Raw genomic sequence first — 125,759 nt, 5'->3', positions numbered from 1 at the left:
AGTACAGTTACTGCAGAAAATCAATGTCCGTGGGAATTCTCACCTTCTGCTCCACCAATCGAGTTGCCAGAGAGAGTGGAGAGGGTGAAGTTTTCAGGATTAAAGGATCACAGGGGTAGCTTTATTTGAACTAGGTGGACGAGGGAAGCCCTGAGGCTGACCCTAGAGAGATGCCTCAGGTGCTACAAACCCAAAGACAAGACAGAGACCAAGCTTCACGTTTTTCTTCTCCAGCTCTTACATGCACCACAAGCTCCGAGCTGGGATCTCACTGGTTTATATTAATAGCAATCTGATAGCTCTGTGTTTTAGCTTCCATGTATTGTTCCCACGGGCACGTCTGCATGCAGTTGCACAAACTGGGTCTCCTACAATTGGAGGGGATGCGAGGCTGTTAAAATGCTTTTCTGATTTGGGTGCCCTACAGCAGGAACAGGAAGGAAATGAGTCACTCTTTGCTTTGGCTACACCAGGCTTGCAGATCTGAGGAAGAGGCACCAAAAAGAAAAAAAAAGAAAAAAAGAAAAAAAAAAAAAAAAAAAACGAAACAAAACAAAACAAAAACAAAACAAAACAAAAAACCACCTTCCTCAATGGGAAGCTTTTGTAGGTCTTTATGCATCCTGTTATACTCCTGGTTTTGTTTTGTTTTGTTTTGTTTCCAAAAAATCCAAATAATAACACCAGCCGGAGGGACGGCAGCTGCATTTGATCCTATGAGGAGTATAAGTACATGTTTTTGGATGTAACAGTTCCACCTGTATTTATAAACTTGAATTTTATTTGGTGCATAAAGCAAAGGCTCATTATTCCCTTTGTAATAAAGATACAGCATGTGATCTCAGGCTTACAGCACTACATCTCTGGAGGGTGTTTACCCTGCCTGTTTTGAGGTCCTTCAGCATCTTAATTTGGTCCTCTTCATCCTTTTCAAAGGCTCCTCTCTCTCTTCACTGACAGTTTGTTGAACCATGCTCCTAACTTTCATGTTATGAACTGAAACTAGGTACAAAAAGAAGCTAAATTAGAAGGTGTGAATGCTCTTTTTGAAATAACTCAATAGGATTTTACAAGTTCATCCTTTTATTCATTTGGGAAGTAAGTTAATCTAAAAATTAACCTAGTAATAAATTGTAACCTAGGGTGATTTTTTTCCCCCCCAAAAAAAGATTTCACTATGTGTCTTTCTTTTCTATTCATTTCTGGTTTTTCAAGAAAGGAGGCTAGCTGTGAATTAATACCAAACATGTTGGCCATTCATTAGGACTCCGGGAGACACAGGAATTCCTCTTCTACCTTCTGTGTAAACATCTGCTCAGGAGATACTGGCAATTCATATTCAAGAACATTTTCATACTCTGCATGAATTTTTCAGATGGAGGTGGGTGGAAGTCTGATGTCACTGAGCTTGTGGGAATTCTAGTTTTAACTCTTTGGGACCAGAAGTAGAAATGCCTTACTTGTAACATCACCGATTATCTGTCTTGCACACTGTGGAATCACAAGATCCTCATGTGGGGTTTGAACTTCTACATAACAGGATTTTGTGAAATGAAGGTGTAACTCGGACATATTTTCCAAATTCATGCAAACTGGCCACACTGAAAAAAAGCTGTAATTAGGTAATGATATGAACAATTGCATCTAATTATTGTGATTATTCCAGTTACAGAGTATTAAGCTGATAGCTGAAGTATATTAAAAGGGACAATTATAACATTAATCATCAACCCTCCTCCATACCTAACTTGTATACCCCGGTGCTATTAGTTGTAAAGAGGCAACGGTGCAAGAAAGAAGAGCTGTGCGTCAACATTCCTGGCAGTAGATGACTTGGCCTCATGACTGTGGTCTTTTAAGGCTGGAAATGTGCTTTGTAACCTGGACATTAGAGGTAGTGAAGCTCACAAGCTCACTGTCCCAGCTCTGCTGTAAATTGTAATCTGTGATGTGTCTGAAGGAGCCATTAATGGATGAAAGTGGCAGGACCCTGGGGCCAGCATCCTGCTGTTCTTTTTTTCCTAACAGCAATAATCACACCAAGAAACCTTTCCATACCAGCATGTGTAGTACGTTACCAGGTTCCCCAGTTAGGTTATTGTTCCTTATTCATGCAATGTTAGCTTCGTAGCAGTGGTCAGATTCACTCACTGACTCAGAGAGTTACAAAATGTACCTAGTTCTCTAGTATTGTGTGGCTGACTTTTCCTGTTTGCTGAAGCACTGAACTGAGAAGATGATGAAATGTATACATGACATGTTCTTTGTGCTTCCCATTCACTGTTAATAGATGAGGTTTTGATAGCTTTCAAAAATTCTCTGGAGACTCCTTCCCCCCAAAATCTTGCTAATAGGTGTTTAAGACTAAACATACTTTTCTGTACAGCTCTCTAGTAAAGATGTCATTATCCCAGAATCAAAATATTTAAAGTCTGGGAATTCAACATTAGAGGGCTCACTTAAACCTAGATTTGTTAAAACACAGAAATGCACAAAAGTGACCCTCAGACACTTATAAATCTGTCTTGTAGTGGAACAAAGTAGTTAGAGAAATACGAAATAAAAAATTCGACACAAGATTAGCCCTAAGGCAAAATTAGTGACATGTCTAAATCATACCTAGTGCTATTATGCAGAGGTAGGACTATTTAAGTGTCTCCTGAAATTCCTGGAGTTATAATGAGTGGTTTGGAAACACTAAGAGAAACCCAGGTTTATTATCCCCAAATTTCATGTATAATCTCCATTCTTCCTCCATATTCACATCATTTTCTAGTCTGAAATCAGTGTGAGATATGCTGAGCTAGTAACTTTTTAAAGTCTTTAATTGTGACCAACAGAATAATAGACAAATCCTTTGAATATTTTATTGCTTTATTTGGTGGTTAGAGCTGGTTCTACTTACTTGTATGAAATGGGGGGGGGGGGGGGGGGGAACTCTTCCAAAAACTTAAGATATACACAGTCTGGTAGGCATATTTATAGTTTAGAAAGTCAAATTTATTTTCTGCTCAAGCAGAAACACATCATTAATTTTAATGGGACTCGTATGGGATTATGCCAGCAACAGATTTAACATAACACATCCCAGCATCTGTAGCTTCGTTTTCCTGTGGCCGTGTACTGCCCTCCTGAATGGGAGTGACTTTCGCAATAAATGGTTTAAATGCATCAACATCGTTCTGTTTGAAGATGTTTTGGCAAAACTTTGTGGTGATAAGCGAGGATCTGGCTACCCTACCCATTTTGCGAACTTTATGGCATTGCACTGTGCTCATTACATTTCAGTCTAGCTTATAAACTACAGTGAATTACTGTGTCCAGTGAGTCCTCCACAAACCCAATAATCTTACTGTTGTTACAGTGCTATAAATCCCATTTCTGAGCTTTTTCCAAATTATGTCCTAAGGGAACTTGATTTCCGAAGGGGCTGAGCTCTGCCAGCTCCTGCTGAGCCGTGAGGCTGCTCTGCCCTCCACTGCAGTGCGTTTCCCCCAGGGTGCAGGACCAGCAACTGCTAGAGACCTGGCAGTGTTGGGAAAACCTGCCAGTGGGTAAATGTGGGGTGGAGCAGACCAAGCAGCAGGACCAGTCCTTTGCATCCCAGATCTTGCACAGGCAGGGAATGCAACACATTATCAGAAGGAACTCCTAAAGAAAGACAGCACTGATAACAGAAGAGCGATGACACCATAGCAAAATGTGAGTCATCGGGGTGACTGGAGTTGGCCTCCCAAACTAGTACATAGCCTATTTAATATCAACCCTGAGCAGTTCCCAAAATGTAAGAAGGCATGTGAAAATATTGCCTTTTACTGTCCATTATTGGCTTATTTACATGACAGTTGGATGTAGAGTGACCACCCGATCTGAAGATGGTAAGGTACCCCATGTAAAAACAAATGCGATGGCTTAAACCTGTAAACTGGTGGGGAAGAGACAGGAAAAAACAAAACAAAACAAAAAAAGAGTACAACAGCCATAACAGAAGTGTCTGAAAAATTCAGGTCCCACTTCGGCGCTGACATGACCTCTAATATAACATTTTCCTTTGTGCTGGTTCCAGTAATTCTGATGACAAAAAAATATCACGTAACTACTGCAGCTCCCTGCTGGGGGTATGACCCCAAATGCTTCTTACAGTCCTGCCTTGTCACAGCGGCAGAAATCCCGAGGCCTTGCTGCATAGCAAACAAAGCACCTTGCTGTTATCTTTGGGAGAGGCTGTTGGGAACACTTCTGTGATGAGGAGGGCGTGTGTGCGAGTCTGAAAAGCTGAGGGAGCCAGGAGGTATCTTCTCCATATGAAATACTTGGTGACCAGGCTGTGTGGCATTCCTCCGAGATTAAAAACTGCTCCTTCCACTGTGTGCAATTAAACAAACACTTGAGTCATGCTTTGAGAGCGCGGGCAGGTGAACTGCTCTGCTTTGGGTTCCCCATTGGGTTGAACCCTGCGAACGTTTTTTGGCTTTGAACTCTGCAAATGCTCATTGCTGCCTGGGCTGGGCTGTGTCTGCACAAATAAAGAAGACTGAAAAGGGGTGTAGGAGTGTGCGTGTGAGGAAAGGGAGCTCCTGTTCAGCTGTCATCGCAACACTGCTGTGTGTGGATGGGTTGGAGGTGGAGGCTGGTTCCTCACCCGGCCTTGCTGCCATTGAACTCCTTCCACGCTCGTTTACACAGCAAGAGAGAGCAAGGGTGTTAACCAAGGTGTGTCCTGGGTTCAGGACTTGGCCCTCATTAAAATATCACAGCCCTGACTTTGGACCCTTTAAAAGTGGCAGCTTTGTTTTGGGGAGGCCGTGTCAACTCTCTGGCGTGTCCCCAGGCCTTGAAATGTCCTCACTGCGTCTTGGTGAGCTCAGACAATGATGGTATGGGCAGGAAAAAAGCAGGGTGCTGACAGAAGGCTCTTCTATCCATCTGAAACATAATTGCTGTTTGCTTTGAGTCCCTGTGGCTGGAAAATGCACTGGTGTAAAGAAAGGCATGTCTTCCCCAGCCACAGCCAGGGCCTGAGCTCTGTGCTTGCTGTCTGTGCTGGGACATCCTTCAGCCTGAGTCTGGGCTGTGGATGAGCCAAATTTAAGGGGCTGCGGAGGAAAATGGGCTTTGTGAAGCCTGTAACCAGGAGTCAGAAGATCCCAGAATTGTCATCAGTGCAAGCCTGAAACTCGGGGTTTGGAAAAAGCCTTTTGTGGTAGTCCAGATGCATGAGGCATGTATTGAGATTCTCCCAGGAACCTCATTTCCCCACCCTAAGAGCAGAGAAACCCCAAGGAGGATCTCACAGCATCTCTGGCCTCTTCCCATTTAGAGATTCCTGCTCCAGAAATACATCCTACCCCCACCTCTTTTTGATGGGACCGAAAAATTGAGTCCTTCTTCCTTCTCCAGCCCTGAGAGCCCTCGTCTGCGGCCAAGGGAAGGGCTGGAGAAGGATGGAGAAGCTGTGCCAGAGCCTCAAGGGACTGTTTGGCTTGGCGGGGAACGACTGAGGAGAAGGGAACAGAAAAATAATAGGTTGCTCATTTCTTGAGTCATTGCTATGTCTAGGTTTCTTTCTGCCCCTCAGAAAATTCTGTGATGTAGAATTTGGGTCATTTTCTATCCTCTCCCTCACCTGGGCATTTCTAGATATTGCTTTTAATGCATTATTCTGCACAGGGGTCCCATCCTATATCTGCTGTACAAACAAGGAAAACGTACCCTGTGCACTGAGGCCAAGGAGCCCTACAGCAACCACCTGCTCCTCTCCTTGATTTACATCACTTTAATTTTTAACGGCACTCTACTTTTTATTTTTATTTTTATTTTTATTTTTTATTTTTATTTTTATTTTTATTTTTATTTTTATTTTATTTATTTTTTATCCCAACCTTGCCTTTTGGGAAGGGAGTGAGGATGAGTTTAGGTCCAGGTACAGCCACTGTAAGCCAGGATCCAAGGAAGGGCGGAAAGGAGGAGGACAGGAGATGCCTACGACGGAAATTCCTCACATTCATCTCCAGCCTGGCAGGGTGATTTGGGGATTAAAATCCATGACAACAAAGGCAGGGAAATAAAGTGGCTTCCCAAGTCTCGGAGAGCCATTAAATATAATAACCTGCAGCATGCAGAAAGCTGGGAGACACCAAGCTGGGCTCAGTGGTAAAGTTGCTGCTTGTAGGTGGTGCCCACAGGGGTCCAGAGAAAATAAATCCAGCCCTTGCTGTAATCTATCATGTACTTGTGGAATTCAGGAAAACAGGTTTTTCTGTTAGGTTTTGGCCTCATTGCAGGAAAAGGTGTGTTCCTCCAGCAAAATAATCAGTGCATGGTAAGTCACCTGCTGTAAAATCCTGGAGGAAGAAAGTTTATTAAGTGATAAATAGGGCTAAGTCATCATGGGCAGAAAGTATGCAACCACCATGTTCAGTTACCCTGCAATAAAAATAAAATACAATTAAAAAAATATATGGTCCTGTTGTTATTTCACTGTAAAGGTTAATTTTTAAAGTGACAAACCTTTGGTGACTAAAAAAGGCATTGAAATGCCACTTTACTGATGCCAGGACTGATCTACTCAGCATATACTGTATTTATTTAACTTTGGCCCTAAGCAGTAGGATTGTTGCTGTGAGTAACAGGCACAGAGGAGTGATGTTTAATTTTATTCATACTGAACTCTCCCCTTCAAATCCTAGTTTGATCTCAAAGATCAAGGGCCCCAAAACTGTTCATGAACATGCTGGTGGATAATGCTTAGGAGGTATATTCAGACCAGGGAAGAAGCATTCAGAAATTCAGACAGCTTTTTAAAAATAAGCAAAGATACAGGAACAGTCAGTTGCAGCCTATCTTATCTATGCATTTTGTTAGAGAACAAATTGCTCTCTTAGGACTCCAGATGATTTCTTTTTTTTTTTTTTTTTTTTTTTTCACCAATTTTAAACTTGCCACTCAGCTGTGATGCAGGCTTAGCTAGGAAAAGGGCAGTCCCCTTTAACACCTCAAGCCTCTTGGATCAGCCAAAACCCAAACCAGGAAGGCAAACAGTGAGGGCTGTGATCCAAAATGGGGACCAGGGACTTGATTCAGATAGGATTCTTATATTTTCCTTTTATTCTTAGGAGTATTGTTTCAGGATTTCTGCAGCTTATAGGAGCCCAATTGTTCCTCGTGTAATTTTGGCCTAATTATTATTCTGTGCATATATTTGTTTCAGGAATGGAGAAGAATGGGAAATCAAGTGTGTACGGCATGCATGCAGAAATATATCTAAAAAGACTTTTGCCTTGAGAAAAAAGGGTCTGATGAGACCAGTGCTGTATGATCTCAGCTTCAGTGTGTTTGCTGCAGGGTTTCCCTGGCTCTGATGGTGGCTGCTGTACTTTCTGATGAATGCCAGGAATGCAAGGCTGCCTGCAAGTGCTAGGCGTGCACTGAGCACACATCAAGCCTGTCAAGGATTTAGGAGTGGTGATGCTTAAGCTTAGGATGGCAGGAAGGTGCCACAGTGCTCAAAGCAGCTAAAACAGTGATACTTCTGGACAGGTATGGGAGTGGGAAGAGTGGTGTAATGGAGTAAAGTGCAAGGTTGGACAAAGTTTTGTGAATCCTCCTGACAGGCACTATTTCTGCTCCCACTTGGAGGAAGCACAGGCAGATGCGGTGGGGTAGGCACAGAGGATCCTCAAACCTCAAATCTCACACCTTCAGGTCTGAAAGTTTGATGGCAGGGAAGCTCAGTCCCTCTTGAGGCTGCCCTGTCCAGCCCAAGGAGGCCAGCACAGTTGTGATGGTGTTCATAGTGTTGCAGGGGACTGCTGATCCTGTCTTGGTGCCACTGTGCCCTGTATTGTCGTGAAGGCGCACTATCCAGACTATGATCTTAATTGTTTTTGGGGCTAACAGCTTGCTTACACCTCTTTACTTTGCTACAGGGGACACAGGGGGACTGGCAGGTATGTCTTGAAGTGAGGCCTGGTGCTAGGCAGCGTGAGGATGCAGCAGGGTGTGATATAGAGAAGGGTAGAGGAGTGACTATAATGTTATTTCCTGTCACCGCTTTCAAACTGTTTGCACTTCTCTGCTTCTCCTCCCTTCTGAAAACCCTAACATCTGCATCACCACCGCTTTACCGGAGTTTCCAGTCTGGCTGACTCACCTACCAGCCTCTCCAGCAGCCGCTTCTCCTTCAGCTGATAGCATGATGGGTTTTTGGTGGTGTCCTCTGGAAACCCCCCTGCCCTGGGGCTTTTAAGGCTTTAAAAGGATTCTTGAGACACCCTGGCTGCTGTCCTGCTTTCCTCACCACCAAAATATTTGACCCTGTCCAAGCCAGTATCTCCTTTTTTTTATTTATTGTGGGTTTGCAAAAGGGATGCTCCTTCCTGGGTCCTTCAAAAAGCATCTCACTTGTTTGCTCTTATGCTTTGTGCTAGCACGGAGGAGTTTTGCTATATTAAGGCAATTTGGAGGGCATAAAATTAGCTGAAGTCTGAGCTCTTGAAGGAGCAGCTCGATTCCTGGCAAGGATGGACAAACAGTCCTAGTCCCAAAGTATTTGTCACCAGGTGCACCCCAGAGCTGTCACTGTCAGCGAGGGACTTTTCCCTTCTGTCACTGGAGCTGCTATGTGCACAGCTGCTGAGGAGCAAGGACTTTGAATCCTCTGACAGCTCCATCGATTGCATTAAGATCACCTAAATAACCAGAAATAAAAATAAACAACAGAAAAAAATAATTAAAAACCTCCCTCAACCACTCAAGTAGATGGACACTTTATTTTCCTAGTGTGGATTCCCTTTCTTTCCCCCTCCCTGCTTGACAGCATCATCTTTTTCTCCTTCAAAAAGGAAAAAAAAATGTAATCTATTTTAAGAGCAGGGGGCAGGGCAGAGGAAAACAGCTCGGCTCGGTACAAGCCTCAGGGCAGCGAGGAGTTTTTTTTGCTTTCTGCCTCGCTGTCTCGAAAGCAAAGCTTGCAGCTTTTCGTCTGCTTTTGTGGTTACAGCTTCTCCGCTGGCAACTTCTGAGCTGTTTTGTTGCATTTTTTTCTCCTTGTTTTGTTGCGTTGTGTCCTGAGAGATGCCCACAAGCCCTTTAAACCCCAAGCGCTGCCTCGTGTCTCACGGCCCTTCCCTTGGGTTGGGGACAGATTCGAGCGCTCGGCGTCTTCTGGAAGCCTTGCCGGAAAGGAGCGGAGCGTGTTTCAGCGTTTGTGCCAGCAGCAGGAACAGAAGCAGGGCTCGGAGCTCCAGCAGGAGCAGGAGCAGGAGGCTGGCCCCACAGAGAAGGCCAGCTTGCACAGGGAGGAGCCAGGGCCGGCGGTGAAGCTGGGGCGCTTGGCCTCACTCGACGCGTTGGGCAGGCGGCGGCGGCGTGCGGATGCGGGAGGGAAATCAATGAGGAGTCATAGCGAAGACGGCTCTCCAGCCAAGGGGAAGGAGCAGGCCTCGCCGAAGGGAGCTGACATTTGGGGATAACTGGAGGAGGGAGAACGGGGGAGCCTCGCGGCTCTGGCTGCCAGCCCCAGCCGGCGCTAACATCTGGGCACAGCTGTTTGCCGGAGCCCTTTCCGCGGCCGCCCCTCGGCTCGTTTCGCAGCCATGGAATCGAACGGCACCTTCCTCGCCTGCAACAGTAAGTCTGTGCAAACGTCCTTGTGTTTCAGCCCTTTTATCTCGTGCGAGAGCTTGCTTTTTCCTCCCCTCTCCTCCCTCCCCCTTTGCCGCCGCAGTTCTCTCGGTTGGAAGCAACGCGGCGTTTCAATCAGCGTTACGGGGGAGAGGTGACAGATTTTTCTCTTTTATTAGGGTTAGATGTGTTGCTCGGAAGGGTGTCTTGGCCGATCAGCGTGTGCGAGCCCAGCCAGGCTGATCCAAATCTCCTCCCCTTTATGGTGAAACTGGGAGTGGGACAGATGCTCAGCGGAGTAAATCAGGCTCTGGGGAAGGCAGCAGAGCCAGGATAAATCTCTTCGGCTCAGTGTCTGCCCCCAAGACTCTGTAAATGCTCTGTAAAAAAATAAGTACTGTTTCTAAACAAAAAGAAATCCTCTCTGCCCTGACAGCAAGTGAGATTTAAGAAGTCTCGATCAGTACCAAGCTGAGGAGGCTTGTCTGATAGACAGGGTAATGAAATATCCCTTATTCCCTATTCTGACGTGAATATATCGATCTGTTACCTCTTCATTGTGTTTTATTCACTCTGATGAGCAGGAACAGCTCAGGACTTGAAATGGGCAAAGTCTATGTGCTTATTTGTTGTTCTTGGGATAGGTGCTTTCTTCCTGTAGATGAGCTATAAACAAAAAGAAATTAATAGATCAATCTGTGATTGACTGTAAACAGAACCAGTTAGCATGGCCAAGTAAAATGCGAAAAAAATCACCCCCAGGCTCAAGAAATCTTCCCTCTGCTTTTCCCAGAACCTAGAAATCAGGCAGGAAGGTGAAACTGAGGTTAATGCTAAACTTTTTGTAGGTATCTCATTCATTATAGAGCCACTGGGGAAAGAAAGCTAGGAAATACATATGGAACTATTAAAAGCTTTCCTAATCTGGCTTGTAGGTCATTTTTCAGTGAATATTACTTTTTTTTTTTTTTTGGTGTTAGGGACCTGGAAGAATTCAGTGTCTGTTATTCTATTTTCTTGTCTCAGACAGAAAAATAGACAAGTATGGAACGAGCTGTGTGCTTTCAGAAAACTATTTGCTGAAATTCCTTGGCACATACGTGCACAAGTGCCAAAGTCATTCCGAATGCCAGACTTCTTAGACAGGAGAGGTTGCTCACGTGCTGTTTAGTTAGCAGGATCAGACTTGTGCTGCTCCGTTTTGTCAGAAATTTCTCAGATACTGTGGTTTATAGGTATGTTTTATCTTTGGCTCGGTGTTTTGAAGCTCAATTTCTCCCTGTCCCACATGGACACAACTGTGTTTGCTGTGTCAGAATTAACCACAGACACACGGTTCCATCCCAGCACTCAGTAAGAGACCCCTGGGATGTCTTCCAGTAGCAACTCTCTTGATGGGAGTTTCTGAAAAGTTTGTAGAGTTTTGTTTCTTCTGTCTTTGGATGGAGATCTGAATCCTGGGATGAAAACTGAGTGTGCTCTCTTGTCTGTAGACCCATGTAGCTGCTGTGATTTAGTGGTCTGTGCCTTTTATTCTGGATGTGTTTGATTCAGCTGTACGGGCTTCTTGTTGCTTTTTTTTAATAAAAGGTCATCTGCATTTATTATACAATGGATCTGCCGGACTCTGTGGGCTATTAATAAGCTTTCTTTTGCCTCATGAACCTGGCATGTATGTGAACTGGGGGTCCTTGTGCTCACCCAGATTGTAGAATAGCCAATTTGTGCTATGCCTTATTCTTATACACTGACCTCTTCATCCCAGACACTGTGCACATTGTGCGGGGAATGCCAGAACCCCGTTACGGGAATGCCTTCTGCCACAGCCCAGGGTGAGAGGCAGCAGGGAGGGGCTCGTAAAATCCTACAGAACAGGCTGTTTCCTTGTTTCTCTGTCAGCCGGTCCCCACGACTAACTTCTCCTGGATTTAGATTTCCAAATGAATCATCTCCACCTGCCCTTCGAAGCTGGGAGCGCTGAGCAGGCTCCTTCTGGGCTTCACCCTCCGTGGGTGGAGGTGATGCTGCTTGGCATCAGCTGAGATCTGCTCCGGAGCAGCCGGTGCCTTTGATCTCCTTTTCTGCAAACAAGATACGCCTGGCACACCTGGATTGTTGGAGGTTGTGCCAGATGCATGACGTGGGGTTTTTTAAAGCCACAACTTTGCCAGTAGTGCAGGAGAATTTGCCATACTGGCGCTGCTCGGTGCATTAAACATGCAGCGTTCCCTTTTTGCACAGGACAAGTCAGTCATCTTGGAAATTTTTATTTTCAGTCAAAAACTGCTAAATGTCCAATCTGAACAATGCTTTTTAAATAAAACTAAAGCCCTTAATTGGTTTTAAGACAATGTGCAAAGCCCCAACATCAGGCTCAGAAGCAGATGAGTAGAGCCAAAAGACGCTTGTGGAAAAATAGATTTTAAAGAAGAAATGAAAGAGGAGGAAGAAGGAAATGCAGTCACTTGGAAAACTGCTGCAGGTAGCAGGGATGAAAGGACACTGCCAAGTACAGGGAAAAGCAAGAGGAAGAGGTGTGGGGATGGGGTGGTTTGTGCAAGGTCAGGAAACTCAGCCAACTGGACAGGCAGCTCTGGGAACCACAGGTGTTGATTTGGGAGCAAAGTATATTTCCCTTCACAGGCAGATCATGTATGTATAAACAGGTATTAATAGGGAAAACTGCATCGTGCTCAGCACACTGCAGATATCACAGGATCAAAGAATCGTTTAGGTTGGAAGAGACCTCCGAGATCACCTAGGCCAACCTAAAATCTAAATATCTAAATACTGTGAGACTCACCCCCAGTCCTTGCATCTCCAAAATCCTTCCCATGGGTGGAGCATCTCAGTCCTTACTCAGTCTAGCCCACCAGAATGGGTGGCTGCAGACCTGGGGTCAAACCTGAAGGTTTCTCTTTTTCTTTATGCAGGTAGAGAAGATTTTGCCACAGTTTCTTCTAAACCAAGATACTTCCACACCTTAAATAAGCCACTTGAGACGGTGTGTGGGGAGAAAGCCTCACACTTTGGGCTGCCCCTCACATGGGTGTCTTTTAAGGCCCTGTGTTGAGAGACACACAGCAAGTCTTGGCTATTTCTGGCTCTAGTTACAGAGTGATGAAATTCCAGACAAATCACACAGGGGAAAAAAAAAAAGAGATTTTTTCCCCTAGTTTCACATAACTCAGTGGTGCAATTCGATTATTGCACAAATTTTGCCCTGCGGTGGAATGCTCTGAGTGGCCTTCTTTTTGGCCAGGGAGGAAATCTCAGCTCGTGAATATGATGTTGAGAAAAGCTGTTAAGTGGCCTGAAAAAAATAAAATAATTGAAGCTGGGACCCACCTACAATTGACTTTGGTTTTATGACGTGAAAGTCTCCATCAGTATGTGCTGAGAAAGGTGACTTAGGAGTTGTGCAAGTAAGCTGCTGCCGCTGGTCCTATCGATCAAGCTGACATCCTTCCTTTTAATTACTTCCCTCCTACTCTCTGCACACCAACTGCTGGAAAAGCTGCAATGTACTTCAAGCCAGTGTTTGCTCTGGAGAAAAGGCCGTTCTCTTCCCAGAGACCTTGCAGACAAGGTGGGACAGCCAAAGGGAGATACGGGGAGAAAGTGGGGCTGGGAAATATTGGGCAGAGTGGCAGCGCTGGTCTCAGTGCACCAGAAACCCGCCCATTATGCATCTTCTTGCCAGCATAAGGAGATTTTAGGCGGTGATTTGAAGGACAGCCACAACGCGATGCCTGGGGACAACTCCTCCTACATGAAGCTTTAAGATCACCCTGCTTCTGCTTGGCAGGACCTCTCGGGCACATTGGACGAGAAGTAGAGTGGGCGAGAAAAGCCAGAGTCAGGAATAAAAGAGAGGTTTGCTGATGCTGCCACCAACTTTGTGGAGGAGCCCATTCTCAGTGTCACCACAAGGTGGAACTTGGTCCATACCACATGCACCGAAATGCATCCATGCTCACCGAGCAGCAGCAGCTTTGGCCAGAGATGCAACGATGTTTGTGGTCCCAGTCCCCCCTCCCTGCTCCCCACTCCCCCAGAGGGAGCAAAAAGGGGAGAGCTGCTGTAGAGGAACCACTGGCATTTTTTTTTGGTGGTGGTGGTGAGAAACTGGCTGTTCCAGCAGCAAAGCCTGGTCCTGTGGTGTAACTGGGGAAAACAAAGCTGAGAGACAGTGGTGGGTAGCAAGGAAGGGGGAAATGGAAGCAAATGGAAAACGGAAGCTAATGGAAATGGAAGGAGGAAAATCCCAGGCAAGAGCTGATGTAAAAGCCGGGTATATATAACCATGGGTTGATGGCACATAAAAAAAGGGGTCTCTCAGAGGCACCTCACAGGTGACATCAGTGTTTTGCAAAAGCACTTAGAAGACTGATTTATTTGTCACTTGGAAGGTTTTCTGCTTTTCTGAACAGCAGCCGCTGCCCATTGCTGCAGGTGGCTGTGCTCATTTCCACGCAGCCGGTGCACTGACAGCACTCCCCATAAATAATGTGCAAAAAAATAAATAAATAGTGTGCAAAGTAATCCTCGGACTTCATTGACCACCAGAAACTTCAGGTTCTGAGGGCTCCACCACCCTAATAAGCAACAGCAGGTTGTCGTGTAGCTACAGAGCAGCTGACCACAACTTTTCCAAGCTTTCATTGATTCTCAGTTCACCTGGATTAAAAGCTCTTGCTCCTGGTGAGGGCAAGGAATAGGTAGGGTGAGCAGTGATACTTTGTGCTGTTACTCTTTTTTACATAATTCTATTGAATTTCACCGTGGGTGAGCCTGGGAGGGAAGCTGAAATTAATACTAAAATACTTCAAAGAAAAGCATCCCGTGAAATAGACCTTCTTCCTTCTTGATAAGGAATAAGAGCGATGAACAACCTTTGACCTCGTTAGTGGGATTTTCCCCCCAAATTGAGATGTGTAGGTGTTGTGCAGCTGCCAGAGGCGTTACTAGTCCTAATAGAGCAATTTACATCATGTGCCTGATGCAATGGGGAAGTGGTGAGGGCATCACCAGCGTGGATATTTTCATTCCAGCCCCAAATTATCACAAGTCGGGGCAAATCAGCAGTTGACAGCTGTCAGGTCATTGGGGTCAGCGTGGTGTAAAGAGGTTGCCATCAGTAATAGGGCTGCACCACTTCTGGTATTGCCCAAACGTAGCCACGGTAGGTGACCAGTTCCAACCCCAAACCAACCTGCTTCTTCCTCTGTGAGTGGTAACAGAGCTTCCTTCGGTCCTTTGTATACGGATGTGATAAAGATTAATTCATTCTGGAAAATTGCCTGAAGAGCAGTCTCGGCATTAATAGTTTTCTCACATAGCCCATTTCCTACCAGGCTCTCCAGCCTTTCTGTCTCAAGTGCCTGTTTCCTGCATATTGAAGCACTTTGCTAACTTCAGGACCGTGTTCTGACAACCTCATTCCCATCAATTTCCATTTGCTCTGCGAGTAATCCAGCTGGAATCGATAGGATGATTAGCAAAGCCCCGATCCTGGGCACAAGGACATGAATAACTTCACTCATGTGACTAATGCCATCGATTTCTGTGGGGTTGGTCATAGGGGTAAAATCGCATGGCTGAGTGTTCACAGGCTTCGGCCCCAGTCAGGTGTTACCTGCAGTGAATAAGGGCTGGAGAATTTATCCCTGAGCCATTGAAGGAATCATTTCCTTCAGCACCAGCATGTGACACAGCATCGGGTAACATCAATGAGTACCCTGCAGTGCCACACTTACCCATCACGGCTTGTCTATCAGATATGACATTATCTCTAAATGACCTCAAGACCACAATAAATCCAGATCTCTTGTTTCCCCAAGCAGGGTGTTTCTGGCCCAGTGTTGTCATCTTTGTTTTAAAAACAAACTGATTTTATCTGCCTGGCATTTCCGAAGTGCTCACAACAACAGAACTTGCTCATTGCTGCTCTGGAGAAATGTCTAAACTTGGTGAGCGCCGAGATCCTGTGCTTTGCGTATGTGTAAACTTCAGGGATAAGTACAATAAAATGTTCTCTGAGAGCCTGGGAGGCTCTGGGCAGTGCTGTTGCTGACACTTTTTATTAGGAATTAATGAGAAAATGAGGCAGAAGGGATCTGCGTGCTCCCAAACCGATCCCTATGGGACACTGGCTGCTGGGAGAGCTGGTGCACAGAAGCAAACTGTTTTGCCAAGGCGAGTACAAGAGATGACCCTTTTCCCTGCTCCTTAATTAAATCAGCACTCTCCAGTACAATGTGAAATACGGGCAGTGCTCAGAGCCTGCTAACTAATAAGCATGAGCTAGCCATCACATCACGGTGCTCACACACCTACCAGGTCAAGGGCAAGCCCCCCACTGCCGGGGGAGGGCTACAAAGACATCTGGCACCAGCACAGAGGGCTCAGAAGAGGCTGGGGGTATTTCCTCAAGCACACTGCCTGGCTGATGTGTTCAGCAGTGTCCCATCTATAAATTGCCTTTATTCTCCTTCGCCTTCTGTGACTACTATGTGTGAGTAAGGTGTTGCTAGTTGTGCTGCTGTTCAAGGCCAGGCAGTGGCTCTGCCTTGTCCCTGGTGAGTTTCTTACTCACTGTGCCAGGGATTAATGACTCTGATCCTGTCCTTGTGCTGGTTGGGTCACCTAGTCACCTCTGCTGATCTGTGTGTGTTAGTAGGGCTTCCTCCAAAATACAGAGAAAGAGGAGGATGGCTGGGGTGCCAGACACCTGAAATAGAGAATCTGTTTCTAAAACCAAACACAAAATGCACTGGGTGTGATAGGGGCTGATGGTGGAGAGACCTGGATCTCCAGCAGAGATGGTGACACGTGGTTTGCTGTCGAGCTTCTCAAGCAGATGCTGGTTCTGCAGTAAGGGGCATTCACTCCAGTTTGGATCCATCTCCCCACATTATTTTCACTTGTGGCTGGCTTTTTAGGGCGGCAGCTCTGCAAAGGCAATGACAAAAACCTGACAAGGTCTGTAAATTCACCGGGGATGGGACAGCTTAATAAGAAGAGCTCACTGCAGAAGGAGTCATGGCTAGGGAAGAAATAGATTTTAGTCTGAATCATTGCCAGGAGAATAGGCAATGAACACGAGGGTCAGCAAGGGAAACTTAGATAAACAACTTAAACTTATATAAACAAATTCTTCACTATGAGAGCATCTAAGCTCTTGAACAGTGGTCTAGATCAGCTGTTAAGTTTCCATCCCTAGAGATATCCCAAACTCACCTGGACAAGGCTGTGAGCACCTGATCTGCATTTGAAGTGACCCCACCTTGGGTGGGTGGTTGACCAGGAGACCACCAGCTGTGATTCTCTATAACTTGTTGTCAACTTGTTAACTTGTTAACTTGCTTGGGATAAGCCCCCATCGGAGGTGAACTTGTAGAGGGCTTATCCCTCTACCTGTAAACCTGAACTACAAGAATAAACCCAAAGCTATGCAGAAACACAGGGTAAGTGACTCACCCAAGTCACGTAGGAAATCGGTGGCAGGGAAGACATTCTCCGGAGTCTCAGGAAAATGCTCTCCCCTAGGTGGAAAAAAGAGCATTAAAACAATTTCCGAGCGGCTTTCGGGCTACGTCTGCCTGCCCCGGTGTTTTTAGCTTCCTGTATGTCAATCGCTGCATGTCACTGGGAACAGCGCAGAGCTCGGCACAGAAGGAAAGGGTGGAGCCGAGGTCCCTGAGCCAGGCGTTTGTGGGCAGGCTGAGCTGACGAGCCCCCTGGAGCCACAGGCAATATTTGGGGCCCCTCCAGCCCCTGGAAAGGAGGCACAAAACCCCACTGGCTGCCTGTAGGAAAACTCGCTCCTTCTACCTGGGCCGCTGCCGGCAGACAGCCGGCTGTAATTTCGCACCCAACGCGTGCAGCCGATGAGCAAGCAGGAGGAGAGACTTCCCACAGTCCCACCCCTAGCCGGACTCTGCCCTCCTCTGCCTTCCTCTGCCTGCCCTCTCCTCGCTGCCTCTTCTCCCTCCTTGGAGCCCAGTTGGACACAGCGAACGCCCGGGGTTCCTGGATGAGCAGGGATCCCCTCGGGGCCGACGGGGCCCCCCATCCTTCCCGGCGCGCGGTGCCTCGTTGCGAGCCCTACGCTGGACCATGCAGTGCTTCCGAAGGCCGCCCAAGCGCACCGCGTCCCAGGAGAACATCCTGCGGGAGCAGAGCCGTCGAGTGGCCACACTGAACGGCATCAGGCTGGGTAAGGGCCACGTTGGCCAGACCCTCGGCGCTTCCACACGCTGGCAGCTGCTTCGCTTCTGCCTCTTTTCCCTGCGCAGAGGCAGCACTCCACCCTACAGGCAGCTCTGAGGTTATTTTTAAACTCCCGAGGTTTCTTTTCCTTTCCTTTGCCTGTAACCACCCGCCAGATGTACGAACCGCGTCGGTCGAGGCATCAAAGAAAGCGGGACCTCCCTGGCAGAGGGTGGGTTCGCAGATCTCTTGCTGGGCTTTGGAGCTGGTGGTGCCGTGAGGGTGTTTGGGGGCAGCGGTGCCCCTTTTCTGCCCGGTTTTAGGACTTGTCAGCGGTGCGGTGCCAGCTGATTACAGCCCGAGGAACCACTCAGAGGGCTGCGTTCACCAGATGAAAAGAGACAGGAAACCCCAGCAAGTTTCGTAACTTCTCTGACTACGAATTTACGGCTAGTGCCTGCTGTCTGGAGAGACAGCCTAAGTGGATGCGGGTCCGTTGATTTATGTGGCTACAGACAGCAGGTGGAAATGGAAAATCACCATTCAATCCCCCCCCCCCGAGTTGTCTGTGTTTAATCTGAAAGGCTTTCTGCCCTTTTAAACTGGCAGTCCTGAGCTGTGCCTGGTCCTCAACCAGGTGGGAGAGAGGAGCAGGCAGGAGGAGGCTTGTTTTATAGCAGTCGTAATTGATGTTTTTATCAGATCAGCAGACTTGCAAAGCGAGCAATGCAGAAATACAGACTGTCGCTGTCGCCTGTAAATATCATCCCAACTATCTCCTCAGTGAACTCAGAGCCAGGCTGCTGCCTTGACAGTTGTTGTTTTATGGTGTTCCCTGCTTGCTGTAAACCTGAGATGGGTAACACAAAGGTTAACGTTTTGGGGCTCTTGGTGTCTAAAGCTTCATAGTGCAGGATATTAACTTCATGCTCGCGGTGGTGCTGTGTGTGCTCGAGGCTCTCCTACCTATGCCAAATGCAATTTTCCCTCTGAGCTGTACTGTACACTACGTGTGTTGTGTTTAGCAAGTGTTTGACTGATATTTTTAAGGAGGGGAGCCTGACCCTTGAAACTCATAGCACAATTTTGTGTGACAGGTGTGTATTTGGTGGTTTGCAGAGGATGCTAAGCAAGACACGGCCCTGCCACATGTTTCAGGCAGGATCTGGACATCTATTTCAGCGTGGTGATCGTGTTTCTCGTGCCCAGCACTGTTATATAATTGCAAACCTAGATCCCTGTCCCACTGCACAGTGTTTCTGGATCGTTAGATGACGTTTGTATATGACAACTCTGGCTTTTTTCATACAGAAGTTTCCATTGCTGTGAGACAGGGCTCTGCACGGCCAACCTCATCAGCTCCCTGGGGATGTCTGGTAGAAGTCCCCAGGGGCTGGTTTGGATATAAAACCAAAAATGAAGGTTCTGCTTTGAAAAGATGTTTTTTGTAGGTTTATTTTTTTTCAGGAAAGCAATTCAAATGACCAGCTGAGAGTCATGTCCCACTGACACACTGGGGTTGCATTTGTGGCCCTATATTGTCAGATCAGAGTATGTCATGGTCCATCTCTGACCTAATAAAACGCTGCTATCTGCCTCGTAGGTAGGAACAGAGAAGCTAAGAGCCTTGCCCAAGGTCATTTAAAGAGTCTGTGGCAGTGCTTGGACCTGGCATAGGATGCATGGCCCAAAACACAGGCCTTATTCCTTCCTCTGGGCCTACCATGGTGGCTCAATCCGTATTTTGGGTCCCTGTTGGCAGAGGTCAACTCTGGGTGAATGCTGTGTATCTGAAAGGCCCCATGAGAGTACCAACCTCCCTCATCAGAGGGATGGTGGAGCTCTTAGACACCCATCCTTAACCCTCTTGTCCTTTCCTGACCAAATTCACCATCTTCTGGAGGCAAACTTGTTTCCATCCCCTCCCTGGCTTCTCTCACTGCCCTCTGATTCACGCTCCCTGGCATCTTTGGTCTTTGATCTCTGCTGTCCTTTCACCATGCACTTTCTCTCTTCATCTTTTTTCTCCTACTGTGAAGGGCAGTGGCCTCCTTCACTGTGTCGCTGAACCTGTCCTGGTCTTTGGTCACAGTGGCCAAGGATGGGTGGGGATGGCTGGCAGGGCTGTTCCCAACCTGTAGTTGGATCCTCCGAAGAGGAAAGAGAATTTTGTCCCATGCTAATGCAAAGCCTGGGCTATGAGAAGGATGAAGGGCTCACTCCAGCTTGTGTCCTACCCATGTGGATCTAGCTTGGAGGAGACAAACCTACCCTTGACTACTGCTAGTGGCCATCCAAATTTGCCCTTATGACATTGATGCAGCTTTTTGATCAGGTACCATGACATGTTATGCATGCTGCATACAGAGTCTGTGCAACAAAAACATGTCACAGTCAGCAGGGGTTTCTCATTGCACACTTATGCACATAGGCATCCAAAGGAATTGGTGGTTTTCCTGCTTTCCTGCTCATGTCACCCCAGGATGGCATGTCCTCCTTCTAGTCCCATAACAATGCCTTGCATGGTTGGGGTCTGAGGGAAGATGGAGTGAGGCTGGGAGCCAGAACATACATTTTGTGGGTGAACACAGAGAGGAAGAAGTTTGTTCCCTCTCCAGAAACCTTCAGGGGTACCACATCACTGTTAGTGAAGCCTAAGTCTGCAATTCTTTGTGCTTGAAAGGCCTTAGGATCAGAGGGGAAGCCTCAACACTGCAGCTCGGGAGACTGAGGCCTTGTGGGGCTGTTGTGGTGTCAGTCCTTCCTGTGGATGGTCCAGCCTCTTGTAGACTGGGTATGCTTGAACCTCAGCAAACCTAAGAGGGTGTCCCAGATCCCATAGCTGAGATCAATCTTTCACCCTTCTGTGCTTTGTGGGAGCCAGATTTTTCCTTCTCACCATGAATTTCTTCCTGAAGTTTCCAGGGGAAGCGTTCAATGCCTCCTCCTGGGCACTTCCAAACCTGACACTGGAGCTGAGAGGCTGTAGCATGAGCAGGCACTTAATTACTGATACAGCTAATCGAATGTAGAGGAAATAGAGAGGTCACAGCAACTTTTTCATGATCTTCAGCTCCCGTTGTGGTGCTTTCAATTCTGGATGCCTCAGCGAGGCTCAGCTCCAGGCCTGCTCCTCAGCGTTGGAAACCAGTGAGGTGCCCTGAGCTGCTTACTGGGTGGACACAGGACACCCCTAATATTTATCTCTGACAGAGATCGCAGACTTTACCAACCCAAAATGACCATGTTTTGTTTTTCATGCAGGACTGAAGCAATGCTTGGTGGTTTATTGCCTTGTCCTGTTCAAAGAGCAGCCGTTCAAGACAGCTCTGCCCGGGGAGGAACAAACCCAATGGCCCAGGGGAATGCCACGCTGCAGTATAAATCTTATTTCACAAATCAGTTAACTCGGATTCCTGCTTTGTGGGGCTCTGTGTTGTGTTTATGGAGCGCTGGGACATATCCTATGATGGGAGTGTCAGGTGGCTGCAAGTGGCCAAGTAGTTATTAGTGACAGCCTCACCTGCATCCTCAAGATAAAGTTAGCAGAAGTCACGCTGAGTTGGAGTTGGGCTTGTTCAATGCTACAGAGCTAAATGTTGTTTCACCAGCTTTGAAACAGCCTTTTATGCAATGTCAGAGCTGCAAGGTGCCTATTACAGGAAGCCCAGGGTGTGTTCCTCATGTTTCATTCTCCTGCTGCCCCCCACCCGCCCTGCACCAGTTCACACACTGCAGATCTCTAATTAATGGTTGGTCTGAGGGACAAAATCTCCAAGGTATTTAGGTATGTGGAAGTCATATACTTCTGAGACGTTCAAAACCATGTAGAATGTCAAATGTATGTTTTGAAAGCCTTAGTAGATGACTGTTGCTTCTCTGGATGTCTAAGTGCCTTCCTGAACCTGGTCTGAGACGAGAAATCTCTGCAGGTGCTGGGACCAGAAGGGGACAGCTTTTCAGAGAGGGACCTGTTTTCATGAAGGAAATTTGCTGTGAATAGAGCTGAATTCTCCTCAAAGCTCCTGACAGCACTCCAATTAAAAGTTCCACAACTTTCCTTCCTCTGCTTTTACTTTTATGCTGTTGTTCTTGCATCTTAACTATATTTACTGTGAAGGAAATATTTGATGCTTGTAAACCACCTGAGAATTATAGTACAGAAATCTTTAGACTCAGTCTAAGAAATCCACAAGGCTCCAGTCTCTTTTGTGAGCATAAAATGTGATGTGGCAGATTTCTGTGTCTCTACTCCGCCGTTCTCCCCAGAGCTGGTTGCACTGTAGTGCTCTGTTTATGTCTCTGGCTTGTGTCCTGCTGAAGGGAAGACCCTGTGTACATTATTTCTTGTGCTAGCTCTTACATATCATTACCACTTCTCTTTCTCCCCAGGCCTGAAAGATGACAAGGATCTGAAGTTCCTCCTGAAAGGCAGCCAGCTGCTGAAGGTGAAGTCCAGCTCTTGGAGAAAGGAGCGGTTTTATAAGCTCCAGGAGGACTGCAAAACCATATGGCAGGAATCGAAGAAGATGCTGAGGTCTCCGGAGTCACAGATCTGTAAGTAAAGTCTGCATCATCGCAGGCGTGGGGCATGGTCTGCAGAGGTGCTTGGGGTGAACCAGGACGTGCTTGTGGTGCAAAGGCAGGGCTTGGAGCAACGCGACCAGATCCTTCCCTCGTCCTGTATCATACACTGAGTTATGCTGTCTGTTTTGGAGACAGCTGGGAGGAATCTGCCGAGTCGGGAATGGCCGCATTTCCCAAGCTCATGAGCTACTGCTCAAAATTGTCATGGGGTAGAATGAACCACAGGGGCTGTGTGGCGTGGCGTGGCGTGATGCGGTGTGCAGAGGGAAGGGCACGCCAGCAGCAGTTGGCACCCAGGTGTCCTGTTGTGTTGAGGGATTGTCCCACTGGGGCATTGGGCTGTGCTGGGCTCAGCAGCCCTACCTGGCGTATTTCCTCTCCAAATAAAGGGTTCGGGTTACTCAGGTGTCTCTGTGGGGACACCTGAGTGTGTAATGCATGGTGTGTGATGTGGCTTGAGCATCCGTGGCATGGTATGGGGCACTTTGGCTGCTGATTTGGGCTCTGCCAGGACAGATATCTTTGGGAAGGAGAACCTATTCCCATCCTTATCTTGGAAATTCACAATCTGCCCCATTGTAAGAAGTCCACATATGACAGTCACTATTGCACGGGCACAAGGACAACCATTCATCCCCAGCATCACCCAGCTCAGAGCCATAACTGGGAACAGGGGCTCCTGGTCCTGCCATGTGCTGTCAAAATGGGATCAGGCAGGGTATGTATTCCTTTGTATCTGCTTTTTTCCTTCCCATTTTTTTTTTCCTGACATATTTCACTGTCACTGATAATCATGGTTTGGTAAAGACAGGAGGTAAATGAATAATGTGGAACTTATTTTATAGCATGTTCTACATTTTATAAAATGTAGAACATGCTGCCTGGGTTATTTACACTGTTTGATTTTAACAGTCACAGCTAACTAAATGAAGAGTGGGTCTTCCAAACTACTCCATCCCTCTCCCAGAAATGGTGAGGAGGAGTAAGGCAGCAGAGCAAAATATGTTTAGTTTACAACCCAAATCTTTTATATGACTTTAGCCAGCTCATTTAATCTCTTTGTGCATCCTTCCCCCCACATTTCCTTTCTCCTCCTCAATCTAGCTGTAAAAAGCTTTGGATTAGAGACTGTCCCTTGCTGTGTGCTTGCATGTCCCGCATGGTCCTAAGCTCAGCAGGGTCCTGAGCTCAGCTGGGCTGTTTAGGTACCAGTGCAATACCCCATAATAACACTTGAGCATTTGCTCCCTAGCAATGTCTGTTACATGGAGCTCTGTCCCAGATAAAAGCTAAATCCTTTCCCAGATTATGTCTTCCTACAAAACAAACAAGGGCGTGAGTGGAGAAGAATGGCTTTCAGAGCTTTCTTTCCTGTGCTCTGAGCCAGCAGTTTCCAAATTACAGGGGCTGAGGACACCTCCAGCAACATTCCCACCCCAGCTGATCCTCTGAAGTGAACAGGAGGCTTCATGGACCTTGAGACCTGCTTGAAAGAGCACTGGTCAATCCCATTTTCTCCATCGCTGGGCCAGTGGCGTGGAGAACTGGCCCCCCCATAACTTTATTCTGTGTTAAGTTGCAATAAGAGCCCCACAGTAAGATCAAATCCTTTGAGCTGGGTATTGGGCACAGGTTGGGAGTGTGTCTGCGTGGGTGTGGATTAACACCACCCGAGATAGACTTTGCTAACTGGGCCCAGCTAACATTACGGCGCTGCTGGGGATGGAGGCAGTGCAGAACCAGCTCTGCCCTAGGAGTGTCCTTGGTGCAGTGCAAGGATGGAGTAGAACTGCCTATTGACTCACTCCCACAGATGTGCTCCGTAACACTCCCACACATTCACACCTTTCCCCACAGAAAGTTTTTTTTATTTTTTTTATCATCAAGAGACCAGGAAGGGAGACAAGGCAGCTGAGGCACAGCTGTCCTTGCTGCTCTGAAAAAGCAAAGGGCAGCAACGAAGCTGCTGGCTCTGCACCTTTATGCCCTGCTGGCTGTAGAAGCGTGCCTGATGTCATGTTGACCAACCAAGCACGATGGGGCAGGCCACGTCCCACACGCTCCTGGGAGGACGTGCAGGTCTGCTGGAGGTGCTGGCACAAGTTTTTGGGAGGTTTGGATGGCCACCTTGGGGCTGCTTTCAGCAAGCACAGTGGATGTGCCTGAACCTGGAAGTCAACAGGAGAGATGAATGCAGGACTGATGCCACCCATTTTCCCATGCCTTTCTCCTCTCTTGGTCCTCCGGGACCTTTCGTTCCCAAGTTTTCAGAGTGATTGCTGGGTTTGGGTTTGTTTATCGGGCATTTGACTTCACCAGGATGCTTTGTGTTTAGGTACAGAGAGGATTGCCCCTGGTTCACGTTGTGTCCTCTGGCAGGTTTTATTGCTGTGGCCACCTTCTCGTTTGGTTTGGTGTGTGTAGGCAGTCAGAAGACAGAGGAAGAGTTCAGGATCACTGATTTTATACACAAAAACAAGAATTTCAAGGCGAGTCTCTCCAGAGGGTCACCCTTCCTGGTTAACAGATTCCAGTGCACTCCAGTGCAAAGCCTTTCTAAAACTGATGATAAGCTGCTTTTTTTTTAAGGAAGGAAAAAGAATGAGCTGAATGGAAACTGGGAGGTTTGAGCAGCAAGGCCTAATCTTATCTGCAGCTGAACTCAGAGCAGGCATATGGAGACACCTCAGAGGAGCAAAGTCTGGATAGGGTAAGGGTTATGTTTTTTATTTGGGCAGTTTCCTGTTATTCCTCTTGCTGTTCTTATAATCAGGCAGAAAAGCTACTCGTAAACCATTGTGTGGTGGTGTCTGTAGGAGATAAAACTGCGGATCTCTAGGGATAGACAGGAGAATCTCAGCTGATTGAAGTTGAAAAAAAAACAACATATCAGGGCTGTCACAGGCACAGATGTTGCCTGGGCCAGATACAAGGCATACAACCATTACCTTCCTCTGCCTTTATTTTAAACAACTGGAAATTTAGATTGGATGCTGTCTTGATATCTCTTATTACCTACAGGGCTTTTTTGGGGGAATAAGCTGCCCTTCTAATACGGTTGCTACACAGGAGGAATGTAATCCATTTTTTCCCTTTTTATCCATAATCCATTATTTTTCAATACTTCCATTTAGGCCCAAGGAATGAGTTTTGCAAAAAGCCCCTGAAGCACCTTAAGGGGACAGTTCTCCAACAAATGTTAAACCATGATCCATCGGGGTTCAAGTGGCAGGATTAACAGTTTGGGGGCAAAAGAAGAGGTTTGTGCAAGGGGGCTGGTAGACAGCCAGTTCAGTCAGTGCCTGTTCTCTCCTGAGCATCATTATGGTGGGAGAGAAGGGAGGCAGAGGGGATTGCACTCAAGAAGCAGCAACCTGTCAGTAACACTGCCTTGGCTAGCTGTGGTCAAAGATCAGGTCTCATCTACACATGCAAAAGAATAGAAAGCCACGTGCTGCTTTCAGTGAAATCAATTTTTGAAAGTTTTTTTCCTAAACCGGCTGAAATCCCCAGCTTGAGCTCACTTAAGCCAGCCTCAATCCCTTCAGAAACTCTCTGAACTTGAGGATCTGTAGGATGGTTGAAAACTTTCCAGTGAAACACCCTTTGGGGCGGTTGGTGGAAAAACAGACTATTCAGAGGAGGAAGGAAAAGGCTGAATGAGTGGTTTAGATTCAAGGATACTACATCAGGGCCCCAGAGGAGCAGGTACCTCGCTGCCTCCTGCACCCTTTCTCTGTTGGAAGCTCAGGGAGATGACGTTTCCCATGACAGCCATGAGCGAGCTTCGCACACCACACAGGGGGTGACTCAGTGGGGGTGCTTCGTTGAGTCATGAACTGTGCAATCAAGAAACAAGTTTAAGCGTTTTGGCTCAAACATTGCAATTTCTAGCCAAAAGCTTTACTGAAGTACTACTATTGTTGTATTTTTTTTTCTTTACTTTGGTTAAAAGAAAACAGTTTGGGAAGCAATTTGCAGAGGCAAGCTATGCTTGCACAACTGTTTAAATGAAGATTGTATTATTATTTTAAAGCATGAAATCGATATTTTCATCTAATGATTAATTAGCTTCAGTATTAAAAATGCACAGAACTTGTTCCAGTTCCTCCCAATTCCAACCCAATTATAGGATATTTTATACAGTTTAAAGCTTTATAATACTCTGTACTACCAGTGTTCAGCAGAAAACTTTTTCCTTCAGTTTTCAGTTCTGTTATATTTAGGAACACCCTTAAAACACCACGTGATGAGCATACTGTACCATTTTTATGGATGGATGAACGATTGCCTCCATTGAATCAATGCTCTGAACTTGCCTTTAGAAGAACAGAAAGGACATGGTATTGCTCTGTGCCTGCTCAAGTCAAGAAGTAAAAACTTTAAGTTGTTCCTGCGGATCTGATGAGTGCCAAAAGTCAACAGAAATTCTCAGCAACCTGTATGCACATAGCAGGAAACTGACTACACCAACAGCTTCCTTCTGGAGCTGGTTAGGCAGTTTCTCTAGGAATAGTTGCCTTCACGATCAGACATGTATTTGTCCCTGGAAAAATATTTGCTGATGTGAATATGTTATGCAAGGCAGCCATCAGCTGTGAAAACAAAACCGTCTGTCTGTGGGTCTCATTAGTTTTTTATCAAAATCATTCAACCCATAAAACAAGTCACTTCAATTGCAGAGCTGCCTGTTTTTTCGATTTGATTTTAAATCAGGCCACTGCGTGAGTTTCTGGGACAGTTTTCATCACAGGCAGTCTGCTGGCAAATACCGACCTTATTCTCTATAGCAAGTTAAATGCAAAGGTGGAAGTGGTAAGAGCCTTAGATCCAAATTTAGTGGCAGGAGAAGTAGAAACTAGTGGCAAAAATAGTTTGCAGGGACTTGCTTGTGGTGTGTGGAATGTAAATAGAGATCACTATTTATATCAGCGCCCCGATCTGTGTGGCTTATACAGAAAGATTGGGTAAAGACCTCTTATTAAAATGTATTCCTGAACAACCTGTGAAATTACACGTGCGTTATATCAGTGGTTGTCAGCTGGTGACACACACCAGCAATGAGGGCAGGCTGCCGGGCAGCAGATCTCCAGTACAAACCATGTGCTGAGCAAGTTGGTGGAGGGGGAGCGAAGAGAGCGGGTGAGGAATCAGCAGTTGAGAGCTGGAGTAATTCAGACACAGAGAGAAGGGAGAGCAATGTGGTCAGAGCTAAGAAGGCACAGTACAGGGGGGCTCAATCTAAACCCACCCTCGAATCATGATGCAAAAGCATCCATCAGTGATGAGGGTGCTGGATGACCTTTGGTGTTCCCAGTCCAGGAATTTGATGTGCTCCTACTCCTGCTGATTACAAAGGTCCCGATCCCAACTGCATTTAGCCACTAGCATCAGTTGTCTATGGTGAAACTGAAAGCAGCTAAAGTGCTTTTCCTGGGGGCAAAACCAAGGAGAGAAGCAGCACACAGTGCCAGTTTGCCCCATGTGCTCAGCGTGTTGCAAAATCCGTGTAGTCTCACTGCAGCCCCTCAGGCTGGCAGGGCTATGCTGGGGGCAGGTAGCAGCTTTTGTCGGTTCTTGGCAAGATGCTAAAGCAACCTGGCTGAGCTGTGGTCGGAGAAGGGGTGATCTCTGCAGAAATGCAGTGTTGTGTGCAAATATGGTGCGAGCTATTAACAGCTCAGTGCATTTCTCGTCTGCGTTTCCTGACAGTAAACAGAAGTGACTTACTAAGGCAATTAGAGAGGGATGGAGTAATTCAGCGTGACTGGATGCCACACTGCAGACATCATTTGTTAATGAAGGGGAAGTAGGATATGGAAAGGGAAGGATCTGAAGAGCATTTGCCCCACAGTGAAAAAAATTTTCCCCCTCCTCCCAAGGCCAACTGTTTTGGCAGTGCCTCCATGTGTCCATACATTGTCCATACATCTCCCTCTTTATCAGCAAAGGCACAAGTAAGAAGCAGCTTGTTGTCCATGTCCTTCACATCCTTAGTGGTTTGCAGATGTGGGTTCAGTTCCTTGTCTCTCTTTTCTGTAAGAGTCTTGACAAATCATCTCCCCTCAAAGGGCTACCTTTCAATCAGGAGGAAGGTAAAGGGATTGCTTTCTGCCTCTGCTCCTCCTTTTTCTGTATTTTTTTTTAGGATTACCAAAGTGATCTACTGTCCACATTCCTAGCACAGTCTGGATGTTTTATATTCGGAGCAATGACTGGAGAAGAGATGGACGTTGCCCCTGGAGCAGAGGCCAGTGGCCAGGGCTCGTCTTTCACACAAGTGCTCTAATCATGAGGCACCTTGTCAGGCTCGTACTTCTGGCTCTTCAGCATTTGTATTTTTGGCTGCCAAATGGCTCCCTGTGCGTATATGTGACTCTTGATGCTCTGGTGTTGCTGCTTTTAGGGTGAAGGGGAGGTCAAATTAGGGTCCCTCTCCCTACTGCCTCCTGAGGGATTGGTTCCCTCACAAATGGGCCTCCCGCTGTGCAGGGCTGTAGGGCATCAGTCCTTGCACTGAGGTGGGCATAAGAGTACCTCACGGAGGGTGGTGAGGCTGGCCCAGGTCCTGGTGGAAGGCAGGTGGGGAGCCTTTCCCTCAGGAGCCACCCTTGGGGAGAAATCCTAGAATTCTGGAATCATTAAGATTGGAAGAGACCTTCAAGAACATCTGGTCCAACCATCCCCCTACCACCAATATCACCACTAAGCCATGTCCCCAAGCACCACGTCCAACCTCTCCTTGAACACCCCCAGGGACGGTGACTCCACCACCTCCCTGGGCAACCCGTCCCAGTGCCTGACTGCTCTTTCTGAGCAGAAATGTCTCCTCATTGCCAACCTGAACCTCCCCTGGAACAACTTGAGGCCATTCCTTCTAGTCCTATCACTAAAGTAATAGTGGCTCCTAGGGCCTGGGGGAGCTTTTGGGTCACACAGAAGCAGAGGTGAGGCTCTGAACCCGCTCAGTAAGGTTTTGTGGGTCACTGTGTTGGACCTGAGCTCTTGCATGCTCTCTAAGTCTGCTTTCAGGCACATCGGTGTGAGTCACAGTTTTTGTCTTCCTTCAAAGGAGGTGTTCCTTGTCCTTCTGCATGAGGGGATGAGCTTGTAAGTGTAGCAGCAAACTCCTTGAAAGGCATGAAGAGAGAAATATAAAACAGAAGAGACTCCCAAAAGAGACACTCCTTGAAAATATTGGGCTGTTGAAACTGGTCTCCTGTATTCTGTGGGCCTGATTCACACCTGCTAATGCCATGGGTGAAATGGGAGAAGGGCACAGGACCAAGGAAGGGAGGTGCATGGGGGCACAAGAATAAAAAGAAAATTCTCACATCTCCATGAGACTGAGAGGAGTAATCTCAGTGGCTCCAGGGAATGCTGGTGTATGTCCATGTGAGCAGGGAGCTATGACCATCAGCTGTGGCGCTGGCCAAGAAGGCTGACCGGCATGTAACCTGTTTGACTCAATGTCTGGAGGCCGGGGAGGACACAAGCTTCCTTGTGTGATGCTTCATTATTTTGGGCTTTCCACAAACCAACTTTTCAGCAGACAAAAACACTTAAGAGAAGCAGATGCAAACTTTTCAGATTCCCTTTTGCTTGTGGTTACCTCCCCACTGTGGCGTGATGGGGAAGGACCGGGAGAGGTTGCAGGGATATGTGATTGATCGGTGTCTGCTGTAACTGCACCTCTTCTGTAAATCACTTCTCTGTCCCCCACTTCTTTCTGATCTCTCCTTGCAGCTAGCTCATCTGAGAACACAGTTGGTTTGGGACTGCTAATACAGCACAGTCTTTGTCCAGGAGCAGCTGATAATGTATTCATGCTGGACTAAGATTTTCCAGAAAAGAGATAACATTTGCAGATGGCTTGGGCTGACTCCTTTGGCTTCAGCTTTTATATTGATAGATGAAAGCAGTACATATGACCAAGCAACGGAAAGCTTTAAAAAATGTCCTCCTTTGCTTTTTTAATGGTTCCTGTGCTGATAGTTTCTCTTGTCTCTTGTGTGACAACAGTAGACATTGATCTTGTTTCTCAGCCTTCCTTGTACTTTTTCTGCATGGGGACATTCTGTGCCCTCCATCATCCTCTTCTCAGCAGTATACTCCATGGAGATCAAGGCAGCCCTTCCAGCTACAGGTTTTCAATCTTTTTTCCTCCCACACAACTCACTTTTTTTTTCCAGTGGATTCACTTTGCCAGATAACGGTTTCCAAAGAATACATTCTAAATTTCCAATATTTAACATCAGATTTTCTAGTCTTGGAAACACTCTGTCATTGCCAACCCAAAGTTTAGGGATTGATTGCACAAGCAGAGTAGCTAGTTGGTCTGAAGGGATAATAACTTAGGAGCCAAGCAGTGGTGAGCAGTTGGCAGGTGATGAGGAACAACAGGATGATCCTTCCACTTGCACTGCCATAACCAAAGGACACCAGGAGTGGAGCAGAATCACCTGCTTATGGACCATCTGCATGGCACACATCTGCCTCTGAGATGCTCAGCCTGGGCTTCCTTTCTGGTCAAGGATCCACTGTAGCTGTAGATTTAGGCTTTGATTTCTCACATGCTAAAGTTTATTTCTAAATAGGACAGAAAGTTTGTGTTCCAAAAGTTTTTTTTTTCTCTCTTTTTTTTTTTTTTCCATTGCTTATAAAAGGAGCCTAACTAAGATACTGAGATTTAGGTATTTTGACTGAGCTGAATCCCTTTAAACATCACGGCATCCTTTACAATAAAGGTGTAAACTGTGCAGTGCTACATAAGGCACAATCCCTGTCATTTGCCCAATATGCTGGTTAACAAGCAAACTCAGCAGAAAGGCTCTCCACCAGCAGCCTAGCTTCAAGGGAATTGCAGCCCTTTTCTTCGAAAGATAGTTTTAGCACTCAAAACCATAAGCTTTCACTCTGAAGTAAGTTGGCCAGATAATGTAATTCCACAGCAGCCCATCCCATCCCATCCCAACCCGAACTTCTCCTCCTCTCCCCTCCGTCTGTTCCACTCTTGGCCTTCACCAAGTGAAAATAAGACCACACAAAGGTAATTGCTCATCATCAGAGAGGAGCTTTGCCAACTCCAGGAAGGGTCTCACGGCATCTTCTTATATAGACACCAAATCAGCAGAGTGTTATGGAAGGTGTTTGATCACCCCAACGCATGGTGGGAATTTAAAGCAAATGTCAAGTGTTGGTTTTGGACAGTCGCTAATTTTTGGAAATTGTAGGGTTTTTTTTGCTGAGTGTGTGTGTTTTTTCCCCACAGCTGAGCTATATCATGACTGCCCTGGGGAAAAAGGGAGATTTTTAAACTCTGATGAGCATCCAGTGAATTTTGGGTGATCCCAGGGCAGCCATGCTAAAAATATGCAGGGTGGATATTGAGTTGTGTATTTCTGCAGTGTTGAATTTGGATGAATTGGCACTGTAACAGTGAAAATGAACCAATTTAAATGAAGGAATAGGTTAAATCTTTTTCTTTTGGGGGGTAAATTTCTCAAGTTTCTCTTACTCAGCTAAATAGTAGAGATATTTTACACTCACATATGGTTTTTAACAAAGCTCCTTGAAGACAAGCACGAACAAAATCAGTCTCATACCTCCATGAGACAGGAATTAATATTTACCCATATTTTTCATTCTGGAATAGGTTTTTCAGTTTGAAATCTGGTTTTAGGCATGTGTGTTACTGAAGATGTCTGGATATCTCTGTGGTGGTTTTACTCAGCTAGGCTGCTGAGCTCCCCTACAGTTGCTCTCACTTCCCTTCCTCTAAGGGAAAGAGGGAAGAATATTTTGAAAAGGGCTCAAAGGCTAAGGACATGGAGATCACTCAACATGGGCGGCATCTCCCTCAGCCCCCCTGCTCCTGCGTGGGCTCCTCTCCATGGATCGCAGCTCCGGCCTGGGGCCTGCTCCTGTGAGGGCTCTCCATGGGCCGCAGCCTCCTCCAGGCCACATCCACCTGCTCCACCGGGGGCTCCTCCACGGGCTGCAGTGTGGAGATCTGCTCCATGTGGGACCCATGGGCTGCAGGGGGACAGCCTGCTCCACCAGGGGCCTCTCCACAGGCCGCAGGGGAACTTGTGCCGTCTGCCTGGAGCACCTCCTGCCCTCCTGCTGCACTCACCTTGGGGGCTGCAGGGCTGGGTCTCACTCCTCACCCTCCCAGCTGCTGTTGTGCAGAAGTTTTTTCCGCTTTCTTAAATCTGCTCTCCTAGAGGCACAAATAACATCACTTATTGACTCAGCTCTGGCCAGACGCAGATCCCTTTGGAGCCTGCTGAAACTGGCCCATATGTAACATGGGGCAGCTGCTGGATTCTTCTCACTGCAGCCCACCTACTACCAAAACCTTGCCACATAAACCAAATACAATCTCTCAGGTGTGCTATCTTTTGTGTGTGTGCCCTGAGATGAATGTAGATGCTTGCAAAATGTTAACTGGTCTGTCAAACCCCAAGGCAAATGAAACTGGACGTTCTCAGTTATTGACTCCAACACCATTTTCAAACAGTTTTTCCATCTAGTGTATGTAAGTGCCATCCCTATTTAGGTGTTAAGTTTCTCAGCATCAAATCTGATTAAGCAGTGTCTGCCCTTTTCTCTCAGGCCTGTGTAGATGTATTAAGTGGCCCATCAACTCCAGAAATACAAAAGGAGGCTGTGTGTGCTGCTGGGAGAGCTCAGTTTCTGAGCTTTCCTGCTTTCATCAGAGCTTGAGGGCACCAGCAATGCTCTCAGATCAGAGTAGGGCTGCCTCAGTTACATACCTTTGCTTCACGTACTTTGTTGAATACACGACTCTTTCTGGACTGCCTTGTGTGTATGCATGGCAAACTTGGTGTGCCTTCAGGGCTTGTTTCCACTAGCCTAGGGTCAGAGATGGAAACGGGAGGGTTTGAAAGCTGTGTGTGTATTGCTTGCTGACAGCTACGAGGATCAAGTCTGCCTTTGGCAGGGGTGTGGACGGATCGTGGGTGACACCAAACTGCTCTGAGGCTTTGGTCTTTGTCTCCCCAGTTTTTACTAGTATGACTGAGAAGCGTATATGGGATTTTAAATTTTACCTTCTCACTTTCTGCAAACGATTTTGGTCCCTCTCATCTCCCCGTGGGCTGTTAGAAATCTTTGTTTCCAGTTCTGAGACTAGAATAGCCAAAGGTTATTTGATTGATGGGGTGAGGTCCTGTTGATCATGATCCTCCGGTCTTTCAAGTGCTTATTGATTACATGGCATCTAATACTATGCCCAAGAGAAATCTTAGTTGTGTCTAAAACGCCAAAAGCACCCAAGCATTTTCCAGAGGAGGATTAGTGTTTTGTCTCCCTGTGTTTATAGAGGGGTGAGGAAAACACAAACAGATGAAGCCAAAAAAGCAATCAGTGATTTCTGGTGTCCTTTTTCAGAAGCATGGAAAGGAGCATGGATTTGAGAAACTGGTAGCTCCTGTCTCTGAATATCAGTGTCACAGGTTGGACACTTGAAAATGATGGTCTCAGTGATAAACGGTCTCAGTGATAAATCCAGGTCCAGATTTACAGAGGAAAGTGGACAGACCTACTGGGTTACCTGACCCTGTTCATGGGGAGGCATAGACCCATCTCCCTCACTCACAGACAGGGGCAGAGGTCAAGGCAGAGATGCTCCAAGGACTGGAGCCAGCCTTGACAGTGACTGATAAGTCATAAACATGGTATCACAGTATGGCATACATGCATATTCTGAGTCTCTGTTAAATAAAGGACATGGGAAAAGAGCAAAGGAGAGGTGTTGGGGGTTTTGTATGTTTGTTTTCTTGCTCCGTCTGTGCCTTTTCATTTGATCTTTCTGCAGCAACAAAGTTTGTGGAAGGCAGAAAAGAGAAGGGAATCCTCCGGCTGTGGGAGGGAGAGGTTGCAGGAAAAGGAAAAAGAGTAATTTCTGAATATCCATCACCAAATAGAGATAAGGATGACTGAACCCCTGCTGACAACAGGCTCTGCTTTCTTTCCACAGTCTCCATTGAAGATATTCGGGATGTGAGGTCAGGCCATAAAACAGAAGGTATGGAAAAATACGCCAAGGATGTACCAGAGTATCGCTGCTTTTCCATCGTCTTCAAAGACCAGCGGAAAAACCTGGACCTCATTGCGAGTTCAGAGGACGATGCCAACCACTGGGTCCGCGGCCTTGGGAAAATCATAGCCCACAGCAACTCCATGAACCAGAAACAGAAACTCCAACAGTATCCTTTGCCTTGTAAAGTGATTAATCACACACAAAGAAGCACTTGTCCTTCTCAGTGGGTGGAGATAGTAGACTAGACCCCTTTTTTCCTATTGGCCCTGGGCACCGAGTTTTCTCTCACATTGATTTTGCACCCAGGCAAATCCCTGGTTTCCAGTGCTTTTTTTTCCTTTCCTACAAGCGAGAGTGGAGTCAGGCTCCACATAGCTCCTTAAGTAAAGAATTGCCCCTTTCAGGGATCTCTAGATAAAACAATCATTATCTTTTGTATTCTTCAGGGGTCTGTTTCACTTGCATTGCAGTAAACTCCAGGACAGGCACTTTTTGGCAAGGCATAAAAAGCCTGTATTGTTTATCATGTTTCTCAGCAATACAAGGCAAGGGAACTGATTCTCCTCTTCTCTCTGCCAAGTTTACTGTAGGGTAGCTCCTCTGACTTTAGTGAAACTACTCCTTATTTGCCTCAGCATGGGAGGAAGTTTTGCCCTGAAAGAGTTTGCAGTCACTCTAGAGAAAATGCAGACACAGAAGGGAAAAGGAGCAAAGCAGGAAAGAAGAGTGAATTAGCTGTGAGAAGGAGAGTGAGATGGTTATTGGGTGAAATCCTGGCTTTGCTGAATTCCCAGGGAATTTTCCCCAGGGCCAAGTTTCACTCAGTAAGTTGCTTTGTGACCACAAGTCTTGCATCCATGTAAAAGCAGAATATCTGTGGGTGTAGCTTTTGCTTGATTTTCTAGGATCCCTGTGTGCCTGAGGCTGTGGCCGTAACATATGAACCTGCTGGCCAATTTCACCCTGATTTGACAGAGCAGCAGGGGTCATAAAATATTAAGTTCCTTTAAGCTCTACGAAAATAGGCATCCCGCTATCAGAGAGGAAAACAGATAGTGCTTGCAGTGAGGGGAGGCTGCGTGAGCTTCATGCCTGGTTCAACATCAAAGAATTTGCGCAGAGGAAGGGAGATGTGAAGTCCTCAGCTGGGGAAAATCACAAAACTGGAGTCTGAGCCTGAGCTGGCCCCGGGGAGCCTTGCCCTCAGTCAAGGCTTCACTCCATGCGGGTTCCCTGCTGGGTAATAATGTACTGGTGATGAAGGAAACGGCACATAAATGCTGAGCTTTCATCAGGCTTTACTCTTCTGTGGGTTCTCTGAAGCCTAATAAGCACTTGCACAGCCATAGAGCAGCTTCTTTAAAGGAATAAGATTCCATTAGTTCCGATGTGCATATGGTGGTGTGTTTATCTCTTGCCCTATGAGTATCATTTCAGGTGTTTTTTCAAGCTTTAGCCTCTAAGCTGTGCCAGCAGTTGTGTGTCCATGGTGGCAGGGAGCAGTCCCCAGGCAAGCTGAAATCCTGCAGCTCCAGTGCTGATAGAAATGGTACAGCCTGGCAGTTTTCCTTTTGAATGTGAAGGCTGCCCCCACCCCGTGGTGCGTGGGGGAAATCTGGACTACAGAAACTTGTCCCTGGAGCATGTCAAAATTGACTATATTGCTGAAAATCTTCCCCGTAAGAAGAGACCAGATCACTGAGGGGAGGGGGGTAAATAACAATGACATTTGCAAGGGAAGAAAGCTGTAAATTTCCAGCGTGGAAAAGTGCCTCACTGTCTTTGGAAAGCAGAATCAGAGCTAAATGGGGTTGGTAGGCAAGCCGTATTTCTGGAAGAGTAATTACTGTGCAGTGCTGGCTTCCAATCTGGGATTGTCTCAGGCCATTTAACGTAACCTGGAATTACAGAACAGCATGATTTCTCATTTGAAATTTGATGATGTTTAATTAAAGCCTGGGATTTTAAATTTAGTCTGTCTTCACTGGGTTTGCTTGGCAGCGTGGGCTTACTCAGATCTTACTTAAACCTCAGAAGTGTTCTCTGCATCTGTGAGCACAGAAGGGGAAGAGTCAGTTGTGGAGGAGAAGTGTTGGGTCCCCTGCTTGGCCCCCATCACTGGAGAACTGCCTTGCTGTGGGTCTTTTCCAGCCTTCAAGACCCTGCAAAGCAAGTAAGGGCTGAGCAAGATTTTGAAAACAAGTTTTGAGAGCAAAGAACATGCTAGTGACAGGTGGGATTTGTTATAACCGTGGTAGCAAGGGACTGGAATTAGTGTCTTATGTGACCTCTCCAGTTCTATATACCTACAAGATAAAACCTCCTCGTGCTTGGAGTATTTCTGATGTTCTTGTGCATACAGTAGTGTTTTACTAAGCCTCAGATTTCTCCCTCAACAAGTTGGCATAGGTTGTTAAGCTAACATTGCAGGTATGTGCACAGGGATGACTTTAGGCCAGAAAATACAGGGAACTTTTCATTAGGGTAGCATGGCACCGCCTGCTTCAATTCTGGAATGTATATATGAGCTTTTCTTCTGGTCAGGAGTCACTTACCAGAAGTTTTGCAGCATTTCTGTTCCAAGCACATTCATGGGATGTCTGCCAGATGGTTTCAGTCATCCCTCTTTGGTTTCGCATAGAAAGCTGGTAGTCCTGAAGCTGGCAGATGCTTTGAAAACAAGGGGCAGGAAGCAGGCACTCTGAACGTATACAGGAATGGGACCAGCTCCTTCCTAGTTCTCCAGGCCCAAGTAAGCTGCGTAAAGTGAAAGGAAGACCCACAACCAGGGCAGCAAAGCAGTGTTTGTATCAGATGAGAAGAATTTCAGTCTAAGTGCTTAGTTCACCCAGCTCCTCTAAGCTCTCTCAAACCTGAGGGGATCCAGATGCATGAGGAGTTTGGGTCTTCTGAGACTGAACACTGCTTGCTGAAATAACAGGCTGAGGCTCCACTTGTCTGTAGTCTCATTTTTCTCACCCTCGTGGTGAGAGGCCCTGCTGTGTGCCTCTGCTCTTTGCGGGCTCTCTGATTTCCCTCCCGCGTTGCTCAGCCTTTCTGGGAGCAATAGCAGAGAAAAGCATCCATCTGCAGTCAGACCCAGGCATATTCTTTTGTGGTTCCCTTTTACTGTTCGCATACTGCTTTCCAGAGTGGACTTTGGATATGTGCATGAGCTTTGGGTGCTCGTGATCAGTGAAAATGACCACAGACTCGTAAAAAAGCGTGGTTTGCTTTTGCAGTGGCTAGAGCAAACAGTGTAATTCCTACACAGAATTAGTAGCCACTCCTGCTGCCCACGTCTGGCTACGACATACAGGCTTTCCTCTTGGCTCCCTAGAGGTGTGCATTACTCCTGTCCTTTTAGGGGAGCTAAAGGTGGTGCAGGGGTTGGGTGGGAATGGGTGGCCCTGCTCTTGGCACTGCGTTGATGTACTGAGCAGATTGATGCTCTTGGAGCACAGTTGGTGTTCTCCACCCTGGGGAGGATGGTGGTGTGCTCCCAGCAGAGCATCCCTGGGAGAGCTCACATAGGAGCTTCGTGTCTCAAACTTGGTTTTATAGGGAACTGCTCCCAGCCAGAGCCTGGTACAGGGCCTTGGAGTATCCTTGGGAGCCAGGGCAAATGTAGCCTCTCTTTATTTTCATTTCCATGTGTATAAAAGAGGAATATTAATATTACCAGGCTAAGAGGGATGCAGCGTGAGGTCATGGTTTAGCACCTGCCAAGATTTTTAAAGACAGAAAGTTCATCTTTCCATGAGACCAACAACACTAACAAACAGTTTACACATATTTCCAAGTGTCTGGAAATATTTTAATCCAGTGGTAGCTCTGGTGAATACCCTCTTTCAGGGTTATGTCTATAGCCCTTAAAGGCTGTCAGTTAGCACCTCTTTTTGGAGGTGATTTTGAAAGGACCAGATAAAATGTTATGGCACTATATGTCCCAGCTGGTATTTGCTAATTCTGAAGTTTACTCTGTTTAACATCCAGATCAAGCATTTTTTATTTTTATTTTTTAATGAATTTGAAGCAATGCTTCCTGTGCAAGACATAGCTGGTTAGATTCATGGAGATCTAATTGTTACTTCCATCCTTTTTCTATTGAAAAATAGGAGATTCTTCTGGGTGACCTTTGTCATTTGACAGTTAAAGCAAATTAGAGAGAGACAGCTGTTTGATGCAAAAAAAAACCAAAACACATTAAAACAAAACAAACAAACAAACAAAAACCAACAAACTCCAAGGTATGTCAACTGTATAACATTATTTTCCAGGTGGACTAAAAGAACATGGGAGACCCAGTTCAGATTAACTTGTGTCACATTAAGAAGCTCATTTTTTGTAGTAATTTCTTTAGATCCATAGATATTATATACTATTATCACAGTAGGATACAGGAATGGACCTTGTGTATTTTATAGAGGAAAGTCAAGATCCATAAAGTTTGTATTGATTTTGATTTTGGCTTACTACAAAGTTCTTTAAGACTATTTAGGAAGAAATCCCTAAACAAATACAGAAGCTGAAGGTGAGTAAGAAGATAAATACTAACGTTTCTTTTGGAGAATCCCTGTTCAGTGTTCAATTTGATACACTGAATATCAGTCAAATCCTTAATGATTATTTTCCTGTACTTGGGATTAGTTTCCTGTACTTCTACTCCCTCCTCTCTCCCCTCTTAACACTCTGGAGCAGAATGCACTTACTTTTGTAAGAGAGAGATTGGACTGTTTTGTGATGTGGCTGTGACGAGAAACTCCTACAGGGTAAATAGAGCTGGTCCAGCTTTGGCCAGGTAGTTAAAAGCTTTCCCCAGGTCATGATAGCTTGTATTACGGAGCATTTTGTTGCTGCCAAAGCACCGTTGTGCCCTTTCAGAGCAGAAGGTGAGCTGATGCAAGCTGTTCAGTGGGAGGGTGCTGATTTACAGCAGCATGGAGAGGTGGTTCAGAGTCTTTAGAAGGAACTTCCCTCCTTACCCCCAGGGGCTACAGAGGGGTGGTGTTTGGACAATGTACTGATCTGGAAAGATTTCCTTACATCATCCTGCAGTTGGATTCATACCTGCCTGCGGAAAGCTGATAAGAACAAAGACAACAAGATGAGCTTGAAAGAGCTCAAGAACTTCCTAAAAGAAGTGAACATTGAAGTTGATGACTATCATGCCAAGGAGATTTTCCAGGTAACAAGTGCAAGCAGATGAAGTACTTGCTGTTGGCTGAGGACAAGGTCTCCTGCTGCTTTCAGCTTTGGTTGGGGAACTAAAGTGAATTCATAGCATCTTTACTTGTACTAAGGAAGGATGTGGGGGCTTTGGTGCTCAACAGATTCCTACAAACAACTGAGTTAGGGCAGCATAGTGCTTTTGGTGTAGTTATCACAGAATCACAGAATTTTCTAGGTTGGAAGAGACCTCAAGGTCATCGAGTCCAACCTCTGACCTAACGCTAACAGTCCCCACTAAACCATTTCCCTAAAGTTATACTAAAGTGTTCTTTCTTTACCATCGATACCCAATTTTACCTGCGTTCAGAGAAGAGGAGACATGAACATGGATAGAGAGAGAAAACGAAAAAAGCAGAGTGTAGGTGCACTTTGAGTCCCAGGCGTTTCAGGAGTTCTGTGTGCCATAACCACATATCAATGCCTAAGCCTACTTGAAATCAGTTTGGTTAAAATTATGAATCCTTTACCTTCCCAGGGGAGGAGGATTCCAAGTGACTTGCGTAAACAAATGTGACATTGCACCTAGACCTGGAAGAGTCTGGTTGCTCTAATAGCCCAAGGTACATTCAATCCACTTGGGACATAAACTTCTAATAAATCTAACTCAAGATTCAGCTGCCGGCTGAGCCTATCTGAAGATAAGAAAGGGATGAAAAATTCTAAGTTGTTTTAAGAGTCTTTCTAAACGAGCTTTCCTGCTGAGGTGAGATAAAACATCTGGATAATTTCCAGACTTCCATCCTGTCTGAAGAAGGATTTGAATTCATGGGTGGGCAGTTTCAGAAATGCTGTTTCTGATCAGTGGTAAACGTGGGTGGTTGCAGGTACAGGCAGTAATTGTTCTGCTCCTTCCTGTAAGCAGATAACAGGGGAGGTTGGCAAGGTCTCGCTAGGACCTTCCCCCAGAGGACGAGTTTTCTAATCCTTAATTTATGGAGGTTATTCTCCCTTTGGTAGCTCTGAAGGAGCGATGGGAAGGTGGGCAGCAGATTTTGAAAATTTTAATCTTGCAAAATCCTTCAGATAGGCTGCTTGCTGTGGCTGGCATATCCTATGGTTTGTTCCCTGTTCAGGAAAACCCTGGAAGAATAGCAATAAGGCTGGAATTCCTCTGGTGGAGTTAGGAGTCTCCAGTGCAGGCACATACATTGAAAGTAATCACCAGTTCCTTCGCTGCCTTTGCAGTCTGTATAGATAAAGCAAATAATGGAGACTGGGGTTGTGAATCACCTCATCCTAAAGGAGGTATCTCGCATGCATCAGAGGTATCTCGATGAATCAGTCCCTAAATCTTCAAACACCAAACATCTGAAAATACACCTTTTATCTTCAGAGGCACGGTCTCCTTTTCATTCAATGAACCTCTTCAGTTATGGCAATAGTTAGAAGGGAGCAGTAGGAGTGGAAACTTGCCCAAGTTCAGTTCACTTTTTGCTTAAGGACTCCCAAGTAGTAACTAAGCCCTGACTTATCCCATCTAAATCCAGACTGCTAGTTGAAGTGCCCTCATTAGACATGTAATTGTTCTAAGCTTCCTGTATAGCCAGCGGAAAGAGAGGAGGTTAATTAACCTTCTGAATTAACCTTCGGGAGGTTAATTCATATCTCTTGTGGGGTGAATTGCCTCTAGGGAGTGTCTGTCTCACTCCGTTTGACCACTGAGTTATCCTAAAGCAATTACATATTCATTTTATATATTACCTAAATATAGATGGATTGAGAGACATTACAGTGTATTAAAATGGTGATCTTCTTTACTGTCTTTGTGAGTTTTTCTTCATTTAGTCACAGGAAGGAAGGGTGACCAAGGATTTAAGAGGGAGCTACAGGGCACGCTCTCACATTTTTCTTGCTTTTTGTCACATAACTCCGTGTCCGTGTCTAGGTTTCAGACACACCTAAGTAAGACGTATGCAAAGCAGCCAGAAACTGTGCAAATCCTGTAATTGCTCACTTCATTTCAACCTGGATGTTCATTCTGGTGCATCAGAAAGGGTCTGACTCTTTCTGGCAAATGAAGGTTCATTCAGAACTCGTGGTTTATGGTGCATATGAGTGAGCTAAAATACAGCCTTTTGTGTTGAGAGTCTCTCTCTCATACAGCGCTCTTGTAGCCCAAGCAGAAAAAGCCCAGTTTTACACCACGTATCTGATCCATCCTGGAATCTGACTATGATGCCAATGCTGTTGTGCTATGTTCATCACAGCCTATAATGGCCACTAATGAACAAAATTCCTAAGGGACATTAATTATAATGCTAGCTTCCTAGGAGTCATATCATGTTATTTTCTGTGTTTTGTCTTAAAGAAAAGAATGCCTGCCATTCACAGCATTGCTGCAGTCTCCACCAGCTGGTTTCCGTCTTTACACTCCTTTTTCAACTGCTAAATTTTGATGCTCAGCTTAGCTTGTGAGATCTGCCAAAGCCACAGGACAGGATCATACAGAGGTGGAAGGCAGCAAGGAAAAGATGTTTCCTGGACAGCTCAAACTCATTTTGAAGATGTCTCTAGCATTGAGCATTTAATGGGTTGTTCTATCCCTGAGATTAGCCCACGGCTTTTAACCATCCGATTCTGAAATCAGAACATGTTGAACTTTTTGTTCTTGGTTCAGTTTGTGAAATGCAATGTATCAAGATTGTTTTGTTTGGTACTGTAAGTGTACCATAAACTGCAAGTGAAGGGCTCCAGTGGAGGCATTGCATGGGGATAAGCAGTGTCATTATCATCTTGCTTGGAGAGCTGCCAAAGCCGCTGTGGCCATTGCTGAGATCATTAGAAGGGTTAGGCTGAGATTAGTGTGATGATTGGCATGACTGAGACATTCATTCTGCTCGTAAAAGCCAGGACAATAGCTCTATCTGTCATAAGCGATCAAAGATCAAAAACAATTAAATTCCTCTGGTTTGACAAGTCGCCACATGTCAGCTAAGGCACAGTAACTGACAGCAAGTTGTCCATCTCGAGGGCGAGATGAAATGCACTCCTACCTCCTTGGAGTGGTGTGGAGCACGTGCTGCATGATCAGACCCAAAGAACAGTTTTTAGGCCCAAAACTAAGTAAGGCAATCCATGTTCTGCAAGCTCTTTAAGTTCTGTTGGAGGTTTGGCATCCACGCCAAAAGTTAGGTTTTTCAGACTTACCTGAAATGTAGGATGTCAGGAGGCTGTATGAGATGAGGGCACCACTGCTGAGGGGCTGTCTCGCTGTATTGATAGAGAGGGAATCATTGTAGTAATAAGACATTAACTTAAAGTGGGTCAAATGCTGAAATTTCTGGGAAAGCACACTCTGAAAAAGTGTAATGCTCCCTGCCATAAGTGATTCCTCTGAGATAGGCTCCTGCTTGCCATTGCAGCTTCTTTTGCTCGGTCGTATTTACTGCAGAGGTGTACATCCCAGAGATAACTGGAGAATAGTTGTTCACCCCTCTGTGGGGAATTCTGCTAGGAAAAAACAACAAAATTCCTATCAGGATTTGCCACAGGGAAAAAAAAAAAAAAAGAAAAAAAAAAAGATGCAAAATTGAACCTGGGAATATTTTAAATAAACTGGAAATATGTATTGTTGGAAAAGATGTTGTCCTTCATGGAGACACTAAATTGCATATCTTAAACTGCTGATCTTCTGTGATCAGCCAAGTCCTTGACTGCATTGTGCCACCAGAGTTGTTATTGAGTAAAGAAGTTTAAACCGTAGAGAAGCACGGGAGCGTGAAGAATTTGAATTACAGCTCCTTGAGAAGCTGATACATGACTTGAAATTTTGTGGAGATTTTGCTACGTGGTGATTTTTGCAGAAGAATAGATAATTTCCATGACAAGAGTTATTTTTGTCCACTTACTTAAACAAGCACATATTTAGCAGGGTTTTTTAAAGTCAGTTTTGATGCTCTCTTTGCAACCAGCCCTACTAAATAGCCTTGACAGTCTCTTGAGACCTGAGTTCAGACCTACTAGGATCAAGGGGAAGGCCTTTTCCACTTATGAGATTTTAGGCCATGGTTTCTATCAATTTAAGAGGCACTGAGTTAATTTTTTCCCTATGTTCCTTCAAGGAATCTCAAGAGATGCATTTCTTTTGACCCTTGATTTATGCTTAGACTGTAAAGACCCTTCCTTTTAACTCGTGTTTTGCACAGCACATAGTTCTGTGGAGCCTGGTGCTCTTCAGCATAGAGATAATATGAATAAATAATAATGACTGTAACCATTATGTGACTGTTGGCCTTGTCAATGAGAACCATCGACCACGCTTCTCATTCACTGGCCAGTAACCGTTTCCAATTATTTTGTGTTCTGCGTTGTGTAGCCCTGGTGCAGATTACGGCTGGCATATGCCAAAAGGAAAGAAGGTTTTCACTCCTTCTCCCCTCTACGTTTACAGCACTGTGACAAGTCCAAAACAGAGGCTCTGGAGGATGATGAGATAGAGGAATTTTACAAGATATTGACAGAGAGAAAGGAAATAGACAAGATCTTCCAAAAGTATGCAGATGCGGAAGGGCTCATGTCCTGCCAGAACCTAGTGAGGTTCCTCTACGAGACACAACAAGAAGAAGATGCTGTTGTTGCTGCACCTCCCTTAATTCAGAGATACGAGCCCAACGAATTAGGTAGGTTCGAAACCCTGGTTGTCTTGGGTCATAATCTTGCTATCTTCATGAACTCTGAATTGCTTTTCTGTTGTTTTCTTCTGCAGCTATATATATTTTTTTTTTCCTTGAAATTGTTTTCAATTCATTTTCAATTTCAATTTCAATTAAATTGTTTTTTTTGTTGGGGCACATTAGCAGCTCTAAGAGAGGAGGGGACACGAGAACCCAGGGAATAGTTATGTTCATTTTTGGCTTAGGCACACTGAGCAGCTGGAGAGGGGTTGGCATGCAGTTGGTTACAAGGCAGTGAAATTCCCATGGGTAAGGAAGGCTCTGATAGCTTATTCAAATGTCAAGATCTCAGGTGGCTTGCGAGGTTAAGAATATAGCAACATTTCTGCTCTTCAGAAGCAGGAATGGAGGCAAATATTCTTGAATGTGAGCACCTGAAAATCTATAAGTTGATGAGATCTCTGAGTAGAGGGCCAACAAGGTGACAGTTGTTTAGGAGAGCAATCACAGAACTGTTTTTCTGCTCAGAAATTAAGCAAAACAGCAGACTGCAGCATGGTGAGGGGCCTGGAGAACAAGTCCTACGAGGAGCGGCTGAGGGAGCTGGGCTTGTTCAGCCTGGAGAAGAGGAGGCTCAGGGGCGACCTTATTGCTCTCTATAGGTACCTCAAGGGAGGCTGTAGCGAGGTGGGGGTTGGCCTGTTCTCCCACGTGCCTGGTGACAGGACGAGGGGGAATGGGCTTAAGTTGAGCCAGGGGAGTTTTAGGTTAGATGTTAGGAAGAACTTCTTCACTGAAAGGGTTGTTAGACATTGGAACAGGCTGCCCAGGGAAGTGGTGGAGGCACCATCCCTGGAAGTCTTCAAAAGACGTTTAGATGTAGAGCTTAGGGATATGGTTTAGTGGAGGGCTGTTAGCGTTAGGTTGGAGGTTGGACTCGATGACCTTGAGGTCTCTTCCAACCTAGAAATTCTGTGATTCTGTGATTCTGTGATTCTGTGATTTGGAGGACACGTTCAAGAAACCAGCGCTGAATCATAGGCTGCCTCGGTGCTGTCCTGGTATACCTTCGTGAGAGGGATGATACTTCGCAGATTGAAAATAGGACAGAAATCTAGCTCAGTCCTTCAAGATGGGGAGATACTAATTCTCTCCCAAATTTGCATTATTTTTCATTTACTCTGTGCAAATCTTGTACTCATTGGATAATCTAGGCAGGATTTATCTGTCCATGTTTAGACATCTGACAATGTCTGTGTTGGCATGAAAGAGGCTTGAAGTGCTCAAATGGAGATTTTTGTACTATAGCTATCTAGAAGCAGGTGAAGTAAATGCTGTCTTTGGCACTTTTAGGTCTTATCGAGGACGGTAAGTGCTGTAAGAGCCTGCTCGTGAAGGGATTTTAAAAGCATTTTCCGACAGAGGAAGCTGTCACCATTGTCTGAACAGCATCAATATCTACCATTAGCTGAATGCCTGGGGAGCACGTTTTACCTTTGGGATCCCCTGGAGATCAGCAGGCATCATGGTGAAGATGGCACCACTACCTGGTCATGTCAGATTTTAACAAGGGGTTTCTGTCTATTTATCTGGCAGCCAAGAAACGTAACGCCATGACCAAAGACGGTTTCCTGATGTACTTGCTGTCTGATGATGGGAATATATTCAATTCCTCACACCGTAAAGTTTACCAGGACATGACTCAACCTCTCAGCCACTACTTTGTGTCATCCTCACACAATACCTACCTAATGGAAGACCAGCTTACAGGTCCTAGCAGCACAGAAGCCTACATCAGGTAATGTATGGGTGTGTGTATTTATGTGTTTAAGTGCCTGTGAGGTGCTGATCTCTTTCTTATAGAAGACATCAGGTGCTTGAGGCACATTGATATAAGACACCAGTGCTGCTAGATGTAAGAGAACCAAGAAGCAGTCTGTCACCCTGAGACCAGGGAACGTTGCACTTTGTCCTGGGTCTCTGCTGAACCCCATGTGGTGTTCTTCTGACTGTAAGATAAATAATTACTATATTTTGGGGCAGGGGAGTCCCTCCCCAGCTCTTCTGTAGCCCCCTTTAGGCACTGGCAGGTTGTTGTAAGGTCTCTCCTGAGCCTTCTCTTCTCCAGGCTGAATAAGCCCAACTCCTTCAGCCTCAATATGGCATGGGATCATGTGTGAAAGAGCTTAGAGGGTGCAGAGATTTCTGGGATAAAGCTGGACAGCTGTGTAGAGACTGGAAGAAGCCCAAAATGATGCATAATGTCATGACATTTGCAATCCTTACTGCCTTTTGGGACTATCAGCATAGACGATTCCTTAGAGCCATACTGGGGTTTGTCTTGGAGAAGGCTAGCTGGAGTGATCCAAAAAAGATATGGGATGTGAGCTAACGCAGTGGTGTGAGTGATCAGGAATCTTCTGCCTGGTCTCTCTAGCTGTTTAGCTGCTCCCACATAATCCCTGGACAGAACAGTAAGTGTTGCCTGCTTTTGCCTTTAACAGTGACTGCTGTCTGACGTCTCACGGCCAGATGTTTTCAGTGGCCTTTATTAACTTGCACAAACACCTTATCTTGCTTCTGTTGTCACCTGTGCTTTTATCAAGTGAGACAGTGTTTCCTTATAAGCAAGTCAATGACTGTAATTCTGTCTTTGTATATGATTTATCTGATTACCAGGGAATAATGGCTATCTTGAGTCACAAGCTTGAAGGGGTAGAGAGTGAAATCTGGCACAAACTACTGAAAGTAGCTGTTTAGATTCCTATTACAGTATCATAACATTACAAAATTACATTCTGGCTGTAAAATAAATAAATCCCGTGATTCTTATTGCAATGAGTTAAAGAAGATGTGTTACGTGAAATGTATGTAAAAGAAAAAAGATCACTTCCTAGGCAGGTAAGTCTTTACAGGGGGAACCTCTATTTGAAAATAAATGAAAATAAGAGTATGGGTATGTAGAAGGGGGAGTTTCAAAGGGGAACTCAATCTGTAGATTCTGTTTGGGAAACTGGTCCTCAGCAGTCTCCCCAGCTGTGACTGAGTTTCTCTGTCTCCCTCCCTGACATCCCTGTGGATCCATCCCTTGTGTCTTATCCGTCCAGAGGAAGAAGGCACATCATCCAGCCTTCACGAGCTATTTTTTAAGGCTATCTTTCTTCCAATCTAACCACTCTTGATTTTCTCTTCTCTTCACCATCTTGGGGAAAAGACTCTGGGCACAGACATGAGTGCCCTTTCTCATCTGGCTCTTACAATGTCTCCTTCTTTGGATAGTCTTTACTTTCATGACTTTCTTTCTGAGATCCCAGTGTTCTTTCCTTGCTCAACCTTAAGCTCTCTTTGTCAGCTCCGAGCTCTCCTGGTCCCATCCTTATTCCATCTGCTTTCCTGTTTTTCCAAGCTCCTCTTTTCTCCTTTTCTCCCTGAACTTCCCATCAACCTTCCCAGGCAATACCTGTGGCCGATCCACTCTCACTTTGAGACAGAGCCAAAGGTTTAAAACCCAACCAGGTCCCTTCTTTGTTTCCAGAGCCCTCACCAAAGGCTGCCGCTGTGTGGAGCTGGACTGCTGGGACGGCCCTAACTCGGAACCCATCATTTATCATGGCTACACCCTCACCTCCAAGATCCTCTTCAGCGATGTCATTAAGGCCATCAAGAACTATGCTTTCAAAGTAAGGACGAGAGACCTGGGACCCTCTAAGATTTCTCATATTACACAGTTCAAGACCGATAGCAGATCTCTGCCCTTCCAGTAGAGAGCGTAAAGAATGAAGACTTGACTTTAACTTTTCTTATGAGTAGAATATGTCCCTCCGTCTAGGCATCCTTGTTCTGCTTTCTGCAGAGATCTGTTCCTGAAAGTCATTGGTGAGATAAGGCACTGCCAGGGGATGAGTTTAAATCTGTACCAGCACAGCTGGATACTGGATCCCACTGCAATGAAAATAACGTCCAACATCTTGAATATACCTGGTAGAAAATGCAAATGAGCTTTGGATTTGCTTGGCTTTGACGTCTCAGGGTCTGTCCCTAGTTTGCAGGAATTAAGTGTGTGCGCCTTGGAGGGAGTCGTGCGAAGGACAGTTTCTGCTCAGGTTTAAAAGGAACGAGCAGGTCTAGACTCTGGAATGGCAGTCCTGGGCTAGCAGCCTTTAAAAATCCTTGGGTTTGTCCAGACTGACTGCTCTTTTTGCTATTTTCCTTCAGTGCACTTGACTTGAGAACCAGACCCAAGTTTCCCTTGGGGCTCTTAGGTAGTGGCAAAGCAATACCTTCAGCACACAGAATGTCTGGGGGGCTTCAGGGAACCACATTAGTCCTGTGCAGGAAAGGAGGAAGGATTCAGATCACTTAAGGATCTGAACAAACTCAGGGACTTGCAAAGCTCCCTTCCCAGTCTTTCTGTGAGGCAAGAGGTGTTCAACCTATGGTGCAAGCGGAGAATGGAGACACAGGGAGCCTCACCAAACTGCTCTGGCAAGCCCAAAGCAGGCATCCTGGTCCAGCCTGCTGCTGTGTCCATTGGATTACCATTTCTGGAAGGCATCAGCATAGATCTGAGCAGCTATCACACACATCTGAATTATTCCATTTTTTGTCCCTGCCATTGACACACTCATTTCCAGAGCAAACAACACAGAGGTTTTATATCAATTGCTATAGACCGGTGAATTTACCGAGTTCACTGATGATGGATGTTATGTCTTGTCCTAGACCTCACCATACCCTGTCATCATCTCCCTGGAGAACCACTGCAGCCTCGACCAGCAGAAGGTCATGGCTCAGCACATGACGACGATCCTGCAGGACATGCTCTTGGTGGCCCCGGTCGATGGAAGCAAATCGCAGTTCCCGTCCCCAGAGGTGAGCAAGGCCACTCTAGCACTTTCTGCCCTCTGAAGGTGGGATAAGAGCAAGGTCTGTCTTCTTGCTGGGTGCCAGCTGGGGGACTATATGCCTGAGGGGTGGTGGGAACTACACTTGCTGAGGAACAGAGCTTGTTTGTGAACAGTGGTGGAATAGGAAATAGGAGTAGCTAGAAATAGCTTCTGCACATCAAGCTCCAAAATGACCTCTTGCTCCTTGTTTGCTGTGCGAGATTTCACAGGAGACATTCCCGAGGCACTGAGGACATTCCTGGTCCATTTACTGAGGCTAGGCAATTTCCTTAATCCCATGAGGAGAGGATGTAAGGGAGCTGAGTCTTGTGGATCTATCTTGTATCTGCTCCCACACCCCAAACCTGAATACAGCCTCATTCGGGCTAATCCTCTGAAGCACAGGCAGGTTGCTGCACATGAAGGGAAGATTAGCTCCACAAGAAGTGACTACAAATTGTCTCGGTGTTTTTGATCCAGCAAGTCTGGGCACTGCCTGATTTCATGGTAGGTGAGGCATTTTGCTCGGTGTTGAGGGATGTAGCATACACTTCCCTCCTCCTTTAGTGCCTCAGGTACACTACCGTGGAGATCCAAACTGCTGATTAGGAAGTCATGAGGGCTGAAAGGACAGCTGAGATTGCTTGCCTCTTGAAACCCAAGGAGAAATTCAGCACAAGTGGCCTAAAATTGGATGTGAGATGTCCTTCTGCTGAGAATGGTGTGGCGTGGCATGGCAGAGGGGATGGGCTTACTGGGGAGATGTCCTAGGGGGACAAGGGGAGGTGGGAGATTGTGTGGAGGACAGGTACCACTATGATGGCTGTGAATCAGGGCAGCCCTTCTGGGGGAAGGAGATATACAGCTCTTAACAGCGTACCACTGCATTGATGTCATTACCAGGCAATTAGAAAAAAAAAGTGGAAATGGAATCTTCATATACATATATATATATAAAAGAACTTTTTTTTCCAAAGAAGAAGCCAAAAGGTTAACCTTTTCATCTGTTTGTACAGTTTGGGTTAGAGTTTGCTTTCTTTTTTTCTCTCCTAAGCACTTTTCAGAACCAGACTTTTATGTGTGTGAATATCTGCTGTTCCTTTTAAATCGCCTTTCTTTGCAAAAGAAATAATTTTCCCCAAATTGGAGGAGAATGCCTAGCCGGAGCTGGAAGCAGTTTGTGGGTGGGATAAAGCTGGCAGTCAGCAGGGGAGGTAGGGGAGGGAAATGAGCCACCCAAAATATCTTCTGTACTTGTTCCCCATCTCCATTTTTTTCTTTCTGACTTTCCCCTTTTGTCTGGGAGTGCTGTGCCTCACTTGATACAATGCCTGCTGCAGGGTGAAGTTGATCTGGGTTAGTCCCTAGGTACCAGAGCAATGAATTAGGATGAATCATAATATTTAATAGTGCTGCTTCAGCAGGACCTTTGCACTGGCACAGACAAGTTGCCTCCAGTGAAGAAGTGACTCTCCCAGGATGAGGTTACACCCAGCATGGAAACAGGTCTCCGCAGGCTGTTACTGGGTTGGAAAATCAGTCTTCAGCGTTACGTGCTGGCTTGTTATTTATCGTCAGCGTAGGATCAGGAAAGCTGCTGATGGCTTTTCAAAACACTGCCTTGTGACCAGAGGAATGATATGAAGAAAGAAACGAGAAACACCAGGGAAAGAAATGTGTGATGCGTGTGTATAAGGGAACGACCCCAGCTTCCCAAAGATGTTTTTCCCATTCTTGTGCTCATCTAACCTCCTGCTTTGCTTGCCCAGATGGACACGTGGCCCCAGCTGGAACAAAAGGGCCCAGATCTACGTTAGTGCATGGAGCTGGGCTGATACGCTCCAGTGGAGGGACTGATCCATTTAGTTTAAAGGGAGAAAAAATGTCAAGGTAGTAAAACATATCCTTTTTCCTCTGTTACTTTTCCTCCACTTTCCTGCCACGTGAACTAGGAGAGTATGTTTGTGGAAAATACATTGAAGCCGAAACATTAAGAACAAAAAAACAACAACAAGAAACCCCTTGGAGTTTCCACTTCCTTGTGCAGCTGGCATGAGGAAGCCTGAGGTATTTTGTCTTAGAAAAAGGGTGGGATCCACCTCTGGGAAGAGCTCTGAAAGGCTATAAATAAAAACAGGCAAAGCATTGCTGCATGGTGTGTTCGCAGAGCAATGTCAGTAATTAAAAGACCAACACTGTTTGTATTTACACTAACAATTCACAGTGCAGCACAAGGCAGGCATCTGGTTTATTAGGTCCCATTTAGGAACAGAGTATTGGGCTACACAGAGCATCTAAATACCTCCCCCAAGCTGCTGTCTTTAGGTCCCAATAATAAATTAAAGGCCTATAGGATAAAAGGCCAAAAGCTACAAAAAAAAAAAGGTTCCAGGAAAGCTTCAGGTCAGTGCCAGAGTTGTAGGGAAGAGCTGCTCCAATCTTTGCTGCTGCTTGTTTATTTATCAGGCCTTTTTGCCTGATTCCTGACCTGCACAGGGGTCTGCCAGGGCCCTTTCCCCCTGTCCTTGCATACCAGCTAGAAATGATGCAAAAAACAGTGTTGGAATGAGACTAAAATAGCTGCCAACATCACATGCTACTAATCAGCATGTCAAGCATATCCAAGAGCTCTCCAACTCTTTGCTGTTGGACACCCTTCACCATGAGGATGGCTTTGGGCTTAACAGACCTGCTTTGGTGGGTGACCCTTTGGACCACGAGCCCCCCAGGTGAGAGCCCCAGTGCAGTGGCTGGGGTCTCAGCCATCCCACACCTCCCGTGTCCCACCAGTTGTTCCATCACATCCACTACTGAGCCCAGCGCCCCCATTCAACATCACCTTGAGCCATTCAGCTCAGCAACTGCTTCCAATATAACAGCAGTAAGGCACAACTGATCTAAATCTCTCAAAATCTCCTTCAATAATGTGCTTCTTCCCCTCCCTTTTTTTTTCTGAGACTTTTTTTAGCTTGTGGTGCTACTCATTGTAAAAGCTGCAACACCTCAGGCTACAGCTGCTCTGAAAGACATCCACAGATGGAGACGTGATAGGAAAAAGTGCTCCTGGTCTGTGCATCTCTTCATGAACGTGAACACGTTAATCCTCACAGCTTCTCAGAAATCTGGGGAGATGGATATCTCCTAAGGTGGCAGTTCTTAGTATATCCACGTACCTGAGCATGCCACTTTGGGCTCCGTTTTACAACTAGTTAATATGGTCAGGGGCATTGGAGGTGTGGTCCCAAGTGGTTGTCTAAATAGACCAGGTGAATCACATCTTAGGAGTGTTCAGTTCTATTTGTTGACTCTAAAGGAGGTGTGAAGCCATAGAAAGTTTGTAGAAGTGGTTTCTGTTAAGAGTCTGACACTCCCACTGAGACCAAGACTGGAAATCAGATCTTGCCATGGCCTTTGGGCTGCTAGCAGGGCAGGAAACCCTCAGGTAAAATAATTGCATGTGTGCAGATCTTTTAAACTCTGCTCTTAAAAGCTTTGCTCCTGATAAAGAACAGAACATCAGATAGTTGCCATGTCCCTAAGGGAGCAAAGCCTTGTGTCAGAACCATCTCATGTGCAGAGCTGAGCTTGCTTTGGTGTGCCATAGAAAAGATGAGAGAGCAGGAACTCTACTTCTGGAGAACAAAGGCAACATGATTTACAAGGTACACAAGGAAGTGAAAGAGCTGCATTTACTCAACTACACTATACGTTCTCAGTGGAGTCCTGCATCCTTGTAGCTTTTCCCATTTTCCTAAGTTATATTCAAGTTCAGGCTTGCCACTGGCAATTGGAATAGCTTTATGGCCTACTTGGAGAGTATTTATTGAGCATTTCAGCTAATGCTTCTTCCTAAGACAAGGGATCTGCTCAGCAGAGCTGAACTGATGAGCTGAGTGTCTCTCCCCTCAGGCTAGAAATACTTAATGTCACATGAAGAGGAACCCAGAGGGTAGGAACAAGTGCTTGTGAGTGTTTGTTTCCGTGTTTGTCAGCTTATTTAAAACCTTTGTAAAGGGATAAGCACTCAAATTTAGGACTTTGCTTCCTAATATCCACGGTAAATGAGGGAGGGCAATGTTTATCACTGGCAGCTTCTGCAGACACATTTTGTCTGGAGTTGTAAAAGCTTAGAAAGGGCTGGTATCTCTGTTGGTAATCAAGCAGCCTGCCCCAAAGACATTTTGTCCCGAATTCCCTACTGCTGAACGGTGAGATGAGGTGATAAGTTTTCTCATGGGACGTTAGAAAGCAGAGGCAGGTAAGAATATAGAGTACAGCAGGATGCTATCTGCAGCCCGTGAAGGACCAGAGGGACTTCTCTGTGTCCCCCTACAACTGTCCCCAGTGCAACCCCTCCAGGCTGGGGCACTCAAAGCATTGCCTGGACACAGCTCAGCCAGGAAGAAGGCTGAGGAGCAGGGTGGCTGGAGGGTGGTTTGGGGATGGGGACGGGGAGGAGGAGGATGCTGTGTTCTGAACGCTCCTTTGGGCCTTTTATTTCCAGAAACTGGTACATTTCTCCCAGCTGCCTCTGTGCAGCTTTTGAATGACAGGGAAAGTGCCCCAGCGTAAACAGATCATTTGTGGTAGATGAAGAAAAATCCTCTTGGCTGCTGCTTCAGGTGCCGGTGCCAGATTTCGGCTCAAACCAAGTTTCATCCACGGTGTAGCGGGTCCGTGAGGAGCTGTGCTGGTCTCCGCGGAGACACGATGCAATTTGCTTGCAGCCACAGAAGGGGAATAGCGTTCTTCGAAAATGCCTGTGTTGTTTTTAAAAAGATCCTTGGTTTTCCACAGGCCTGTCATTTGAGAGCAGTGGGGCTTGTTGCTTTTGCAGATGTGGAAGGGGCAAATTTAGGATGGTGCTGGGAGAAGAGGGGCCATGCTACACGAGTAAAGGGACTGCAGTGGCTAAACCTGAGATCGCCTTTTTCCTGGAATAAGTAGCACCCTCCATAGCCAGCAGTACCACACACGTGGCAGCAAATCTCCCACTGACTTCACTGGAAGCTGCAGAATCTAGGGCTGCTCCTGGGCTGAATTATTTGATTTTTGAGGCGTAACCCATTCACTTGGAGATTCAATCCAGGCAATACTACTGCTCCCTGCTGCCAGGATTGCTGCAGCACCGTTTGGGTTCAGTCAGCCCTCTCCAGGCTTCAGCTTTCCTCCCACAGTCTGAGCTTGCACAAGCACTGGGTCATGTCAGTGGTATGGTGTCAGTGGTCTGGTTTGGGAACTCTTCCCTAGGGTGTCCGTGCCCTAACACTTCACCTGCGAGATCCTTTATGTGTTCTGGTGCCATGTCTGCTAATCGCCAGCTATTTTGTCCACTTCTCTTTGTGCAGCAACTGAAAGGGAAGATCCTTGTGAAAGGCAAGAAGCTGAGCAGACAGGAGGACCCCACAAATGGGAACAACAACCTGGAGGCTGAGGATGTCTCTGATGAAGATGAAGCAGCTGAAATAGAAGATGAATCTGTAAAGACAAAGGTGCAGCAGAAGGGGAAGGTAAGTAAAAAAAAGTAACTGAATCCCTGAAAGGGGCAGACCTGGAAAGGCAGAAAGGCTATAAATTAGATCTTTGTGTATTGCAGAAGGCTTTGAAATCCTGCATCAGGAGGTCTGGTCTTGTTAGCTGATCCTATGCCTTATGTTGGCAAACCACCTTCTAGGTGCGCTTTGAACCATGCTTGAAAACAAACAAAAACAATAGAAATATACTTTTGATACGTTCTCAGCTAAAGCAGTTTTGCTCCGTCACGTGAGGACACTTACTTTTCCAGACTGCAGGTCATTGTGAAGGACATATCCCTTTTGGACCAGGTTCACGGGTGACATAAATGCATTCAGCCCCACTTATGACAAAGTGGATTGACATTGCCTCTGAATCTGGTCTGATATATGCTTTCCCTCGCTGATATGCCCACCCTTTGAGGGCTTTATTTCCTTCGCTGATCTGTGATCAAAAGTGTGTATAATTGTGAAGACTCATTTTCTTTTCTTGCCTTTGGTGGGAGCTGGTGGCTCCCACTTCACCCTTGCATCAAAGCTGTGGAGTCGTTGGCACCAAAGCACTGTGAGAACTTCCTAAGTGAAGATAAAAAAGCCCAAGGTCTGGGGGTGCCCAAACATCTTTCCCTTCTCTCTGTTTCCAGGTCTGCATACCTGGCACCAGGACAGTATGTTCAGACCAGTTCATTGCTAAGGCTCAGTTGTCAGGTTTAGCAACTGGCGACAGCCACTGATGCTGAATTACAAATGATAATGCAGAAAGCAGCAGAAAGGGTCTCCCACCAACAAAAATTGAGAAATTTCATCTGTAGGACACCATGCAACAAGGGGTGCTGGGACAGCAAAGCGCCTCCTGTGTGAAATCCCCTCTTAGCTCACCAATACAGGCCGAATAGGTTCTGTCTGCGTTTATATCCCTAATCACTTGTGAGCTGTAATAGCCAAGGTGAAATAGTCATTCACATAACGGCGTGTGAATGAATGCAGGAGGGACAACCCAGATGAAATGAAATATTTGTGGTGGCAGCACTTGGGAAGTCAGTGATATCACTGGACAGGCCAGTATGGGCTGGTGAAACGTGCCGGTAGCGTTACCTCTGAAGGTGTGAGAGGAGGGATTAGCACTCTGCATGCAGGGAAAAGGACGTAGCAAGGGCAGGCTGCCCCTTTAGCATTCTGCCTAGGGGAGCCCCAAGTCATCACGGGCATATTTTCCATCTGAAGTCAATGGAAAATAAAAGCCCCAGTGATCCTAAACAAAACAGAACCATTACTCTTGAGTAGGACTGCAGAAGCTCCCCACAAACCTCTTGCTCCTTCTTTTAGAGTGACACCCTGAAGCTGGCCAAGGAGCTGTCAGACACAGTTGTCTACTGCAAGAGTGTTCATTTCAATGGCTTCGAGGACCCCAGCCACCCTCGGGCTTTCTACGAGATGTCATCGTTCACGGAGAGCAAAGCTCTGAAACTAGCCCAGGAGTCTGGTACGTATATTCTGGCAGAAGGCCATCCTCTCTTCCAGCCCCCCATAAAGTGACAGCTAGTGGTGGTTAGGCATGAGAAAGAGGCATCCCTAGAGATCTAGGTCATGGTCTCCTTGGCCATCCATATCATTTTGAGAAACAGTGGGAGTGACTTAATGTCACGGAGGTTGTCACCAAGAAGGGCACTTTATGCAGGCCAGAGTCACTGGACAGAACAGGGCTATAAACAGCAGCATCAAAGAAAAGCAGGCCCATCACTGAAAGGAATATTTTTATTTATTTATTTATTTTTCCTGAAGGAAACAGTTTTATTCATCACAACATCAGGCACCTGAGCCGGATCTACCCTGCCGGGTGGAGGACAGATTCTTCCAACTACAACCCCATCGACTTGTGGAACGTTGGCTGCCAGATCGGTGGGTGCAACTGGGAGCTTGGAGGGGGTCAACCTGGCTGGTTTGGTCATAGAATCATTAAGGTTGGAAAAGCCCTCCAAGATCATCTGCTCCAACCATCCCCCTACCACCAATGTCACCACTAAGCCATGTCCCCAAGCACCACGTCCAACCTTTACTTGAACACCTCAGATCAAACTCAGATCTCTCAAGCCCTAGAGGAGGGCCGTACCAAAAGGGACAAGCTGTGGCCTGAGATCTTTCCAGTAGTCAAAGCAGTGCCTCTAGTTTGCTCCTGGGATACTGAAGCCCTGATGGCATTCTCATGTCTCAGAGATGTGATGAAAAGGTCCTGCAGCCTGCTAAGTGAATTATCTTGTAGCTTTCATTCAGAAAACCTGGTGCAGCGTATGTAGGACTAAGGCCCAGGATAAAGCTGGGCTTCTTTAGAAGTGGCTAAAGAGGTTAACATCACCTTGGGGAAATCAGGGGAGAACTGAGCAGGCTCTGGGATCTGTGTGCCCTCCATTTGTGGTATTAATGAAACTGTTCACAGACACTGCTTCCAGATTTGACATCAATGCTTTTAAAAAGATAGGGGCTAATTCGAAAGGTTACAGAAAATCTGCCTGGTGTTAGGAGAACTGTGAGGTTTGATCTATTTTGGGCAAAGGACAATAAAGAGGTGATTTGATCACAGTTTCTCTACTGGACTGCATAAGGATTTCAGACTGTGAGGAGCTCTGTAGTGTAACCAGCAGAGGTCCCTGAGGGTGGCAAATGGAAATAGGTGTGTTTGGGCTGGAAAATAGGTCTTATAATGAGGTTAAGTAGCTAGAGAAACGATCTGCGAATGATCTGTGGCTTCATGAATGGGTTTATGTGAAAGATGTGGTTGTTCAACCAGGTGACGTGAATTCAGTGCAGGACATTTTTTGATCCTGTCGTAGGTAGGAAGAAAACTGAGGTAGCTACCATGGCTCCTTCTGCCTCTAACATCTCTGAATGGAAGAAATCCTCAGGGGAAGCAGGCTTTGGGGGTCAGAGGTTATCACTGATCTTTGCAGCATGGAAAAGTCAATGGTTATGTCCATGAAATGTAATTTCATGTGAACAGAATTGGTATACTATCATTGATTTATCTGAAAGTGACTGAATTTATTTGTTTATTTTGCAGTTGCCCTAAATTTCCAGACAGCAGGCACAGAAATGGATGTCTACCAGGGTCGGTTCCAGGACAATGGGTTTTCTGGGTATGTCTTAAAGCCGGAATTCCTCCGGGATGAACAAACCAAATTCAATCCAAAATCCATCACAGAAGGAACATGGGGGACAAAGAAGAAGCTTCTGCTTAAAGTAAGAATAGAAGTCGGAAACTTATCTTAGTAGCATCCATTTTTTTTGGGGGGGGGTATAGGTTGTGCCTTCTCCTGGTCCCACGTGGGCAATGTTATCCCGGCCCTACTCATTTCCCACTGCCAGTGTCTCCGCTTCAGTCCTGCATGGGCTGTCATCTTCCAGGGACTCGCTCACGTTTAATATTTGTCAGCAGTAGAGGTTAATGACAGTATTCACCCTACAGGAACACACAGGCATTTTATAGACAGGCAGTCAACAGTCACTGCTGTTATTTCCAAGTATCGTCTGATCATTTTGGGGAGAGACAGGAGTTGACTTTTCCCTGACCCAGACCAGCTGGCTGCACTGCAGCAGCGTTCATGAGGTGCTTTAGCTCCTGACAGCTTCCTCTGAAGAATGTCACAGTGTTGGCTCTAAAAGACCAACACCAGCAACAAGTCCTGTGCTCCTGGAGAAGGAGAGGGATGTTTGTCAGGGAACCCCCTCTCCTACCGATGTTCTGACCTTTTCCTCTGTTTCCTCCACAGATCATCTCTGGCCAGCAGCTGCCCAAGGTAAACAAAAGCAAAAACTCCATCGTCGATCCCAAGGTAACGATTGAGATCCATGGCGTCCAACAGGATAACAACAAGAAGCAGACCAGAGTCATTGAAAACAACGGTAAGGGATTTTCTTTCATGCCGTGACCCCTGGGGCAGTAATTCTTTGGTTTTGTGTAGCAGTGTGTTCCTCATCAAGACCTGCTGCCCTGTGGCCAGGCCTGCCCAGATGCACCCGAGCTGGCTCACCCTAAGCAGATCCATCAGATGCTGTTGGTGTAGTTCAGTGCAGTGACCCTGGTTATACAGCTAGCCCCACAAACTGTCCCCATGGGGCATTTCTTTCAGGGTTTTTTCCGTCTCTTCTCTGTCTGAGGTGTTTGGAGATAGAAATTACCTGTAAAACATCAGCCAGGTGAATTGCTTTTAGGTTGGCTGCCAAATCTGCAGACCCAGAGCTTTGGAAGTGCTCTTTACCTCCATGCAGCTGGATCTGACCTGGGACACAAAGTTTCCCACCAAGATCTTCCCAGAGAAGGCCTCTGGTGAGGCTGATTTTATTTAGAAAGAGCCACAAACTCATGAAAGAGTGAGGTTGGAAGGGAGGTCCAAAACAGGACCTAAGTTAACTCACGTTGTTCACTGTATTGCCTAGATGGATTCTGAGTATCTTAAAGGATGGAAATTGTCCACGCTGTCTGGGCAAGTGATCCAGTCTTTCAGGGGCTGAATACTGTGGCAGAGACAGCAGAGGGCAGGTTCAGCCCTCTCTTCCGTGGGAAGACAAGGCAGTAGGAGTCTGAGAAATCAGACCTCCCCCTCCTCCAGACAGACAGACACATAGGTATACCCAGACACATGCACGCACTGCTTTTCTGCGTGAAGCAAAAGCCCAGCACTAGAAGGGCAACGCATATTTTCCTCTCTGCTGACATTGTTTCCCTTTTCCTCCTTTCCTGTTTGAGTAAATCTGGCCTGGCTCCTAAAGCTCATGGTCATTTCCTTTGCCTACAATGATTTTTAGAATGTCTCGAGTGGAGGCTAAGGAACATTTTAGACCTGCCAGGCTTATTCCTCAGGGCTGCTTAGCACATCTCCATGGCCAGCCCACAGCTGCCTGGAGAGGGGCGAGAGAGATGCTGGAAGGGAGCTCAAGGGGTGCTGAAGGGAGAGTAGCCCCAAAATTCCAAATAAATTGCAACAACCCAACCCAATTATTTTGCTATGGTGCTGTCACAGACCCTCCTAGCACCTTCAGGGCCAGCTGACAGACCACTGCCTCCTGCTGAGTCATCCACAGACCCTCCAGGACTGGCAGGCTTGAGCTGATGTTTTGCTGTCCTGGGGCCTCCGTGGTGCACAGGCTGTGCCGATGGCATTGGGGTTTCAAACAGGATGTCCTCTTCTCCTGTTTGTTTCTGGGGAGTGGTTTGTTGAAATTGCAGGGAGCACCCGCAGTGACTTAGTGGGAGAGCACTGCGCTTGCTTTTTGTCTCTCATTTGATGGGGCTGTTGTCATTTTGTTTGCTTTGTGAGTCTGGATCACAAGATCCTTAGACATAAAGCCCCAGAGAGCTGTCATAACACAAAGGCACAGTTTTCTCCACTTCCCCCGGGTCTGGGGCTGTAAAAGTCTGCTGCTGGTCCAACACAACCCAAGATGTCTTATCCATGTATCAGCCAGTGAGAGCCTTTGGAGCAGGGCTGAGTCCAGCCCCATTCTGCCCCCTGCTGCCTTCTGGGGATGTGGTGCTGAGGCCTGCAGTGAGCAGCCTAAACTGAAGGATTTATTAATTAATACCAGGCAGCGATTCAGTGTCAGAGTTGGGAACAAGTTTCAGCATCTCCTGAGACCTCTGACCTGGGTCAGGTTAGGTTCCCAGTCAGGCCAAGTCCCCATCCTTATTTGCAAACATCTCTGACCAACATTCTTGCTCGTGAGCATCTCCTACCTTCCTCCTTGTCTGCGAGCAGCTCTGATCTCCGTCCTTGTCTGTGTCGCTCAGGCTTTAACCCGAAGTGGGAAGAAGAGTTTACGTTTGACATAGAGATCCCTGCACTTGCCCTGGTCCGTTTTGTGGTGGAGGACTTTGACATGTCTACCAAGAACGACTTCATCGGGCAGTATACGCTTCCCTTCACTAGTCTGAAGCAAGGTAAGGCCCTCTGCCCTCTTCCTCACACCCACTGATGCCTTTGGGTATCTCCAGTGTCCTACATGGGAGGTCCAGAGCCCAGAACACTTTGGGTCAGGACAGGTCCTTGCTCTGGTGTCTGGACAAGATGATAAATGAATTACCGAGCAGCTGTTGCACGCTGACTCCTGGGAGGGGACACGCTTGTCACCAGGGGCCTTGGACACGTTGTGTTTTAACAATGCTCAAAGCCATGCCTCTCTGACCTAGCTGTTCTGTGGGACAGAGGGAGCAAAGCGCTCTCAGAGACGGGGAAATGTTCCTGCAGGGTCTTGGCAAACGTTAGGAAATGTTTTTCCGACCGGACTAAAGGCCGCTCTCCATCTGTGTCTGTGCTTCCAGGTTACCGCCACATTCATCTCCTGACCAAGAACGGCGACCCGTACTCCTCCTCCACCCTCTTTGTCTACATCAATATCCAGGACTGCGATTAGCAGCTCGGCTCTTCCAGGGTGCAGCGGGCCTTGTTACAGCCCTAGGAGGAACGCAGCGTGTGTCGGCTGCCAGTGCCAGGGTCCCACCTGATCCCCAGTGCCTTCTCTGGAGCAGCACACGGTGCCCCACAGGGCCCTGGTCTGAAATAGCCATCGACTCTCTCCTTTCTGCGTGCTGGAAACATCCTAATGCTGCTGTTGAGATTAATCCTTTCGTACCTGTCCAACCAATCCAGCTGTGTTTTTTAGTTCACTTTACTTTAGTGTGATTTTCAATTCTGCTTTTAGCAAGAGGATAGGGACTCCTTTTTCGCAAATTACAGCGCTTGGTGTGGGTTCCGATCAAGCATCTGGACAAAACACTCCACATCTGTGCAAGAAAAATGCACCCTACCACTGAAAGCAGTGGCTAGATACCAGGTGACTTCTTGCAGCTTCAGATGTCAGACATCCTTCACCATCTGAAGTCCTAAACGAGGACACAATTCTCCTCTTGTCTGTTACAGATTAAAAAGAAAGCTGCACTACAAAGGGCCACGTTATATAACTTGACTTTTCTTTTGTATTATAATAAAAAATACATGAACACTACTCTGCCTGCGTGCCTGGCTCCCAGCCAGGTCGCTTTGCATTCAAAGCCTGGCTCTTACCCTGTGAAGGAGAAAGAAGCTGCCGAGCGGCAGATTTCCCTCTAACCCAAAGTGAAATCCACTCAAAGGGACCTCAGAGAATGTCTTCTGCCGATGACAGTGGAAATACACTGAACTGACAGTAGGGCTTTTTTCTTTTTTTTTTTTTTTTAAATGCAGTAAAACTTTGCGTTTTTATAGCAAAACCTCCTTTTAACACAAGAAGTGGCGGTAGAAATGGTTTTAAATGTTAGCTCAGTCCCAGTTGCACTGTAGAGGTAACCTAGCACAAGCAGAAAAAAGTGTTTTGAACAACCCAATATTTATGGCAAAAGGTGTTTTTTTTTCAAGCACAACTACAGAGTTAAGTGAATAGTGTTGAGATAAAATAATATATGTTTTCCAGTTCCAGCTATGTTACTAATGCTACGTTAGACTATTAAAAGGACAACAAAATAATCTGGAAAAGTCCAATTCCTCGTCACTGTTTGCCTCTTTGACTTACCTGAATGCAACACGGATGAATTTGGAGACAGACCTGCTTAATTTCTTAAGTTTGTCAGTCCTCTGGGGGGTTTGTTTTTTCGTGGCTGGCATTGGAGAGGATGGGCTTCTACCAAAGAGGTTGATTTCTGTTTACACAAATTCCAGTCCATTCAATCCTCCATCTTTTTCTGAGTCTAAAATAGCTTGGATTTAGTGATCCTTGGGCCCACTGCAAAACTGGGCTTCTTTTAGTCCGACCTGGAGTTTGTTATGCTGCAGTAATGCTGGACACATTGATTTTTCCTCTTCACTATAATTATCTGTGATGTTGTAAACCATTGCCAGATTAAATGTGAATTATATCCACACCAAAAAGGCTGAAATTGACTTAATTACCTGCGGTTGAAGGAGTTTAAGAGCAGCAGAGGGCACTGAGGCAGAGCTGGGTGTCCTGCAGTGACATGGGCTTTCACTCAGCTCACCTCTAGGACAGGGAACATCGCACCAGGAGGCACGTTGGAAGGCCAAGGTTGGAGCATCCTTAGCTCTACCTCAGAGACACCCTGAGTTTGGTCCACCCAGGCTCCCAGGATGCTCCGAACATTTTGTTTTAAGGGTCTGGGAGAGGTGAGAGCTGGGGGAGATGGGCAGGCAGGGGCAGGACCTCACTGTCCGTCCATGGTCAGGGTGGGTTTAGATGGACTACGTGGAGAAGCCAAGGCTGCCGCTGCCTGTTGTGGAGGTAGGCAAGATCTGTGGGAAGGCAACATCCCTTGTGGGATAGGTACAGAGGTCAGGGGAAATGGGATAGGTAGAGGGGTCAGGAGAAGAGCAGCAGATGTGGGCCACGACCCACCAGATGCTGCAGCAAAAGCAAGAAGTGGCATGAAAGGGAGGATGTGGGTGAGAAACTGCCCTTTCCTTCATAAAACAGAGGCAGAGAGTAAAACCAACTCTCCCCATGAGAAGAGAAGAGCGGCAGCAGTTTCCAGCAGGCCTAAATATTGGAGATCTATTATTTGTAAAACAATAATATAAAAAATAATAATAAATAACCCTGCTGGTTTCCGAGTCCTGGTAGGACTGCTCTGTTCCCATTTGCTGGTGAGCATCATGGCAGCAGGAATGAAAGCAACACATAGCAAAGCAGCTTCATCTCCCTTACCTGATAGTGTTGCCACTGCTCTCCGTTGATTGCATGATGCTTATTGAGGCCCCCGCCAGGGCTGATGGGTGGAATCGCTGCATTTTATGAAGTAGCACACACAATTCGTTAATTTGGGAGCTGGCATGAGCATGCTGCAGCGGGGCAAAATAAATATTGTACGTAGATTGCAGCTTCCAGCTGTGGTAGTAGTGTTGGAAGAGGGATAATGTGCACTGATTATATCCAGTGTGAACACAACAGGAGCAGTCACACCAGCAATTCGGCCAATCTGCGTCTCTGCTTGACTCTCACCTTACTCTTCATGGGTGTTTCTGTAGGTCTGGGGCTGGACCCTCAAGCAGAAATGAGATGAAGTGGTGCAGGAGCATGAAGGTTACTTCATATAAGCCACATGTGGTTGTGGCTTATATGAAGTAACCACCAATTTGTAAATGCAAAGATCTGTCCAGAAGAACCCACTGCCAGTAGGTCCGTGCCTCCAGACCTCCTGGGTACTGCAGGAGAGCCCTCTGCTCCTCAACCAACACATCGGCAGCTCCTCAGCTCCGACCCCACGTCCCTACAGCAGGGGTGGGCAATCAAGCCACCTGCTGAACAACGTGGGGAATGGGGCTTTCAGGAGCAGAGTGCATGGGCTGGGGAGACAAATGGACCAGACTGTGGTGTTTAGGACTCTCCTTCCCAAGGAAGATCACAAATTCCATCAAAGACCTGGTGTTTGAAGGAGCTGTGGCCCTGCAGAGCTTTTCTCCACCACCGTCCTACCCCACACACCGACCAAAGACACTTACAGTGCTGCTGTTGGCTGTTTATTTGGAATCACTCATCAGGCTGGAAATAGAGTAAAGCTTTAAAACCACGTCTTTGGGGTTTTTAAACATATGTTTTTCCTCCTTTCTTATATAGTTGCATCCCTTCATCACTGATCACTCACTTTTCCCCCTGCCCCCTCCAATCAGATTGAGCTCATACCCCAAACCCTCCTGGCTTTGCCAAGGCTCTGGTCTGTGGGGAGGTGGGCTCAGACTCACCTGCCCCCAGTCATGCTCTGAGTGGGACCGGAGGTGGTGTCTGAATGGAAAAAAAAAAAAAATCAGTCTTCTTGGGCAGTCAAAATCAACAGCTGCATCTAGCCTTTAATCTCATCATCTTCTTGAAATAGATTAGCTAATAAATATGCTCTAAATACGTATTTTTTCCCAACCCATTTTTTATGTTTTCCTTGCATTAGGCTATGCATGTTAGTCTATAATTGATCCTTGCTGGCTTATGACGAGGAGCTTTTCTGCAGGGTGAGAAGAGGCCGACCTGGCCAGTTGCACTCCATGGGCTGCCCCATCACACATCTGGCCACTCCACTGCCTTTTCCTGACCCCAAGGCTCTCTCCCTAGGGCTTTGCCCTTCTCTTCCCATCCAGAATTTATATAACAGCTACAAGTGGCCCTTGTCTCGCCTAAATTTAAACTGCTCCAAACGAAGGAAGATCATGGCCTTGTGGATGTGGCAAATTGCAAAAGGGAGAGGAAAAGAAGAGGCTACAACACAGCTGTGACAGACACTTGTCTTCATGGCTATTAGCAATAAAGTGTCCAAAAGGGGCAAAAACATCCTGCAAAGCCATTCTGTGAAAGGTTTTGTCTCCTTGTTTTGGGGATTTGCAGGGAGAAAGGAGCCATCCCCTGAACAGTGGCTGCTGGAATAACTGCGTTGGAGCTTGGCCTGATTAAGATGTTGGGTTGGGTTCGTTGAGCAAATGTCTGTACGTCCTCCCTGCAGCTCCTAAGAGAGCAAGGGTTGGTCCCAGAGTCACTGGATGCTGGGCGGCCCCTACAGGCTCAGAAGAGTCCACACTGCTTCTTCTCATTCTGCTGCTTCCATTTGGGCATCTGGTAGAACTCGTGTTTGGACTTCCCGAAGATATCATGGAAATCAGCATCGGAGAGATAGTACTGCAGCAGGGCGAGAGAACAAGGAGAGGTCAGCACGGGCTTTTGCAAAGGCTGGGACACCTCCATCAGCTGTGCCCCTTCCTCACCGTGCCATCCCCTGAGTCCAGGCAAGCAGCTCGTGTCCTGCTGTCTGTCCTCGTGTTGGCAAATGGAACGTCCCAGCAACTGTTTCTCATCCCGCTGCCCAGAGCACCAGGGGAATAAAAGCCCACCAGCCCAAAGGGATGCCCTGGTTTTGACACTTAGCATGCTCTGGTTGGAATTTGGTCCCTGCTGATCATACTGAGGCCAGGACAATTAATGCTGATTCAGAGGAACTCTGCTGGCCTGACTTTTGAGTGCTTTCTCGGGCAGTGATTCACCATGAAAGCATCTTCCCCTGGCTTAATTGCCCCCTGAATATTCCACTAGAAGTGCTCACTCCTATTGCTGGAAAGACAGGAACTCAGACAGTGGTCTCAGGAAGACCCTGTGGGACATGGAAGTTGAGTTTTCTCCAGCATTTTGAGTAAAAGAAAGGACTCTTGTACAGCCCAGCTGAAATACAGCCGTTAGCACATGGGCATTGCTGCAGGGCAGAGCTGCTGGCCCTACAGCTCTCTGGCCAGATGTAAATCTGGCTGTAACATTGGTCTTTGCCTGAAGGTCTGCTGGGGCAAGGAACTCATCAAACATGGGTTGTAGAGAACAGAGGGAAGCATTCCCTTGTGTCCATCCCACCAGCTTGCTTGCACTCAACTACAGATGTTGGCAAAAGCGTGGGGCTGAAATATGGTGCTCCTCCCTGCCCTTCTCAGTGGGTTTTGCTGAAATGTAAGCTTTCTGACAACAAACAAAACCAAAAAATACCAAGATCCCTTCTGGAAGTAGTTTAAAATGCAAATAAAAACCTACAGCCCAGGCAAAACACACCTCCTGGTTTCATTCTAAGTGGCCTTTAGAACATATTGTTTTAATTAACTATTTAAAATTCACTTTTCTTCCATAAAAAAAAGAGGAATATTTCAACTACAGTAAAACTACCACAGTTTCCTCTCACATCAAACTCCTGCTTTTTCAATAGAGCTCCGTGTCCAGCTGTCATCTCCTTTAGCCTCAAGTAGGATTTAATAACCCAAGGTGCCCGTGCTCTTAGCCTGCAACTAAGTTCCAGGTTGAGCTACAAAGACATCAAACCAGCAGTGCTGTCACCTCTTTTTTAGTGGGATCCACTCCTTCTGGAAGTTCATCCACGGTCTTGTTCATCAGCACCTCCCGGGAGTAGATTCCTTCGCCGTTGGGCATTGGGGAAGGGCTGCTGTTGGTGTAGCTGCTGCTGTTGGTGTAGCTGCTGCTGTCGGCGTGGTTGAAGTGGGATTTGTACTCGGGGGAAGCACTCGCTGTACTTGAAACAGCCAAGTTGGTCATGCTGAGGGTTTTCTTGCTCAGGCTGATGTTGTTAAGGTCCTGCCAAATGGAGGAAAAGATGTCAAGAGAAGCAAGGCAACTTGGGGGTTATCCGTGAGTCTTTCTTTCTGTCGGGGTTGAAGGGACTGTTCCTGGCACAGAACATCTGTTGCTCTGGAGAGCCAAAGCATCAAGGAGAAAGTCGACACTAAAACATCAGGCCAGCACTTCCATCAACATTACATCAAGATGTTAGGACTGTTAAAAGCACAGCCCTGTTGAGAGCCCTTAGAAATAACTGAAGACAATTCAAGTAGTCTCATTTTTCAAAAGATAATGGCAGAGAGAGGATGCACACGGGAGTACAGACAGTAAGATTAGATATCTACCACGTCTGAAACTTCTAAATTATGTGGCCCCTTTGCTGTGCTGCCATCTCTCCTTGTTCAAAGCCCCTACCACATCCTTCCAACCTTCCTCCTGCTCCTGTCCAGAGCAGAACCGAACCCATATGAAAATAGTTTTTGGGATTGATGGGACCTTGTGCTCTCTCCGCAGGATATCCCACTGGGCTGTGCCCTTCTTGACCAGGGACCCAATTTCTGGGGTCTTGGGGCCACAGCACTGCAAACTGATCACGCAGATCTTAATTTCACGCTCTTTTAGCTGCACACACTTCCATTTGCACGTGTAGTTTAGAAAGCAGCTGACCAGTCTCCTGCCCTCAGGTGCCTCTGTACAGGACTGGAAAAGGCCTAGGAGATCTGGGTGTATTTATGGGTTATTAACCACGACTCCCTCTGCTTCTCACTGAGGAGCATGGCTCTGATCCTGACAGCTTGAGGTCCCCACATCTGTTCTGGTCATTACAGCTGCTTCTTCAAGCAGTTAGTTGTGGTGAACTGGGATTCAGCCTGTTCTCACAGGTAACTAGTGATAGAATCAGAGGGAATTGCCTCAAGTTGCGCCAGGGGAAGTTCAGGTTGGAGATGAGGAGACATTTCTGCTCAGAAAGAGCAGTCAGGCACTGGGACGGGTTGCCCAGGGAGGTGGTGGTGTCACCGTCCCTGGGGGTGTTCAAGGAAAGGTTGGACGTGGTGCCTGGGGACATGGCTTAGTGGTGACATTGGTGGTAGGGGGATGGTTGGAGCAGATGATCTTGGAGGGCTTTTCCAACCTTAATGATTCTATGACTCTGTGGTTGTGTGATTCTATGGTAGGCTGGGGGACATGGTGGTGTTTAAACCCAGGTGTTTCCCACCCATACCACCTTGAAGCCACTCACCACTGTAATCTCAGATATGGCCGACATGTCTCCTAAGCTGTTCTTCATCTCCTCATAAGACTTGCCATCCTAAAGGTAAAGAGGCATGAAAGAGGTTAGAAGCATGGGCCACCTTTAATTAGCACATGCTGTCCCCTAACAGGGTCAGGAGACCGTATGAATTTTAAAGCCCAGTGATGCTCACTGGGGTGGCAGTGGTGTCTCCTTTAACTCCCAGCTCCTGGAACCAGGAGACTGAGCCACACTCAGGTGAAAACAGAAGATTTAAAGTCTTCAGAAAACAGAAGGCAGACAAAGAGAAATATTTACTGCTAAATTGAAATCTTCTAAATTTTAAACTAATCTTGCAATTTTAATCTTGCAAATTTGGAATAAGATGTTATTTTTTTTTATTTATTTTTTTTTTCACTTCACTGTTTCACTTAGCCACAGATTTTTGAAAGCCTCAGTCCCAGACATTTTAGTGCCATGTGTGACCAGGTACCTTTTAGCTCCTACAAAAGGAATGCACTAGATACACTGGCAAGCCGATGGCTGTGTTTTCCTAAACAGCCAGGAGATGTCAGTTCTTAGCAGCACCATCCAGCAAAGATCCCCAATAAGAACAAACAACATAAACACAGGGACTGCAGAACAAACACATTTAGACCCAAAACTGAGCAAGGAACACAAACACCAGATGTTTCTGGGATGTTAGCAGTTTGAATGGCTTGTCTGTTGTTGTTAAAACTGCATATAGGGGATATGTTTAGATGTATGTATTTTATAAGTTGTATCCTTATTTTTCAGCAGTTCCTCAGAAAAATCAAGTTTTGAACTTTGTTCTAAGCATCAAAGCTGTTTTAAGGGTCAGTGCTCTGGGAGCTGCTGTCTCATCTGTCCAAATACAGCTTTTAAGAATGATTTCCTACCACCTTAGAGACTGCAAATAAATATGATGCAAATTCATCTAGAGGAGAAAAATCTCTCTGTATGAGATTTCCTGCGGTGTGAAGTCCCCTGGGTATTTTCACCTACTGCCCTGGTTGTCCTCCCTCAGGCTCCAGTGTGGGATTTATTCACAGATTTATTCACCAGAAGATGAGACTGCTTGTGAATAGGTTGAACAATGATGTTTGTAAAAAATACAGGAGGAAGAAGGGACAATCAGTGGCAGCCCACTGCAGAAGGGTCCAGGGGAACACCACCTGGGAGCTCAGCTTTTCCCAGCTGCTCATCATCCTAATGCTTTTCCTTTCCTAAACTGTGCACACAGGTGCCATCGGGTGGCAGGAATTTGGGTGCAGCCTGGCAAGCTTGCTTCCTCATGAGCTATTCCAGGTCTGTTAACCACCGAAGCTCCTCCAGGGTTGCCCTTTATTCCCAATAAATTCTGTGCTGCACCCCCAGGCAGGCTGGACCAGCTGGTGCATGGTCTGGATGGATGAGTGCATCGCTCCTTCCTCCATCCAACCATGCTGCACACAAACCAGGTGTGAGTTAAAGCACATTTACTTATATTTGCAGAAGCCCATTGCACCAAACAGGTACTTTTTGCTGATGAGGGAACAGAAGCTGCTGAGGGAAAAGTCATAGGGAGGGTTTGCTCCTCACACCCCAGCAACTTACACTCCATTTGTAGGGGTCCCAAGCGTTGAACCATCCTGTGAAGTTGAGGGGTTCACAACCCTGCTTCACCAGTATTATTGGAGTTGCCAAGTCTCTCCCCGCTGGATGGGTCTTGAGATACTCCTTGGCCGAGGCAATTGCCTCGTTCCTCTCATATGTGTTGGAGGCTTTGCCAACCCAAAGGAAAATCTGGAATGAGAGAAGACATTGAAGACCAGTGAGCAGTTAGGACCTGTGCAGACACAGCTCTTTGTTCTCCCCTGACAAGTGAAGTGGAGATAAGACTGCAACTGTTGTTTCCCAATAACCACCTGGGATTTTTATCTCAGATTTACTCCCAGTCAAGAAGGATTTTGCTTCTGAGACAGGCACAAAGCATAAATATTTCAGAAAATAGGGAGAAAATGAAGCCAGGCCAGAGGAGGGAATGAACTTGTCCCCAGATCCTGAGCCCTAGGTTCATGACTACTAGCACTAAGCTCAGGTATGCCCTTTGCACTCCAGGAACATGGGAGCTGATTGCTTTTGGTCTGCTTTGAAAACATCTAGTCTAGGAGTAGAGAGGGAAGGAGGAAAAACTATTGTCTGTCTTTAGATTGTGTCTGAAACCATCCTGATTAGGAGGAACTACATTCCTCACACTGAGTGTACACACTAAGCAACCTTGGCCAAAGTGCTTTGCTTTCTGTGCCTCAGTTTCCCACTTTTCAGACAGGCTAACAACAGAGCCTCACTGAAGTGTTTTTACCTAGGTGAGAAGAATTAGACACTTGCCTGCTTGCCTGACCAGGTATCAGGAAGGGTTTAGAGACAGGGCAGAAGACATATGGCCCTCATTTTCATGGTGAATGACAGACACATATGAATTAAGCCATAACCTGTTTGAAAATATGTCTGGAGGGTAGGGGAGTCTGTGCTGACCTCTTCCCAAGTGTCTAGCAGCATGACATCGTCTTCGTCCAAGTCTTCCTGGCAGAAGCCCACCACTTCTGTCATGATGAACCGCCCTGTCTGGTTGGAGCACTCAAAGAGGCGAGGCTGGTAGTGTGTGATCTGCTCTTGAAACCTTCCTCATGCATGACAGGGAAAGAAAAATTGAGATGAAAACCTTTCCCGTATTGTTTACCACTGGGCCCTGCCACTACTAGTCATGACCATGCAGGGTGAAATGGAAACATGGCAGCACTTGTCAGAGGGCCTGAAATTCAGCGACATCAGTTTGCACAAGATACTTGTACCATTTTTACTATGTTAAAAGTAACTTTTTCCACCCAAAGGCAAAGGCAGAAGAACCCTTCCCTCCATGTGGAGAAGAGCCTGCTGCCAGGTGAAAGCCACATCAGATCACTTGGTTGCAAAGCAACATGTCTCCAGCTCTGAGGGCTGCAGATTTCCAGGTTGCTTAAATGCCAATTCAGTTTTGTGAATCTTCTGGGGCTGCCCATAAGGCCAGTAATGGCTGGAAATGGAGGATGTTGGTCATGTAACTCTTATGACAAAACATGAGATGGATTTACCGTGGGGAAATCCATCCAACCCAATACCCAAAACCAAGACAAGAGTCATCTTGGTGCGATTTCTGACTGTGTGAAACCAAGCTTTTGGGAATATTCTGATCCAGTGCTCCCACTGGTGAGGATATGGAATCAAAGTGCTTACCCACCTTCCTGCAAAGGTCTGATCTTTTATTTAATGTTCCCTGGGCAAGCCCAGAGGAATCACCCGGTCACTATTACCTCTTTTCACTGGCATAAGGGGCTTTGCCTCCCAGCGCTTCCCAGAACTCTGCTGGCTCTTGTCCCTCCAGAATGGTGTGCTTGTCCCTCCTGGAGACGATGTCAGCCACCATCTTAGCCATCTCCCTCTCATCTCCGCTACAGCCCTAGGTTCAGGACAGAAGATTGAGGATGAGTTAGTGGCAGACTGGGGAAACGTATCAGCAGGGCTGAACTGTCTTGATCTCCGCACTGCTCCAGAGAGTTTTAGACATGCTTCAGTGCTTTTGAGGGTCTCATCTGAGCTGGTCACTAAGAATCTATTTCTAGTCATTGAAGGGGATGGCCAGTGCAGTCAATGGCATCTGGGGTGCAACTCATCTCATCCTGAAGCAGACTAGAAGAGGTTAAATGAGCATGCCCAAATCTTGCTAGTTTCTTACAATTTTATAGCCTGGGGTGATTTATTCAGGTGAAAGCTGTAAGAACATGTAAAATGGGATGACATGAATCCCAAGGTGTGTTACTTCTGAAGAGAGAGGGCTCTCTTACTGCTAATCCTCCAGACAAAGCCTTCTCCTGGGTTCACCTTCTTCCGCTGAAATTAATGGGCTCTGTGCCCAAGGCTACACCTCCACAGCTCAGTTGAGGCTGGAGACTCAAGACACACATCAGCAATTTCATCCCCCTGGGGCTGCCTCCCCTGGGATCACGGTGGTCTCACCTTCCCACACCACAGGTAGCAGACTTGGTTGGTGGCCAGCAGGAAGACGTCGTTGGAGTTGAGAGAGGAGGCCCGGGCTGGCACCTCCGTGGCCTTGGTGTTCATCTCGCTCGTGCCCCTCACCTGGAAGAGGCGGATCGCTGGCTCGGGCGTGCTTTTCTGAGCCCGGCTCGTGCCACCCTGCAAGGCAACAGAGAGAAGGATGGTGTTGGGAGGTGAGGGTGCAAATCCAGGGTAAAACTAATTTGAGGGAAGAAGACTTGGTTTCCCAGAACCCCACACAGCAACAGACCATGGGCCTGCACAGAGCAGGTGAGGAAATCCAAATAACTTCTGGTTCCAGGCCAGAATAAAACCCACATGTTGTAACTTCCACATTGCTCCCTGGTTATTCTGCATCTTGACTGGCTCCTGTCAAGATGCTCAGCAGATCTTAGAGTCCGCAAAGCACTTGCCATGTAAACTGGGCAGGGCAGCTGGACTCAGATTTCCAGCTGTGCTCTTCTGATCATATGCTGTGGTGTGTGGTGTGTGATCATATGCTTTAAGCCAACACAGAGAGCTGAGGGCAAGCCCCCTCTTTCCCAGCCATTTGCAGTGTCTCTACCAGAGATGTTGGCACCCAAAGAAAAGTGAGTTAGAAGTTAATGTGGTGTAATTCAGGCAGGGAAAATTCAAACCATGTTAACTGCTTGCTGGGTGTTTTGGAGGAACTCCTCTGGAGGCAGGCCCTGAAGGATTATGTTACCTGTAATTTATGATACTATCATCCTATTGTAACTGCAAAATATTTTGGTATAGAGTTGGAAAGAAAGAACATTAACGCATTAACACTGGAGCTCAGGGGTGGACAGTTGAGTCCAAGCCAGTCCAGGATTGTTCCCCTTTTCTCATGTGGTGTTGAGCCTACTCACTAACTTGGGAAGTTAGTGTGGACAACTCAGGCCCTGTGATGTTCCAATGTTCCTACCACACTAGAGACTGCTTCAGTGCTGTGGAAATGGAAATCAGCCCCTCTGTGTCTCAGTTACCCAACTGTAGGCTGAAGGGGAGGGGGTTGAAAACACATTACAGCAACGATGGCTCTATTTGCACCCACAAAGGAAGAGCTAAAAATATTCCACCACTTTCCCATGCCAGCCCATACGGACCTGGCAGGATCTCTTCCTGAATACCAGCCCATTTTTCTGGACTATTTCCATTGTCACTGCCAATCCATCACTGCTGCTTTCACCTTCCACTGACCATGCACACGAAGCCACGTTACCTCGTAAATGATCAGCTTGCCCTTGAAGATCGCCAGGAAGTGTGCTGGCTCCTTGCCCATAGTCACGCGCACCTGCACAGCTTCGTCCCCGTGCTTTTTGTCCAGCTCAATGGCATTGAGGGCACAGGCAGTGATTTCATCCACAGAAGCATGGCGACCCTAGGGAAGAAGATGCAACATGCAACAGGATGAGGGGAAAGGTGTAAAGCTCTGAAAAGTGTAACATCTTGCCAATCCAAAGCCCTGTGTACAATAAAATGAAAGTTAAAGATGACTTGATTTTTACATGTCATTTATTTCATTCTTTTGAAGCCTTTAGGATCACATTTTCAAAGCTTTAGAGAAAAGCATGCATTCCAGGAGAGGAAATTATAATTTAACGAGCAGAGCTATTGGTATTCATATACTCATTAGACCCTAGGAGCTGAGGTCTTAAAGGACAATCTGAAAGACCACAGGGTTCAACCTCAGCATTGTAAGTCCTATAACCCTTCACCACTTCTCTACGACATTGCTGGCTCTCTGCCTGATGCTAGCTTGGGCTCAGTGTCCATGCAGCCTACAAAGCAGAGCTTGGGATGATTCCAAGTGGACAATTGATGAGCAAAGGACACGTGAGTTCTTCTGGATGTTTTACTTAGGATTTTTGTGTGCAACTCTTCCTTTGAGTTTCAGGCTTCTAGCAGACACAGCACAGTCCCTTCTGTTTCAGTTTGACCTACCTGCCACATGTAGAGGACATAGTGAGGCCGGCCTGATCTGAGGTAGGTGTACAGGACCAGGTAGCAATCACCTCCATAAAACTGCCCGTATGTCTTGGGATTCACCGGCTGCATCTGCAGGTCCTCAATTCTCCACACCTAGTGTGAGAAACATGTTGGTGAGCAGCAATGTAGACAATATGAAGACAGAACTTTGTCAAAAGACCGCTGAAATTCAGGTCTTCATCTGGAAAGACAACCCTTCCCCCAGCTTGATTAAAGTGCTTGCTGGCAAAGTCATGTCTATCTAGTGACTGTCATAATATATGTGCCATAACTGAATGGTCAGTAGCCCTCAAGGAGGTGGAGGTGCAGCTTCTCAGACCTATGGCCCATCTCTCAACCAATTCTGACTTCCATGAAAAAAGGAGAGTGGCTTCTGCTCTGCACTGACACATGTAATATAGACTGAACTCAGGGACAATGTGAGAAGGGAGCTGCTCCTGATTCAGCCTCGTACCCTGTGCACATGGCAGGAGAGGGTTCAGCTTGGTGGCTGCTTTTCTCTGGTGGACATGGGCTGGAGGAGAAATGCCCTAGAGGTAACTGCTGCTTGGTTGGAGTTTGTAAGCAGATTGCTCTGGCCACAACCATGCTACTTTGGGGAGGACAGGTGGGCACAGCTCATACAGCTGCTGTATGAAAAGGCAGAGAAGTTTGGAAACACTTTGGTAATTGCATTCTCTGTCAGTCAAAGGAGCTCTCTCACCTCAATGTCCCCAGACGCATCATCCACCATTCTCTGCTCAGCAGCTAGCTCTGGTCTGGCATGGAGCTGAGTCGTGTCAAACTTCACCTGCTCCACCTTGGCTGCATGCACCAGCAGAATAAAAGCAAGAACCCAGTGAATGCACAATAACATACAAACCCTATGCATCACCTTCGTGCACACATACACACAATCATTATGCATGTAAGAAAAACTTGGTCAGCAGTAGGCAAACGTTGATTTCGGGTTATACAAGAGCTCACACACTCCAGCGTTGATCTGTTACAGGCTGGCAACTGCCCATATAGCACTTTACTGGAAAGTTGTGATGATTGGCAGATAAAAATAGAAGTTATCTCATGACCAAAAATTCATAATTGTTTTCCAAATCTATACATATTTCCCTCATTTTTTGAATGCTGCCTTTAGAACTAGAATGCCTACAGTTTTTCAGCTCATGATAAAGAGAGTATTTATGGACAGCAGGGAGAGAACTTGCAAAAGAAGGGTATTTGCATCTCTGAAGGAGATTACTGATGGAGACATTCAGCATCTCTGTCACTTCTCTCTGTCGGGAAGATCTCTCTCTTCAATGTTTACTCTTTGGGGTTAATGCCTTGCAATATTCACTTCAGCAGCATGATAAATGGGGGCACCATTTACACTGGTGTAAATACAGAATAATTCCATTGACGTCAGGAGGGGCTTGGGTGGATGCCAGTGTAAATGAAAGCAGAATGTTGTTCAACACTTCCTTAGCAGGTTCATTATTAGCCCTCTCTAAAGAAAATTAAGAAGTTCTACAAGTGTGAATTTTCGGCACACATTTTTTTTTTCAGATGAGATTGATCTTCTGCCAGCATTCACATTTGGAATAAGTGGCAGTTTGGTTTATGCAAAAAGCCCCAGCAGTTTTGAACATTGTTCAATTGCTGAATCATTGTTTCTACTGAAGAAGGTGGAAAATACAGAACATGAGAAGAATGTGCACTGGATTTTCAAAGAGCTGAGGACAGGGAACAGTTAATGTGAGTGATGTTTCCTCAGCTGTGGCTTATCACAGGTAGCAAAGTCAAACGTAGGGTAAGACATGGCTCTGAAAACATACTCACCAGTTTTGCCAACAGTATAGATTTTGCCCAGTCCTAGTGTTTCATCCTTTTCTGTCCACTTCTGGAAGAGCTGTTTGAACATGGCTGACTCTGCACCATCGTTGATCACTTCAATGTTGGTAGAAGGAGAGTAGCCTTTGGCCTGGATAAAACCCTAACGGGGTAGAAAAGGGGCATTAGTGGGGACACACCACAGTTCTCATGGACATGGGAAGAAGAAGTGGCCTAAACCAGCCCCAAAAGCAAACTTCCAGCTGCAGCTGAACACAGAAGTATAACCAAGGGCAGGATTCACTCCAAGATGAAGACACTTGCATTCGGATTTATGCAGATGTCTACAAATTTAGAGGACGTCCAGCTGGATCACATCCTAAACTTAATTTCTGCATGGCATTTAAGTCCTGAAGAAAATCTAACTCAATAGGTCTAATGCACAGCCTCCTTCTATCTCATTCAGCTCTTTGGAGAGCTTCTGGTAATAGATCCGTGAGTGAAAGGGGAGAGAACAGTGATGGCATGTGCCCATGACCTGAGAGCCTAGTTCAACTTACTTTTGTGCCAAAAAGACCCTCTCTGAAACAGGGATCCTGTCCTCCCTTTAGCATGATAGAGGACATGTATGCCAAGATAATGAAGGGATGGAGGCAGTTACATACCCCAGAATGTGACACATATTCTGAAGGGGGTAAAACTCTCATAAATATGTTATTTATTTATTTATTTATTTATTTAATTTTCCTGAAAAGATATTATTTCTTTGAAATTGAGTTAAAAGAGTGCTTCAACAGAGGTGCTTGATACAATGTGCTAAGGACGAAAATTATTTGTTTTCTGCCACAATGTCAAAGTCATTGCTTGGTTTTTGAGAACTGCTCTCATGTTTATCTCGGCAGACTCCAGGATGACCTGGAGGTACAATGCTGACAGCCATGTTTCAGGGAAGGAGCCTGAACGTGGGCTTTCTGAGCATTCATCTTCTGCTGTAAATACCGCAGCCACATACTACCCCCAGGGAAAAGCAGAGCAGATGGTCTTCCCATCCCTCCCACCTGCCACGCTGAAAGTAAGAGATATCTGTTGTTCTACATTTGTAGCTCAGGGCCAGAATTTGCAGAGCTGATTGCCTATAAAAAGCATCTGGGTTAAGCTTTTGAAAGGAGCACAGAGGATTGTGAGATAAGTTTTAAGTCAAAGTTCATCTAAGCTTTTCTTCCCTGGGACAATAGGAGTAATTGTTATTGAAGTTGGGTATCTCAGGTAGGATCTCACTGAAGGTGGGGCCATTGAGGTTCAGTATCTCCAAGTAAGATCTCACTGAAAATGAGCCCATTTATGATCTTCACGTAAGTCAATAGATGAATTAGAATTAAGTTCCCTTGTAGACTTCATTTCCATCTGCCAACTACCATGCAAAACCACCAAATGCCTTATACACTCAGGCTCCCATGAGGCTAACTTTGTCTGAATGGAAGTGTTGAGGCATGTTCTGCCGGAAAACGACTGCGTGGCAACTTATATGAAGGAGTAGCATAGGCACCTGTGTGCTATGCTGGAGTGCTCTACCTTAACAGGAGCCATAGTTTTTCAGCAGCTTGACTAATTCAAGTTAGTAACGGTTAATAACAGATCTCTTTTTATCAAGTGGAAGAGCCCTGTGCTGGCTTCGAATTCACATGGGCCCATTGACACTCTGAAAAATATTTGTTGCCTGTAATGGTCTTGGGATTGAGAACTATAGCACTTAATATCAGGTGTGTTTTTTCAGAGAGCCCAAGAAATTCAACTCCCCACTGACTTTCTCAGTAGTATTACACTTGGTTGGGGACACAAGATGTGCCTTTCTGGTTCAGAGCAGTGATCTGTGCTGCCTTGGACAGTGGCAGTAAGAGATGTTGTTCAGCTAAAACATGTGAGCCTTGTAGCTATCTGCAATGTGATCCCTTCGTTCTCCCTAATATTCACAATATGGGGTCATGGATGTTACAGAGGCTATAAGAGCCTCCCCCTTCAACATCTGTTTATGGGCCCATTGACCATGAATTGACCTAATCCCTTTTCAGCCCTGCTGATCCTCTCTGCCTGCACCATTTCTTGAAGCAACAAATTCCACAAGTCTACCAGTTACTGTGTAACATGGCATTTATTCTTTTACATTTTCTTGTCCTTAACCAATTTCTTTGTACTCTCAGTGACAGCCCTTAGTGAGATTTGCTGAATAACCATTTTACATTATGTCATCGCACCTCCCTTAGAAGTTCTTTCTCTGTTATTACCCAGGCCAGCTCCTCAAGACCTATTTTTAATTGTAATTAGTGGTCAGATCTAGATTAGTGCTTAGTTAACCTCCCACGACATTGTTTGCACTACTCACCACAGCTCGAGTGAAGGCTGCTTTTTTCTCTTCCTGGTTGGAGGCTTTTCCTCTCCAGACATAAATCTTATAGCCACCTTGGTCTAAAATATAGCAGTCCTGAGAAGAAACCAAAAAATATATGTAAAAAGATCTCATCAGGCAAAGATCCTCATTTGTAGCCTACCCAAGTTGGATTCTTCCTGAAGACCTAGATTAGATGTACCTCTAGCTTATTTCATCACCTTCCAGAGTTTTAATGCTGGTAAACAATTAATAGAGGCAACACAGGATGGATTTACTGGTTCAAAATTGGGCTAACAAGTACCATCAACCCTAGACCTCTTCTTCATGACTATTATGTGTCCCCAGTATGAAGCTAAAAGTGTTGCATCAGGATCCTGAACCCCAGCAGGATGAGATGGCTGCCAGGCAGCCTGCCTCCTCTGCAGAGAGCTGGTGGTACAAAGCGACAATCCACTGTGAGACCAAAGGCTTCTTGTTTTTCAGGCTGGGGGAATGTGATTTAGACTAGTCACTTGCTACAGCATGAAAATATATCTAAATTCATGATTTTTTGAACAGAGTGTTAATTTGCTCTGAATGCTGCAGATGGAGAGTTGCAGCAGAACATCAGATATTAAGAAGCCCTGTTTCCATCTGGAATTTATTCCTGGCCTCCAGCTTTGACTCTCCTTTTATAACGATTGCCAAGGTAACACTGTCCTTGGATGACAGGGTGGGTTTGCCATCTCTTGTTAGAGAAGCTTCAACCTGCTTCACTGCCTGCCTCTGGCCACTGAAGCTGTAGGTAAAGGCTAAGCTGTCTTGTTTGGGAAGGACACTGTTAATCTGGAAGGACAGAAGGGCTGATAATTTCCAGGAAATGAGTTATTCTATAGAAACAGGTGCTCAACTGAAAATAAAGAGAACCACAGCCTCCTTTTTATTGCTATAAAGGCTGATATCTTTCACCTCGTGCTGGAGCAGGTCCTGTGTCAGGGGCCGAGTGGCTATCTCCTGTACCACCAGGTCATTGTCCTTCTCGTAGACACTGAAAAACAGAGTTAATGAGTAGAGTCAGGCTGCACAGTGCCTGCTGTGGCAAGGAATAGGGTTTGGAGGCCCAGCCCCAGACTTACTGGTAGAGCCTGACATTTGCTTTCTGCAATTCATCTGCTTTAGTGTCCGGGATGGCATCTCGGAGCTCCCCACGCCTCTCCCCCAGCACCATCTTCATGATCTTTAGGAGGTCTGGGGAGTCTTTCTCGTTGTCAATGATGCCAATCTGAGCGCGGCCGCCTCTTTCACTGTCCCTGATGCTACGAGCCAACGCGAGGCCCTGCACAAGGATCATCAGGAGATTAATCCTGGTCCATACAACAAATTCAGCAAGCATTGTGTCAGACCTAGAGCAATGACCGAGTACTAGTTGTCTACGCCAGATTACCACAGCTCTCCAAAGATGCTAGTATCCTCACATCTTGCTATTTAAAAATGAGGATTTGTCCTTTGTGCCTGTTTATTAACTCTATCTCAGAAAGATACTGCTTAGTACAGACATGCAGTAGCCACAGTGGGCATTGCTTATGTGTGATAGTACACAAGCAGGTCCAATAATCCTGAGAAGTTCTGGGAGAGAAACACATGTGCTGAGGACAATGAGGCTGGATGCTGTAGAGCTGTAGGACCCTGGATGCTCTGTGGTGACATTTAAAGGTTTCAAGTATTTGAAAAATATGGATGTTTTCTCTGAAAAAAAGTGTGAAATGCCAAACAAATTATTTCCATCTTCCACTGATTTTTTTTCCCTCCCGTGACTCTTACCACGACAGATTTTAAAGGGAGACATCTCTGTTAGACCTAGGAAATTACCTGTTTGATTGCCAGGCCTGAGATGAACTTGTTCTTCTAGTCTTCCCTCTGTCTTGTTCCCTTTCCTCTCTGTCTCACCCTCTGTTGGATCTTCATCTCAACCCATTGTGCCCTGGACAACTGCCTTCCCTGTGAGATCTCCCCCAACCCCAGATCATCACGTGCCATTATGTGAAGAGCAGTTCCACTCGCCTTTTAATGTGTATAATGACAACCATCAGCTTTGTTAATGACCTGTAGATAAATCTGGCTTATTACATCTCTATATCACAGTTCCTCTATCAGTAAGATAAGGATTAATGACCTCTTTGTAAAATGCCTTTATAAATAGGGATCTGACCTATCAAAACCTGGTTCATGCATTCCTGCTTGTCTCATACTGACCAAGCTGGAATTCCCTGTGATGTAAAAAATAAATTGAAATTCAACCACTCCTGGGGTAGTTATTGCAGTTAAATCTACTGGTGCTACTGACTTTTTATTCCCATGTCACACAAACTACAGTGCACAGAGGGCTGGATGGACCTCCCCAGAGGGAGCTGGATGCCTTTCTGGAACAGTGGATATCAGTGGATGAGGAAGTAGAAGATTTACCAGGATTTTCTCTGTTCAGCTCTGTGTTCCTGGTTTTAATTAGATTCTCACTGTGCAAACACTGAGCACTGTTTCTGTCTTCACAAACACCGAGCACTGTATGTGTCTCTCTCTCTCTTTTTTTTTTCTTTCCCACCCTGTGATCAAAAAAATACCTCCAACAAACCACAGGGCTTTTGCCTGTACTCACCCTGGATTTCTCAGCAATGTTGCAGTTGGGTCCATTCCACTGGATCAGCACTTTCCCAAGGTCGAGTAAGAACACGTCACCCTTATTGAAGCTGTCCCAGGAAAGTGCTACCTGTTTGTTGTGAGGAAATGAGAAGGCTCGGTGAATAGAGGGGACAATGAGAGCTGCAGGAGACAAGTCACAGGCATGGAGAAACTGCCCTGGGGACGTAAAAACTGGTCTGCAACGACAGGCTCATTTTTCTAGCACTGAGCCAAATGGCTTTTCTCGGGATTATGCCAAACCCCAGTGAAAATGCTTGACCAGAAAAGAGCTTTCGAGCAGGCAGACCTGATAGAATATGGGTGTAGGAGGGGAGGCAAGGAGAAATGATCCATAAGGAGAGGAGCTCCTGTGCTTACTTCTGTGGCTGTCACATGCTTCTTCCCCTTGACATGAAGAAGACGTTTGATGTTGTACATATTGGTCTCCACATGCTTAAATCCTGAAGCCACTCCTCCCTTCTTGTAGCTGTTGTGCAACAAGGAATAAAGAGTTAGAGTTGGTTAGAAAATAAAGTCCCCTCTATCCTCTGAGAACATCTCAAGCTTTTATTTACAAGTAAAAAAATAAAGAGCTAATATCTCAAAGTCCTAAAAAAGGAGTGTCAAATGGTGCTGTGTTGCCTCACGCTACTGTTCATGGTCCCTGGTCAGACAACAGCTCCTCACAGTGACCATCCACCTGGTGTGGGTGTTGCTGTTGTGCATCCATAAATGGTCAAATAAAAAATGAGCCATGTTTTGCAGACAATATATTTTTTGCTAAAATTTATTCTTATTCAAAATAGGTGTTCTGTTTAAAGCAGCTCAGATGGAAAGTTGTTGCCATAAGCAGAACAAAATGCTGTTGTAAAGGGATACAGGACACCATCTTTCTCTCAGATTTAATCTACCAATTTTGTTGTCCTTCCATCCTTGAACACACACTTTGCAATAGCTGCTGTTAGCATTGTAATTGCCTCACTACATGATGCCCTGCCTCCCTCCCTTTGTAACTTTGCAAGGAGGACACAATCCCATCATGAGAGCACACAGTCCCCCAAGAGAAGTCCCGGAAAATTTTAACAGTTTTTTTTGGACAAGTCTAACCCCTTTCCACATATCCTAGTCCATTCTAAAAATCTAACCCAATGTTCGTACTTCAGGCCTTAAAGTAACAGTTGAAGCTATCTAATTGCCATTTGTGGGAAAGAGAGGTGATTGTTGAGAGTTTTATAGTTTTGCTATGTGGAAAATAAGTATGCTTTATTATAGCTTGGAAAAGACTGGCAAATGTGGTCAGGCTTGTGAGTGATTCAGTGCTTTAGACTTGTTTGGCACCGTTCTACAAATCCACAGAAGGATTCTCTGCTGATTATTCTACCTGCCAAGGTGTGGAAAGAGCCTGTTTTAATTTCTCATTCTGACTCAGACTTCCTGCTTGACCTTATGTGTGTGGTTTAGGCCAAGATGAAGTTTAACTCATACTGATTTCAGGGCCAGATAGGTTTCCAAATAGACTTCTATACCCAAATGCTTTTGAAGGTCTGAATTTCAGTCCTTCATTGCCCTTTACTCATCTTTAAAATGAGCACAAAAGCACTCTTCTGTCTCAGAAAAGTCCTGAAGAAGCTCATGAGAGGATGTAGAGAGGTACAATAACAAGATATGAAAAGCAATACAGGATAGAGTCTGAAGATGGGCTTTCATCTGGGTTTTCTTCAGCTGTTTAAAAGTGAGGAACTGCTTCACTGGCCACTTACTGCCAGCAAAGGTCCTCCTGGAGGATGTCTTTCGGAGTCACCTTCCAAAGACCCCAGAGGGAGTCATGACCACAGGTTTGGACTCAACACCACAGGGTTGGACTCAATACTGTCTTTTAGACAGCTTAGTTCAGAGAGTCAATCTTTGCTTCCTCTGCAGGAAAATTACTCCCAGCGTGAGCCAAATCAACACTTCTCCTCAAGGTGGCTATTAGTTTAAAGTGCTGTGGATGGGCATATTAATCTAAAGTGTGTGGAGGAGAGGAAGGAAGACCTTACAGTGAACAAAAGGGAGGCTAAAAACATTTTACAGCAAATATCTGGGAAAAGAGTCAGTAGATCAGAATGACATGGGCCCAGTCCCAATGCTTACAATTAATTTTTTCAAAATGGGAAGTTTTCTCTCTGCATTTTGAACAACCCCAGTGCTCCATTTTTGAAACGTTGATGCCTCTGAGACAGAGGGAAGCAGAGAAAGCCCCAGGGACCATGATGCTGCTGCAAAGCCTTTCATGCTACTCACATAATGCCATTGCGGAAATAGCTTTGGAAGGTCTCAGACTCATGTCCCTGCACCTCCCGGTGCTGCACGGGGTTTCCCCTGAGCGCAGTGTCCAGCTGGGTGACGTACATGGCCGCGGCACCTTGCTCATCCTGAGATGAATCCTTGCCAATCCAATAATGCAAATCCACAGCCGTGCCACGAGATGTTCTTTTGCTCTGGAAGAGGCGAGAAAGATGAGGGCAAAGTCCAGATATCTGGAGCAAATAATGTTGCTGGGCAAGGGGAGATGGGATGGAGCCCTACGATGTTCCACAGGAGCTCAGCCTGGAGCCAGGGACTTAATTCAGGAGAATGGGGCTTATGTATATATTTTACTGAAGCAGGTTGCTGTCATATATATTTTTATGACTCTTGCTATCAAAGAAAACTGAGCACCTGTGAAAGTCCAAAACTGTGTGTGTTTGACCTGTCCTACTTTTGTAGAGTTTGATATTAAAACTTAAAGGACATTTTTCTCATAAATCATTAAAAAAAAAAAAAAAAAGAGTAATATGCACTGCTATTTATTTGCCTGGAGATACTATCCTTTCTCCCCTTTTCTCTTTCTCATATTGCACTATATAGTAGCACCAACTGCCTGTGAATTCCTGCTGACTTGCAAAAGAGACATAACTCCAAAGGAAGCTGAGCCTGTGTGTGCATGCTGTGATTCATCTTATTACAGAAAAACCCAATAGCCTAGAAAGAAAAGACAAGCGATCTGAGAACAGGTGTGCTTACTGTTATGTGACTTGCGCCAGTTATTTTTCAGCACCTACTGTGTTAAATCCTATCATCCATGCCTGGGAAAGATAATAAAAGCTCATTTTATAAACTCGATTTGACACTAAGTTCTGTTTATTTGCTTTGTGCAGTGATACCGCGGTGTAAAACACTAGAAGAACTTAAATAAAATACAATTCAGTTCCTCTAGGCACAGCTGATTAATTTGTGGCAAAATCACTCAGTTTAATACACTGCTATTGAAGATGATCAAAGTCCCATTGTCCTGAAGACAATTTTTGTTTGGAGAGCATCCAGTCAAGATGCAGAACGCAAAGATGAATATTTTTACCCTCTTATCTGCAGGTGGGAAGGGGAGTTGTGGATTGATTAAGGGCTTTTCTTCCTGGGGAAGCTATTGCAACAAAAGCTGAGACTGTAAGCATCAAAATCTATAGTGATTATAGTCAGCCCCTTGCAAGGATGGTCTAAGCATGTCTTTGGGTGGCTGCTACCAAATCCATTCCCCAAAGCACTCAAAAGGTACCATAAAAGCATGTGCATGGTGAATTAGTGCAGGTGACTCATTGTGGATTGTTATCACAGCCTGCTTTCCCAGCCAGAAGTATAGTGAGTATGCATTTGGTTAACGTGGAATAGTGGAGGCTTTTCTGTCTCTCGACTGATGAAGGCACACTCAGGCCCAGGAAGTGGAAAATTTGAGTTTCCACCGTGTGGATGTTGTTTGATGCAATGGGGCCTGGATTGCTCTTCACAGTTGAAGAGATTTGGAAGGAAGTCTGGGAGCACAGTGCAGCACATTGTCCTCCTGCAGAGCTCCAGGCACCTTGCACAACCCAACAGTAGGGTTAATTCTCAGAAGTTCCTTGTGCTTCTGGCTAGCTTGGGTACAACTGGTTGAAAGCAGGTCTGGATCTAATCTGGGAGGTCTCTTAAGGGGGAGAGGGAGAAGGGCTGCAGAGCCTCTCTACTGTCCAGCATCAGCTGGAACCAAAGAAACAACGTTGAACCTGTTGCCTACCAAAGAGATTAATCTCTGCCTTACTTACGTGCAGAATTATGTAACAGTCCCCTTCAAAAAAAGTCCCATAAGCTTTTTCAGGTACAGGAACCATCTTCATATTCTGTAAGATAATGAGCATGTGGGTCATTGATCATGAAACACCAAGGTGACAATGAGGGTTTGGAAAAGGAAGAATCAGAGCTGTGCCTGTGGGCTGGGAAAAGCCAATTCTGGGGGAAATTCCAAACATACTAAGGGGTAAGAAGGAGTAGATGAAAATGCTGCTTGCCTAGATTGACAAGTATATATATATATATTACCTCTCCTTTCCCCTTTGCAATCCTGTAGGCCTAAGGCAAGAAGGCCCAGAGGTCATGCTGAAGTGCTTCAGGGCTTGCATTTGTGGGGAACTTCCCAGGTGATTGCACACATCTCATCCTACATTTAGTTCTAGGGCACGGCTTATAATCAGTACCCATAAAACTCAAGGATAATTTTCAGAGCTTTGTTAGGATAACCACTTTGTTTGGGATTCAGAGCAACTAGCAGTGGTGATAAAAGATGGACACTGATGTGTCTTTCAACCCTCCAGACCCTTAATAGCACGTTGCTTCTGGTACAAGTGCACAATTGACCAGCTATACCTGCCCAGCGTAGGTGGCTGGGTGTGCCACCCACCAGTACACACCAAGCTCCTGGGCTGGAACTGACTCTGTGGTTCCCTGGAATTAGAGACGTGCATTTTTTTGGTGGCCTGACTTGTTTCCCTGCATACCAACCTGACCCTCGTGAACTGATATGTCTCTAATTACAGATCCTCTAGCAATCAGCTTGGTACAATGCTTTGCAGAGAAATGGAAAGGCAAAGACCCTGTGGCATTGGGACTTTGGCTGGGATTTGCAGAGGACCACCACCTCTTGGAGACCCTTTCCTCTTCTCCCCTAGGCTGTCTATGCACCTCATTTGATGCCCCCTCTTGTTGCAGGGGAACATCCTGCAAGAACAAAGCAAAACTGAGCACAGCCTGGCTCCAAACTACAAGCAAAGACCACCCCAAGCAGAAGGTGACTTTGCAGGCTGTAGTATCCCATCAGTCATAGTGGGAAAGCTAAGAATAAGATGGAAACAGACTCCATGGGATTTTTTCACTGCAAAAATGTGTGCCTTCACCATGGCAGCTGCCACACTGCTGGTATAAACTAAGGCTACTCATGCATAATCCCTCTTCCTGGTGAAACAAGTAATTCATTTCTAGCGTGCTAAAACAGCCTTGCATTTGTTCCCCAAAAGGACTAAGAAAGACTCCAGTGCTGGAGGAACACCGTCACTCCCACCAAATTCATGTTTCCTTAGTCAATACTACCCTTGTTTTACAGAGGAGGAACAGCAAAGCACCAAGCAACAACATGCTGAAAGTGGCATAGGGAGAAGCTGGGTTTCCTGTTTCCCACTGCTGTATCTTATCTGTAAGACCCTCTTTTCCTACCCAGATTAATTCAAGAATATTTTCCTTGAAACACACACAAGATATATGACATCATTGCCGTGTTGTCGTACCTCTATGCCCCATATCTGCAGTCCCAGCCTTCTCTCAATAGGTGGAAGATTTGTGTCACCGTCTGCCATCCTGTGCTCTGAGCTAAAAGGGAAAAGAAGAAGAAAAACCAAAATAATTACAGTATTGGATACGACAGTAAGTGCGTTAGTCAGATGGCTTTCTCTTACAGTCAGTGGAGGTTTAGTAGAGATAATCCTAGCTTGAAATGTCTCTGTCCCTCACCCTCTGCTGACTATGAAGAGAGTACAGCCCAACACAGATATAATTATCAAAGATTAGGTGGGATGAAATCCCATTCCCAGTGTGTACATGCTCATAGGGCTCCAACAAAGCATGGGAACACTGATCATAAAAGCCTGCGTAGGATACCATAGATTGGCATGGGATTGCTTTTCCCCTGTTCGCATAGGTGGAAAGGATTCAGCAAGGTGTTGAACCTGACATCAGCACTGCTCTGCTCACACCATGGCCCAAGGGGTAGCAGGTCAGTTACCCTGTGTCACTAGCGGTCTAAGGAATTAAGTCCTTCCACTTCAGGAGGAGATGAAGGTCTAAATTAAGCTACTTGCAAGGTATCTCAAGGTAGGGCACCAGGCTTTCATCTCCATTAGGGCCCAAGTGAGCCAGTGCAGTCAGCAGAGCATAGGGAGTGAGTCAGCTGATGACCCAAACATCTACATGATGCATAGCCAAGCGGCTCCCTAGGCTCTGATACCTGCAGGGCGAAGTTGTGGGGTTCAGCTACCCACACAAATGTATCTGGGGACATTTGAGATGGTTTGAGTATCTCTGAATGCCATTCTGATGGGTGAAGGTCCATCCATCCTCTATCCTATCTGCCCACTGTGAAAAGAAAGAAGGACTCCCCTTAGCTATGTTCCCTGCTCCCTGTGCCTGGATGGCCAACGTTTTTGTTCAAGAAGCAACTTCTGAACCCAAGCATTTACAGGGCAGCCTCCTGAAGCAGATCGCAAGCAGTGTACATGAAAGCACTGGGTTATGTCCTAGCAGTGCTGGCTGGCCTGTGGGGCACAGCAGGTGCCTCCATATCCATTTATCTCAGCTGCAGTGACCATAGGACAGGCTGTGATTGTGGCGGGGCAGCACCCACATCAGCCCATCCCGTGTGAGTCAGTCCTGCTCACAAACCCAGCTTCGAGAGAAAGCACGGCTCACTGATTTCTGCGTTTTGCATTCATTTGCTTTACAAGTGCCCTCCCCTGATTTGCATTTGCTCATGACAGACTGAACTATTGTACTGTGTTAAAAAAAAAAAAAAAAAAAAAACAACAACTTGATTGACTGCATTTTCTTTTCCGCCTCTGGGTGACATGGCGGCTCTGACCATAGGCCGCGGCCTCCCCTGTTTCTCCTCTGTTCCTTCACAGGAAGGTGCCTACAAGAAGGAACAGTGACATTTCTGTGTGAACCTGGCACAATACCTGAGCCACAATAAGGTGAAAAACAAAAGAAGCCACCACACAAAGCCACAAAAGAAGCTTCTTCCGAGGAACAAAAGAACAAAGATGGGTGAGCTCATGCCAGAAGGCGTGTTTATTGCCTGCGTTACAAAAGCACGGGGAGATACCCTGCACTTGTCACCAATATGTCATTAGAAGCCATGATCTTCCTCCTGAAGAGTTTTCGCTTAGTTAAGAGGACAAAAATTGCTGTTTTAAGGTTGGTCCCTCCATATTTACCACAGCCCAGAGCCTGACTTCATGCCCAGGCAGTGGAGGGAAGCAGCTACCTCGCAGAGAGGTGTGAACATAGCCCCAGCACCTCTCTGCAAACCGAGCAGGAGTCAGCAACACTCACTCCTTGGACATGGATGTATCTGAAGGACTGTAGAAGATTTAGTCCCCGTGGCCTCATACATCTATCAGGAGCGCATTCAGCAACCTTCAGCTCCCTTTCAGCTCCCTCCAAATAGCTTCCAGGCAAGAGCACAAACAGCAAGAAGAATAAAGATATTTTTCATCTGGATTCCCAGAAAGGTAATTGAGACCCACATATATTGAAAGCCAGATCCAGGAAGATATTTCACTGTCTAAGCTGGAGCTAGACACTTTTGGGAATGCAGTCCTGACTCACCTGCTGTGGAGTCTGTGGCTGCCAGGAGCTAAGGCCAGAAGCAAGGTCCCAGATCAGCTCTTAAACCAAAAGATCATCCTTTCATTTCAGAATAGCATTCAAAAAGCTCCTATCAAAGAAAAAAACAAGTGAAGAAGAAAAAACAAGCCACCTTCCTTTAGCTATCTTTTCCATTTGTTTATGTTTTTTCCGTTCAGTCTAGCACCAAAACAATTGGAAGCAAAGCCAGTGCAGAGGTTTGTATGTCAGGGAGCATTCAGGGGCTGAAATCTTTTAGTAAATCTGATGCTGCTCCCTGTGGAAGGCAGCAGGCGTCCTGCTCGCCTCCTAACAACAGGAAAACAGCAGCTGGCCGGCTGTGGAACACAGCTGGCGCCCTGCTTCTCCCAGCATCCCATCCTCTCCCATCAGAAAAGTTAACCCAAAGGATCCTGAGCTCGGAAAACCACTCTGGACAAAACCCTCCTAGAGCCAGAAATGCCTTATTGATGCCCATCAGAACATCTTTGACTCAAAATGGGGTTCTTCAATCTCCTCCGCTCCTGGGGCTCCTTTTTCAGGCACCTGCATGTTAACTTTGGTCCCGTTTTTCTGGGAAATGCTGTCCCTCCCCTCCTCCTGAGTCATTTAATGGTTGAAGTGTGAAGCAGACAAGGTCAGCTGTGTCTTTGGACTTTCCAGCTTCTTCCGGCTGGTGGCCAAGTTAGAAATAATAGGAATATGACTTCTATAATCAGACAGCTCATCTCAATAAAGATTTAATGCGGGTTTTTAATCAGATGGTCCCATAATTCAACTCCTGCCCAGACATAAGATCCAGTATTAATGGAGTAAAGACTTCTCATCTGCGCTGAAAGCAGGAAGGACAGAAACTTTTCTAATTTAAAAAGAAACTTTACAAGGCTTGGGCTCACCATGGGGTTTGAACAGCGATGTCCAGGTCAGTTCCTCTCCCAGCCAAAATGGTTCTGCCCAGCACTAGGTGAAGTGTGGAGTGAACTGCCTCTGGGGCAGGAATTCGCTGAAAAAATCTGGTTATGGAAGCTATTTGCTTCCTCCTGCACAGACACAGATTTACCTGTTAAGGGGGAAGAGAGACACTAAAGCAGCTGTAGCTCTGTGACGTGGATGTGACGTGGATTAGTAGCATGCAGCTATCCAATTTCCAACTCCAGGGCCAGCTACCCTATTTTCACCATTTCCAGAGATTCTTGCAGCCTCAGAAAAAGGAGACAAGCTCACACCTTCAGTGCAGGCTGAGAGGAAAGAGCAGAGATCACTGCATGGCAAAGACAAATGCTGGCTCAGAGCTGCTTTGCTGGGTCATTGTTGCTTGGTTAAGATGTTATAAATGAAACTGGAAAGAGCAAATGCTTCTGCTTGGTGAGGGCAGGGGACCCAAAAACCAAATGGAGGTGGCATGCTAAGTTACAAAACTGGTGGGTGAGGGTAGATGGGTCTCCTTCATACGTGCTCTTCTTCACATCCTGCCAAGATCAGAGCAATGCTTCTGCTTGGTAACTGATCCCCATCCCCTCTATAACCAGGGGGAAGAGCTTTGCCTTCAAGAAGGACTAGATGACTAATTAAGAGTCAAGGTCATTCTCAAGATTGGTTAATAAATAACAATTGGGGTGGAAGTGCCAGCAATCACTGCTTCGTTTGGACAACCTGGTACGTGTGGAGAAAGCAGACTTGGAGGAGGACATTTCTTCAGGCAGACTGAAGCTGTTTGGGTGGGGAGGGAGAACAGGGGCTCAGAAGGGGGATAGGAGATGATTTCAAGCTCCCGGAGTACGTTCTGAATTAATCCTGATTTGGCTTGTCTGGATTTTGGCGGTGCGCTTACTCGGCGGCAGTCACGGCAATAAAAAAACCCCAGTGAGATGACTAATGCTCTGTACAGCTTCGGGAAAATAGGAAGCAGCTGTGGCTCCAGCCCTTCCAGGCTGAAAGGCCTAATTATTGGGAATACTTGGGCTGGCATTAGATGAGGTAAAGCAGGGCTGTCCAATTGCTTACGTTGTCTGCACTATAGCTGGGTGTCTGGGCTGAAGGAGGTGCCAATTTTTGTTTGCACAGAGGGCAGGAGTTTGCTCTTGTTTTGCCCCAAGGAATGAAATTCAGTGGGAACTACCTATTTTCCTGTTGGAGGAGGAGAAAAAGTGGCTTTCCATCTCACATGGAAATGACTGGTGGGAGGCTCGGCCATGGGGCTTGTCTTCTCTTTGATGCCATCAGATAGGCACTCGTGTAATATCCTCCTCCAATTTCTCAGCAGGAAGGCAAAATTCATGTAAGTGGGAGCGCCCACAAGGTATAATACCCACAGGTACATGGGTGTGCTGGTGACAGCTCCAATCCTCTCACATAAACACAGGAGGGCTGCAGTCAGAGGGGCTGAATCTCATCACCCATGCTGGACATGGTGATGAGGCAGAGGATGGGATACGTGCTTTAGGGGGTGGCAAAAGAAGAAAAAAACACATCTCAGAGCACCCTCCTCCTCTAGACCCCTCGAGGTCCAGGTTCAGGAGCTCAGTGTGGCCAACATGCCAAGGAGAGGGCTCTGCACAGACGCTGACCACAGAGAGCACTTCAGCCCTCTTGGAAAGAGCTGTTGCCTGGCAGCTAAAATTACGTAAAAGAAGCCTTGAAATAAGATGCTATTTCTGATCACGGTGGGCAATTAAACATTGGAACAGCTTATTAGGGAAGCTGGCAGGCTCGGCTTTACTTAATGTCTTTGAAATGAGATGGCTAAATGGCCAGGGTGTGCTCTCTGGGCTCTGATCCTCACAGCCTGAGAGCAGGAGGCCCCCGCAGGTTCTGCCCCTCCTTCATGCATGAGCCTCATGCTTCAGGGCTTCACCCAGCCACCTCCATGGATCCCAAAAGATCCCCTGTCCTTGCTAGGGAAACATCCAGGTAGATTACAAAACGGGTCGGAGGGCTTTTTCAGTCTGAAGCAAGATGGATCCAAACTGGGGCTGGTGTGTTGGGCACGATGAGCTAGGATTAAGAAGAAACCTCCCCAGGGGAGGTTTATATTCCCTTTATATTCTCTGTAAAGGATGCACAAACCTGGATCCACCTAACCAAGTCACTTCTCAGGTTCTGAACGAGCAATAAGCAGTTTTCTCTGGCTGACAGAAGATGACCAGTCTCCCCAGGACACAGCCACAGTGTAAATTTCCAGGGTTCAAGAGACACAATCTCCAAACACTGTCCCAGGGCACTACCAAGATGCAGACCTTTGGCTCAGCATCTCTCTCTGTAACCTGTGCTTTCACCTCCTGTCCATTTCTGATGTTTCTGCCTTACTTTGTAGCTTGCACAATCTTTCCCAGAAACTCACTGGTCCTGTGAGCCTTCACCTTTCAGCCCCTCATAAGCCACAGGCAGATGGGCTTTGCACCAATTCTCCAAACTTACGATTGCTTAAAAGGAAGGAGAAGTAGTCATGTTTTACTGGGCAATAACCACCTTCCCAGCTGCAGCAGCCCTCAATCGGTACCTCATCTGCCTCTTCAGATTCCTTGGAGGACATCTGACTTAGGAGGGCCAGCAAACCACGGTTTATCTGCTCTGACTTTGACTAGTCTCTGCAGCTGCCTCATTTCCACCTGCCATAAATTCTAGCTCAACACATTGCTCCATCCAGAAAGCCTTGCTCATCTCTCCACACCTCCCTTTATGACCTCCTTTGTTCTCTCTATTCATCTGACTGCTGGTAGCTTTCCAGCAGCCTGATCTTCAAGCAGATGGTCTTAGGAAACTGATTCGTGGGAGCAGATTTTCCCAAACTGCTGCTATTTCAGAATTCTCCTGCTAAAACGTTAACGTCTATTTTCCCTGGGAAGGGTAGAGATGCACTGTCTCTGCAAACTTCTCTACAACATAACAGCAACGTAGTGATAAGTCAATAGAAATCCGTACACCAGCCACAGCCCCCGGGTCACACAGATGGAGTTTCCACGCTCATCATACTGAGCAGAGAGACAGATGCTCAGCAGAGGCTGACATGAAAAAGAAGAGCAAATTGGCTAAACACAGAGGCTGGCGGTGCTTGCCTTGGTGTCCTACCCCTGCTGCTCTTGACCGAGTGCTGTCCCATCAAGTCCTTCTTCTCCAGGCTTTCTGTGGAAGTGGCAGGCTCACCAGCAGCTCTCCGGGGAGAGGGCGGCTCTGTTAGACCCAACGCTTTCTGAAGCAGCAGCAGAGCCTGTGCTGCACTCACAGCCCAGGAGATCAGTTCCAGCGACCTGCACTGAAGTAGTTCAGTGCAAACCCACCTCTCCCCGAGGATCTGGCTGTGAGCAAGAGCAGTGGCACAAGCACAAGCAGCTTCTGGAAGCTCTACGCAAGTGCCTTGCAGCAGCGCTGCCCCTGGTGCGGTGCCAGCTGCATTATTTTCAAATAATAAAATGCAGCTGGACCCACGCCTGCTCCAGAGGTATCCGTTCCACCCCTGGCTCCTTGTCGTGAGGTTATTGAGTCGGTAACGGTACAGAGCCATCCCCAGGGAAAGGCCGGCAAGAAGCCTGCCAATTCATGACGAACAAATCTCTCCTTTCTTTCAGCTCTTCCTGCCCTGGTGAAAGGGAGCGATCGCTGGCTCGGGACCAGCCCTGCGTCCAAAGGCAGGGCTCCATGCCACAGCGAGGGCAAAGAGATGCACGCAGAAGGAAAGAAAACAAAGCTGAGGCCATTTTAATTCCTCTTCCTGGTTCCCAGAGAAGCGGCTCGGTTAGCAGCATTGTCAGAAACTTCTTGTTCCTCACCGCCTCCAGGAAAAAAAAAAAAAAAGGTATGATCCTCTCCCACACCAGCATTTTAACAGAGCGTTGTTAAACCTAATGACCGCAGGTAAGTAAAACACGAGCTGAGACATCAGGGAGGAGGACATGTGTTTGGTTATGTGTACCAGAGCTTTTTGAGCCCCAGGGAGCACCGGAGCTCAGATGCATGCAGGAAATTTAAGGTAGAGGCAAGGCACACAGCTAGCTGTAAGGACAGCTGGGAAGGGACCCCCAAAAGAAGGCATTTTCCCAGCTGATACTAAAGAAAGGCCACTGTGTGGGGTTAAAAGAGCCTGGGAAAAGGCCAGGAAAGGATGGGATTCATCCGTACCCACTTGGATATCTCAGTTTTAGGTGCTCAAGTCTGAGGACTCTCCTTGTGTGGTTTCCTGACACTGGGTTTAGGGGCAGATCTGGTGAACCTTGGTCAGGAGGGACTCAGCCTACGAGGGAAGCCCCCGTGTGGAGATCCCAGTGTCCCACACTGTCCCTCACCTCTAGCAGAGCGTGGGAGCTCAGCCCCATCCTCCGTGCCCAAAACCCTGCCTCATTTCCCAGCTCTGAAGGCCCTGACCCAGGTACGTCAGCGAGAACTGAGCCAAACACCACAAACAAACCCCAGTGAAACCCAACCAAGCCCACCTACACCATCCTTTTCACAAACCAAGTCGAAAAGTTAACGTTTTTGCCTACTGCATACAACAATTTTTTAACTATTGTGAGAATGCACACGCACATGTGCACACACATATGCATACAAGATAAGAGTGAGTTTCTTCTCTTCTCTCAAGGGAACCCCAGCAGCACCCATGCTGGCGTTATCCTGTAAGCTTCTCTGAAACTGGAGGGGAGTTCAGAGTGTGTCTGGCACTCATCTGGCGTGAGAAGGGAAATCCAGCCCACACAGGTCCTCAGCACGCAAGCGCGAGGAGGTTGTGCAGCCCAATCTTGCTGGAAATGAAGGCCAGCTTTGAGAGAGCAGCACAGCAACTGCATGAAGCTGAATGAATAAAACATCCCTGCAAGCACTGCAAAGAGCTTTAAAAAGAGTCATTCACCCGGGACCTGGTTTTGCAACCAGAGCTGCCAACGGGAGGTCTGTCTGAGCGCTGAGAGGGAAATCAGGCCTCTGAAAGATGGGATGGGTGGGATTTGCTCAGGCCCAGAGAGCTGCTGCCTAGGCTGCAGCAAAGGACAGTAATTCGGGCTCTGGCAGCCTCCCAAAGAGAAGGTGGGTACCTCGACAGCTTCAATCACCCAAAAGAGAGCACGACGTCTAGTGCCGCCCGTTTCCTATTCTGTTAGCCTGTTTTTGTAAGAGAGTTTTAAATAAAGGGCTATCCAGAAACCTATTCTTTCATTCCAGGGCATGGCAAAAGGACATTTTTAGGTAGGAGAGGCTGGCTGCTCTGAATAGCCCATTCCACAGGAAATGCCCAGGATGGAGCAAAACCGTGCAATTTTGCATCCCCTGTGCCTCATGCCTTTGACGTGGATGTAAAGTAAGGCCAAATTTTTGTCTGCCCAGCACTGCCTCAGATAAGCATGAGTAGACTCAGATAAAATACAGATAATGAGTGGTAGGATTTCTTTTTCAAGCAAAGGTCCTTGGAAATCAAGGCAACTGGAGCCTGTGCTAAAATTCAACGTTACATATAAGAGGACTCTTCAGACGGAAGGATGCCAAAGACTTGGGGACAACATTCGCCTTTTTCTGCATTCCTTTTGCACCCAAAACGCTCAATGGAAATGAATACTCGTCCAAGAGAAACCATTTCCAGGGTTGTTTTATGTGGAAAGGGAAAGCACAGAGAGAGGTGTTAACAGGTCTTAGGAGCACGTATCCCCTCGTGACTGTACAAGGTGTGTTTGGCTGAGGGGTGAAGAGAAGCTGTAGAGTATGTGGTAATGAAAGAGGGACAGAGCTGAGATATTTTGGGTGTGGGGTGTCCGCATGAAAGCCTTTCCTTGCACAGGTGGACATGTCACACATAGCAGAGCAGCTTTTAGGGCAGACAGAAAGCCCAACCCGTGGATTTGTGCCGGTCACTGAGCAAGAGTCAGGAGGCTGCAAGGAGCCCATTCCTTGAGAGTAACAAGGGCTCATCAGGGCACATTCCTTCTCCAGGGGTGGTGCAGGTAGCACAAAGGCTTTCACCGTGCCCTGTGTTCCTCTTCGTCACACAGGGCAGTTCAGAGCTTGGCATCAAAGCAGGCTGTGATATATTTAGCTTTATCAAAACTTTCTGGTTCAACAGGCTGTGGCCAGCACGGACCCAGCCTGAAGTCACAGAGCTCATGGTGCATCTCCTTCACGTGCCACACATCCCATACACCTCCCTGGGGGCTCCAGGGCAGAAAAGGTAACAACCACCACACTTCAAGTCCAGAAAAACACGTGCAGGTCAGCAGGAAAGACCAAGAGATGCCATGAGCATCTTCAGTATCCTTGGCCAGTCAAGAGCAGAGATTCATTGTCTCAACCTAACCAGGAGCCCCAGGACACGGGGGAAGGAAGGAGACCAGGGTGACACGGCTTGTGGTCACAGTAGGAAACCTTTGCTCCCAGCTGGGGGACCTTGACAACTATTGCCACCAAGTCCTGCCTAGGAAATCATGGCATGAGGCTGGTGGGAAGGGAGCTGGAGGAGGAGAAGGGCAGGCTTACCTGCTAAAGGAACACAAGGAAACAGGCAGGGATGGTAAAACCCCAGCAACACGGAAGCCTGATGCCCTCTGATTGTCTAATCTCCACTTTTCAAGCTTTAATCTACCCATTTAGCCGTGGCGCGTAAAGAGCACCTGGGTGATTCACCAACTAAGTGCTACCCTGGTGGGGCCAGTTTGCCTCAGCTGTTGTAATATTTGTTTACACCTGTGCTAGGGCAGCCTTGAACAAACGCAAACCTCCCACGGATGCTAATTCATATCGGTTCTCCTTTCTGTTAAATATTTATGCTCTTAATAGACACGCCTAAGAAAAATACTGGCAAGTAAGCCTGCAGCTCAACTCCATTACAACTCGGTTTTATCTCAGTGCAATCTGCATCTCAAATGAACAAGGAGAGAAAACAATCTGTACTGGTAGAGCAAACAGCCCGGCGTTCAGCCATTAGCAGATTTATCCATTAGACTACAGCAAGACCCATGGGTCAGGACTTCCAGCAAGTTTTTTTGCAGTGCTCGGACCCGTAACCACATCACACGGGCTTTGGGCAAGTCCCCATGGCAGCAAGAAGCGAAACAAACCGGGTTAAAGCCAAATGCCATTAATTGCTCGTTGGGTGAAATCAAAGCTGTTCTGTGCAGAGAGCTCAACGAGAAGCATGTGTCCTCCAAACCACGGCTGATACTCGGTGCCTACACGGTCACAGCGGCAGCACCGGGCACGGTGCAAATCTGGGGGGCTCTTTGCTTTTAGTAGAGACCCAGGCTTCCACCAGGAGAGCTTTTTATGTTATGAAATACTTCAATTTTTTTTTTTTTTTCTGGCTCTCCCACCCAGCAAGAGCAGTCTTGAAACCCTTCTGGCCTTCCCACTACAAGCAGGAGGGGTGCAGAAAAGCCGCTTACCTCTCAATGGGCCCGGTATCCTCGCAGGTCTCCCTTCTCTGCACGCCCAGCACTTTCTCTCCTCTTTGGTGAGCTAGTTTCAAGGCACTTTTTGTTTGCTGTTCTGCTACCTTGTCAGCTAGGGAACGGCAGTGCTCGGTAATTCAATCCCCTACTTAGCTGCAGACACTCCTACTGGCGGATCACACCCATTCCCCCTGCGCACCGAGGGACAAAGACGGAGCCAGTATGAGAGAGTTTCAACCAACTCGCTGTTTGCATCAAACATCCACCAGCGCTGCACTCGCCCAGCGCTAATGGTTAAGTGCTGCTTTAATTAGAAACCTGTTTTGTCCAGATTTAAAGGGCAGGAGTTGGTTTTCCTCCCTTTTTCTCTGGCTCAGCTGCGCAGAGCCAGGCGCGGTGCTGCTCCGTGCCACATCAACACTTGGGCCCCAGCGTCCCAGCTCCTGTTCCTGGCTCTGATTGTCCCAAATTTTGGGAGCCAGCTGCCAAAACAGTCTGAGGGAGAGGTGCTGTGGGCAGAAATCCTGCACGATCTCCCGTGGTGTAGCCCTGGGGGTGAGGTTTGCTGTAAGGATTAAAGGCTGAAACGGGCATGTGACAGAGCACCGGAGCATGCAGCCAGGCTGCCCTCCCAGGAGAAAATAATGATAAACCAGAAAATCCCTGAAAATCTGGCAGTGTTTGCTGCAGAAAGCTCTCCTCTTCGCTGGGGAAGCCTGTAGCTGGTGGTTCAGACGTGGCGTGAGATAACTCAGATAGGTGGGCTGCATGCCCACCTCCCTGACAGAAGGGATATATCAGAAATGGGATGGGTTTCGCCCTTGTGATGCTCTTGGCAACACACATGTGGACACATGTCGTGATGTGGTGGATCATCGTTAAGAAAAAAAGCATCTGCAAGGGCTGTACTATGAAGTTAGCCCCTCTGAAAGGGCCATCTCATTTCTGTCCCAACCGCTCGTGGCTGGTGGTGGGAACCCTGGAGAGGGGTTGAGGCAACACTTCTCAGCCTGTTGTCACCAGGTGGCTTTGCCTTTGGGGACCAGGACACCTTGAGAGTCCCTGTAGTTAGGACTACCCAGCACCGAGAGGACTGCATGTAAACCTCTGCTTTTCAACTGTTTTTCTGCACACTGTTGGGCAGGTTTCTCAGACTTAGACTTTCAGAGAAATTCAGAGGCCAGGCTTCCACTGATGCCCACAGGAAAGGGGCCATGGGTTCAGAGGCCATGAGCCTCTGAACATCAATCCCATCCATCTCCTGTTCTCCCTATGAAATGAGAATATCAGCCCTGCTCCACCTTTTGCAGCAGAGGGAAAGCGTCACCAGGCACTCAGGAAGAAGAAAGAAGATCATGTGTGTAGCAGAGAGATGCCATAAAGGCCAGGATGGTGTAGAGTTGGGTTTGGAATATCTCCAAGGATGGAGACACCACAGCCTCTCTGGACTAGGAAGTAAATAAGAAGCATCTTTTGCCATTTTCTGAATTTCTTAGAACAACCCACATTAACTTAAAATGGACATGCTGGATTAAACCAACACAGTTTTCACAGATCTTGTCCAAACGACCCACCTCAGAGCTGAGGAACCTCTACTGGGAAGAATGCCCAAAGTACTCGTGACGTTTGGTACAGACCAGCGGGCTACTAATCACGATGGCTGCAGATCAGGGTGCAGGCTTGAACCTGCTCGTTCACCCTGTGTGTGCCCGAATTTGAGAGGAACCTTTCAGAGAGCTCATGGTTTCACAGCTGAAGATGCCAAAATCTCAGTGAACATTTTGTCCCTTAATATCAGCAGGTTACAGCTCACAAAACCCGTAACAGCCTTCACCTTGCGTTTTTGATTCTTTTCATTTCTGAAAAGTTCATGCGGAGTAATTCATGTTACAGGGAGCAGAGGGATGATGTTTTGGGTCTCCCTCCAGCCCACAGGAGATGAGGACCTCCAGCAGGGCCTGCCTTTACCTTAGGAGTCAGCCCCAAGCCCTCACCAGCTTCGAGGGTCATACGCCTGGCTGTGGTGGGAGATAATAATAATAATAAATAATAATAAATAATGGTGAGCTGCTAAGGAGCCCAAATCTGTAGAAATATATGTACAGCAGTTTAGAACAGTTGGTGCTGAGGGAAAAGGAAATGTTTGTCGTAAAATATGGGCTCATTCAGCGCTGAGCTGTAGGCACTTTTGCTTCCTCCTGATTTTGGTCATACCATGGGGTTACGGAGCAGAAAACATTATTTCCAAGCAGTTTAGCTTGATACTGGTGGAAAACAGAACGGCCTGACTTTTGTAATCATACATAATCCGAGCCGTTCCCGTCCCAGCTACGTTTCACACATGCGTGACCTGATGCAATCCTATTCTCATCCTGAGCCTTGACCTGGTATTCCCAGAGCTCAAAGACCTTGTGGTTAAAGGATATTTTCCATATGTACAACTGGCAGATGAGGCTGATGTCGGTGTCCCAGTGCAAGCTTAAGACACTGAAGACATTGTCAAAGGGACATGCTTGGGGAAATCAGCAAGTACTGGGAGGAAGACTCTGCTGAAGCACACGATCAAGGTTTGGCAATGTAGTGGCCCCCATCTGCCTCACCCTTGGCCACCCCAAGTGCCTGTGGACAAGGTTAACATTGTGCACGGGGAAGCAGGCTCTGCCAAGGACGTATTTGTCAAATGACACGTTGCAAAGGTATTTCCACCCCGCTTTCGGGTACAGAGCTCCGGGAGGAAGAGGGAAAGGCCAAACCCTGCGGGTGAGATAACATGGCAGGGGCCTCATGCTTTGGAGAAGTGAGGGAAGGAGACAAAAAAAAAAAAAACAAACACATAAAAGAGAGCAGTGCGGGGACCCATTGCTACCTATATGGGTTTAAATGATGGGTGGCAGCCAGGCACTGCATGGATTTCTGAGAATGCTGCAGGAGAGCTTTCCTTGACCCAAAAAGTGATATTTTACTACAGGTTCCTCACTCAGCATCCAGCCCATGAGCAAGGCAGGGCTGGAGGACAGCTAGAAGGGATTGAGAATCAGCCTCAGGATTAGGCCCTGCTGCCTGCAAGGGGAGGCACTTGGCTGTGGGGGAAGGCGAATGCAGCTTTGCTCTTTGGCCTGGCAGGTTTGGACCGGTGGAGGTCAGGGCTCGGAATGGAAAGTATTTCTCAGGGTAAATCTCTGCCAGATCCAGCTGACACGGCAGCACGGAGCTGTCTCTGCTGGGCAGTGGTGTGCTGGTTAATGGTTAACTGCAGCGAATGGAAACGTCTTGGGATCGGGGAAGGTGCCTGGGCACTGGGTGAGGAGCATTCCCGTGCAGGGCTGTCTTGCACTGGCCAGAACGAAGTGGTCTTTGGTGGCAGTGAGTCCTCCTTGCCTCAGCAGGCAGCTCTGGGCACGTGGAGATGCCTCCATCCCTCGGACGAGCCCTTCCATCCTGGCTCTCGGGCAATGGAGCCCTGCACACATGGGTTCCCATAGGGGCAGGACGGGCCAAACCCTCTCCTCCCAACATGGAAGAAAGGAGTGGCTGTGGCAAGCCAAGACTCAAGGGTAAATGCTGAATTCAGGCAGGAATAGCTTGGTGGGAGCTCTGGAAAGCTGGTTTGTCTTCCTAGAGCCCACAGCTCGCAGCAGGCTGAGACAGGAGCAGTACCGCTGGCACAGCCAAACCTATACTGGTTGCTCCAATTTATTGTTTGGCAACCTTGGTGCAAACCCCATTTTAAGCCAGCTATGATAGGGTGAGAACTGCGGATATGAGGCTCATATTTCCTTAGGCTCATGAGGGAAAGTCCCACTTGCAAAAGAAAAGGAGAGAGGGCCAGAGGTGGTGTCACCTTCTAGCACCACAGTAAGGTCTGCCAGGGCTTCTGCTCAGGCTCAAACCCCTCTTCTACATCCTAAAATATCTACAGCTGATCCTTGGAGGTGACAGGCACAACTCTAAGTCTCTGCTAATAAGGAGAAACACCTCAGCAATGATCCCTGCCTTCACTGCATGAAGGACGTGGCCATACCACGCCAGCCCTCCCCTGGCCTCGTTGTGTGAGCACTGACCACTACCGAAGGCTTTGCAGGGTGCTGTGCTGCACCGAATTTTGTTTTCCAAAATTATATTTGGGAAGACGTGGAGGAAAATCCTCAGGGAGCTGCTCCTCACCTTTGGGAGGTCAATCAGTTTTGCTGGCCCTGCCTGGGGGCACGGGGGGCGCGGGTTCCTCTGCTCCCTTCTCCATTTGCTTGTTCGTGCCAAGAATTAACAGGTGTGCTGAGCAAACAGGATGGCCCAGGTGGGGCCGTGTGGTGTGGCACAGGCAAACAGAGGCCCTGGCTGCTTTCCAGAGGGAACGGAGAGGAGGAATGTGGCAGTGGGGCCCCAGCGCAGATCCGGCCGTTTTCAGGGCATTGCTTCATCTGGGGAAGCTTCCAGAAGAGCACGAGGCCCCCCAGACCCCTCACCCCATGTCACCGTCAGACCCTACCCCTAATGCAGGTGCGGAGTTTGGGCATCTGATGTCCTTCAGGTTATTGGCTGGTTGCCTGCCAGGATGGATGAGGTTTGTGCTTCCATTTTCTACTGCTTCAGAAAACGACTCTGTTTCTCCAGAAAGCCAAAAAGCTTTGGGGAAGCACTCGGTGTCAACGCAGGCTCAGCAGGACTTGGTCCTTTAAGGAAAGAGATGGAGAACCTAAAGAGGTGAGCTTCAAGGCAATGCAGTGATCTACACAGAGTCTAACCCCAGGGGAATGATGTGCAGGAGAACCGAGCTATTGCATTCCTTTCCCTGAGTGTTTTCCTTGGTTTTACATAAACTGCAACCAGCTGAGCTGAGGTTCGGGGCTGTCAGCTGTTAATAACCCTTACTAAATTACCAACTTCCTTTAGAGATCTTAAATCCTGATTCAGCCCTTCACAAAGCAAGCGCAGACACCTAAACTGATCCTCCCAGGGTGAGTGATTGTGGGATCCTGGCCATGTGTTTACCTCTCTCACGTCAGTCTTCAATCAGTAGCAGGGAGATGGATAAGGTCTCCCCAGCAGTATTAATGTGGGAACTGAGTAATAAAGGCATAAATAAGCCCAAATCACCCAAGCACCAGCCTGCTGACTTGGTCACAAAGGCGAACCTCCTCCTAAGTGTCCTGTCACCACTTTGTCTTCAGTCCTCAGCCGCAGCACGGAGCAGATGTTCCCCTAGGGAGAGCAGAGCCTACCTTGACGGGGAAGAGAAAGAGGAGAGGAAGGCAGAGAGCAGGGAGGAGCAGCAAAACCAAACATCCCTACCGACTGGCCAGCCCTGCACATTGCCGTACGGATAGCTCAGGAATTTCACAAAACCTCAGGGGCTCTCTCGCAGCCCTAATGAAAACCGTATGAAACCCAGCGAATTCCAGCACGCTTTGGTCAGGGTCATCGAGCAAAGCCTCAGCAGTTTCCAGCGGCAGCTGAATCCAGCAGAAAGCAGACATTTCACAGCAAGGACTGCACACGCAGGGAAGGCAGGGCCGTGCCAGCACCAGTTAATGGCTGTGTGACCATGGCAGCCCTTGGTGGAGGAGCAACTTGCTCATATCGTGGTGCTCACATCCCCGGAGATCCTGGGGTCTGTCCTGGCATGGGAGTTGCACCTTGAACAAGTATGATGGAGAAAAGGAGGTTATTTATGCCTTTGGGGCCACAATTACATGGGAAGCCTGTGCAAGAAGCAGAAAGTCAGTGTGGGTCCCCAGCAGTTTGCAGGAGACATGCCCCGGTGGCAAAGGCTGCTGGAGCTCTCACCCTCACCATTTATTTTTAGCATTCAGGCAGACCAGTGGTTTTATCTACTGTGGGAAACCTGACTGCTTGCGTAGGTGACTATACCTGAGTGCCCACAAAATCACCCCACCCTCCCTCCCAAGCTTAATTTTTAATCCCTGTCATTTCGGCGACCTGGCTGCTGCTGTGACTCCCCAGGCACCCTCTGCTGAAATCCCAAAGCCCCGTCCTTCTGCCAACACAGCAGTCACCCCCATGGAATCAGTGTCACAGCCAATGGATTTCAAACCCTAGGAGGCGAAGGGGTCAAGCTGCTGGTCCCCAGGACCTGCAGGCAGCAGCAGGACCGTGTCTGCAGGACTGTGGGCACAGCAGGTAGCCGAGACTGGCTGAGCTATTGTTTGCAGGAATGCAGCCCTCTGTATGCCAACCAGGAAGGAGCAGGAGAAATGAATCGCCCTCCGGGCTGAGAAATTGTCACCCTGTTAAACATCACCCCTCCCTGCCCTTCATGGTCCCCAAAGGGTGCTCAATGTGCTTCATTACCCCCAGTGAATTGACATTGAACCCGTCGCAGTGCTGGAAGGAGCTCGGGTGGAGCACACTGGGCATGAGTGTGCTGGGCACACCTCTGCGTGGTCTGGGGACTTCTCAGCATCATCTCCACCTGCCTCTTGCAGATCAGCCCAAGGAGCACAAATGGGATGTTAAGTAGGTGGGCAGAATCCGCAGAGATTTTCTGGTTTCCCCCCAAAAAAGATGGGAGATGAAGGAATGAAAACAATTTGAGAGAAACAATTTGTTTTGTGCTGTTCTGGTTGCTTCAATGATTGCAGAACTCCTGCAGCTGTGTTTTAGGCAACATCACAGCCTAGAGAGTTGAATCTCTTTGTCACTAAAGATCTTCAGAAAGTCAAAGCCAGAGGTGAAGCCCAGCTCTCCTGTGTCCTCCGCACAACCCATGGGGCCGTACATCACAGCTAGTTGCAAGTTTGGGTCCAAGAAGCAATAGGACCCAAGCTGCCACCCCAGCTGCCACCAAGCTCTGCACGAGAGGATCTGCTGGTGCTCCCCGAAACCCTCCCATTTTGAGGAAAAACCTTGCCCCGAGGCTGGTCCACCCAAATCCTCTGGAGTGCTTTGGCTGTTAGTCAGGGCAAGCATCGACACCGCCCGTCCTTACGGGGTCAGAGCACCGACACCTATGAGCTGCGAGCATTTTCCTGGGCAGTTCCAGTCACCAGTTCAAACACCAAGCAAGAAACCCGTGTTCCTTCCTCGTGGGCTTTCTACTACGAGGGAGAGGTCGTGCTCGGGGAATCCTTGTGCAAATGAGCAATGCCATTCCACTTCTAGCCAAACCTGCTTGGGGACAGGAGATAAAGAGATGCCGGGGAAATGATCGCATCACCGTGCACTCAAACATGGTGTTTCTGCCCATTTCTGCGTGGGTTTTGCCTCGCCTGGAACCAAAAGCATTCACAAAGAGGGCGGAGGAGTTGGATAAGAGGCTCTCCTTCATCTCCTGTACTGACCTTTGCTTTTAGGAGGTTTTCTCTCCCCGCTGAGGATCCGGATGGGCTCCTTTTGCTGGAAGACGTGCTGGGGAGGACTTCTGCAGGCCACATTCCTTCTGTGCACAAATCCAGCTCCAGGAGGCATCTGGGGAGAGGAGCACAAAAGATGCCTCCAGGGTGGCATTCCTGGCTTGGGGGGGGGGGGGGGGGGGATGAATCCAGAAGGAAGAAGTTTCCTGCCATTTTACGAGGACCATACATTATATGTAAAAATGCAGAGAGAGGAGCAGCCTGCTGGTACAGGGTTGCTTTTCGCATGCACTAGTGACAAATTCAGGATGTCTCAGGAACATTTTCTGCAGTACCCAGAAACTGTCGATTATTCAATGAAAACCCACACCCCAGCTCTCAGCCAAATTCCAGAGCGTTTCAAATCTCCGATGATGCAGGCGTGAAGCTATTTCCTTACATCCCCTTTCTCCTCTCCTAACCAGCCTTCCCAGCTGGATTACCTGTCCCAAAGACGCCTCTAAAACACTTTCGGAAAGCAAAGCAGCAGCAGGTCAGCATCCTGGGGGTGCTGAGAGCAGGAGGCTTTTACAATCCTTGCTTTTGAAGGTTCGTCCAGATGCCTTCGTGCCACAAAATGCCATCTGCAGACACGTACCTACAGAGGCACATGGAGTCTGCATGGAGTGGTCCAGGGGAAGAAGCATCCGTGCTGGTGAAATGCTCCTCTGGTCCAGATAGGCGATGTCCCTACTTAAACCATGTACTGCTAGGCTGTAGCTATGTGGTAGTCCTAATATGGTGCTGAATTATTATTTTTTTTGGTTGAAAATGATGCTGTTTTCTAGAGAGGACAGCAATCTGACAGACATCCTGCTAAAAAACAAGCATTAATCCTGACAAATTCTCTCTTTGAGAAGAAATGCACAGTGTGCTGCTTTCCTGTGGGTTAGGCTCTCCGCAATCTGTGGCTCTGCCAGTCCACTTCATCGGCATTTTCTGCCTTAAGGCACACTGGCACTGAGCACAGCTCCCGTCCAAATCTCCTTGGCATTGAGTAGCACAGCAGCAATGGTTTCCCAGATTTTACATAACTTTCCCTCTGAATATATTCCTAGAATGAGCCTTTTTTTTTTTTTTTTTTTTTTTTTGGCAATGGCTTGTTTTTTTAAACTTGAGGTTATTTTTCCTTCAGAAGCAGCGTGTAAGAGATCCAGGCTTTGTCATCCTCTGCATCTCCCTGCTCTCCTGCAGCGCAGCGCCCTGCGGCACAGCCTCCTGGTGTCCTGCCGTATGCTTGTTTGTTTGGACTTCTCCTGCAGGAGAGGCAAACACGATCTGCCCACTCAGTCCTAGAATTAGAGAGTGGTTTGGGTTGGCAGGGACCTCAAAGTCCATCTAATCACACCCCCTGCCATGGGCAGGGCCCCCTCCCAGCAGCCCAGGCTGCCCCCAGCCCCATCCAGCCTGGCCTTGGGCACTGCCAGGGATGGGGCAGCCACAGCTCCTCTGGGCAGCCTGGGACAGGGCCTCACTGCCCTCACAGTGAAGAGTTTCCTCCTAATATCTAACCTAAACCCACCTTCTTTCGGTTTAAAGCCATTTCCCCTTGTCCTGTCACTGCACTCCCTGACCAAGAGTCCCCCCCCAGCTCTGCTGCAGCCCCCTCTGAGTACTGGTACGGGTATGACTGTATCCACCATCCCTCAGCAACCATTTCATTTTTCATGCAGCTTACCCGAAATAACAGCAATGTTTTAAATAATCCCATTTTCTCTTCCTTTAGCCCAATATTTCAGTTCACTAAAGACAGCAACCAAAACAGCGCAGGGAAGAGTCCTCCCTGGGGGCAGCAGTATGAGGAAATGATCTCCTGAAAGCCCCGCAAAGCCCACCAAAGCAGTGGCTTCGGGACTGGAGGGCTTAGTTCTTTCCATGGGGCTTCAGGTGGGACTAAAGTGATTGCTGCTCATATCTCCTGAGAAGCAAAGCACTTGGAGTGGTGGGGAGGGGTGAGCTGAAGGAGAAGCGAAGCCATGGTTGGATACCAGGAGGAATGGCAGCAGGAGCAGGGAACAGGGGCAGCACTGACTCAAGAATACAGGATGTTTTGGCCATGAGGGAGACCTCTCCCAAGACCTTATTTTCTCAGAAAAAAAAGCATCTGATGTTGCTGTTTCCTACGGTGCATATTTTTCTGCTCAGCCAGCTTTGTGTTGGACAGGGCTGGGAGCAGCCTGGGCTGGTGGGAGGGCTCCTTACCCATGGCAGAGGGTTGGGATTAGATGGGCTTTGAGGTCCCTGTCACCCCAGACCATTCTGTGAATCTATGAAATGCTTTGAAGCAGCTGCCTCTGCTGTGGACCCGAGGGCAGCTCAGGGACCTGGAAGCTTGGCTTCACCTTTTGCTCCCACCAGCCCAATGGGGACATCGTCCCCTCCTGCCCTCCCACGGCGCATTTTTCAGGTGCTGCCGTCAGGATGAGCTCCAAAAAGGTTTTCCCATATTGGCGTTTCTTTCATTGCAGAAGTGCAGCTTATTTCTAACAGCCTTTATATCTTGAGATTGTTAAAAGGTAAAATTAATTAGGCTCATTTACAAGAAAAAACAAACAAACAACAACAACAAAACAAACAAACAAACAAACAAACAAAAAACCAGGAAATAATCACAGAACTGCTTTGAACTTTGAAGATGCTGTTACAGGATTTGACATGATTTCATTGCTCTATAACTGGCCATAAAACAAGAGGGGTGACCAGAAAGTTTGTAGGACATGGCAAGTTTGCAGTTTGTTGTTGATCAAAGGCTGGCATTTTAAAATAAAGCAGCAGAGGGCACTTTCAGCAGCTCTGACTGCCACTGCTACAGAAGCAGCTCTCCAGAGCAGGGGGTGCAGCGGTGGAAGGACGCAGGAGGGGATCACACGCTTCTCAGCAGCTCCATGCTCAAAGGGATTTATTCTTCTGGAGCGAAACCTCTGGCATTCAGGGGAGCAGGAAATGTCCAGGAGCAAGCCAGGTTTAGGTGGCTTGGGCTGCACACCCGTATGGACCTGGACTTGTTATAAGGTCAGACCTATAGAGCTGGGAGCTCAGTTCCTAAAACATGGCCAGGTGCCTGGGGCAAAGGGAGTGGTGAGGAGCAGTTATTGGGCACTTCTGACTCAAAATTGAACTTGGGGAACTGCAGCTGGTTGTGTTAACATGCGAGGAAGATGGGCAGGTGGCCTTGTTGAAGCTTTGCTGGAGAGCTCTGGGCTCTGAAGGCTCTGGAGGGGATGGTGCTATGAGCTGTGGGGTGGGATCCAGGGGACCCAGAGCCCTCTTCCACCATCTGTAAAATGGGTATATGCTGCCCTTCAATGGAGCACTCGCCCTTCTACTGCTGTGTTTCATATGATGCAGCTGAGGGACATTAAATGGTGACAATTTTCTTCTGCTCTGAGGGCAGGGAGATGTAGGAACTGCTCGGATTTGCAGCTTGGCAGCTGGCCTGTGCTTCACCTCCCTTGGGGTCAAATCTCACCCAACCCTGACCCAATCCATTTGCTGGAGCACTTCTGTACATTTATCATCTCGCTGGTGGGTGACCAGCCGTTCTCCTTAATTACAGAGGTTCCTAATGATCCGACTTCTGCCTCACTAACATCATAATATCATGCAGTGTTTCTCAGGGGACACCTGCTCTAAAGCTGAAAAAGTTATCAGAGGAGGGAACCTGCTACTCTGACAAATTAGTCAAAATTAGCTTCAGTTTTTCCAACCCTTTCCAGGACGGAGCTGAAATCCGTTCCCCAAATTCCTAAAAGCGGGTGAGAGCGCACAGGACTGGTGCCTGTGCAACCCGGCCTGGCAGAGAGCACATTGAATCCCCTGCTTTCAAAATACAGTGAGAGAGCATCAGGGCCGACAGCTCGGTTAAGAAGAAGTGAAATGATGGATTTTATTTTCTTGAATCTAGAGAAGCCGGGAAATCTGGCTGTGTTGGCTGCTTGTGGCTGACCCCCCGGCAGGGCTGGCCAGAAGGTGCCATGGCGACGTGGACCCACGGGCGAGCAGGCCGCGGCCTTCGCAGCGGGTATGAGGAAATGCTTTATTTGTGGGATGGTTTGCCCTCAGAAACGGAATCCCTCAGGTAATTTCCTTCCTTTATAGCAGAGTAAAGGTGAGAAAGGGCCGTGCCCATCAGCAGCACCCAAGGAAGTGGAATAATTCGCGGAGCAGCAGGATTTTGGGGAGATCAGAGCCTAGTTTAATGCCAGCCCATCGGCTGGAGCTGGACCCTTACCGTGGCACAGGTCAGTCGTGGTGCAGGCTGGCAGACACCTCCTGCAGGAATCCCACTCCTTTTAATTGAAATTCTCCATATTGCTCAGATTACATTAATCCAGTTTCACCTTAGTTCTCCTCCTGGGGGGCACATGCTGAGCCCAGGACGGGAGCGCTGAGCAGAGCTGGGCTACAGATTAACTGGAAGGCAGGCAGGAGATGTGCAGCTCGAGTCCCATGTGGTATTCATGGTATGCCAATAGCTATTATTTCTCAGCTTTAATCTCCCGTGCTATGCACTGACAGAGAGGGATAACTTCCCATCTAGATATTGTGGGGAGGAAATAAGCCAACCAACACTCGGACAGACATTCATTCCTCTAAAAGAAGAGGCAGAAGAGAGGGAACAACCGAACCAGAAGCCAGCAGCCCCCAGGCTGAGCTGGGGCTGCTCCCTGGGCTGGACAGATCCCCCTCCAGGACAGACAGACGTCCTGGCCCTATAACCCTGCCCCGTAACCCTGCAGCACATGCTGCAGCTCTGGCCTGGCCCCAAACCCCAAAGCTCAGCTCCACATGCAGGCAGGGATGCGGAAGAGGCGCAGGGAGCGCTGCCTTGCTCCCACCTGCCAGCTTGGCATCCAATTCTGTTTATTTCTATTTTTTTTTTTAATCTCCCTCCTGGAGATTTAACATTTGTCCACGGATTTTATGATGTACTTCGGCCAAATCCCAGACAATTTTAAGCAAACAAACAGACCAAACAGCACAGTTAGCAGCGAAGATTTTGGAGAAGTATGTTTACCACACTGGGGAAGGTGTAACAACATTTTAAACTCCGTTGGGGATATACTAATTTCCTTATTTTTCATGTGCTGGTGATAGGATTTTGCATTTTCTTGGAAGAAAAGAAAACAGTAACTAAAATTAACATGAATACTTTCTGTGCTGTATTCAGCTGGGGAGACCCCAGTTCCTTTTGCAAGGGAAACTCAGCCTTCATTAAACAGATGAAGAAATTACCTCTGAAGTACCGAGAGAGATTTTAATTGAAGGAAGACGTTTCCCACACGGGGTACAACGCTGGCAGATTAAGACAGCGAAGCTGTGGTGATGTTTTCATTTGAGATAATGTTTTTTAAGCTCCCTTTACGGCGCCTTTAAAAGCCATTGCTGCACAGCTGCACCATCTCGTGGTGCGCCCAAGCCCTGCATGGCCGAAGCCTTCAGAGCTTCCTGTTTTTCCCCATTTCCCCAAGACTTTGAGCATGGATGCGTCCAAAAGCTGAGCGATCCCACTGCCTGCCCCCGACCTTGCCATTTCCCTGTCTTCGAGCAATGTCCCAATGGTTTTTGAATCGCAACCATCGTCATCCCACCCAAATATTTGCCCCCACTCTTTCAATTAGTATTTCAAGACCTATTCAGCTGTGAATGATGATTCATTGAAATCTGCCTTAGCTGAATTACCAAGATGCCTGTAGAGGGCTCAGAGGAGATCAAGGCTTCATTGGGTTAAATGCATAAGCAGTGATCCTCCAAAAGCCTCACTATTAAGATAAAACATTAGAGGGAAGATTAAGGGGTATAGAGCCAAGGCAAGAACCTATCCAAGCTCAATCTTAGCCCAACACTTATACAAACTTAGCTCAGCCAGAAATGGGCTCAGCTCCCAAGACAAACCTTCCTCCCTTCAGCTTATAAATGCATTTGCTCGTGAAGGAGCAGCACAGCCCAGGACAGCAGGTATTACACCTTTACATTTTAGGCGTGCAAAAACCACTTACATTTTACTTGCATCTGTGGTTTGCTGCCTCTCATTGTAAGGCATGTAGTAACCAGGTTGTTAGGGGTGATCAGGGGAAAAAAAGAATCTAAAAACTTTTATTGAATGATGCATGGAAATGCGTCAGAGCTCGGTCAGTATCCCTCCCAGCACCTTCCTCCTCTCTCAGCTCCAGCTTAGCCGTAGCTTTGGAAGCTGCAAGCTTGTTTTATTCAAATCTCAGCAGGTTAACAAGGAAAGACCAGAATCCAAACCCAGCTGGAGAAGCCCCTGATGCCCACCAGTCAAGGCTGTGGTATTGCCTAGTGCCCAGCAAACCAAAAGACCTGGCAGGAACAGAACTTTCTGCCCTGATTCTCTAAAGTCTTTTATTTTTTTCCCCCCCAGGAGACTGGCACAGGGAGGAGAGGGGTTCTGGCTACACGCACGATCAGACATGGAGAAGATGAAAAAAATAACAGATTGTTTATTAGCAAACAATCAAAGCATGGAAAAAAAATAATCACAAAGTTACACTGTGAAGAAATTTGGTTTTCATCACAAAAGCTTGTAAAAATCTGACAAAGAGCCCAGCCAGCAACCCCCGAAACCACCCTCAGGTTTGTGTGTAACGGGTATTGAAGGGCTGCAGATTCCTAGGTGGTGCCCATCACGTTTGTAAGGACGAAACACTCAGCCCTCAGGAGCCAGGAGAGCTGTGGCTGTCGGGGGGATGCCAAACACTCCCAGATCAGCGGTGAATCTTCCCCGAGCCTTCGAGCAGCAACAGCCTGGGCTCAGCTGGAGTCAGACCGAGCTTTGCTCCTCTGGCCAGCACTTCCATGCGATTGACATCCCGATGGAAGGTGGTTACAGCATGAAGGTAAGAGAGGCTTGCAGAATAAAGTGGTGGTCACGGGGAGGTACGGCTGCAGCACAGCATCCTCCAAGATCCAGAGGTACGGCCAGCTTTGAGCCATCCCTCAAACATTGGGTTTGCTGCTGGTTTAATTAATCACCATATCGGTTTGCATCGTTGGTGTGGAATAGCAATGCAGACCTACTGTGCAGAAGCAAATCCAAGACGTTGGTGTGTTGCCCGTGCTTCAGAAATGCAACCTGCTCCCTCTGACCCAGCACTCGAAGGCTTCCAACAAAACACGCCTGGAAGCTTTTCAGGTTTGAGCTTGCCAACCTGTCCAAACCGATCTATTACCCACAGATCATTTATTTTCCAGTAGCTCCGGGAGAACCGGCAGAGGAGTCCAGGAGAGCTCTGCCTGATCTTCCTGCCAGGAAAACTGCTGGAGTCTGCAGGGTCCCCTGGAGCTGCAGCCCACCTGGCAGAGCTCTAAGCCCATCCTGCAGGGAGTGTTGGAGCGGGTGGCTTTCCTTCGGAGTCAGAACACGATAAAAAGGTAAAAGATAGCAGAAGGCATGTGCACAGAGGTGTGTGTATATAGCTGATGGTGTGTTTGATTTTGCAAATGGCATCAATCAGCCAGGATAGAACAACCTGATCTTCCTCATCTCTATAAAGAGCTGCTTTTGGAATTTCAAAGTACTTGTTTTAGGGGTTGGACTACAATGTGATCTTCTGAGGTCCCTTCCAACCTCGTCCCTTCTGTGATTCTGTGATCTTTATCCTAAGCAGCAGTTAAGGAGATTGGTAACACTAAAAAAGAAAATCAAAAAACCCAACCCACCGCAAACTGAAGGCAGCCTAGGTCATTGCATCCAATCGTGGGAATAACTAAAAATTTGCAACCAAGGCGTTATCTCGAGCCAGCTGCTTATCCTAACAGGCCCGAGGATTTCTGCTCATAAAGCACTAATAATACGTGCCTTTTCCTAGAAAGGAAGGCTCTGCCTAAGTCTTACTATGGCAGATAAAAACTCTCAAAATAGACTTTGCAACTAAATAAAGCATTTTATTCAGATATTCACTCGGATATGGCAACGATTTTAAGAACAGCTATTCAAGTAGCTGAAGTAAGCCCTTCAGAAGAAGTCACCCAGCTCTGAGACTTGAACAAATTATTGTATGATCTCATCGCAGAGATCTAAATAGCTGGAACATCTGCCAGAGTCACCACCAATTTATTTAGCAGAGTTCATCAGTAGTTCATCAGCTCTGTTTGCACAAGCAGGTGCCAGAGCAGTCAATAAGGAGTCCTATCCATGATTTAAGAAGAGGAGAGGGGGAGAGTGGAGTAGAGAAGGGGGATTTCGCTGTCCAACATGGATGTGCACACGGCAGGAATAAAATCCCTGTCAAATTAAGGCAGTGACTATTACTGAAAGGAAAAGGGCAGAAAATCTTTTTTTCCCAGAGAAGCATTACATGCACAAGTAACTATATTGTTAAAATCTTTTTATTTGTGACAGTAAAGAAACCATTCAATACCTGATTGACAACACTTCTCTCTCCTGAAAACACTCAAATGGTATCTGTAGTGTTTCTCAAGTATCGCTGGATTGTTCATTGCATTAAAGTGTAAACAGCTCCATTATTAGAAAAAAAAAATAATCAAGAAACATTTCCATTGCTTACTCCTCTTTTAAGAAGTTCCCAATAGATCTTTAACAAGAAAGAAAGAAAGAAAAAAAGTCAGCTGGATTTTTACAATATAATGCGAAACAGAAAACTGACAGCTGGTTTTGCATAGTTAGCCCAGAGATTTTTTAAAGCCATCGCCCCGCGCACGTCTCACCTGCCCTCCTCGCCCCACAAAGGCATACATCACAGCACCTTGGAAATCAGAGGCACAAACATGTTGTTGTTTTACAAATAGGGCTGTGCGGTACTGTGTTTTATTAGTTAAAAAGAATCTGTAAAACATAGGATTATGTGTTTGTAAATCATATAGCTACAGGTTTGTTGGTTTTTTTTTCTTTTTTACACTGAAATTTCAAAAGCTGCAACATCAGCACACACCAGTGTCATTTAGATACTTTATTGTCCCCAACCAGTCTAATCAAAATCATGCCGTGATAAAGTGATTGCGTACACCGATAACCAAATCTCTTCAGGTGTTGAGTCTCTTCCATGTGTATAACTCTGCTGTTTGAAAGAAGATTAGAGGGCAAAACAATAGACAAATTATTCCTCCGAAGCTAAGTGCACACAGCAATACTGTACATTTTGCTACGAGCCTCCATCGAGACCTGCCGCGCTTCCTGGCGGTTAACAAATATCCTGCGCACAGCCCTAGTTTAACAAATGGCAATTTAATCGTAACACTTCAGTTGAATTTCAAGAATCGAAGGCATTCTGCCTTACAGCTTAATTTAAAAATACCTATACAGGCAAAAACCCTTTTTTAACCCAACATAAAACGGACAACAGAACTTCAGGCCAGGCAGCGTTTCTTTTCTTGGACAGAAATCAACTGGAAAAGACTTGTTAATACTCTTCTGATATCCAGAAACATAACCGAGAACCAAGGTTAATAACAACCCTGTAGACCTGCATGCATTAACTGCACTTTGAAATAAGTTGGAGGTTTAGGAAATATTTTGTCTCCTATCTTAATTTTTTTAAAATCTTGTACTTAAAATACTATCAAATACCCGTATTGCAAATTTTACAAACATTCCACTCCTTTATCTGGCTTTACAGACAGAACTCTATTGCTTTGTTAAAATCTAGATGCTTTAAATATATAGCGCGTGTATATTCAAACAAACTTAAAACAGGAATTTTTAAGTACGACAAAATATGATGGTTTGATCCCTTTGCCCAAATCTGAAGAGCCAGGCAAGCCCACACTTGACTGCAGCACACTGCAACTTTTATTTCAATGGGAAAGAGCTAAAAAAAAAAACAAAAAAAGCACAAAAACCAAACCCTACAACAGAAATTACAGAAAATAGTCTTAAGATACTAGCAGAGATCAAAACTGCTGCTAAGTTTTACCCCTTTGTATTGTCACCAAGTATCATTTTAATGCTTTATTCATTTTTTTTTTTTCTTCTGGAAATTTGTGGATTTCCAGAGCTGAAAAACAATACAAAACAAGTAGGGCTGTACAGAGCATCATCGAAACCGTTCATCCAGAAGCTGGAACAGAAGTTCAGTTGTCCATTATATGTGGATTTTAAAAACAATACAAGACACTTTAATAATCAACATTCATTCACAGACTTAAGGCAACTGGTTCATGAAATCGCTGCTTTCATAAATGCGAACTAACGACATGGTTCGTCTCACGTGGAACAGGTTACAACCGTACAATGGTAACGCCTCAGCGGGGTTATTTATTGTCTACTTGGAAGATTGTTTGGTCTAACGCTAGCGAGAAAAGTCTTTGAATTTTTTTTTTTTCAGCCATTCCTATCATACCTGCACAACTAACTACAACCTGAATACTTCCCTGCAAACTGTATTTGCAGCTCAGAAGCTACGAACACAGTTGAAAATACTGCTCAGAGAACAACTTTTTGGCAGCTTACAGTTTCATTACTCTGAATTCAAATACAAAACTAAACAATCTTAAACTGAAAGTGAACGTTAATGGACTAACCAGAATCCATACGTCTTTTCTGAAACAACGTAGGGTGGTTTTTTTTTTTTTTTTTTATATATTTTAATGCTTAAGCGTCAGTTTTGTCTTTTGTTGTGGCACAGAATGATACAGTACTAAGGTAATGCCAACTGGTAAGAAAAGAAAACGGGGACGCCGTACGGACTCACGAGTGTCGCGGGGCTGCCTCCATCGCCCTCGCCACGAGGCACAGCGGCACCGCGAGGGGTAAATCGTCCTCCAGGCTCACACTGCGCCCGCGACTCTCTCCTCACTGCCTGCGTCGGCTGGCCTGCCCTTCTATGAATGGATTCCTTAAGCTGCTTCACCAATTTGTTGTCTAAAAACAAGGATGATGATCCAAGTCCATTGCAATTCCCTCCCCCCCCCCAACCCCAAGTCGTCAAGACTTTTCATGAAAAAAAAGGCAAAAGGCGAAGGGGATCTACTGTTGAGAATTTAGCACTAGGCTAATTAGAAGCACCAACTGCTCTGATCGGTTTTCTTTTCTGACAGCCCAGTAGAGCTGGGATTTTTGTGGTCGTAGATTTCTGGTGCGGGAAATAATTAAAAGGTGACACTGCAAAAAAAAAAAAAAAAAAAAAAAAAAAAGATTTTCCTTCAAAAGGCTTAAAAATAGTTAAGAATTTTTCAAGGGTATTAATGACCCTACAGAAGAGTAGAATTCCAGATTCAAAGATGAGGCTTATTCAGCTCCAAAGCATAGGAATACTTTAGAGAAAAGTCTAGGCTAGTAGCTTCTTCCCTTCTAGGAAGTCTTGTGATAGCTTCCCAGCCTGTACCTTACACACACCTTGGGAAAGAAGAAATACAGATCAGAAATGAGGGAAAAATACTTTTCCCATGTTTATATACCAAAGAAAGGAGAGGGCTTCATCTAAGCTGAAAACAAAACAAAAAAACTACACAATGATAAAAAAAATAAAAAACTCCTTTGCAGGTCACCTTTAACTGAGTTCTCTGGTATATCAACTACCATGGGATTAATGCGTAAGGGTGGGTTATGAAGCCTGCATTTTATTTATTGCCCTAGTTTGCAGCTTACAGAAAATGTTTCATAGCACAGGCACAGTGGCAAAAACAGTATAACAGCCGATGGTCAACTCCATTTGGTGAGTATACAGTAGCAGCAATTAAAAGAAAAAAGTACTCCAAACAGCTCAATGCAGATCCAGCTTACCCAGATGGGTTTCTTTTTAAGAAAAGAATTTTAAACTAATAAATAGATCTCCTCCCCATTCTCCCAAGATAATGATTTTCCAAAAAAAAAAAAAAAAGAGAGGCATGGCAGTTGTGCGTAAGCAGAAACAATAGAACTTCATCTGTCTAGAATAGAAGGTGCTTTAGATCTATTTGTCACCCTATTTTCTAAATTCCATCATTCCCTAATACTCAAACAACTGCAGATATGTTCAAAAACCGTATCCGAAATCGTATCAGTGAAATAACCGTGTAATCCAAATCGCCCCTCCCACAAACGCTTGAACCTTCTGAGCATGACAAAACGGAATACAACTTAATGTCAACGTGGAGACAGGAACCCAGCATCTTTGTTTTAACTTTTTCCTTTGTTATATATTACAGTGCTCTATAAAATTTTTTTTCCTTTTTCCTTTTAAAGCATTTAGACAATACAAGACTAAAAGATGTCTGGAAATAAGTCTTATACAAAAATGAATTTTTATCTTAAAATAACATTCAAAAAGGCACTTCATTCTGTAAGAAAAAATTCAGAGTCAGGTCAACTGCTCTAAGCAGGGGGGTAAAATTGTCTGCATAGTGGGAGGGGAAGAAAGGGAGAGAAATTCAACTGCTGAAATACAAGCTTCTTTTTTTGGCATGTTTTAAGAAAAGCTGATCCAGTAAAAGATGTCCATTTATGAAATTCATTAAAAGAGTCCCATTTAAAATAGCTTCTTTTTTTTTTTTTTTCCTTTAAAAAAGTAGTCTGAACACATGACCTTAGGAGTCAGGCTTCTGAAGGCTTAAAAGCATCACTCATGATTGTCCTTCGTGTCCAATGTAAGAGGAAGATCAAGAGTAGCACTTCTGACAGGAGGGACCTCCCCAAAGCTTACATTTGAAAGAGCTGAAAAAGATGGAGACATCCTCTAGCAACTGCAATCTAGTAGCAGAAGTCAGTCAAAGTTAAGGGCTACCTGTTGCAGAGTTTATGAAGCATACTGTAAACTTCTTCCTCTTTGCTTAGTCCTTCAAAGAAAGGAATAAGATCTAGCAGCTCTGTGTCTGTCATGTCATCAAACCAGGACTGCACAGGCACCTGAAAGAAAGCAACCAACAAAAGCTGTCAAGACTTCATGACGTGAAGAAAGCGTGAGTTTTGCCTGCATCGATGCTCTGTAACCCTCACTGCCATCACAAGAAAGACAAATTGCTGGCCATCAGCATTCAAGGGGTCCAAGTTCACATTTTCTAGCAAGATTAACCCCAGATCCAAGTTTAAAACCCGCATGGCACAGAGCTGACCTGCACAGAACAGCCCAGGCAGCCTACACAAGGTAACGCTGGGCACCTCGATCTGCCTCCTTGATATGCAGGACAGACTGGAAGGAGGATGCATGCTGCTTGTAAAGCCATACTGATGCTCCACTTGGAAAAAATTATTGATGGGCGAGTCTTTTTCCCCCTCTAAGTATTATCAGTGTGAGTCACTAAACACAGGCATGCAGCAACAGCCTCCTCTGGCACATGAGGCTACGGAGGAAATATTTAAACAGCGAATACCGAACAGTTCTCTCTGATTAAAATGTAAGAGCCAGTTCAGAAAACAATGCATCTAATAATACTCCTTAAATGTGGGCTGGATTTGCAGAAGGAGCTCTGTATCTTCCCTATGAAAGTATCCTGAGATCTTTTAAAGACTATCTTGGATCTAAGTTACATGGCTTGGTTTCTGCAGAGTCTCAACCATCCCTTTGCTAGCAGCACTTTTCTATACATGATTAAACCATTCTGACAAAGTCTTTAATTTCATCTCCCAAATTTCTACAGCTCATTATTTTCTTGGCACTGAATTCTGAGATACCGAATGATGATCCGGATGGGGTTTTTAATTTTAACCATGAACATAAATTAGGAGCTACAGCTCCTGGTTATTATAAATAGCAACTTTAAACCATGTGTGGCACCAACCAGGAGAAAATGTTTTCTCCCAATCATTCAGGACAGCACAGTATTAAGATCTGGATTTAAATGCTCAATGCTGTTAAGATAAAGCAGCTCATAAAAAAATTGCTATCCAGAGAGGCAGGACCATGCAAAACAATGTTCCTGATAAAAATTTCCTTATGCTAATTTAAACAGTTCACAGAAAAGGCAGCCTAAAACCATCAAAGAAAACATTACACAGCCTGGCTGTTTAGGAGTCAGCAGATCTAAGGGAAGTTCCAGCTTGCTATCCTGGCAGCTACAAAACAGATGTGAGCATCTGTGCTGACCGCTGTGAAGGGCAAGTGCCAGACTGTTCCGGCACAGCTTCTGGAGCCAATATGAAATGCCCAGTGAAAACGTGCACGGCTCCTACTTATTTCTCCCTTGAAATGCTGTTGCCTTTTACCCTTATTTCTGAAACTTGATGAGCTTGTTGACTAACATTTCTAATTATGAAACTATCTCAAAAATATTTGGAAGTATAACGCAACAGAATCTTATTTTTTTTCTTCCCTCTAGCCATGAATAAAGAAAACGGATAGTAACCAGTAAAACCTTTATCTAATAAAACAATTTCTTTCACATGATGAAAAAAAGATAGAGTACCAAAAGCACTTCAAGTAATCCATTCTTACAGAAATAACCACTCCAAAGAACAAAAACTACGCTGGAGGGCAACTTCACTTTTGAGATCTAGGTTAGTTACACAGTTATACCACTGCTTGGTATTTCTCAAAGCTGATGGACTGCATGCCAACAGCTACAACTGAGAGCAGAGGAACAGTGATGACTGTGACACACTGTCAGGATCTGTTTGCCACAGCCCTTCACCATTCGGCAGCAAATACCAGAACCTACCTGCAACCTAAGAAGACGCAGAGAGTAAAAAATGTTAGCACTCTGAAAGTGTGTTTTGTGCATCAGAAATGTCTGGGAAGAAACCAGGAAGATAAAACCACAGTTGAGTATTTGGAATTCGAAGAACACTTACTGCATTTTCAGGATGGAAGATGTAAGATGCAGGAGAATTATCCACTATAATAACTTTACTCAGCTCACGTCCCAGCCGACTCAGATCCTTCACGTAATTTCCTCGGTGGAAAACACAGGATTCTCTAAATAGCCTTGCCCTGAACACACCCCAGCGATCCAGTAAGTCGGCTACTGGGTCTGCATACTTAAAAATAGAAGTCAGAAAGCCAAAGTTAGCAATCTGCAGATAAGGCTAAATCACAGAACTATGAAGAAGAAACACAAAATTTCAGATAAACTGCCTTTTCCTCATTTTCTTCCCTGTTCCTTCTTAAGTACCTTACATGTCTGCAAACCTGAAGTGATTAACAGATAACACCAAAGTAGAATGCTTATCTTTCTGAAGAAAGCTAACTTGCACTCTAATGTTTTCTGTGATTTACTGATTAGGTTTTCGTCTTAGGGTCATCTTACAGTTACCCTTTTACACCTAGAAGTTGATGGATCCAGAGATCTCACCTAACATTACCATAAAACCAATGAACACTAACAGAAAATCAATAGGAAGACATTTCCCCAGCTGATTCATTTCCATGTGCCTCTGAGGACAAACTGCAATTACACGCATCTCATCTTGATGCAGCTTTTTTTTTTTTTTTTCCCTCCACGCAGTGGTTATGGAATGACTGGGGCTCGGTAAGAGTTAAAGTTATCGAATTGTGTAATTAGGCCATAAAAAAAATAATCAAAGATGATATTAGGCGAAATGCTCATGTACAATAGTGGGAAATTCTCAAAAGGACAGTATCTCAAATATGTACTGTTCCATATAGGAGATGATGCTTTAGGTGAGGCACAGCTTAGGATCCAACAACTGACAAAATGTCCAAATAAATCAGAATGTGAAGTGACTGTGTACTTGAAAATGGTAGTCAGAACTTATTTTTACAGGACAGGAGTTACTGTTTTTCTGTATTTTAAACAGAGAAGCAAAATTGCTGCTGAGATCAGTCATCTCTTGACTCTGAAAACTGCTAGACAGCTAGCTGCAGTGCAAAACTGTTCCATTATTTAGGATTTTCATGACATGACCAAACAGAACATGGCCAAGTGTGCAGGGAAGAATCCCCTAATAAGAAGGCACCATGGTAGATCAAACAGGGTCCTGTCCCCTCCCACCAATCTCTATGGTATGCTGGAGTAAAAGCTTACTATGCTGGAGTATTATTTAGAAATAATAAAAACAGCTTTATACACAGGACACCACAAGCACCATACATTGAAATAACTGAATTTTAGGCATCTACTACTGTAACGTCTACCACAAAACTACCTACGAGGTACTACTGCTACCAGAGGGCACAAAATATTCGTGTTGATGTTTCAGGCTTTCCAAAACGTCTCATTTCCTAACCCCAGATTGCAATTGCACCTTGACAGGACCACAACACGTTCCAATTTTTTCACACACAACAAATTTGAGTCACCGGTTGATCGTGTAGATAAGAGTTAAACACGGTGCATTTTATTTCATGCCCAGCTTTAATATGCTGCTGTACTCGCACGCTATTTGTTCTAATTTCTGCCGATAACCATGGTAACTTGTAAGCCTTTCATATTGGCATTATGAGCAATGCATGGAGGCTACATTATGAGGCGAGCCCATATGTGATAGCGTTACCATGGGAACACTTACCCACACACTAGCAGACAAAGTACACACTGTCAGACAAAGAAGCAGAAAAGAAGGGGAAAAATTAAGATAGTACCAACTGTGGAAATAATTATCCATTAGAAAACCCAAGCAAAAGTCCACTGCCCAGCATTACATGGGTTACTGAGATGAAGAGAGCAACAAACCTTTGCTAGACTGGCTGTGAAGAGTACACATTCAAAGAGCTCTCCCATCCTCTGAAGAAACTCATCCACATGTGGTCGTTTCAATACATAAACCTGGAATGACAATGACTATTTAGGTCAAATGGTGTTGAGGGTAGAAGGAAAAAAACAAAACAAAACAAAAAACAAGTAACAACCCACTGCTGTAATCCTAAACACTTGAAAAAAACCCACAAAAGTTAGCATGCAGGTGCTTCAAATGAAATGCTGAGAGGAAAAAAAAAGAGTATATATGATAAAAGTAGACATTCAATAATGAGAATTTGAATGCATGGACTGCAAAGACCCATGCTGATTATGCAATTGCAAATACTGTGCATCACCTGGAGTGATGCTTCCTGAAAATCTCATTAAGGCACAGAGAGACGATAGGGCTTCCCAAGAAATGAGGATGCAAACCTCTCAACCAACATGATTTTGGTGCTGGTGCCATCAATCCAAAGAGCTTTACAGAAGAAATAAATCTGAAGAAACTTCTGTGATGATAGGAATTGCACAATAGGGAACTGTTTTTCTTCCTGTGGCTAATTCCTTCATGTTCTGAATTCCAGGCACTAAGCACTGTACCGCACTCGTGATACATAACAGTCCCTGGGCTCTGTGCAGAGGTATTCAACAGAAATCTTCACAGCACCACGCAGCACACCTAGCAAATGCAGCTTTCTAGATTCAGTGGAAAAATCTCCATCTCCTACCCTGACCTTGCGGTAGGATGAATGCTTAGGATCTTGCTCCTCCTGAGCTGCTGGGTTTCAGTGGTGCTACATTGCCTTTTTGCACTGACAACCACCCAGGCAGCCTGGCTGCCTACTGTCAACAACCTGATTAATTAATATTAGAACCTTCTTGCTTGCTTTTCAGAGCAAGCAGGACGATTTGCAGAAAATACTGAGATAAGGTAACTGCTGGTTAGAAAGCTTACAACCAGTCCACAACAAACTGGGAAGCTGAAGAGGGGAGTTTGCATGAAAAATATTTATCTATGTTGTTTGTGGTTAGATTAAAAGTTTGAGAGAAAACACTGGCAGCATTTTATCTTCTCCATTTGGCAAATAACCCCTAATACTGGAAATTTCACATGGAATGGTCTGGCATACACCCAAATTCAGGAATTGCAAGCCTGATGCAATTTTAGGAATTCTTTGTTCGATATGCAGGAGAACTAGATGAATTGCAGGTATTTTATGAGATTCATAGTAATAAAAAAGGCAAAAAACATAAGGCACCCAGAGAAAAAGCCCGAAGGAGAACAATATGGAAATGCCAGCTTGAACTTATGTGCAACAATTAAAGCCTCTAGCAAAAGCAGAAGAAGCTCTATAATAGAGATTTGAAATTTAAAACCTAAATCTGAAAGCAAAGTTTTATTAAAAACATGTATGATGGAGCTGTACCTTAATGACTAAAGCAGAAATGTTAATTACTTTTCTACTTTGCTTTAAGTGGCCAATAGCTCATAGCATGAAGACTTGATTTGCTTTCTAAGTCGTTTCTATTAAGTTTAACTAAACTTTAATTCTACCCCCTCAAGTTCAAGTAGTACACTCAAACTTTGATGCAGACGTGAATTTATAACCTATTCTTTTTTTTTTTTTTTTTTTTTTTAACAAAAAACAACCACAGAAGCACCCAACCTACCAGTTGTGACTTTTTACAAATTAAAAGTTAAAGAGATTTGATAGATGTACTTCAACATTGCTCTTTCCGGATAATTACAGCAAAGGCTCCTGTATTTCACTAGGCTTAAACCAAGTAATTTCCCTCCTATAACAGTGCAATTCATTCTTCACATGAATCTTACTACACAGAACTGCTCTGTAGCATTCCCTTCCCAAATTATTTCTTCAAATTCTCAAAGAAACGGGTAGAAAGCCAGCTGCAGTCACTCTGCGTTTGGGTACTCAGACTTATCTGACTTGCCAGTTATAAGAGGGAAGATAGCAGGAAACGAGTTACTTATTAACTCCACAGTTTGTAATGAAGTTCTTTTAATTTTTTAAGCCGAAACTGTATTCCTACACTTACTTCTGAGAGCACGAAAGGGCACCCCAAAGTCTTAAAAGCATTCTTGGGTACTAAGTGCTGGAATCCAGCATGAATTTCCCTTTTAAAAACTACTGTTTTCAGCCACAGCAAAGTCCCCTTTCGTCCCCACGGCTGTGCCGGGGAAGTATTCCCACTTGGCACGTCAGCACGAGCTCCCAGCCAAGGCTACGGACGTCGTGCTTGCGACACAACCCATCTCCTCCCCAAGGCGAGCCTACGCGAAACCAACCCAGCAGCTACGGCCCGAGAGCCGCTCAACCACAGCCCTGTGGAAAGGGGAGAGCTTCTGAAAGCAAATATTTGGAAAATGTGCTCTTTTTGCAACTTGTAGGCCTCCCGTTGCTACGCAGCAGCAACTGGGCCGCGTGAGCTGTAGGCACGCGACGGTTTTTAGGTTGCGTCGTCGCCGTTCGACCCTTTTTGGATCTCCTGAGCCGTCACGGAGCAACCCTCAGCCTCCTCTGCTTCATTTTTCCTTGCTGTTTTGCCTGAAATGTTACCTACTGGACCCTGGCCAACAGATTTGCTCCTCATTTAAATGTCCCGATAGCAATAAATGCGGCCTTGTCAGCGGAGGCCTCACCACATTCCCCCTGCCAAAGGCCCCAGCTCCCTCACCCCTCTCTTTTCAAACAGCGCTGTTTTTCCTTCCAGAGCAACATTTCTTAATACCATGGCTGGATATTCCCCTTGAAATCGCTTTGAGAATTCCTACTTAGATCCTGCAAGCGTCCTCGTATCCCGGGCTACAAAATCCCTTTGGTTTATTTCACATGAAAAGCTTTCTTCAACCAACAGTGCAGCTCTTTTCTCCTCTTCCTCCTCGTTTGGAATTTTTTCCCTTCACTTTGTTAGCGGCTGGACTTGAATCTCAATGCCGCATGGTTATTTGTGGCTTGGCTTTTTCCTCTGCTGCCTGATGTCTTCAGTTTAAGTCTCTAGACTAACTGGCTCCTGGCATTTTTCTGAGATTTATATACTGTCTTCAGGGTATTAAAAACAAAACGCCATTTTTTCTGTACTGCATGCTCACTAATATCTTCCTTATCACAGCAAGAATTAGCAGAATACAGTCATTTTTCACGAACCTCACTGTTAAAATGCTAAGGCACGAATCAGGCGCCAGGCATGTTTTCACAGGATTCTGCATTTACAGCTGCTAATGGCAGAACCCAGGCAATTATCTTGAATTGTTTTCAAGCGTGTGGTGTTTCCACATACAGTTTTTATACCTCAAAGCAGTCTTAGCCTAAAAAGATGGAGTATTTGTAAACCAAAAGAGAAACCCAGCTTAATTTCAATCAATTAAACAGGTCAGAAAGAATTGCCTTGCAAAACCGAATTCAGAATAACGCAATTTTCAAGTAACGACAACGAAATCAGCTCATGACATCTCAAGTTTCTGTTATCTCCTATGTCTTGGGGCAGGTTCATCTTCTTCGTGGAGAGGAGAGCACAACACGCAGGGTCTTGAGCCGTGTCTTTCTGGTCCACCCTGCCGTGACTGCCTCCCAGTGCAAGTAACCAAGAATAGGCCAGCAGGAATGGATACAGCCTATCCTGGATTACTTGAACCAGGTGACAGCCCATTACGGAATTTTTGTCCTTTATAGAAAAAAAGTTTGTTATTTGACCAGCATTTTCACCCACCGTTAAAAACAGTTTGTACATTATATTCAAAATAGACTTATTAAACATCTCTTTAGCTTTCTGTAACTAATAATAAGCAATTAGTTATTCAATATAAGAAAATGACTTAAAATATAGTTTTACTCTGTTAATAAACAAATGACATTCAGGAGCAAAATTCCAAATAACACCAAATCAAACTCATCCTGGCTGCTCTCCTTATTTTTGGGCACTGAGAGGCACAAAGGCATGGCAAAGGCCATCAACTAATTATGAACTAAAACTAAATTTGAACTAATCTGGGGGCAGCGTGCTCCAGGAGAGAGGACACGTCCTTGCAGAAGTTATATCGGTACCAAACAGGTTGAACATCTTTTCTCCAACCACTGCTTTCATCCTCGATAAACATCCTTTAAAGAGCACCTTCAGTCGCAGCACATTTCCCTGTACTTCCCACAGCTTCTCCCTTGTAATTTGGCAGAACAGGGGACCAGCTCTGATTTCCTTTTATTCAGAGAACCGGAATTAAATTAAAAAACTGGCCAAAGTAGTGTCAGTTTGCATTGAACTGTGCTTTTTTATCTGTGCCGTGATTTCCAACACAAAGTGGGGAATTCATCTCCAGTAACACAAGCTGCCTTGTGGATGGGCACAGCCTCTGCAGGCATCTAAACACCTTTACAGAAGGAAGGAGAGGTGCCACACAAGTTATTTCCTCCCAAAATTAAACAGCAAATCCCTTCTAACAGATGATGCAAATTTGTCTAGAGATAGAAGGATGGGAGAGGGCCAAGGGGTGTTCAGAAAAGCTATTTTTTAATTGAGGAAAGCTGGTTTGCCCAAGCACCCTTTAAGATGATGATCCAACAGTCCTTTTTGTAGAAGAGCAAGAGCCTCTCTCACCTTTGGATTATAAAGGACATAAGGGAGAATAACTCCCCAAATTAAGGGCAGCCTTTTTTCAACACCTCTGCTGCACAACAACAACAAAAATGTAACACCATGAACAAATCTCATTAGATAAGGCAGCCTCAAATATCTTGCAAGTGCACAGCAATACACAGGAGGCAAACACGAGTTCACAAGGTAAAAAGTAGCTTGTATTTTTGGT

The 125,759-nt window shown here is 46.2% G+C and overlaps 3 protein-coding genes across 6 annotated transcripts in view; 1 reads left to right on the top strand and 2 right to left on the bottom strand.

The window, feature by feature from the left end:
* Positions 1-17,669: 17,669 nt before the first annotated feature.
* Positions 17,670-62,053, top strand: PLCD1 (phospholipase C delta 1). Its single transcript, XM_084306669.1, has 15 exons — positions 17,670-17,845; positions 22,231-22,395; positions 34,430-34,658; positions 39,551-39,680; positions 44,115-44,343; positions 45,934-46,135; positions 47,873-48,017; positions 49,060-49,209; positions 54,572-54,733; positions 56,063-56,219; positions 56,519-56,635; positions 57,792-57,970; positions 58,501-58,633; positions 60,519-60,668; positions 61,050-62,053. The coding sequence occupies exons 1-15, from the start codon at positions 17,746-17,748 to the stop codon at positions 61,139-61,141; spliced, it is 2,340 nt and encodes a 779-aa protein (XP_084162795.1). The 5' UTR covers positions 17,670-17,745; the 3' UTR covers positions 61,142-62,053.
* Positions 62,054-65,260: 3,207 nt separating this feature from the next.
* VILL (villin like) lies at positions 65,261-86,651 on the bottom strand (the record flags this gene model as incomplete). Its single annotated transcript, XM_084281879.1, has 19 exons — positions 65,261-65,374; positions 66,566-66,820; positions 68,046-68,114; positions 69,654-69,842; positions 70,575-70,719; positions 71,390-71,535; positions 72,093-72,272; positions 73,360-73,518; positions 74,082-74,219; positions 74,830-74,930; positions 75,942-76,095; positions 78,313-78,411; positions 79,267-79,345; positions 79,434-79,633; positions 80,951-81,061; positions 81,352-81,460; positions 83,257-83,453; positions 85,071-85,145; positions 86,583-86,651. 19 exons carry the CDS (start codon positions 86,649-86,651, stop codon positions 65,261-65,263), a joined length of 2,589 nt encoding a protein of 862 aa, XP_084138005.1.
* Positions 86,652-110,846: 24,195 nt separating this feature from the next.
* The window catches only part of CTDSPL (CTD small phosphatase like), a 78,918-nt gene continuing 64,005 nt past the window's right edge, over positions 110,847-125,759 (bottom strand). For 2 of the 4 annotated variants that reach the window (XM_084281984.1, XM_084281985.1), the window contains 4 exons: positions 120,935-121,027; positions 119,094-119,279; positions 117,091-117,212; positions 110,847-117,020 (listed from right to left, as the gene is read on the bottom strand). In XM_084281984.1, coding sequence (XP_084138110.1) covers positions 116,966-117,020; positions 117,091-117,212; positions 119,094-119,279; positions 120,935-121,027 — 456 coding nt within the window. In that variant the 3' untranslated portion in view covers positions 110,847-116,965. Of the gene's footprint in view, positions 117,213-119,093; positions 119,280-120,934; positions 121,028-125,759 lie in introns of all 4 variants that reach the window. The other 2 variants (XM_084281986.1, XM_084281987.1) reach the window with 1 other exon arrangement.

This window comes from Netta rufina (genome assembly GCF_964035555.1).
Source record: "Netta rufina genome assembly, chromosome: 2".
Classification (NCBI taxonomy): Eukaryota; Metazoa; Chordata; class Aves; order Anseriformes; family Anatidae; genus Netta; species Netta rufina.
Note: the sequence above shows the minus strand (reverse complement) of the source record. Positions and strands in the feature narration are given on the sequence as shown.

Excerpts from the sequence above, each read along its gene's own strand:
- PLCD1 (XM_084306669.1), top strand. The coding sequence starts at position 17,746 with ATGCAGTGCTTCCGAAGGCCGCCCAAGCGCACCGCGTCCCAGGAGAAC. Across the intron at positions 44,344-45,933 it reads ATACGAGCCCAACGAATTAG|CCAAGAAACGTAACGCCATG; the intron begins GTAGGTTCGAAA and ends TTTATCTGGCAG. Across the intron at positions 48,018-49,059 it reads TCAAGAACTATGCTTTCAAA|ACCTCACCATACCCTGTCAT; the intron begins GTAAGGACGAGA and ends GTCTTGTCCTAG.